The sequence below is a fragment of the Myxine glutinosa genome, chromosome 3 (genome assembly GCF_964187855.1).
Source record: "Myxine glutinosa chromosome 3, kmMyxGlut1.1, whole genome shotgun sequence".
NCBI lineage: Eukaryota > Metazoa > Chordata > Myxini > Myxiniformes > Myxinidae > Myxine > Myxine glutinosa.
The window spans coordinates 100,741,232-100,885,410 of NC_136263.1; the positions used below are offsets into that span (position 1 = coordinate 100,741,232).

The following is a 144,179-nucleotide window of genomic DNA, read 5'->3' on the forward strand; positions in this document are numbered from 1 at the left end:
GTCATGAATTAAAATAAACTGTGTCCATATACCTACCATTTGATACCACAACTATGATTCTATGACATAAATTGACAGTTATCGCAAGTTCAAAAATGGCACTTGTCAATCACTGCCAGTGTTGTCTGAAACAATCTGATATGGGATATCTGGCTGTTATGCATCCAAGTCATCCTTGTCCACATCCTCATAATCTAGTGGTTCGTTGATGATACCGATGAGCTGTTGTGGCAGAACATTTCCTACATACCATAGTGGCTCTAGCTTGCCCTTCGCCAAATCCCATCCAGGGCCAACCATTACATCCGGAATATCTGGTTTAGCGATATGGGCCCTTTTCCAGATTCCAATCTGATAGTTCACCCACCTTATGTGCTGCTCTAGACTTTTTCTACACGGTCGTAGTGTTACAAGATGCACATTCCACATTTGAAAGGTTGAGTTGGTCCTCCTTGGCACATAGCTCCTTTATGCGGACTCATCGCAGTTCATTCACCTTATGCGCTCCAGCGCGACCACAGATGCCATAAGCGAACACCATCAATTAGGTCTTCTGTCACATTGCACGTTTCTCCCAACCTGGACAGTACAGCTGAAAATGTTGGGGTTTTCTGAAAGTATTTTTTGAAGGCCCTGATATGATGAAGTCCTTTGATGGCGCTGGTTGTGTCACATCCAGTGTACGCATGGAGACACGAGTGCTGTGCAGTGATGCTGTGTATAGTAATCTGTGAGGAAGGTGATGTTGACCAGTCTTTGCTTATTTCCCGTGCCAGTACCGAAGAGGATGACAACATTTTCCAATGCGAGGGCATAATGCAGCAGGATGAAGAACACATCGCTGTCCGGGCTTTTGATCCGGATGTACTTGTATTCCCTGTTTTTCCCATACATGCAGTATAGATATACTCTGGAATCTCTCTCTTGGGTTGAACGCAGAGTTCCAATTTCCATCTTCTTTGTGGTTGTCCCATCTTCAGACGTCAACTGTTATGCAGCCCCTTCTCAGATCAGGACGACTTTTCTTCCCAGGAGCTTGCTGGCATCAAACGCCTGATGACTCCATACGCCTGATGACTCCATACGCCTGATGACTCCATACGCCTGATGACTCCATACGCCTGATGACTCAATATGCCTGATGACTCAATACGCCTGATGACTCCATACGCCTGATGACTCCATACGCCTGATGACTCCATACGCCTGATGACTCCATACGCCTGATGACTCCATACGCCTGATGACTCCATACGCCTGATGACTCCATACGCCTGATGACTCCATACGCCTGATGACTCAATACGCCTGATGACTCCATACGCCTGATGACTCCATACGCCTGATGACTCCATACGCCTGATGACTCCATACGCCTGATGACTCCATACGCCTGATGACTCCATATGCCTGATGACTCCATACGCCTGATGACTCCATACCCCTGATGACTCCATACCCCTGATGACTCCATACTTTACAGAGAAGATTGATGAATCGTGTCTTGTTCTCATCGTTTGTCAAGAGCAGCTTCCAGTCGGGGGGCTTCTTTGTGCTTTCACCCTTGATGAAGAGTTTCTCACTGCAGCCTTTTCATTCAGGTTCCATTGATTTGACAGAATTGGCATTTACATATTGAACACTGCGTCTGTTTTCTTTGATATCATGTCAAAGATGTTGTGGCAAATCAGATTGAAAATTCACTGGAATCTCCTTCATGTAGTGGAAGCAAGCATTCCATCACGGAACACAACTGGAGACTCTAATGATGGTACTCGAGTATCTTCACACTTTTTTTTTCTTGTATACAAGATCGAGGCTTGTGTAAGAGCTAACATTAATCACAAAAAGACAAACGTACACAAAAAACATATGATAAAGGGAGCGGGAGACAAGATGGGGAGAGAGGGAAGCACACAAGTACAACAGCAGAGAACAGGGACATCGGGATATCTGTGGGAGGGAGGGGGCTTGGGGGGGTGGAGGCACGGGAAGGGGGGGGGGGCAACTAGAAACATTTCCCTTTGGTCAGATACTGGAAACATTTCGATTTGTATGTTTTTGTCAATGTTTTGATGACTCCAATGCAGCATTTGGTTTTCCGTTTCATCAGAGATCCATCAGCCGTCCCAATGCTATATGGAACAGGGTTCAATGGGTACGTCATCAGTTCCTTCATGTCCAACATGTACATCATCTGTTCCTTCATTGTGGGGGTCTACAGGGGGTTTTGACCCCCTCCAATCCCCCAACCCCCCACTTACCTCTCTCCCACAATAGGTATTTGCTCTCTTATCTGAAACTACACACACGATTTTGATGAAACTTGGCCACAAGCTTCATATCTGATGCCGAATGAAGGTGTATTAACCACATCAAAATCTACACACATTTCGGAGTTTACGGGAGGTGGGGGGGCGTAGCTTGTGCATGTTCTTCTTCGTCCAATAATGTGCAGAAACCTCCAATAGTCGAAGGAGTATTATCACATTGAATTATGTCAAAGATCTCCGAATGACGTTTCAAACATAACAGGTACATTATGTTTTGGTACCTGTGCAGAATTCCAAATTGCTGCTTCAAGATTCAGGGATACGGCATTGGTGATCTAATTGCACCTGAGTGTAGAAGTGACCAACACATTAAATGATTGAGTGAATCCCACTCAAATATCCATTTTTATCTGAGAAACATTTTTACAAAAGGGAATTTTTTTTCCACCAATATATTTATTATCTGAATTCCAGACTTATTATTTTCCTCATTAAAGTTTTAACAGCTGGATGGGATGATTGCACTCACATAATCTAGATTTCAAATTGTTTTCATTACTTTGATGTAATGCTTCTTCCTTCATTTCAAACATCAAAATGACATTGTATCACCCCCCCCCCCCCCCCCCACACCCAAAAAAGAAACATTGGAAGCAACACACACATACAAAGTGGGCAACTCGTAGCTTATTTCAGTATATTTTGCAAAAAATGGTCTTTTCTGGAGGCTGCTGCGAGACTTTTAGTGCCTCACTCATAAGTTCACCATCTTGATCTGGAAGGCCCTGAATTCTCACAGAATGCCCAGGAATTTTCATTTTCCTCTCGAGGCCCCAGCACAGAGCCTGGGAGTGAGTGAATGAAAAGCAATGCGAGTCGCGTCTTGGAACATGACGTTATATTAATTAACCTGTGTGGTACGTACCAAGACGCACTTATTGTGTACCTACCTGCACGTGTTTGGTGCGTGGGTGCAGCGCCCCATGGGTGCTGAGCAACACAGAGAGCACTTCACACAAAAGACCGTGACCCTCTTTCAGGTCACCAGAAATGCAAACTAGCGCCGCTGCTTTCATGAACACGCTCACCACCTTGGGTGCCCATGACAAGCCCAACTTTCTGCAGGTACAGGTGAATAGCATTACACTCTAACGGCAAAGAGCTGTCTATATTGACCAAGAACAATGTGCAATTATTCCATTTTACTCATCGACAAGTTAACCTTCATGGCCATGACCAGACTCAGTTGCGGAATGGTTAGAGCATCCCTTCTGAGTCGGGGAGGTCGGTAGTTCTAACCCCCTGCAGGGTCATACGAAAGACTTAAAAATGCGTGTGCTGCTTCCTTGCTTGATGCTCAGAATTTAAAAGGATAGAATACGGACAAACAACCACAGGTTGGTCATAATAGTGCCGGCTTTGTCTGCCTAATGGCCTCCTCCTGCGTTTAAGTTCCTTGTAAGATTAACTCGTATCAGCATAACCATCTTTAACGCCTTTATTTGTTCATTTTCTTCGTTTTACTCAACAACCATTTTCAGTTTCAAGAATCCCAATAAATGCATTGAGATTCTCTTGTTTCTGGCCTTGTAGACTACATACAAAAAGTTGATTTGTGTGTCCGACATCTTACTATAATTCACCAAATGTCCGTCTATTCCCAGGTACCGCAAAAACAGCTGAACCGATCGCAACGAAATTTTGGGTGGGTAATCCTAGGACCCCGTGGAGTAAAATACGCTATTGTAGCGGTTACCGCTGGATGTACATAATCGCCTTGCACCGGCCAGAACACGGCCAGACGCGCCTCTCCCGGGCATGCCCGAGCCTCCCGGGCACGCCCGGTCTCGTCTTTCCCGGGCATGCCCGCTCTCGCCTTTCCAGGGCTCGCCCAGAGCGTCCGGGCATGCCCGCTATCGCCTTTCCAGGGCTCGCCCAGAGCGTCCGGGCATGCCCGCTATCGCCTTTCCAGCGCTCGCCCAGAGCGTCCGGGCATGCCCGCTATCGCCTTTCCAGTGCTCGCCCAGAGCGCCCGGGCATGCCCAGCCTCGACTTGCCAGGCCGCAGCCAAACACGCCCGGGCAGGTCCAGACTCGCCTTTCCAAGGCTCGCCCTTGATACCCGGGCATGCCCGGTATAGCTTTTGCCGGGCAAACTTCCCGACATAAATGTGTATATATATTGTTGCCCGAAAAACGGGCTTGTCAGAATACCTGAGCTGTTTTGTTTCAATAAAGCAACTCGGACGAATTCCGTCTTTGGTCGCGTCAATTCTTTCGACTCGCGTTGGAGCGCAGTTCCTTCATTGGTGACCTACCGACATGGATATGGCAGTGACGCTTAAACTGCCTACCTTCTGGGAGGCTCACGCGGCTGTTTGGTTCGCCCAGGCAGACTCCCAGTTCGCCCTGCGAGGCATCACCGCGGATGACACCCGCTTCCACCATGTTGTGGCGGCGCTCGGTCCCGCCACCGCGGCCCACGCCTTGAGCCTCCTCCAGCACCCGCCGGCTGCTGACAAATACGACGCGCTGAAGACGCTCCTCCTCGGCGCTTTCGCCCTCTCACCGGCAGCACGCGCACGGCGCCTGCTTGACCTGCCCGAGCTCGGCGACACGCGCCTGTCCGAGCGCATGGACTATATGCTCTCGTTGCTCGGCGAGCACTCTCCGGCATTCCTGTTCCGGGAGCTGTTCCTCCGTCAGCTGCCCAACCCGGTACGCCTCGCCCTGGCTGGCACGTTGATCACGGATTCCCGCGCCCTCGCCAGGGAAGCCGATAAGATCTCCTCGGCGGGCCAGCACATTGGCGCGGTTACCTGGAGCCCGCCGCCGTCCGAGGCGACGCCCACGACGCCCGAGCGCCCTGCGCGGTTGGAGGCCGAACTGCCGGTGCAACTGACTGCCGCCACGCCGCACCGCCCGCTTCCGACACGACGGCCGGGGCCTCCACCTGACCGGGCGTGGTGTTATTACCACGCCAGGTTCGGACACAAGGCTCGGACGTGCCGGCCCCCGTGCACTTTCGGCAGGTCGGGAAACGGCCGGGCCGGCGTTCATTCCCAGCCATGAGCGCCGGCCACTCGGGCAACTTGCTGTTTATTCGGGACAAAGCGTCTGGACGGCGTTTCCTGTGTGACACCGGCGCCCAACTGAGCGTCATACCTGCCTCCGAGCAGGACAGGCTGGACGCAGTTTGCGGCCCCTCTTTGGTCGCTGCTAATGGCTCGGCCATACGCACTTTCGGCCCATGCGTCGTCACCCTCTGCTTCGGCAGCCAGCGCTTTCAATGGACTTTTGTTACCGCCAGCGTCCCCGTGGCTTTGCTGGGCGCCGACTTCCTCTGCGCGCACGGGCTGCTGGTCGACGTCAAACGACGTCGCCTTGTCCACGCCGAGACCTTCAGCTCCCTGGCGTGCACAATGAGCAGCTCCGCGCCGACCGAACTGGCGTGCGCCCTCCCGGCAACGAACGAGTTTGCTCGCCTGCTCGTGGAATTCCCGGCCCTCACGCGGCCGACGTTTTCGGCCGTCGCGGTGCGGCACGGGATCGAGCACCACATACCCACTACGGGCCCGCCGGTCTACGCCAGGGCCCGCCGCCTCGACCCAGCCAAGCTCGCCGTGGCAAAGGCCGAATTCGACACGTTGGAGCACCTCGGCATCGTGCGGCGCTCCGATAGCGCGTGGGCCTCGCCACTGCACATCGTGCCAAAGCCGGGGGGTGGATGGCGCCCGTGTGGCGACTACCGCCGTCTCAATGACGCTACCACCCCCGACAGGTACCCGATCCCGCATATTCAGGACTTTTCCGCCCGTTTGGCGGGACGGGTCATCTTTTCGAAAATTGACCTGATACGGGGCTACCACCAGGTACCTGTCCGGGTGGCCGACGTCCCGAAGACGGCCGTCATCACGCCGTTCGGCCTGTTCGAATTTTTGCGGATGCCGTTTGGCCTCAAGAACGCGGCCCAGGCGTTCCAGCGCTTGATGGACGACGTGCTGCGCGACCTGCCGTTTCTTTTCGTCTATCTGGACGACATCCTCGTCGCCAGCACGTCCCACGCCGAGCACCTCCTCCACCTCCGAACACTGTTCGGTCGCCTCAGCGAGCACGGCTTAATTGTCAACCCGGTCAAATGCCACTTCGGCGCGACGACCGTTGACTTTTTGGGCCACCGCATCACCAAGACCGGGGCCGTGCCGCTGCCGACCAAGGTCGAGGCCATCACCACGTTCCTGCGTCCCCGTTCCATCAAGGCCCTCCAAGAGTTCCTCGGCATGGTGAATTTTTATCACCGATTCGTGCCCCGCGCTGCTCAGCTCATGCGGCCCCTTTACGAGGCCCTCCGGGGCAAGCCGGCCAAGCATGACATTGTTTGGTCCGCGGCAATCGCCAGTGCCAAACGGGCCCTCGCCGACGCAACGCTGCTGGCTCACCCGGTGCTCAACGCGCCCATCGCCCTCACTACGGACGCCTCCAACTACGCGGTGGGCGCCGTCCATGAGCAATGGGTGAACGGGGTTTGGCAGCCACTCGCTTTTTTCAGCCGGCAACTCCGGCCGAACGAGTTAAACTACAGCACGTTCGACCGCGAGCTGCTCGGGCTATTCCGGGCCGTTCGCCATTTCCGACACCTCCTGGAGGGCCGCCCGTTCACGGCTTTCGTCGACCACAAGCCGTTGGTCTACGCAATGGCTAAGGTCACGGAGCCGTGGTCGGCCCGCCAGCAGCGCCACCTCTCCGCCGTGTCGGAGTTCACCACGGACATCCAGCACGTCGCCGGCAAAGACAACGCCGTGGCCGACTGCCTTTCGCGGGCCAGCGCGAACGCGGTCCACCTCGGCGTGGACTTCACGCTCATGGCGGCCGACCAGACCACCGACGCCTCGGTGCAGGCACTCCGCGTGGCGGACACGGGCCTCCGCCTGGCCGACATCCCCTTCGCGGGCACCGTCCTGCTCTGCGACGTCTCCCAGGGCCAGCCTCGCCCCATCGTGCCCGTTTCCTGGCAGCGCCGCATCTTCGCCTCCATCCACGGCCTTTCTCACCCGGGCCGGAAAGCTTCTCAGAAGCTGGTGTCGGCGCGTTTCGTCTGGCACGGCCTTCGACGAAACATCCGCGACTGGGCCAACGCCTGCACGGCCTACCAGCGAGCCAAGGTCCACCGCCACACCCAGGCCCCGCTGGCACCTTTCGCCGTGCCTGAACGGCGTTTCGACCACGTCCACGTGGACCTGGTGGGTCCCCTGCCCCCCTCGCGGGGGTTCACCCACCTGCTCACCATGGTGGACAGGAGCACCAGGTGGCCGGAGGCCGTGCCCCTCACCTCCACCACCACCGCCGACGTGGCGCAGGCGTTCATCGCCACCTGGGTCGCGCGCTTCGGCGCACCAGCGGACATCTCGTCCGACCGCGGCCCACAGTTCACGTCTGAGCTTTGGGGCGCGGTCGCCCGTTCGTTGGGGGTCACGCTGCACCGCACCACGGCCTACCACCCCCAAGCCAATGGGTTGTGCGAGCGGTTTCACCGCTCCATGAAGGCCGCACTCATGGCCGGCCTTCAGGACGACGGTTGGGCCGACCGGCTGCCGTGGGTCCTTTTGGGCCTTCGCACGGCCCCCAAGGAAGACCTCCAGGCGTCCGCCGCCGAGCTCGTCTACGGCCAGCCACTCCGCGTCCCGGGCGAATTCGTGCCTGACGCTACCAGTCCCTGGTCCGCCGCTCGCCAGCGCTCGGACCTCCAGGAGGCCGCCCGACGATTTGCCCCCGTGCCGACGTCCCGCCACGGTGGCCCCCAGTCCTACGTCCCCCCGGCGCTTCGCACAGCGGAGTACGTCTTTGTGCGTCATGACGCGCACCGGGGGCCACTCTGGCCGCCGTACGACGGGCCCTTCCTGGTCCTGCGACGGGGCGACAAGTCTTTCATCGTCGACTTCGGCGGCCGGCCGGACCGGATTTCTGTGGACCGCCTCAAACCGGCGCACATGGACGTCGACCGACCACCACGGTTGGCCCTTCCTCCGTGGTGAGGCCGCCCCCCGTCCACAGTTCCCCCCGCTCGACCACCCACCACCACGTCAGACCCCTCCCCACGACCCTCCAGGGGTCGCTTCGGCCGGGTCATCCGGACCCCCCTTAAATTGACCCTGCCGGTGCAGGTCGATTCTGGAGGGGCGTGTGTAGCGGTTACCGCTGGATGTACATAATCGCCTTGCACCGGCCAGAACACGGCCAGACGCGCCTCTCCCGGGCATGCCCGGACTCACTGTTCCCGGGCACGCCCGAGCCTCCCGGGCACGCCCGGTCTCGTCTTTCCCGGGCATGCCCGCTCTCGCCTTTCCAGGGCTCGCCCAGAGCGTCTGGGCATGCCCGCTATCGCCTTTCCAGGGCTCGCCCAGAGCGTCCGGGCATGCCCGCTATCGCCTTTCCAGGGCTCGCCCAGAGTGTCCGGGCATGCCCGCTATCGCCTTTCCAGTGCTCGCCCAGAGCGCCCGGGCACGCCCAGCCTCGACTTGCCAGGCCGCAGCCAAACACGCCCGGGCAGGTCCAGACTCGCCTTTCCAAGGCTCGCCCTTGATACCCGGGCATGCCCGGTATAGCTTTTGCCGGGCAAACTTCCCGACATAAATGTGTATATATATTGTTACAGACACGACTTTGATGTTAAGGTGGGCCGAGCGGAATGGCCGTCGTGTCCGCACAAATTACCCGACTATACTCGACGTTGACGAAGTCGCGCGATGCTGGCTCAATAAGAAAAAGAAGACACCCGGCTGGATTACAATAACACAATACGACACCAGGGGTTCAGTTCTCAAGACCTCCGGAGGAGGTTATATTAAGGCGGAAAGGTCAGATTACAGGGGCTAGAGTTATAATCACAGAAAGACAGGCACTTAGACACACTCTTATATTAACCCCGGACAGACGACAGACAAACGGGACAAGGCTGACTCACACGGGGGTTGATGGAAAGGACAGGCGGGTAGCGATGGCTCCAGGTGCACCTGGGCTCAAAGGTCAGAATCGACTCGGTCCGGTCCAGAGATGCGGGGAGGTCGCAGCGCTCGGATGGCGTCTTGTCTGCTCAAGCTGGGGGCGCATCTGACTCAGCGCTCGCAGGTGGCTTTCCTTCTCCAAGCTGGGTGCGCATCTCTCGTCACATCCGGCGCGGGGCCGCGTATATCCGGCGGGGAGTGACACGCCCTCGGCTCGTTAGCTCCGCCTTGTGGAATCGGCACGTTGCTTCTCATTGGGTGCGTGCGGGGGGTTTACCAGGCTCCGCCCTTGACGAGGAGCTGACAAGGAGCCCCTTCGTGGTAACCCCGTGGAGCGCATGGTCTATGGCGCTAATCGAGCCGGTGTGAGGACGCATCCTCCCCCGCTCCGCCGCCATCTCCTCTGTTGTTGTTGTAATTGTTGGGGAAGAAGATGGAAGGAGGTATGGGAAAGGTCCTAAACTCACTACTGATGCCATATAATCACATTCTGGTGCAACGAAGAGTCATAATTAATGGAGACGAGGCCTTAACTGACATAGAATAAGAATAACTAGGAAGATGTCCGAAAGTTGTCTACGTGTGGTGCGGTGGACCTGGGCACGACATTTAATGGGGGAATAAGGGGAAGGTCGGCTCTACTGATTGTTATTTACATGCAATGGGACTAGGGAATGGGGGATCGGGGAAAGTTGGGGAGTATTGGAGAAAATAGGGGAATATTTACAAGCGGATATGGAGGCCAAATTCCATATTCGCAACATTGCACCCTTCTCTACCCTCGGGGCGTCCCGACCCGATAAATTTTTACCTACTTTAGTGTGGCACGCAATGTAGTTCCCTCTACTATTAACTCTACCCTGAGTGCGACAGTTTTACAGATATTCACAAATGAGTAAATATGTCCCCCTGCGACGTTGCACCCTTCTCCTCACAGAAACACACCCACAGGATAACCGAATCCGGAAAGAATCCTCAAACTAAACATACAGCCGGTAGGGAGCATTATTTACAAGATTACGCTGATATCTACACTACGATCCAGGACCTGTCTTTGGAGGAACACATGCAGATGTTATGCATAGAGAGAGCGCGCTTGCCAACATCGATACACCAACCCACGAGTGCTCTGTGGCCGACGGCCTTTAATAACGTGCAGAGCACCCTTCCCGAGCATCAACAGCACCACCCCACCACCAATCGGTGCAGTCACCATTGTTCATTGGAATAAAAATAAATTCGACAACCCCTAACCCTGCAGGTGTCTCTTGCTCTTCTTGTGGTGCACTTGGTGTTAGTTAACAGTGGTTCACCTTTATGGCATAGGTGCCACGTTGACCCATAGGTCCATCCCCGGGTGGTGCTTGGCCGCAAACGAACTGCGGTCCATTGTGGGTGGCCACAAACATTGCGGTCCATATGGTGTATCGATCCCGGCAGCAAACAGCGAAAGTGCAGGCCCACAACTGCGCAGCCAGCACCTCTCTCTCCTCTCTCTCTACCCCAAAGCCAGATCCTCGGAGGTGGGAGACAAAAGAAGAAACAAGTGAGTAAGGTGGTAAGGGCGCAAAAGTGCACGCAATGTAAGGTGATGCACACTGGGGGCACATGGGAACCAGGTGAGACAGGTACGTTCCTATCGTACGCCCCCCCCCCCCCACCAGGTAACCTACATGGCCCCTCCCTTACCCCTTACTGTATCCACACAACACAACACTACCCATAAACATCTACTTTACAAATCAACAAACATCCCTACTGTCTTCCCCGTTCCTCCCATAAACCAAATTCGTCTTCTCTCCCTCCTAACCAATCAAATTTGCCATTTTCAACTCAACATCAAAATTTGCCATTACCAATTCATCATCAGTCCCTCCTAGGGAGGGAGAGATGGAATCACCCCAATGTCTCATCCACGTCGTGATGCGTCTCACAAATCCTCACAGCAATCTCATTTCCTGCACAAAACAAAGAAAACACAGGTGTGGAGTCATCATCATCACCACAGGTAAGTGGCTGCGTATGGTGCGACAGGTTCATCAATCCTAACTATTGCCTAAATGACTTTAACAACTTTACACTACCCGGGGTCTTTCTCCGGCCAAACCATTGGCCCTCTTACACTATGGGTTCTAAAAACCAATTCCCATTGGCCAAACTGTGGTGCTCTTCAATTTGGGGTCTCACTCCCCCGATTCATCTCCCGGTGCCCTCGTACAATTTCTGGGCTGCGACGTGTACCTCTCCCAGTGGGTCTACCCACCTGCACACCTCCACCACTGCAGTTGCCTCCGAGCTTACCTGCTCCTTACCCTAACCTAACTACCAGGGGAAGGCCCTCTGGCTCTCTCCCCACTCCGTGCCCTCTCTGGCACTGGGCTGCCCGATCCACACCCGGGATCCTCAGGCACCCACTCACAACTACCGGCTCCCAGAGCCCACCTGCGGCCTCACCTGGCCGACATCCTCACAGTGGTGGAGTGCCCAACCAACTACACACACTAACAGGCTACACGCCCAGCCATTTCCACAACACTAATGCACCCATTCACAACACCATTCTGCAACCGCACCACAAATGCCAATATCCAACCACAATTTACCTGCACCCTCTACCTAACACTTACACTACCCGCCCCGGGTACTCGTGAAAGGGGTCCACTCTTCCCCCATCCACACCTTCGCACCATGCACACCACTCCGTACCACTCACTCCAACTCTCTCCACACACCTGTACCTGCACACCTGTGCTCTCACACCTGGTGCCACCTGCACCCTTCTCTCCCCAAGCGCATTCGCGCTGATCCACACACTCACTACTCATACACTGCTCCACACACCTGTCCAGTTGCACACCTGTGCAATCACACCTGTTCAATTCTCACAAACACGGCATCATCTCAGCTAACTACTCCCTTCTGAAACTTGCGCTTCCCAGTCGTCCCTTTAACTATTGCGCTCCCTCGTCATTATAATCCACACTAATCTACCTGCGTCCCCACTACAGGTATCAGTCACTAACTAACCTTAACGTTACCTACTGTCATCTTCTCTAGATCCCTACACACAATATCCTAACCCACCCGGGCTAGTTTTCACTGCCATACACCCCATAAGCTATTGCTCCTTTGCCCCCACCTGTGAGGGATGGTGGATTTGCCATCCCACCACATCGGGGGTCTCTCACTACCAATTTCGCTCGTCCAATTTCAACAAATTAAAAATTTGCCAATCACTGCCCATCATCTGCCAATCACTACTGCCAATCCCTTGCCAATCATCAAATTTTGTTTTTCTCCAATTTTGGGTCCAAAACACTAACCTCATCACCCAGTCGACTCACTAATACCTCTCGGTGCGCCAATCCCTGTCCAAAGCCCGGCTTCGTAAAGCCAAGCAATGGATGCTGGTTGTTCTGTGCCAGCGGCTGGATGCGTCCGGCATTCGGGGCAGGGACGGGGGCTTACCCGGGCCGAGATCCCACGCATCACCTCGGCGTGGAGCCATCCAATGTCCCGATCTCGACCTGCCGGCACGTCTCAACAAAACGTGGTCGCCATAACGACCCTTCCTATCGGGCTGCCAGCTCCGCCTAGTGGAGCCTGGACGCGGCCGTTCAAAGCGAGGCCCGGCACGGATCGCGCACGGCGGTCCTTTCGAACCCGCCGTGGCTCGGATCCCCGCTGGTTCTCGCGGCACGCGAAACCCGGCACGCACCGAGGGCCCGCTTCGGCTAAAAGTCGACCTAACCTTTAACCCGGTCACCGTCGATGCTTCACCTGCTTGCTTACACCCCGCAGCCCGTTCCTTGCTCACACCTCCAGCCGTTTCCATGCTCCTTGTACCGTTCCTTACACACCCAGGTACACCCATTCCACTCACAGCCTTGGTCACACACCTGACCACCGAACACTTTGGCACACATTCGTTGGTAGCACACCTCACCAATACACCGCTTCGCACCCCCTCCTCGGTCACCTCCTCTGTGACAATCACAGGTGTGCTCTCATTCGCACACCCAACCACGTGCCTCACCACCAATTCCAGCGTGCATTCCCACTCACGCTCTACCATTCCAGGTGTGCATCCTTCCATCCCAGGTGTACATCCTCGCTCACCTGTCACAACTAACTCACGCTCCATGTCACTCTCACTACTTTCACCTCCATTCCTGACAGAGCACTCACCCTTACTCTTGACAGCGCACTCTTTCCTCATGCACCTGTCCGTCACACACCTTTCTCGCGCACACTCTCCCGTTACACCCTCTGTAACACTCACCACAGGTGGACACTCTTCCTTACTTCTGACAGCGCACTCTTTCCTCATGCACCTGTCCGTCACACACCTTTCTCGCGCACACTCCTGCGCACACTCTCCCGTCACACCCTCTGTAACACTCACCACACCGCGCTTCCATGTGCCCCCTCGCACACGCGTTACGACCGACTCACTCTCGCCAGCACACTCACTCCTTGGCACGCACTTTTTCCTCACACACCCCAGAGTCGGACTTTCTTGCACACCTCCTTTTTCGCACACCAGACCTGTCGCACACTTCACCAACGGCCTCTCACGAACACCCGGGTCTATCTCGACCCCCAAGCTTCTTAAATCCCCTGGCGCATCATACGCACGACCATATTGGTCACCACTTACACCGGGTCCTCTTCCTCTTCGCTTCTCCTCCATCACCTGCGAATCCCTCATCCGGTTAACGAGCACATCACGATCCAAACACAGACTTTGGACCAATTCTTTTATCTCCTCTTTTATCTCTTTCTTATCCCCTCTCCGTCGCTTCTTAATTTCGCTCATCCCTTCTTCCACTTCTTCTAATTTGTGCTTCACCTCTTTTATTCCCCGGTACGTCTCCTCAAGCTCATCCTCTAAGGCTACCTTTACCGTTTCCAGGTGCGTCCTCACCTGCCGGTCCTTCGTCTCCATTACCTCTATCACCTCGTCCAACCTCGTTGTCAGTCCCTCACGTACCATCTGACATTCCCTCTTCGTCGCTACCAAGTCATCTTTTAGTTCTTTCTGTGTCGCCTTTAAACCTCCTAATACCGCAGTGTTCCTTTGAACCTGCTCCACTAACTCCGTTTGTCCCACCGTCAGCTGCTCCACCTCCTGCGTCAGGTCCTCTATGCCCCCTTGTAACTTTACAGTCCCCTTTCTCACCTCCTTTTCCATGTGCTCCTCACAGTGCCTCACCTCCTCGCGCACTCCTCCGCCCTCCTCACTCACTCCTCTTCTGATCTCCTCTCCCATCACTTGCATCTCCTGCCCAGATGCCACCCTCATCTGCTCCATTTCCTCCCTGTGAGCATCCAGTTTGGTTTCTACCCCCATTCTGACCCCCTCTATCTGCTGCTCCATTTGTTTAACTTCCCTTTCCGCTTGGTCCCTCATGTCCCTCAATTTGCCTTCCATACTGTTTTCTAACCCCTCTAACCCTTTTTTCACTCCCTCTATCTGATTCTCCTGGGCAGCCATTCTATTTTCTACCCCCATTAACCCATTTTTCACTTCTTTTATCCCGTTGTCTAACCCCTCAAAATTATTGTCTATCTTCCCAAATTTCTTGTCTAACTCCTCAAAATTATTGTCTAACCCCTCACTGGTACCCCTCGCTTCGTCCCTCATTACCCCCATTTGCTCACTCTGAGCCCTCGCTTCGTCCCTCATTACCCCCATTTGGCCCTCCAATCGCCCACTATCAACCCTCATTTGGCCCTCCATCCTATCCATTTTTGCATTCAGTTGGGTCAAGAATAATCTGAGGTCAAACCCGGTTTGCCCAGCGTCCCCAGCCGCCACCGCAGGCTCGCCCTCCGCGGCGCCGCTATTTTGGGACCCTTCAACCACGTGAGCGAGCGCGCCATTTTGCGCGCCCGCTACTTCGTGCGTGACGGCGCTATTTTGCGAACCTGCCGCCCTCACTGCTTCGCTCTCCTCATGTCCCTCAATTTGGTCCTGGACCGACCCTGCTTCACTCTCCCCTACCGGACCCCAGCCGTCTTGATCCGCCATAGCGCGACTTGCAAAATTCGAGTTTCGTAAAACAAATCCAATTTTTTTTTTTTTCGTTATAATTTCGTCGAGCGCAGTACGCGCTCCGAATCGATTTTCCCTCCCAAAATTTGGGCCTAATAAATTTAGTCCCGGGTCCGAATCTCACTCCTCGACACCAATTGTTACCGTACTAACACAATTGGTGTCCAAAATTTGGGCTAAATAAATTTAGTCCCAGGTTCGAATCCAACTCCTGACAACCAATTGTTACAGACACGACTTTGATGTTAAGGTGGGCCGAGCGGAATGGCCGTCGTGTCCGCACAAATTACCCGACTATACTCGACGTTGACGAAGTCGCGCGATGCTGGCTCAATAAGAAAAAGAAGACACCCGGCTGGATTACAATAACACAATACGACACCAGGGGTTCAGTTCTCAAGACCTCCGGAGGAGGTTATATTAAGGCGGAAAGGTCAGATTACAGGGGCTAGAGTTATAATCACAGAAAGACAGGCACTTAGACACACTCTTATATTAACCCCGGACAGACGACAGACAAACGGGACAAGGCTGACTCACACGGGGGTTGATGGAAAGGACAGGCGGGTAGCGATGGCTCCAGGTGCACCTGGGCTCAAAGGTCAGAATCGACTCGGTCCGGTCCAGAGATGCGGGGAGGTCGCAGCGCTCGGATGGCGTCTTGTCTGCTCAAGCTGGGGGCGCATCTGACTCAGCGCTCGCAGGTGGCTTTCCTTCTCCAAGCTGGGTGCGCATCTCTCGTCACATCCGGCGCGGGGCCGCGTATATCCGGCGGGGAGTGACACGCCCTCGGCTCGTTAGCTCCGCCTTGTGGAATCGGCACGTTGCTTCTCATTGGGTGCGTGCGGGGGGTTTACCAGGCTCCGCCCTTGACGAGGAGCTGACAAGGAGCCCCTTCGTGGTAACCCCGTGGAGCGCATGGTCTATGGCGCTAATCGAGCCGGTGTGAGGACGCATCCTCCCCCGCTCCGCCGCCATCTCCTCTGTTGTTGTTGTAATTGTTGGGGAAGAAGATGGAAGGAGGTATGGGAAAGGTCCTAAACTCACTACTGATGCCATATAATCACATTCTGGTGCAACGAAGAGTCATAATTAATGGAGACGAGGCCTTAACTGACATAGAATAAGAATAACTAGGAAGATGTCCGAAAGTTGTCTACGTGTGGTGCGGTGGACCTGGGCACGACATTTAATGGGGGAATAAGGGGAAGGTCGGCTCTACTGATTGTTATTTACATGCAATGGGACTAGGGAATGGGGGATCGGGGAAAGTTGGGGAGTATTGGAGAAAATAGGGGAATATTTACAAGCGGATATGGAGGCCAAATTCCATATTCGCAACAATATTGTTGCCCGAAAAACGGGCTTGTCAGAATAACTGAGCTGTTTTGTTTCAATAAAGCAACTCGGACGAATTCCGTCTTTGGTCGCGTCAATTCTTTCGACTCGCGTTGGAGCGCAGTTCCTTCACTATATTGTTTTTCCAATTTTTTTCCTATTTTTCCAGTTTTTCCAAACACGATGGAATAATATTTACCAATATGAACAGTGATGTGGCTTTTATTGAAATTCTACAAATACAGTTTAGATTTTGATTTTTGAGTTTAGATTTTTCCAAACACGATGGAATAATATTTACCGATATGAACAGTGATGTGGCTTTTATTGAAATTCTACAAATACTGTTTAGATTTTGATGATTTGCGTGTGATATGATTTAACGGATGTTTATATGAATCGTTTAAAATAAAAAAAACCTTCAATATCTGATATTTTGCCTTTTCATTTGGGCCTCCCAATTGAAGCCCCGCCCGTAGGGCAGGTACCGTTGCTAGTTATATAAATACCTAAAAGCATTGGTTGCTTGAGTGACGAGGGCAAGAGCTTTATCAGTTGATAGATGGCAGGCAGCAGAAAGCGCAGCATTCAGGACACACAGTCTGTACGCATGAGTGACTCCGAGGACACCTTCCTGTTTCGCAAGAGTCTCCAGGCACAACTCCCAAGCCTGCCAAAGCAAAAAAAAAAAAAAAAAAAAAAAAAAAAAATGTTGAACAGCTCCATTTCAAGATGTAACATTCAACCGATTACCAGACATCACTGAAAATGCCATCCTGCAGCAAACAAGATATGAAAAAGAGCTTCCAATGTATGATAACTTTTAGTTTGCAAACTTTTGCTTATTTAACAATTGTGAAGGTGAGGAAAATATACCTTGTTATGGTGATACAAATTCATGGTACATCACCCCTATTGACGTGCGAATGTCACCTACAAGCGCAGTAACAGCTTCTTCTACCTACTCTTGTTCGTCTTTAATGGCCACAATTATTCCAATGTTCTTGTGAGATTAGCCGATGGAAGCTTGGTCCAAGTTTTCCACGAAACGACTAGTCAGACATGAATTTTGAATTTGCCCATTGTGCCGGCGGTAACTCGACTAAACTTGGCGAAGGACACCGTGGGATCTTTAACGCCCACCAACTAATGCTAGTAGATGGAACACCAGTTTAATGTTCATCTGAGGGATGGCACACACATTGATGTCCCAGGGCCATTAATGGCCCTGCCTGTGAAACACAAGGATGACGGGTGTCGGGTCATAGCTGGGACGGGGCATGGATCTGCCATTATGCAGGCTCGGTCATGGCATTGAACCCAGACTCGATGGCTTAGAGATGACACATAACACACACACACACACACACACACACACACACACACACACACACACACACACACACACACACACACACACACACACAGTGGTCCAGAAACCCTGGGCACATTTTGAAGAACGATACCTGCAACAAATAACTAAGTTTATTATTGTTCTTTGGTGCAAAACAAAACATGATTACTCGTAAATGGATGTGACCGCTTCAACACACACAGGCATAACGTGATACGCAACAGGGTGAGGTGCATCTCGTGATATGGATCGGGGGAGCTTCGCTCACTGTGCTGCACACGTTTGTCTTTGCATTCGTTCAGTTCATTGTGAATTAGACGCCCTAATATGATGGAGGATATCATGAGACAGAAAATTTGCGCTGTACGCTTGTATTCTGTATCTGGAAATTCGGCTGAAGTTCACAGAGAACTTGTCAAAGAATGTGGCGCCGATGCAATTGACAGAAGAACCATCGGCAGTATAAACAAGCAGTTTGATGAAACCTGCAGCTTTCTTCCAAAACAGTCACCAGGTAGGCCTCATACTGTTCAAACTGAGGAAAGCCTGCAGCTTTCTTCCAAAACAGTCACCAGGTAGGCCTCGTACTGTTCAAACTGAGGAAAGCTTTCTTCATAAAGGAAAGCATAAAGCATAAAGGAAAGCATTGAGGAAAGCAGAGCGGTCATTCAACAACAACTTGACAGTAACACACCATCATCAAATCGTCGTTTATCAAACGTCACCAACATAAGCCGATCATCAATTTGAAGAATACTAAAATACCTTAATGTGAAACCATACATACCCAGATTAATTCACCCAACTATCTGAGGATGATTTTGACAGGCACGTTGAGGCATGCGAGACATTGCTTGGGTTAATGGATATGGACAATGATTTGCAGAACAGGCTCTTGTGGTCAGATGAATTCAATTTCACTTTATCGGGTTCTGTGAATTGTCATAACAGCGTGATATGGGCAGTAGACAACCCACGATTTACTGTTGAGCACAACGTCCAGTATCAAGCGAATGTGTCCGGCTGGGCAGGTATTTCTTCTGGAGGCATTGTTGGACCAATATTTTTCGAAGAAAATGTGAATGCTGCAAATTACCTTCTAATATTGGAGCAGCACGTATTTCCACTCAATGATGGCCAAATGTGGTGCATTCATAATGGTCATTATGCTGCCTGTGTATGCCAGGCCCTTGATTTGAACTTTACAGACAAATGGATTGGCCACTGCAGTCTTATGATTTAACAACACCCTGTGATTTCTTCCTTTTTTTTTTCTTTTTTTTTGTATACAAGATCGAGGCTCGTGAAAGAGCTAACATTAATCACACAAAAAGTCAACCGACACATAAAACACAAAATAAGGGGAGCGGAACACAAGATGGGGAGAGAGGGGGAAGGACACAAACACAACATTTGAGAGCAAGGACATCGAGAGTTATGTCGGAGGGGGAGGGCTTCGAGGGAGGTGGGAGATGTACAAAACATATCAACACTGCAAGGACTTCCAGGAAAGAAGTTGGAATTTCAAAGAAAGTTTATCTGGGGTGAATTAGTGGGGGTAGAAAGATCAAGGTTTTGGATGGGGGAAGATAAGAGATGGTGGTGAACAGCTGTTTTAAAGACCTGGAGGGAGGAGTGGGATTGAAGAGAGTGAGGGAGTTTATTCCACAGGCGGGAGTAAACAGGAATGAAGGAGTGAAGGTGAGCAGAGAGTCTTGATTTTGGCAGTTTAACCATAAGAGGGTTGCTGGCAGATCTTGTGCGACCTGTAAGAATATTAGGGGGACAGAGCACACAGAGAGCTGGGGGAGCAAGGCCGGAGAGGAGTCGGTAAAAGACAGAAAGACCACCAACCTGCCTGCGGTGAGTGAGTGAAAGGCCCGTGGGTGATTCCAACGATTCTGAATGCTTTGGTTTCAACAGCGTGAAGCCGAGCGAGGTGTGAGGCAGGAGCACCAGCCCAGAGGCCCACAGAAGACACATGACATCCCACAGAATCTTCTTTCTCACAGTCTGAGTCCTTTAGGTGCTTTTTTGCAAACTCCAAGCGGACTTTCATGTGTCTTTCACTGAGGAGAGGCTTCCGTCTGGCCACTCTGCCATAAAGCCCAGATCGGTGGAGTGTTGCAGTGATGGTTGTCCTTCTGGAAGTTTCTCCCATCTCCACACAGGATCTCTGGAGCTCAGCCAGAGTGACCATCGTGTTCTTGGTCACCTCTCTTACCAAGGCCCTTCTCCCCCGATTGCTCAGTTTGGCCGGACGACCAGCTCTCGGAAGAGTCCTGGTTGTTCCAAACTTCTTCCATTTAAGAATTATGGAGGCCACTGTGCTCTTGGAAACCTTCAATGCAGCAGAGATTTTTTTGTAGGCTTCCCCAGATCTGTGCCTCGACACAATCCTGTCTCTGAGCTCTGCAGGCAGTTCCTTCGACCTCATGGCTTGGTTTTTGCTCTGATATGCATTGTCATCTGTGAGACCTTATATAGACAGGTGTGTGCCTTTCCAAATCATGCCCAATCAATTGAATTTACCACAGGTAGACTCCAATCAAGGTGTAGAAACATCTCAAAGATGATCAAGAGAAATGGGAGGCACCTGAGCTAAATTTGGAGTGTCATAGCAAAGGGTATGAATACTTATGTCAATGTGATATTTCAGTTTTTCCTTTTTAATAAATTTGCAAAACTTTCTAAAATCCTGTTTTCTCTTTGTCATTATGGGGTATCGAGTGTAGTTTGATGAGGGGAAAAATGAATTTAAACGATTTCAGCATAAGACTGCAACATAACAAAATGTGAAAAAAGTGAAGGGGTCTGAATACTTTCTGAATGCACTGTACATACGTGTGTGTCTGCGTTTTAAAAATTCATTTTCTCGGCAACCATTCGTCCGATTGACATGAAATTTTCACCATCGGAGGGCCTCCTCCTGCAGAATATTTTAGTGAATATTATGACGTCACAGGTCACGTGGTACGGGTGCCATCTTGGAAAAACCAAAAACCTTTGCACCTCTATATCTCAAAAACCGCTGCACAGAAATAATTGACAGGTCTCATTGCAAAGACCTCTCCATGCGAAATAACATATGTGAATGATGACATCATAGGTTCCGTCGTTATGACGTCATAATTCGACAAGTAAAAAGACTTTATCCGATCAGGATGAAATTTCTTGAGCATCTTCTCAGTGTAAATTGATGCAGAAATAAAATTATAATGACGTCGTAGGTCACGTGGGTCGGACGCCATATTGTTTTGAGTGAAAAGCCTGAAAAACCACTAAAATCCAATTTTCTCCAAAACGACTGAACAGATCGAAGCCAAACTTTGCAGGCAGAATCGCATACCCATGATGAAAAAAAAAAGTCAGCGAGCATGACATCATGCATCACATGCTTTCAGAGTTATGACGTTTTTAAGCATAAACTTTTAAAACCTAGCTCCTCCCTCATTTTTTATCCTATCTAGGGGAAACTTCACAGACGTGTTCAGCATATCAGTCTACTAAAACGACCTTTTGGAATTTGCGATAGGTGACGTGGTTTGGCAGATATTAATAATTAAACGAAAATATTTTAAAATGTATAACTCGTGAACCGCTTCATTGATCGACGTGAAACTTTATATTATAGGAGAGGTAATGAAGTGTAACAAGTGTGCAAAATTTCAATATGATTGTATGTACGGTCTGGAAGCTAGAAGTTGTTATTGCGTGAAGAAGAAGAGTCCTCTAGAGTGGGCATGGAATTAATTATCACACTGCACATGACGAGCAGGCAAAGTACGGAGCGACCTCACGGGGTAATTTTGACCTCAAATAAAATTCAGATTTCAGATTTGTGAATCGCTGAGGTATATTAACACACGACCAAAACAGATTTGGCAAAATTCCGATGATTTTTGACGAAAATACAACATTTGTGTCTGCATTTCAGTAAAGTAAAGTGTGTGCCATGTCAGCATTTTAAAAATTGAAACGTGGCTCATTGTAAATAACTCCATATGGGGAATAGGTGTTGTTAACGATGACGTCATTGGTGCCATAATTATGACGTCATAATTCGACAGGATCAACGCTTAGTCTGATCAGTTTGAAATTTATTGAGCATGATCTATGCAACAATTATTTAGAGAATATAAATTGATGATGTCATCGCTCACGTGGTCTGGCAGCCATATTGGATCAAAAAAAAAAAAGGAACGTTCAACAATAGAAGAATTGGCTCACACCAAGTTGACTGCGCAGTGTAAGTATTCTTTAAATACCATCTAGTTGATCCTGCAACTCGTTTGGTTAAACAGTGTGAAGACATCAGGGTAACAATCTGTGCATACCTGCTCCCAGAGTTCCTGCAGTAACATGCCGTGTATAGTCATCAGAGCAGAAGTGGAGAAAATGATCACTTCTTCAAGCTCCGGCCCAGTCACCTGCCAACAACCTTGAGAATGAATGTTCATTTATAAATTGGCTTGAATGTTTATTTTAAGACGGTTAATGCAATTTTTGAAAGATAGCATCCAAGTACAAAGTGTTTTCGGAATGTATGTTTTTTGGCACATTGTGTACCATCATAACAAAGGGATGTAACAGTATTTAACATGCAGAGACTAAAAATAAGACACCGTGGATTTTAGGGTCTCCACTGAAATCTTAACTTGCCAAGTACCGTTCTTTCTTTGGAGAGGTGTAGGCATTGACATCTTGAAATTTAACTGGATTTTAACAATACTTGTTTTATACTGAGTTGAACAGAATAAACTCTCAAATTCAAACCTTTGTTGCTGAGAATGGATCTCCAGCAAAATTATTTGCACAGCAAAGGCAACTACAGTCAATGGAAAAGTGCTCCTTGAGGAAAGTATTTCGTTCCTCTCCAGAAAACAAGAAACAAACGTATGAAATGGTCAACTCGTCATTTTCCTTGATGGGGAAGAGAGCACGCACTTCCAACCTGCGCACGCACATTGCAGTTTCCACTGAATATTTATTTGCTAACAGATTTCACGCTCAATTCACAGCAATCTTTAGGGGCAGTTAGGGAATGAGAACAATCTGAAAATATTGTTGTCATGGATCAGGAGTCAAACGATCGCACAGCAAGACTTGTATTTGTTAAATATTCCAACAGCAAACAGAGGAACTAAGCAAAAACCAAGCAACCAAGTGGGCCACACATCCCACCGATCCGCAACTTACGCCACAACTGATGTTGGCACGCGTTCACCAAATACATTACAATTGCTCATGGCTTTATGTTGAAAAACAAACTATTGATATTATTGGAAACGTCATCAATAAGTTTATGGATAATTGAATGATTTGTAGACAACCTCTCACTTTTCAATTTGAAACATTGCATTAAGGAGTAAAGAGGCAATTCCACCGACTCACCGTGCTGGCGAGTGGTACATGGTATTATTTGCTTCATACCTGGAGAGACAAATATGTTCATGTTTATGAACAATGGAAATATTTCATTGTATATTTTATTGACAAGGGATGTCATGAAAACTTGTACATACATATATTGCCCTTCATTATTATCACTATTTTCTTTACAAGTAGCACACATGAGTTAACCCAGCAGCAGAAATTGATAGTTCAAATTCACATTAGATATTTTAAGTCAGTTCTTCAGTCTTAGCCAATAGGATGTGGCTCACGTGACATTCTAGTTAGTACAGAGAGAGATCACTGAGTATATCAGGGGTTTCATCTTTTGCCTTGACCTTGTATTGTGAAAGACCTCAGATGAAGTATCTATTACTGTGGGATGCGCTAGAGAAAAAGAGGAAGTCAGTTCAGTTCCCCTAGTTGAGGGCACTCCAGGCTCTGTGCTTGTACCCAATGGTGACGGCTCTAATTCAGGCACTATTTCAGGAGTAGGTTCCGTCGTTTTTAGACGACGTCTGTTCCTGCCCAAGTAACTTGGCTCAATGACTGGACTACTGGGACAAGCATGACTCTCTGCTACCCTGGCCGGATTCAACACATCATTTTGCCTGATGTGAACGCCGTCATTCGCTCCTCGTGTGCCCAGGGCTATACCCACAATTCACTCTGGAACTGATTACTAGATTAGATTGAAGTTCATGTTGGAAAACAGACAGTTCCGTCATTTTGCTTCCAGGCATGATGGCCTGATGGAAGAACGGGGAAATAATTACGTCACAGAAAATATGTCTTTGAGTCTGGATGTGCGGTGTGATCGCCAACACACCTTCACCCCTTTCATGCATCCATCCCACTCCTGCCCCTTATCTGAAACAGGTGAGTGTGTGTACACACCTCACACATACATTGATGGACATACAGACTAATACAGGAGACAACCATTGATCTCCATTATATTGAATGGATATAGAGTTGGCCCATCGCACGGCCATTTTGAAACTCCCAAAAGGATCGTACACATACATACGCTGTATATAGAGAAAACACTGTGTTCGGTTAGTTTTGTATGGGCTTTTGTTCCAACAACGTGATTAATGTTCAATTAATTTAAATTAATTACGGATTTGAATTTTTAGTTTTTTAATTTAATTTATTAATATTTTAAAATATATTATTTAATAAATAATATTTATAATTTTAATTGATACAATAATATATTATTTAATATAATAATAATAATAAAATATATTATTAAATATAATATTACAATAATAATTAAATATTTTATTTAATATATAATTAATATAATATTAATTTTAATAATATTTATAAATAATTAAATAAATAATATTAATAATAATTTTAATTAATAATTTTTAATTTTTAATTTTTAAATTAACAATTTTTAATTTAATTAATTTTAATTAATTTCAATTATTTAATTTAACTTCAGTTAATTACGGGGGTCATTTTGTATTTCTCTCATATGTTTCATCAATCCTTCCAATTTGGTCTTTCAAATTGGTATTTGCAAAAAGAACATACCGATTTGTTGATTTGAGTTGTAAACTCAAGCTATTTTATCATGGTACATTATAAAGACAAGCTTTTCTATAATATGTAGATGTTTGTTCTCTGCCAGAGATTCTCTCAGTTAATACTATCTCTCAAACAGCCCCTTCTATAACTTCAAACTGGTTCATTAGCATTATTTTGTTGTGTCCTCATCCTCATCAACAATGTTGTTGCTTCAATTAAAAGTTAAAAAAAAAATTCAAAAGGGAGGCTTGGAATTATAATAAAATAAACGCATCAATTTCAAATTTATTATACACTAACAGTGGTACCCGCCGTTGCCCGTTACTGTTCTAATCCTGTTGGCATTTTGAAGAAATCAAATTTAGTTGTTTTTTTCGATTTCTGTGGGGGCCTGAAACACTTCCCTACACCCACGAATGAATGGGGTCGGGGATCATTTAATATTACCAATCACATAGCTACAAAGGCCTAAGCACGAAAAAGAGCGATTTTAGGGTTGCAAGTTTTTTCAAAATTTTCAAAACATTTTTTTGCTTAAAGCACTCCCTGGCACTCACTGATGAACCTCTGAAAGTTTGACGAAGATCCGTTCGGCCACGTCTCAGAAAAATGGCGACACACAGACAAACATCTCTCATCGTACAGTTGTATCCAAATAATTATCTCTGCCACGGAAGGTGGATGGAGGTTATGTTTTCACTCCTGTCTGTTTGTCTGTTGTTTGTTGTGAACAAGATATCTCAAAAAGTTGTGGACGGATTTTGGGCGAAACTTGGTGGAGAGGTTGGGTGTGTAACAAGGAAGATTTTGTTTCAATTTTGGTGAAGATCCAGATCTGGATCCGGCTAGTAGAAGTTTTAAAGTGATTCTTCACCATTGGGGAGATAGGACTAAAACCGACATATAGCAGGATATCTCAATAAGTTAAGGACTGATTTGGACAAAATTTCGTGGACAAGTTGTGTGTGTGACAAGGACTAATCGATTCGATTTTGGTGAAGATCTAAATATGGATTCGGATATGTGAATTATTTAATTCTTAAGTGATTCTTCACCATAGTGGGGCGGCTTAGCCCAAATATTCAAAAGAATTGTGCATTTTGTGATACAAGCACCAAATTTGGCACAAATGTACATTAATATGTTGCGAACATTTTCAGATATTGGGCCACTTGAAATTCCGTAATTTTTTTTTTCAAATTTTTTCAAATTTCGTAATTTCAAATTTTTAGGTAGCTGCTACACTACCATTGAAAGATCGGGCGAAAAGCGATATAGAACATGATATTTTAAAAAGTTATAGGCGAGTTATGACTAAACTAGGTTGATGAGTTGGTTCGGTGACAATAACAAGCCGATTAGATTTTGGTTCAGGTCCGAATCCACATCCGGCCTATCAGTGGGATACAAAAGAAACTGTTCAGCCTGGCAGAGGTATGCGCTCTACCGAGTGTCCTTCTAGTTTTTTATCCAAATAAATCCTAGAGTTTTGTCCGATTGAGGTCGACCCAATGATGATGATCCAAATACGCTTTCTTGTCGTTAAATATTTAAATATAATTTTTTTGTGGTGTAATTAATAAACAAATATGTCTTCCATGGACCACTTATCAGAGAAAAGCTTCAGGATACTTTATAAATGACAATTTGGGTTCTGTTTACAAAGATCTGTATGAGTGCTCTAAGGTGAGACCAACGCATGGCATGGGCACGGCAAAGTTGCATCAAAGCTCGATTGTTTTAAACCTTGTATTCCACTCTATTTTCAAAATTAATACAATTAAAATAAGGATTTACAGACGGAATGACTTTCCACATCCATGGAATTGTCTGTGCAATTTATCGATGCACCAAACTGGTATTTGATGACGAATGAATGTTAACAAAACATGAGAACATATGTGTCCCGTGTGCATTGTACGTTTCATATGAGCTTAAAAATGGAGTCTGGTGACTTCATCCCACATGGTCGACTCCCTATACGTCACAATATAGTCAGTGTACTAGAGATCATGTAGTGGAGACAACACAAGACTTAGATGAGACAAACACAGCCACTGAGCTTGGGGGAAGTGACGTCACTTCTCTGGGCACTCTGGGTACCAGTGACGCCACAACTATGGTGTCGACTTTGTCACCTCACTCAGTGGGGCATTTCCTGAGGAGGGATTTCCTCCTCTTCATGAATGCCAACTTATGGGGATTGTCCATGCTTTTATCCTTTTAAATGCTGAACATTAAGCAAGGAAGCAGCACGTACCATTTTTTAAGTCTTTGGTATGACTCGGCCTGGGTGACCAGTGATCTATCAGACTCAGAGCAGACACTCCAACCATAACACCGCCGAGTTTGGTTAAGAAAACCCTTACATGCGAGGAACCAATCTGACTGTTTATATTCTCAAACTGTAGTCGGTTTGAAACCATTTAGTCTACTTGCCAGCAATGTGAACCCGGAAATGTTGAGTCCCCCAAAGTTTTAAGTTAGAAATGTACAGTATGGGTCCCCAGCACTTAGAAACTGCCGGATGCTAACTTGCATATGTTGGGCAATTAGCAAAATTAGCATTAATAGCATTAACCCTATCACACATAGGCCTGGGACACTGAAATTTCTGTTTCGCTCTATTGCTCCACTTTTATTCACAGGTATTAGAGGTAACAAAGGCAAGTACCATACCAAACTAGAATAATATGACTATGGGTAAATAATATCCTCAAAATTAAAACACAAGTATACCCAAAATTATCAGAGCTGAAAAAGATGTGCACTAGTTACACAACATAAAACTTCCATCAAGAAAGAGCGTCTTGCACTTCTACTACTCTGCAGTGTTATAAAGCATATCCTCATCATAAAACTCATCCTCATCGTCTTCATCTTCTTCTCCTGACTCTACATTCTTGTCATATTGCTCTTCTTGCTGTGAGTGTGCGAGTGTGTTGCAACATGTACTATCAGAGCCTTTGCAGAAGCAGTAGCTGGTACAGGCCAGGTCTGCAGCTACGCAGCTGCACTTTGCTGTTAAACAGGGCTTTAACCCAGCTTTGCAGCTACAGCTGATCATTTCCAACACGGCAGGAGGAGCAACGGGGCTTGCGTCCAGGATGGGCATGATGACTTCCTCTCCCTTCTCGCCTTCCTTCTTATTCCATCCAAACTCTGTTATGTCCACAGCTGGTGGATCAGGGCAGTCTGCTGCTTTCCAAAGCAGCACCTGTAGATGGGCATGCCGTCCATGGAGGAGAGCGTTGCGCTCTGTAGGAGGCAGTGTCTTCAGTGCTGGGGGGGTTTTGTGCTTTCGGTAGATGTCATATCTGGCGACGTTCAGAGATGCCGACTCCCTCTCGTTGTACAGAGCCAGGAAGAAACCACTCACTGCCTCTGTAATCTGTAAATCAGTAGCTCCCTCCTCTCCGATGAAGTGAAGCAGGTCACCAGGTACTACTCTCATGGCCTTGAGTGCGGACACCTTCCCTTTCCCCACGGGATAGGAGGTGGTGTCACATCCGGAGAGAGCATGCATAGCCAGGATGGAGCGACACTGCTCACCGAGATTCTCTACTGTCGAATTGATGTTGAGAATAGTGCCATCCCATCTCTCCATCTGCAGGTTACATGTGATACCCACCTTCCAGCACCAATAGACCATGAGTACGAAAACATCAGTGTCGTCGCTGAGAATGCGGACAGTTTCAGCTCCGCGACTGGCTGCATCCAACATGTATGAGATGAGGGAGACGTCAGCCTCGTCATGAGTGACAATACTGTCTGCTTTGCTGACCATCTTGATGTGATCTCCTATGCTGTGTGTGCACAGGAGCTCACCCAGTCTCCGTTTGTTTGTTTTGTTCTTCATCACTTTGTCGCGGCTAGGTAGAGGGGTTGTCAGTGAGAGTCGGTACTCTGTTGAGCTCTCCCCAGCTCTTCTCTGCCTCTCGTGGTCTTTGGCAGAGACTTGCTCACACCGGTCAAAGATGACAAATGCTTCGGTGATGTAGCGATTAAGCCGGCGCTCCATGCTGGCTGTGAGGTCAGCCACATTGCCTGACGATGGCCACACCACGTGGTAGATGAGCTGCGATGCATCAACGAGTACAACATGTGGTGGGTGGGGATTGGGGGCAAGGATTCCAAGACGCTGGACGATCACAGACTTGTTACCCTTCCTGAGGCATCCATACTCATCGATGATGGATGCAGGGACCGGGCCGAGCTCGTAGTCAAAGAGGGCAGAGAGCTCCATTCTTCTCTTGCTCCCCACCACCAGCAGCCGAGCAAACAACGCCTCAAGGTCACATATGATCTTCGCATTGACCTTCACTCTTTTTTTGGTGAATGTCATTGTCACCACCTTATTTGAGATGGGCGCATGAAATCTCTCAGGAAGTGATGAAGAGAACAGTGTGCTCATGTCCTGTCCGATCTTCAATGCATCTTGCACATTCACCTTTTCATCTGCCACCTGGCCATTTATGATATGGTGGAGGGTCGCGGTCTCTATGGTGAGTGGATGGGAGTTTTCCTGTAGCACACTCAGGATTTTAGCCCGGTCCTCCGCGTCCAATTCCCGCCGTCCTTTACCCTCTTCTTTGTGTCTGTTGGGCTTCATTTTCTTATCCGGTGCTTCAGCATCGTCGTAAATCTCATCCAATGACTTGGGAAGATAGGAGCAGATGCTGAAAGATTGGATCCACACGGCGACCTGCTCAGGGTTGGTGGAGATGCCCTTCATGCCTCCTACTCCCTTCCCTTGCTTGATGCATGTCTGCTCCCCAAACATGTCTCCACTCACTGCAGCTGCACCATCAGAGTGGTGGCACACATGGCTTCCAGCGTAAAGGTCATCCTTGGCAGTAGCAGGGAGGTACTGCATGTCGCGCAGATGCCATGTGATCCATCTTGCGTAGTGGTGATAATCGGCAGCAAAGAAATAGGGCAGCATCTCTTCAAGGCAGTGTTGTTGCAGCATCCAATCACCCTCTCTTTCTGCTCGCCAGAACCTGTGAGCTATTAGGGTAGGGGTGATGAAACAATCCACCCATAGCCGGCCTGTGGGGTGCTCTCTGGCTTTCTCCAGGAATGCCGTTATCTGCTCGTGAGTCTTCTCTCCCTCTTCTAAGAAGTCATGAAGAAGAGCAGACACAACCATACGGAAGGCTCGCATAGCCTTGGGCCAGGCCTTCCCGTTGAAGATGGATTTCAGGCCTCCAAATGATGCACCGACTAGCTCCTCCACACCTGTTGAATTCATCAGTTGTCCGATTGAGCCGATGAATGACATGAGAGTGTGCATCATCCCAGGTCTGAGAACCACTGATGACCATCGCTGCAGATCACTCCACTTGATCAGGCAAGCGATCATGTACAGCTGCATGTCAAACGTGATATGACTGTGGCTCATGCCAAGCTGCCTCAGTGATGTGTCTAAGTAGGCAATGGTACTGAGCACTGTATCAGGGTGGGCAGGGGGCGAGTCAAGCAGGGGTCCAAAGACACTTATCGTCTTCAGCTTTGGAGCACTGTCATCACCATTGCGACCTTGCACAACATTGTAGGCTGCCCAGTCCAGGGGAAGAGGGGAAGAGTGGAGCTGCGAGAGCCAAGCAGCATCCTTCTTCTGTGCTCTTGAAACACTCTGTTTGATGGCATCTTGGAAAGCATCAGTTCTTGGGACTTCTTTCAGAGCTGGTGGAGTCATCTTCTTGGGGCCTGTGTAATGTTCAATGACAAAACTGCTCTTATGAGCTATACTAAGTTTCCCAGCTTCAAGCTTCGTCAGACGGGGTAGTTTCAGCGACATGACCTTACCACCAGGTGTGGCTCCTCCGGGGAACAGGAGACCTGCTGGATTCTGCACAAACTGAGTGGCCATGGCATGAGTCGTGCGGCGACCATTGGGTGTGAAGACCACACCCCAATTATCACCCCAACTGTGGATAGGGCCGATGTGCCTCTCCAGGCCGACTGTGTGCAGGAACTTATCTGGGTCCTCAGAAGTATATTTGGCAGCTGACTTCCGGAACCGTAGGACTTCAGCGTAGGTAGTGACAAAGCCATGCTCATGTAGGTTCTGAACCAGTTCTGAGCTGCCATACTTGTGGTGGAGTTTGACAGCAAGCCCCAGAGTTGTCTGATTCCAGCTCCTTGGAAAGGGCGTCCAAAACTCTATAAGATCACCAAATTTCATAACTGTCAGACAGAAATTATGTGTGCACCTATTGGTACTGCAAAATTTGAATACTCAAAAAAAAATTAATCTAAATGCTCAATATCTCAAAAACGATAGCAGCTAGCGAGATGGGGCTTAGTGCGTTGAACGTGCCAGGTTACGATCTGTTCAAATAAACACTAACATTGAAACTGTAGCTCAACATGAGAGTAGGGGCACTAACCGCGCAAAAAAATGTTGGGTGAAAAAAAATCCACGGCTTTTACATCCCTTTTTTCACATGAAATTTTGATCGCAGGAATTTTTTATAAGAACACTCACGGAAAGCATATCTGTCTAAGTGTATTATGTCCAAATTTCATACAGATCCTTCAAATAGTTTGCTCACACGAAGCATTCAAACGGAGCAATAGAGCGAAACAGAAATTTCAGTGTCCCAGGCCTATGTTTGATAGGGTTAATGCTATTAATGCTAATTTTGCTAATTGCCCAACATATGCAAGTTAGCATCCGGCAGTTTCTAAGTGCTGGGGACCCATACTGTACATTTCTAACTTAAAACGTTGGGGTACTCAACATTTCCGGGTTCACAAGAGGGCTCTATAGGCTTGGCAAGTAGACTAATTTCTCAACAGAAGTGAAGACCTTCATCATGCAGTCAATTGAAATACGCTGCTTTACCCAGATAAAATGCACATGTGTAGGAAACTCCCCATTGAAACAACTTGCATACTTTTTGTTTGCTGTGCATCCACATGGACCACTCACTTGCCGTTGTTGAACACAATGCAGCAGTTGGGGGCGCATGAGTGGTTGAGCAGGCTCGCGAGGAGGAAGAGGCCCATGCCTACAGGTTTCATACCACTTTGATCATGCAACAGAAGGCTGTATTCGTGAATCTAAACAGGCCACAATTCACTCACTCAACAAATATATGTTGTCTTAGCCGTTTATCTTGTTCTTTTCTTATTTGCCTTTCTGAACTGTTTCTTGCAACTTATTTCATCACAATATGGATATCGATCACCCCCTCATTTTACATTGATTTATACATCTTTTACAGCATCGATCAGATTAGCAGAATATTTTCCAGCGTAGGCCTTACCACACAGAGAACATGCTCAATGAAGTTCTCATCAAAGTTTTCCGCTGCTTTGGGGCAGAAACGAAGGCAGTCCGACAGTTCAGCCTTCAGGATTGCCTGCAGGTCTTGACTCAGCCTCTCGGCATGTGGCTGCAGTCCATCAATTGTCACCAGATCTCTATCTGCGACTGCCACACCATCTCGAGCTACACGTTTCAGTACTTGAGCTGCAAGCCTATGGGGGATGTCAAGGGGCATGTAAAGAGTTGATCGGTACGAAGACAGTATAAAATATGCATCGTAAAAATGATTGCTCCGTTGTAAGATTCAAATTGTTGAACAAAACCTGCATACTGTCGCGTTTTGGCTCACCCCACAACCATTTAACCACAGTCCGGCCTGAAGCCGCAAAGGCCGAAGTAGCTCGTTTTGCGGATGACAGTTGTAGCAACAATTTACCTTCCAGTGCGCACCCGAGCGGAGGGTGCACCCTGGGAATTAGCAATTAGGTTTCCTCTGCATTTAAATGCAGAGGAATACCTATTATTATTCCTCGAGTTATTATTATTATTATTATTATTATTATTCTGCCAGACGTTCACTTTCGAAAACTTTAAAATTCATGTTCTCAGCAACCGTTGGTCCGATTGACACGAAATTTTCACCAAGTGATTGGCTAGACATGAAAATTTTTAACAGCTAATTATGACGTCATAAGTCACATGGTATGGGCGCCATCTTGGAAAACACCTTCAACTTTGTCCCTATATACATCCGAAACGGCTCCATGGAAAAAATGGAGTCATGGCTCATTCTAAAGAACTCTGCAATGGAACCAAAAAACCTGTTTATTTAGGATATTAAAAGTGCTAATGTTACGAAGTTAGAATTTGACAAATAGACCCCTTGATGCCACAAATATATATTTTTACATGACCTTAGTGGAAAAAAAATTCAGAATGCAAAAAATTTCGATGTCATACGTCACATGGTTCGGTCGCCATATTGTTTTTCGTGAAAAACACGAAAACCCCTTTTTCTCTACAACGGCTGAACAGATCGAGCCCAAACATTGCATGCACAATTGCATGCCCATGACTAACAACATGATGAGTTCCCACATGATGATGTCATATGTCACATCGTATCGGAGTTATGACGTTTTTAAGCATAAACTTTAAATCCTATCTCCTCCATAATTTTTGAAGACACCAAGTGGAAACTTGACACAAATTTTCCCCATGTGGGGAAGTTAAAAGGTTACTTGGGAAGACTTGATAAGTCACATGGTTTGGCCGCAATGAATAAAATTGAACGAAAATCTTTAAAAGCTTCTATCTCTTGAACCGCTGCATTGATCGACTTGAAACTTTAATGTAAAGTATCTCTCATCAAAGGGAATAAGTGTTTAAAATTACAATATGATTGGTTGTACGTTCTGGAAGCTAGAAGTCGTTATTGTTGAAAGGACAAGCGTTACGCCTAGGTCCCCCGTCGGTGAAGTGATGTGAGTTGACAAAGTGGAAGACGCAAGGCGGCCATCTTAGATTTTGACGTGACGACCCAATTTTCAATAGCGTTCTTCCTTATGCGTAGATACACCCACACACCAGATTAGAAGTTGGTACTTCGCTTATTTTTCAAGATATTGTGCTCACAAGGTTCAGACATTTTTATGGTGGCGGCCATCTTGGATTTTGACGTGGCGACCCAATTTCCAATCGCGTTTTTCCTTATGCGTAGATACACCCACACACCAGATTAGAAGTTAGTAGTTCATTTATTTTTCAAGATATTCCACTCACAAGGTTCAGACCTACTGAACATGGCGGCGGCCATCTTGGATTTTGACGTGGTGACCTAATTTTCAATAGGGTTCTTCCATATGCCTAGTTGCACCCACACACCAAATTAGATTTCGGTCCTTCGCTTACGCACGCACGCACGCATCACGTCCGCACGCACGGACGCCCGCACGCACGCACGGACGGACGCACACATGGACGGAGGGGAAAACCATAGTTCCCCTTTCGCTCCACAGTGCGACGGGGGACAATAAAGCAACGCAACACTTTTTTTATCACCCCATGTAACTGATTGGTTTCCTGCATCGTAACTTTGCATACCCTTGGTGATTTTGAGAGATAAGAACACGAGGAGAAGAATAAGGTAAGTTGGACATTTGTGGGATTTGTAGTTTTAAAGTTATCATCGTATAAAGAAATCGGGCCTTTGCTGTGGGCCGCGCCGTAATTTCCACTTGGCGTGATTCGTGCAGGATGGCCGTACGGGCTTGTTTCAGCTCGGATTTAAATTCGGTTTTCAGATTTGGTCGTGGCTCGGGGGTGTTAATGTCGGAGTAGAAATGAATAATTGTCATCTCTGGACCAATCAGAGACAGCCATGGCCGAAAAGCATGTTGGGTAAATGCATCATGCGATATATTTGAGCCGGGTCAAAGGATGTATGTTTGTTTGTATAGAGTTGTCTTAAAGCCATCTCACAGTTGCCGAGCAGAACTGTGCCTTTGCATGGAGTTGGAAGAAAACATGTTTTATCAGTGGCGTGGCCTTGTGTAGAAATATTAAGCCAAGGGTTTTTATAACAGCATTTCAGTGCTCTGAACTAAATGCAATGGCAGTCACTTTGCCTCACTTTGCCGAGTTACTTTGGGATATAAAGTACAATTCAGAGAGAATAGAAGTCAGTGAGCTGGTTGGCCATGTGGGCAAGCAGATTATCTCCGTGCGAACGAATAAATATTCCTTTTGTCTATCAAAGTTGTCTGTCACTGTTTTTGATAAAGGTGGACAGACCCCACATTAACACCTGACCACCACAAACCCGGTGCAAATCGGATAAATCATGAACATGGAATCATGAACCATACACTGCTTCAATCCATCAACTTTGTATTCACGACATTTGGATTAAAGTGTTATGGTCATATTTACTACATTATTACTATTACGAAAACGATACACTGTGGCGGACACAAAAGCCCACTGGCGTGGTGACATCATTCCGCGCACCAAGTGGGCGGTGGCCACGCCCGAGGGGTAGGCGTGGCCTCATGATATACACCGGGCGCGCAGCCCGGAGCGCGCCAGTGTTACAGTGAGCTCCTGAAATAAAGACGCTTATAAGTTACCGCTTGTCCGCTTCCTCCGTGCTCGCAAGCAGCGCGCGTAACGCCGCGCTTTACTGGTGACCCCCTTGACGTTGGATCTGCCGGAGCGATCCTTCCACACGCGACGCCATTGCCATGGCCAACTTCATCAAACTTCCCGAATTTTGGGAGGCTCAGGCCGAAGTCTGGTTCATCCAGGCCGAAGCCCAATTTCAGCTTCGGCGCCTCACCGGCGATGACACGCGCTATTGCCACGCCGTCGCCTCCCTCGGGCCCGGCACGGCCGCTCGAGTTGTGTCCGTCCTTCGCCACCCACCGGACGGCCACAAGTACGAGGCACTCAAGCGGCTACTCCTAGCCACGTTCGGCCTCACGGACGACGCACGGGCCGACCGCCTCCTGGATCTCCCCGAGCTCGGTGACACGCGCCCGTCGGTCCGAATGGACCATATGCTGTCACTGTTGGGCGACGAAGCCCCCGGTTCTCTATTCCGGGCGCTTTTCCGTCGCCAACTTCCAGCGCAGGTTCGCCTCGCGTTGGCCGGGACCGGGCTAACGGAACCCCGAGCATTGGCAGCCGAGGCGGACAAGTACTTCGCCGCTTCGGACACGCGGGCGAGAGTCGGCGTGGCCGTCACGGCCCTCGTGGCTGATGCTGCTGATGCTGCTGCTGATGCTGCTGATCCACAGCATCAGCTTATACAGCATACGCAGCATGCTGATACGCACCTCGTGACCGCCGCCACGCCCCGCCCACCGCCGCGGCGAAAACCGCCACCACGGGGAAACCCGCCAACTCCACGGGCCTGGCGGAGCCAGCCGCGCTCCTCCAGCTCCACCACCTGGTGCTGGTTCCACGCCAAGTTCGGCCACGAAGCTCGGCAGTGTCATCCGCCATGCTCCTTCAACAGGTCGGGAAACGCCTGGGCCGGCGCTCAATAGTGGCGATGAGCGCCGGCCGTTCGAGCAGCCTGCTGTTCATAACGGACACCTTCTCCGGGCGCCGTTACCTGTGCGACACGGGAGCGCAGGTGAGTGTCGTTCCCGCCGGCACGTCAGACAAGCACGCCGCGGGTGGGGGCCCCGCGCTGCTTGCCGCGAACGGGACGCCCATCCGTACGTACGGAGAACGCTGCCTCTCTCTGCGGTTCGGAGGGCAGGTTTTCCGATGGACGTTCGTCACCGCCGACGTGCCCATGGCACTGCTTGGCGCGGACTTCCTGTGCGCTAATGGGCTCCTGGTCGACGTCAAGCGCAGACGTCTTGTCCAGGCCGAGACGTTCAGCTCGCTCGCTTGTGCGTTGTCCAGCTCAACGAGCGGCTTGCCAAGCGGCTTGCCGAACGGTTCGGTTCCGGCCACGTTGGTCTGTACGCTTCCGGCAGCGGACGCATTCACCCGCCTCCTCGCCGGCTTCCCGGCCCTCACGCGGCCCACCTTCTCGGCGGGGGCCGTCAAGCACGGGGTGGCCCATCACATCCCCACCGTCAGGCCACCGGTCTACGCCCGGGCACGCCGCCTCGAGCCGATGAAGCTGGCGGTGGCAAAAGCGGCGTTCGCTACCCTGGAGCGACTCGGCATCGTTCGGCGCTCAGAGAGCGCTTGGGCGTCGCCGCTGCACATCGTGCCGAAGCCCGGCGGGAGATGGCGACCGTGCGGGGACTATCGCCGTCTCAATGACGCCACGACTCCCGACCGCTACCCGTCCCCCACATTCAGGACTTTTCCGCCCGTTTGGCGGGCATGTCCTTCTTCTCGAAGGTGGACCTCATATGCGGCTACCATCAGGTCCCCGTCAGGCCGGAGGACGTCCCGAAGACGGCGGTCATCACGCCATTCGGACTCTTCGAGTTCCTGCGCATGCCCTTCGGTCTGAAGAATGCGGCTCAGGCGTTCCAGCGACTGATGGACAGCGTCCTGCGTGACTTGGATTTTGTCTACGTCTACCTGGACGATATCCTCGTCGCCAGCGCGTCCCGCGAAGAGCATCTACGCCACCTCCACATGCTCTTCGAACGCCTGGGCCAGCATGGCCTGATTGTGAACCCCGCAAAGTGCCGGTTCGGCGCCACCATAATCGATTTTCTGGGGCACCGTGTCACCAGGCACGGAGCCATCCCCCTGCCGGCCAAGGTGGAGGTGGTGAAGGGGTTTCCACGCCCCCGCACGATCAGAGGGCTGCAGGAGTTCCTGGGCATGGTGAACTTTTACCATCGGTTCCTGCCCCGTATCGCCCAGCTCCTGCGCCCCCTGCACGAAGCTCTCCGAGGTAAGCAGGGCAAAGGCGACGTTACCTGGACCGAGCAGATGGACACGGCGTTCACGGGCGCGAAGCTCGCCTTGGCTAACGCCACCATGCTCGCGCACCCGGTGCCCGATGCACCGATCGCCCTCACCACCGATGCCTCGGACTACGCGGTGGGCGCGGTGCACGAGCAATGGGTGCGTGGAGCTTGGCAACCGCTGGCGTTCTTTAGCCGGCAGCTTCGCCCGCCCGAACGCCGTTACAGTACCTTTGACCGCGAGTTGCTCAGGCTTCACTTGGCGGTCAGGCACTTCCGCCATCTGCTCGAGGGCCGTGCGTTCACTGCCTTCGTCGACCACAAGCCGCTGATCTTCGCGATGGGCAAGGTCACCGAGCCGTGGTCGGCCCGGCAGCAGCGTCACCTCTCGGCCGTGTCCGAGTACACGACGGACATCCAGCATGTCGCGGGGAAGGACAACCCAGTGGCGGATTGCCTTTCCCGGGCCGTCGCCCACGCAGTCCACCTCGGCATCAACTATGCCCGGATGGCAGTGGACCAGGCCGCTGACCCCGACGTCCAGGCCTTGCGGACCGCCGTCACGGGCCTCCGCGTCACCGAGGTGGCGTTCGACGGCACGGGCGCGGCCCTCTTGTGCGACGTCTCCCTCGGGCGTCCTCGCCCCATCGTGCCCGCGGGCTGGCAGCGCCAGGTGTTTGACGCCATCCACGGCCTGTCCCACCCGGGCGCGAGGGCCTCCCAAAGGCTGATCGCCGACAAGTTCGTCTGGCATGGCCTCCGGAAGGCCGTCCGCGGCTGGGCCAGGACGTGCCTCGCGTGCCAGCGCGCCAAGGTGCACCGGCACACCCAGGCCCCGTTGGCCCCGTTCACGGTGCCGGAACGCCGGTTTGACCACGTCCACGTGGACCTGGTGGGACCTCTGCCCCCCTCGCGGGGTTTCATCTACATCCTCACCATGGTGGACCGCACCACCCGGTGGCTGGAGGCCGTGCCCTTGGCGTCGACAACGGCGGCCGATGTCGCGCAGGCTTTCATCGCCACCTGGGTCGCCCGGTTCGGCGCCCCCTCAGACATCTCGTCCGACCGCGGCCCCCAGTTCACCTCGGAGCTCTGGGGGGCGGTCGCGCAGGGGCTCGGGGTCCGGCTGCACCGAACCACGGCCTACCACCCCCAGGCTAACGGCCTGTGTGAGCGATTTCACCGCTCATTGAAAGCCGCGCTCCGGGCCACCCTCCGCGACGGCGGCTGGGTCGACAGGCTCCCCTGGGTCCTGCTGGGCCTCCGGACGGCGCCCAAGGAGGACCTGCGCGCATCCGCGGCGGAGTAGTTGGTCTTCGGGCAACCGTTGCGGGTGTTGGGCGAGTTCCTCCCCGACTCCACGGCACCATGGTCGTGGACCTGGTGACCTGGTGACCTGGCGGCACAGCAGCGCTCCGCTCTGCAAGAGACCGCCTAGAGGTTCGCCCCGGTGCCAACGGCATGCCACGGGCACCCACCGACGCACGTCGCCCCGGAGCTTCGCACGGCGGAGTACGTCTTCGTCCGCCACGATGCCCACCGGACACCACTGCGGCCCCCGTATGACGGGCCTTTCCGCGTGCTGGAGACCGGGGCGAAGCACTTCACCCTGGACATCGGCGGTACTCCTGACCGCGTTTCGGTAGACCGCCTCAAGCCAGCCCACCTCGACGTGGACCATCCACCGCCAGTGGCCTGAACCCCACGTCGGGGCCGCCCCTCTGCGGGCGGACCCCCGGCACCGCCCAGCCCCGCCGCCACGCCGCCCCCCGGTCCTGCACCCATCCCAGGGGCAGCCAGGGGCATCCCACCTGGCATCCCTGCACCCCGGACGCCGCCGATCGCCAGGGGGCGCTTCGGCCGGGTCATTCGTCTGCCCCGCAAACTGGCCCTCCAGGTGCGCGGGAATTCTGGGGGGGCGCGTGTGGCGGACACAAAAGCCCACTGGCGTGGTGACATCAATCCGCGCACCAAGTGGGCGGTGGCCACGCCCGAGGGGTAGGCGTGGCCTCATGATATACACTGGGCGCGCAGCCCGGAGCGCGCCAGTGTTACAGTGAGCTCCTGAAATAAAGACGCTTATAAGTTACCGCTTGTCCGCTTCCTCCTTGCTCGCAAGCAGCGCGCGTAACGCCGCGCTTTAACACTACTGTATTAAGAAACCTGGGCTTAATTTGTCCGAAGCGGTCTGAAGGTGAGGCATAAAGCCTAAGGCATAGACGTACCGTTTTGTTGCCAGAGACGGAACGTCGCTGCTTTCGATATTTGATGGTCATTTTAACAATCGGATTGTTTATGTTTCACACTGAATGAAAAACGTAGAGGTAGAGCATGGCGATTGTGATATATGACAGGTTCGACGATATGTTCAGCTTGAACGAAATTGGAATCAAAATGGCGGTGTGTGGAGAATCATCCGCCATACTGCCGTAATGACATCAGACGTAATCACATCACCCTGTCATGTGACCAGATCCTCAGCTCTGATTGGTATACATTTGAGGGGACATACATACAGACAGACAAACACTGTTCTAGACGGCTTGGCCCTATGGACTACGCCGCAAAAAAATTAATATATATATATATATAGATAATTAATTGGATAGGACAACATATACGGAACAAACCTCAGAATGACCAGACAGGCAGACACTATGAATAATTACAAGAAAGCACTAACCCCGCTATGGCGCCACAAACCCAAACCTCATTCACACAACCCAGCCAGGTTCTGAGGATATAATGCCCGCAGGGCGACAACGAGGTGAAGATAGGCAGGTCAGGACTGGAGATGCAGGGTGCTCATGTCAGGCGGGGGAGGACGGGAACCAGAGCCCGGAGTAGAGGCAGACCAGCAAGGAGATCCAGCAGGTGCAGACGAGCAGCAAAAGCGGCTTCGAAAAGCACTAAGCACGAGCCTCGGCCTTCCTCGACTTTTTATTACCTTCCCATGTCCTCGCTGCAATTCTCCACCCCTTGAGCATAAGATGGGGCTGGCTCGTCCAATCTTCGTGGTCAAATCAGCTCCACTCCACAAGCCCGTTGGCAGTCAACAAAGGCCGTCGTGGGCATGCTTGCTTGTCACTGACGCCGGCAGTCCCCACTTGTGTACACATACAACCACTTGCGGCTTGACGTCCTTGGCACTGTCCCCATCCATCATGCGTATGGGAAAGTATGCACGCCAATTACAGGCCGCCATCTAAAACCCCACTTCCCACACAGGCCCCCACACGCTCGTGGACACCGCCTTGCCCCACTTAACCCAACCTGGACCAAATTGATTTTAAATGAGGAAGAACATGGGAGGACACATTCTTAACCTGTCCATTACTAAGTTGGACAACACCGCAGTCCATTTAATGCCATGTCCCTAACATGAATATGAAACAGTCGAAGGCCCTATTTCTATTGAACTCCTCCCACTGCCCCCCCCCCCCCTACATTCCCCCACCTCCCTCAACATAAAAAAATACAGGTTTTTCTCCTCGTCACTATTTCATATTCTATTTCAGGACATGGATTTACTGATCAACTCTTATTCATTTATCCTACTAGGGCATGCCCGTACTATATCTATATCTAAAATTATATCCCCCCCTCTATTTACATGAAATGGTTTGGTCCATGAAATGTTTTGGTCCATTCGCAACGCCAAAGCGAACGGCGAACGCTTTACATGAAATGGTTTGGTCCATGAAATGTTTTGGTCCATTCGCAACGCCAAAGCGAACGGCGAACGGCTTGCGAGTACAGTGACAATCCCCCCGGGGTTTTAATTAGTTTTAAAACATCGTTTAACGCCAACATAGCGCCAACATAGTTTGCCGACGGGAAATAAATGAATACGCTCTCAAATGTGCCATCCGAGGCAGAGTGTGTTCGCCACGTTCGGCACACGCGATAGCTCGCTGCTCTCTGATTGGTTGAATCGTTTTTTGGACATAGCTCGGTAAGTAATTGTCCGATTAATATGAAACCTTGAAAAGGCACATCCTCGGGTCCCCAGCAATATACCTGGCAAGTTTCAAGTATATCGGACCCGTGGTTGTCGAGAAACAGCGGTCACAGACAAACAAACGTACAAACAAACAAACGTACAAACAAACAAACACACAGAGATTACTGGAATTATAGATAGATAAGGTGAGAGAGGGAGGGTGTACGTAGGAGAAGGACAAGGGGGTTGCGGAAGGAAAGGGCAATAACAATACAATTTTTTATTTTTTTATTTGTACAATTTTTGTATTTCTATTTTTATTTTATTTTTTTAACCTGATTTTCCAGCCTAAATAAATTGTTTGGTAGATCGGAGAAGGCCTGGCAGAAGAAAGCCATTTTGTTAATGTCACACCAATTCTGTCACACCAATTCTTTTTTGAAATTCCAACTTCTTTCCTGGAAGTTCTTGCAGTGTCCATGTGTTTTATACCTCTCCCACCTCCCCCCAAGCCCTCTCCCTCCCACAGATCTCTCGATGTCCCTGCTCTCAAATGTTGTGTTTGTGTCCTTCCCCCTCTCCCCATCTTGTCTACCGCTCCCCTTATTTATTGTGTTTTATGTGTCGGTTTGACTTTTTGTGTGATTAATGTTAGCTTTTTCACGAGCCTCGATCTTGTCTACAAAAAACCAAATTTTTTTTTTTGTTGTTGCACCCCAAACAATCCATTAATACAACATCCCAGCCAGCATGTCCAGCTGCGGCCCATATGAGTCCTATGTGGACTAACTTGTGGGTCCCATGTGTGTCATCCCACCTCCCCCACCCCCCAGTAGGCCCCAGATGGATTTGTCCATAGGCTCCACCCGGGGGCCAACTGGGTTGCCCATGTGGGCAGTGCATGAGCTTTTCGTGGACTACACCACATAGGCTGGACATGGGATTTGAATGGGTTAAACATATATTTTTCACGACCGTTCGTGAAACACGACCGTTCGTGATGAATTTTCCTTGCGCAAGAGCAATAGCGACCGTTCGCTATGGGATCCAGAATGAGAGGAAAGAAATGTCCACCGTTCCAATTATTTTGTTATTGAGGCTCTGACGTCATCCCACGACATCTCCATGTCCGCTCCTATCAGTGAGTCCCATCTTACCAGTCCTTGTGCCAATCAAATCCCGGACCAATCACTGCTCTTCTCGGTGTGACTCCATGGTCCTGCCTGATTGAGGTGGTGATGTAACAGCTGCGGCACCAGCGGTAGTGTTCGATGCCTGGTTTCCGGTTGGTTTTTTTATTTAGCATTATTAATTATGGTGTCGATTGCTTGGCTTGGCCATGGTGCGTAGTGCAATGTCATAAGGAACACAATAAAAGATAACAGAGGCAATTACATACAGGGGATTAATTTACCCATAATCCCTTGCTAATTAACAAACCCGACCCCTCTCATGGGGACGAAAATACAAGCTCCTCCATGACATGCGGTCTACACAAATTGCCTACTTATGATACATCGAGGTTTCTTCCTCTTCACGACAGTCGGAGCACACTAATCTATACACTCTACCTGGCTCTAAAGTAATCATTGTCTACCCCCTACAAATGTAACAGTAGTTACAGTCAACAAGAAATCACAAATACAGTTTATGTTCATTATTTAATCACTTGTTTTTTGTTGTAGCCTAATTTTAGCCCGACCCTGCACTGTGTGTGTGTGTGTGTGTGTGTGTGTGTGTGTGTGTGTGTGTGTGTGTGTGTGTGTGTGTATGCGTGTATGTATGCATGCATGCATGCATGCGTGCGTATGTACGTATGTGCGTGCGTGCGCGTGTCCGTGTGTGTGTCCGGGCCGTAACTTTTTTACCATTTGAGTTTTGTCATCAAATTTTCAACAAAGCTTCATTATGAGAATATGGAGAAGGCAAATTAATAATTTTGGTCAAAAGTCAAAGGTCAGCGTCACATACAATTGCCAATTTTCATCTGATTAACCTGAAATTTTAAGAATTTGCATATTGAGTCACAGAATTGGTATCACCAATTGAAAGCTAGAAACTGATTATTTTTTAGATCTAAAGATGAAAGGTCAAGGCTGCATAAAATCATCAATTTTCATTTTGTATTTTATTTTTAAACCGTTTTCATTATTTTGAGCATACAGAAGAAGAAGAGGACGACGTCTGAATACAAACGGATGGGGACAGGCTTTGCATTTTCAGATGCTTTCCAGTTTGACATGTTTACCAGCTTCCACAAATATTACTATTAGCATAACAACAAATTATTGAATAAAAAAAGAAATCGAGCACTTTATGAATCATGTCTCCCCGGTGATTCACATACATAAACATTGTCTTCATATGAATACTGTTCTTACCTTAATGACTAAAGTAGGTACAATCGTTTTTCCCTTTGGTTGGTGTAAACGTCCACAACGTCCTCTGGAATCAGCTTCACAGTTAAATCATCTTCTTTGTGAAGAAGAGTCAGTGAAGAAAATCTCTCCTCCATGGTTGAGCACAAACAGTTTCTAATCCGTCTCATTGCAGAAAAGCTTCGTTCCGAAGTGGATTCATTTGTGAAAAATATCAAATTTCAAAGTTGTTAATCCGATTTGAAAAAGGATGCAGCCAATCACGTCACTCTAAGCAAATCTATGTTATAATAGGCTACGGTGATTCTGTCTGTCTGTCTGTCCGGGGGTGTGGCTTACTCCGTTTACAGAGTAGCTCCACCCATTCTGGAAGAGGCTTCATGTAAACAAATATCCACCATTTTATTAACTCGAATAGCTTTGAAGCCTGTTTAGTTAGGCCCATGCTGTCTTTCTCTCTCACACAGGTTTATTTAAACTCTAATTCGATATATCATTTCATTTTTAACAGTCGCTAACATAGTTTTAGACTCGGTTGAAAAAAAAACGGGAAGAGAATCCCATGAAAGTTTCCGTTTATAGAACGAAATGAATTCTCAAAGGCCTGTAACATAAAGCCCATTCATTGAGTCACCCTCACGATTTTATCTCGAATTCACCATCTGATTTAACTTTTATCGATGGTTTTAGACTCTGTGTCAGAAATAATTGAGGACATTCACGCACACACGAGAAAATGCAGATATATTTTTTTAAATTGCGCCACGATGATACACGAAAATACACCGCCTAAAACAACAGTCGGGGAAAATGTCGACATATATTAAAAATTCGCTTTTTCTTCTCCGTTAAGATATATTACTTTTACTTTTGATGACAGTCGTCACAAAAGGACATATATTTCTTCGTTCTTATTTCATTCAACATTATTATCCGGAAGTAAAAACTAAAATATGTTTCAGGAAATTACCGAGAGATATTTCTTCGTTTTTTTTTATTAGTTATGTGCGCATACACTTTAAATAGGTTTATTTGAAATCTTTAATTTTCACAATGTAATTTACTTGTTATTTGATGATTACGAGACACTTCCTCTTGAGGATCGTGACAATTCATGCGTTGCGTGGAAACTTCCATTTCCAAAATGAATGATACGGGAGAGGAGCGAGGAGCGAGGAGTTGGAGAGTGAGGAGCGAGGGGTTGGAGACTGAGGGGCGAGGGGTTGGAGAGTGAGGAGTGAGGGGTTGGAGAGCGAGGAGTGAGGGGTTGGAGAGCGAGGAGCTAGGGGTTGGAGAGCGAGGAGCTAGGGGTTGGAGAGTGAGGAGCTAGGGGTTGGAGACCGAGGAGCTAGGGGTTGGAGAGCGAGGAGCTAGGGGTTGGAGAGTGAGGAGCGAGGGGTTGGAGAGCGAGGAGTTAGAGAGTGAGGAGCAAGGAGTTGGAGAGTGAGGAGCGAGGGGTTGGAGAGCGAGGAGTTGGAAAGTGAGGAGCGAGGGGTTGGAGAGTGAGGGGCAAGGGGTTGGAGAGTGAGGGGTGAGGGGTTGGAGAGTGAGGAGCGAGGAGTTGGAGAGCGAGGAGTTGGAGAGCGAGGAGCGAGGAGTTAGAGAGTGAGGAGCGAGGAGTTGGAGAGTGAGGAGTGAGGGGTTGGAGAGCGAGGAGCTTGGGGTTGGAGAGCGAGGAGCAAGGAGTTGGAGAGCAAGGAGCTAGGGGTTGGGGGGTGAGGAGCTAGGGGTTGGAGAGTGAGGGGCTAAGGGTTGGAGAGGAGTGAGAAATTGGAGAGGAGTGAGGGGTTGGAGAGTGAGGAGCGAGGGGTTGGAGAGCGAGGAGTTGGAGAGTGAGGAGCGAGGGGTTGGAGAGTGAGGAGCGAGGGGTTGGAGAGTGAGGAGCGAGGGGTTGGAGAGTGAGGAGCAAGGAGTTGAAGAGCGAGGAGCGAGGAGTTGGAGAGCGAGGAGCTTGGGGTTGGAGAGCGAGGAGCAGGGGTTGGAGAGCGAGGGGCTAGGGGTTGGAGAGCAAGGAGCTAGGGGTTGGAGAGTGAGGAGCGAGGGGTTGGAGAGCGAGGGGTTGGAGAGCGAGGAGATAGGGGTTGGAGAGCGAGGAGCGAGAGGTTGGAGAGCGAGGGATTGGAGAGCGAGGAGCTAGGGGTTGTAGAGCGAGGAGCGAGGGGTTGGAGAGCGAGGAGCTAGGGTTTGGAGAGCGAGGAGCTAGGTGTTGGAGAGTGAGGAGCGAGGGGTTGGAGAGTGAGGAGCGAGGGGTAGGAGAGTGAGGAGCGAGGGGTAGGAGAGTGAGGAGCGAGGGGTTGGAGAGTGAGGAGCAAGGAATTGGAGAGTGAGGGCCGATTGGAGCGGAGAGTGAGGAGCGATTGGAGAGGAGAGTGAGGAGCGATTGGAGAGGAGAGTGAGGGGCGATTGGAGGGGAGTGTGAGGAATTGGAGAGGAGTGTGAGGGATTTGAGAGGAGTGTGAGGGATTGGAGAGGAGTGTGAGGGATTGGAGAGGAGTGTGAGGGATTGGAGAGGAGTGCGAGGAGGTATTGGAGGAGAGTGTGAGGAGGAGTGGGATTGGAGAGGCGTGAGGGTGGAGAGAGGAGAGTGTCAGGTAGAGAGGAGTGAGGGGTCACATATTATGTGAAATAAATAAATTGTGTTCATGACACTCTCTCTCATGCTCTCTCTCTCATGCATTGCTCTCTCTCTCATGCACAGATTTATCCCATCTCGTCTTCAGTTGTCATACCCTTCCTCCCGTCCATGGTACATGGAATCTTGTGGTGAGGCTGTTGCCCAGAAACAACTTGCCTTCGTCTCCTGGAAAGCAAATCCAACGGAAGGAAATCTCATTTCCTTTCACAAAGCCCGAAACAAGTGTGTGTCCACCCTCAGGAGAGCCAGGAAACAATATCTCTCCGTTCTCAAGACCGAACTCTCTTATCTGTCTCCCTCTTCCAAATCCTGGTGGCGTCTGGTCAAATCTGTTTCTGGTGTTTGTTCCCCCTCCATCCCCTCCCTTACCTCAAATGGCTACACAGCTGACTCCGCACGTGAAAAAGCTGAATGCCTCAACTCTGTGTCTGCCTCTAAATCTTGTGTCCCAAACCCATCCTTCTCTTTACCCACCATACCCAGTCGTACCCAGCTGCTCCTGGACTCCGTGTCCTTTCCTCCTGACAAGGTGGAAAAGTTTCTGTCAACCCTCGACTCTGATTCTGCAACTGGACCTGACGGCATCAGCCCACGGGTCCTAAAATCCTGTTCTTCCACTCTTTCACTCCCTCTCTCTGTTCTCTTCACCCTCTCTTTTGCTCAAGGTCAACTGCCATCTGCTTGGAAATCAGCCAACATCACCGCTTTGCACAAAAAAGGTGCAAAAACAGATCCTAGCAACTACAGACCAATCAGCCTTCTCCCAATTATCAGCAAAGTCATGGAATCCATCATTGCTTTGGATATGAAATCTTTCCTCTTCTCCAATCGCTTGATCTCTGATCATCAATTTGGTTTCAGACCAGGTCACTCTACTCTGGACATGCTGCTTCTGCTGTCTCAACAATGGATTGAGGTCCTCAATGCCAAACAGGAAATTAGAGCTGTCTCCCTCGACATATCACGTGCCTTCGATACGGTCTGGCACCCCGCTCTGCTCACCAAACTCTCCTCCTTTGGTATCCATAGAAATCTCCACGCATGGCTGGTGGACTTCCTCTCTAGTCGTCAACGTGTGGCCCTGAATGGGTTTCTCTCATCTCCTCTTCCTGTTCAGGCTGGAGTTCCCCAAGGCAGTGTTCCCTGGGCCCTGTGCTTTTTCTGGTCTTCATCAATGATCTCTCTGACTCTCTTGAAAATCCTCTCTATCTCTTTGCTGATGACTCTACTCTCTGCCGCTCCATTCCTCATCCCTCAGATCGGCAGTCTGCAGCCTCCTCACTCTCTGCAGACCTGGACAAAATCACAGACTGGGCAAACAAGTGGAACATGTCTTTCAATCCTGACAAATCTCACACTCTTACGATGTCTCTCCGAAAAGACCGACTGGACAACCCTCCCATCTACTTTCTGAATAATCCTCTCCAAGAAGTTCTGTCACTCAAGCTTTTGGGTCTCACTATCTGCCATGATCTTTCCTGGGAAAACCACATTTCCAAGCTGGCCTCCAAAGCCAGTCGCCGACTGGGCATCCTCCGTCGTGCGAAGTCCTTCCTTGGCACACCTGAGCTCCTCACCACATACAAGGCTTTCATCCTCAGCTCAATGGAGTACTGTTCTCCCCTCTGGGCTGGTGCTCCTGCCTCACACCTAGCTCGTCTTCATGCTGTTGAAACCAAAGCATTCAGAATCATTGGAATCTCCCGCGATGACGCTATCTCCGAGGGCCTTTCACTTAATCACCGCAGGCAGGTTGGTGGTCTTTCCGTCTTCTACCGACTCCTCTCCGGCCTTGCTCCCCCAGCTCTCTCTGGGCTCTGTCCCCCAAATATTCCTGCAGGTCGCACAAGATCTGCCTGCAACCCTCTTATGGTTAAACTGCCAAAATCAAGACTCTCTGCTCACCTTCACTCCTTCATTCCTCTTTTCTCCCGCCTCTGGAACAAACTCCCTCACTCTCTTCAATCCCACGCCTCCCTCCAGGTCTTTAAAACGGCTGTTCACCATCTCTTATCTTCCCCAATCCAAAACCTTGATCTTTTCTACCCCCGCTAATTTCACCCCAAATCCACTTTTTTGAGGTGACTTTTGACTTCTTTCCTGGAAGTCCTTGGTGTCCTTGCGTTTTATACCTATCCTGCCTCCCCCCAGGCCCTCTCCCTCCAAAAACATCTCCCGATGTCCCTGCTCTCAAATGTTGTGTTTGTGTGCTTCCTCCCCTTCTCTCCCCATCTTGTCGACCGCTCCCCTTTTTATATACTTTGTTTGCTTGTTTGTTTGATAAATGTTAGTTCTTTCACGAGCCTCGACTCTGTACACAAAAAAACAAACAAAAAAAAAAAAAAACATTTCTGGACCTGATGAATTGCCAGTAGCCATTTTGTAAAATTTAATGTGCAGCATATAAATCAAGGTGTCCAAATGTCACACACGTCCATGCCCGTGGAATTCCCATGGGTGACTCCAGTAGTACCGTGATATCTGCTGTGGCTGGGGGAAGAAATCCACGCATTTGTGTTCCATTTCGCTTCGTTAATCATGTTCAAAGACGGGATGTTTTTATCTTCATTGTAAACTACTGAAAAAAATTAAGGTGGGGCATCACAGTTCAGTTCAGTCCACCTAACCGACGAAAACCCATGTGGGCCCCAGCCAGCTTTGTGAGGTGGGATATGGCGTCAAAGAGTGTCGTTCTAGTTGTGGAATGACATCGGCAGCCCAGATGAGACCCATGTGGAACCCAGTTTAAAAAACACCCCCAGAGCCCAATCCCAGGTTAGCCCATCAAAACCACCTATTTCCCAGCTGGGCTCCAGCTGTACGTGATGACTGGGTAGCTGAAGGGCCCGTCCAAGGCAGGCACGTAAATCCTGTTCTTCTCTTTCCGCTCAAGTAAACATGTTCTGTGGTAGGTGCATTATTTAATTAGTTTCAAATGAAATTATTTTGTGTGCATATATATCTTTATAATCGAATTTTAGCTTCAGTTTTCCATCCACTTCTGGGCAAGGCCACACACCACCAGAGGGCGTTATTTAAACTACATACAGTGCCTTCAGAAAGTATTCAGTCTTTGAATTTTTTAAATTTTGTTGTTACCGCCTGAATTTAACATGGATTCAATCGATCTGTCACTGATCTACACATAATACCCCATAATGTGAAAGTGAATTTTAGAATTTTTTTTAGAAACTCTTACGAAAAAAAAAAAAAAGAAATACAGAAATATCTAATTTACATAAGTATTCAACCCCTTAAGTCAATATTTCGTACAAGTGCCTTTGGCAGCAATATAGCTTCGAGTCTTCTTGGGTAGGCTTGTATCAGCTTTGCACATCTGGATTTGGGGTGTTTGCACAGTTTATTTTTCCCGGTTGCTCAGTTTGGTCGGAGGACTAGCTCTTGAAAGAGTCTGGGTATTTCCATATTCTTTCCATTTCCTAATGATGGAGCTCATTGTGCTCTTGATAACTTTCAACACTTTATAAATGGTTTTATACCTTTCCCCAGATCTACGCCTCCTCACAATTCTATCTCGGAGTTCTACGGACAGTTCCTTGGACTTCATGGTAGATTTTCTGCTCCGACATGCAATGTAAGACCTTATATAGAAAGGTGTGTTTCTTTATAAATCATGCGGAATCAAGTGCATTGGCCACAGGTTGGCTCCAATTGAGTTGTAGAGACATCTCAAGGATAATCAAAGGAAATTGGATGCACCTGAGCTCAATTTGGAGTGTCACAGCAAAGGGGTTGATAGTGGGGCGGCTTAGCCCAAATATTCAAAAGAATTGTGCATTTTGTGAAACAAGCACCAAATTTGGCACAAATGTACATTAATATGTTGCGAACATTTTCAGATATTGGGCCACTTGAAATTCCGTAATTTTTTTTTTCAAATTTTTTCAAATTTCGTAATTTCAAATTTTTCGGGTGACACCGTCACAATTTCGGTCTTCGAGGCCGGCCGATAGGCAAAGTGTGACCTGAAGGGACGAGGTTCTCCTGATCACGTGGCCCTCGATCTGGGAAGCGAGAGGCGTTCCATTAGTGGACGCGCCCCTCACGCCCGACTTTTGGGCGGCCCCGGCAGGCCGTTTGTTTTGACGTTCCGTGACAGGCCCCGCACCCCCACCTCCGGGCCGACCGGAAGCTTGTGCTGAGTACATCATACCTGAACAACTCAGTGAGGCAGAACACAGCAGTGCACACCAGGGTGACCCCTTCAGTGCATAAACCAATTAACCTGTCCACTGCAGGGCATATAGAAATGAAGTTATTTTCTGCATATAATAATAATATAAGTTCAGTTCTATATAACAATTTCTGTTATCACCACTACCACTACAACTACCACTACTACAAGCTTTGTCTGGAATTTTGTGGACTAACAGACAAACAGACATACAGACAAGCTGGGATCAAAACATTACCTCCTTCCACCATTGAGTGTAGAGGTAAACATCATGGAAATTATATCATGCCCTAGATTTAATTCATGCTTACCCGTGTATTTGCTTCACTGGTTCACAAGGTCTTTTGCATACATGTAATTCAGACTCTCGTCTTCATTGCTGACCACACAATGTTCGCAACATATTAATGTACATTTGTGCCAAATTTGGTGCTTGTATCACAAAATGCACAATTCTTTTGAATATTTGGGCTAAGCCGCCCCACTATATCGGCCGGCCTCGAAGACCGAAATTGTAACGGTGTCACCCGAAAAATTTGAAATTACGAAATTTGAAAAAATTTGAAAAAAAAAATTACGGAATTTCAAGTGGCCCAATATCTGAAAATGTTCGCAACATATTAATGTACATTTGTGCCAAATTTGGTGCTTGTATCACAAAATGCACAACAGGTTTGCTATGCTGCTACACTATGAATACTCGACATTTCAGCTTTTCATTTTTAATGAATTTGTAAAAATTTCCAAACAACAAAAAAAAAATCCACTGACATTATATGGTATTATTTGTAGATCAGAGACAGATCGATGGAATCCATGTTAAATTCGGGCTGCAGCAATAAAATGTGAATGAAGTCAAGGGGTGTGAATACTGAAGGCACTGCACCTACATACATACAATACATACCCACAACTGTGATAGCTGCAATACAGGAAGGGATTTTATTCTTATAATTAAATTGTTTTTCTGTCTCACATGGGATTTGCTGTTTGTAACTTTAGCAGTAAAACAGTCGTTTGGAACAAACATGAATACTTTGTACCAAGTTTTGAAAGATATCAGGTGTAATATTGCTGCAGTTTCATTTTAACAGGTGCAAGTTTATAAGTGCATTGTGTCCTTTTGACTTTAGCGGAACTCAGGAATTCCCATTTTCCATTTTCAATTTCCCAAAAATGTGGCAGTAGGGAGAGGTGCAATGTCATGCTGCAAGACATAACGTCTTCCTTCCTTTGGGGTATTGTATCAAAGCTGTGCATGGTAGGTAGGGCATAATTTTCCAAAATGTCACAATGCATTGTGGGAATACTATGCCGAAGCTGATCAGAAGGGTACGTTTCAACTTTAGCAGTGTCGTCCCAATAGCTTTGGCAAATCTGGTGTTGGCTAAAATAACATCAGGTGGGTTGACTCAGAATAGGGACACTGCATCAGCAGCACTGCTGCACTCCCAGCAATGATGCAACCAGCAGCCATATTAAGCTGCATATACGCCATAGCAATAGCTTTGGCAGTAGATTGTATGTATCACTTCAGTTCTCTTGTATTGCACCATGCACCTTGTACCTTGTACCTTGAAATGAGATGCAAGTTGTTGTTTTGTGTTTGTACCTCACGGTGTCGTTCACATGATACGTCCGAAGTAGATCTTTACACTCCGACCCATGAACACTTCGTGCCTCTCGCAGACATGTCCGATTGCAGTACCAGGCTAGCTCACATTGGCGACATGGTATCAGATTCCAGCCGCTGCGGAAGCAACTGTTGCAGGTCTTTCCAGCAGCAATGCTGTGGCAAAAGAAAGGGAAGATTGACAAGTTCATTTGTGTTATTTTGACTCGTCATGAGATGAAGTCTTGGCATGCTCCCACAAGTTCAATTGACTTCATTCCTGATTGAATATTGTGCCAGGAAATACCCGATAGTCCAAAAAAAACAACTTTTCACTGTACCCGAATCACAAGGAATAACCAAGAAAGAGTCTCAAAATGCAAATCCCGTTGGCATCCACTTGGTACATAATGTAAAATGTGACTTCAAGCCCTCCACCCCTTTCTTCTTCAAATGCTCAACCTCCACTCCCACTCCCCCCTCCCACCCAACCCCAAGTATTCAAGCCCCCTCCCCACCCAAAGTCCTCAAACCCACTGTCCCAGATTTCTGTTCCCTCTCTGCCTCCCCACCCAAACTCTCTGTCCTCCCGTCCCCCTTTCCTTTTCAAGTCTTCAAACACCTCTCCCCCCAACCCCAAGGCCTCAACCCCCACTCAAAGCCTTAAACCACCTTTCCCAACTCTGTACCTTCTGTCCCGTCTGACCAAACTCTCTGTCCTCCACTTACTTCCCTTTTCCTCTTCAAGTCCTCAACTCCCCCTCCCCTGTTGTCCCAGCCCCAAGTGCTCAGCCGAAAGTCTTCAGGTCCCCTCCACAAGTCCTCAAACCCCCTGTCTCAGCTCCCTGTCCCCTCTCTGCCCCCCTCCCACCTAACTATCTGTTCTCTCCAACCCCCGTTCTTTTTCAAGTCCACAATCACCCTCCGCCAAAACGCGTAATCCCCTCCCAATCCCAAGTCCTCAATCCCTCTCAAAGCCTCAATCCTCCCCTCCCAATCCCAAGTCCTCAATTCCTCTCAAAGCCTCAATCCTCCCCTCCCCCCACCACAAAAGCCTCAACTCCCATTCCCCAACTCTGTCCCCTCTCTGCCCCATCAACTCTCTCTTTATTCTTCAATTCCTCACCCCTCCTCCTCCCAAACACAGGTCTGCAGCTCCACCTCTCTTCTTAAAGTCCTTACCCCCAACCCCAAATCCTAAATGCTAAACCCTCCTCAAAGCCTCATCCCCTCTTTCGCAACTCTGTCCCTTCCCTGCCCCTTCCCCCTCCCTACAACTCCATCTCTCTGTCCTCCACTCCTCCTTCCTTCTTCAGGTCCTCAACCTCCCCTCCCCCAGATTCAAAGTCCGTTAAGACTGCTAAGGTTTCTCAGTGAAATAAATCGATGGAAAGGAAATTATTCATTGGACAGAATTGGTGGTTATATATATATATATATTTTTACTTCTGGGATGTGTGCAAACCAGCGACTCTGATATTATACACCACCCGTGAAACTTCATGCTTCTGCTCACACAAAGCATTGATTGTTAGAGAGAATTATTTTGTACACCTCACATGTGCATGAAATGATAAATGGAAGCATTAGTAAGTAATCCCAGGTTCTGTTTGTAAGGGAATTGGTTCCCAATGAAGTGCAGAATATTTATGGAGTTTGTTATGAATGTCTTTTGACAGCATAATAGTCATGAACTGTTAAGACTGATAAGGTTTATTTGGTGAAGTAAATCGATGGAAAGGTAATTGATACGTCGACAGAATTGACTGATTAGTTTGTGGTTATATAATTTTTATGGAGTAGCCTGTTGGGCAATGCCGTCTGGAACAACGTTTGTCTGTCTGTCCGATGAGTGTATGTCCCTCACAAACGTCCACCAATCAAAGCTGAGGATCTGGTCACATAATGACAGGGGGACAGCAGATTCTCCACTCAGCAGATCCAAGCCTATCGGTCTTGTTTATTTTTGGTAGGTGTGCGAACCAATGACTGAGCCTATACACCACCAGTGTGCGCAACAAAAATGCACAAGACTCGAAATTCCTTGAATATCGCTATTTGTAAGCCACTGCATGCACTGTCTGGAGACAAGAGCTCTTAAATGAGATATCATTCAGCATTATACGTGCTGTGGATGTGAAGGTTACCCTGTTCAGACACAATTGCACAGATTACATTTATATATATATATAGATAGTGTGGAAGTGTAAATTTATCAAGTAATTTTATGAGCCACAACCTGTCAAAATTGTGTGTTTAAAACCTACTTATCTTGTGTATAAGTTTTTTTTTATGATACATAGAAGTTCTTATATCATTCTTATATACCGACATTCTTATATCATACACAATATATCCAAATGTTCTATATAATAAATCCTTGATTTATGGTCAAATAGTGGGTTTTATATGGCAAACTAATAGGGTCTGCAGTTTGCACAACCTGGACAGGACGCAGGGCACCCTCGGTCATGAAATGCAAATGCTGTGTGCATTTTATATGAGATTGAGACTGCACGTGTGATCCATGAAGTTGACTATTATTTTAACATTGTTCATAACAGACAATATATCTATATGTATGTATGTATATATATATAGTTTTTTTTTATGATACATAGAAGTTCTTATATCATTCTTATATACCGACATTCTTATATCATACACAATATATCCAAATGTTCTATATAATAAATCCTTGATTTATGGTCAAATAGTGGGTTTTATATGGCAAACTAATAGGGTCTGCAGTTTGCACAACCTGGACAGGACGCAGGGCACCCTCGGTCATGAAATGCAAATGCTGTGTGCATTTTATATGAGATTGAGACTGCACGTGTGATCCATGAAGTTGACTATTATTTTAACATTGTTCATAACAGACAATATATCTATATGTATGTATGTATATATATATATATTGTTGCGGATATGGGATTTGGATCCATCCATATCCGCTTGTAAATATTCCCCTATTTCCCCAATACTTCCCAACTATCCCCAATCCCCCATTCCCTAGTCCCATTTTCTGTAAACAACACTCTGTAGACCCGACCTCCCCCTTTTTCCCCCATTAAATGTCGCATCCAGGTCCACCGCATCTCACGTAGACAACTATAGGACATCTTGCTAGTTATTCTTAGTCTATGTCAGTTAAGGACTCGTTTCCATTAATTCTGACTCTTCGTTGCACCAGAATGTGATTGTATGGCACCGTTAGAAAGTTTAGGACCTCCAAATACCTCCCCGCAGCTCTTCCTCATGGTACAACAACAACAACAACAACAGCGGCGGCGGCGCGGGGAGTGTGCGTCCTCACTCCGGCTTGGTTAGCCGCCATTGAACATGTGCTCCGACGAGGTTACCACGCAGGGGCTCGCTGTCAGCTCCTCGTCAAGGGCGGAGCCCGGTAACCCCCCGCACCCAATGGAGGCGGCGGACCGATTCCATCTGGGGCGGAGACAACGGGCCGAGGGCGTGTGACTCCCCGCTGTACATGCGCAGGAAGAGGGAGGTGACGTCAGATGCGCCTCAGCTTGGAGAGAAAAGGACGCCACCTCCGAGCGCGACAATACCTCCCCGCATCTCTGGACTGGACCGGGTCGATTCTGCCCCTGAGCCAAGGTGCACCTTGTGCTATCGACTGCCTGCCCTTCCTTGCCATCAATCCCTGTGTAAGTCAGTCTTGTCCCGTTTGTCTGTGGTCTGTCGGGGATAAGATAAGACTGTGTCTAAGTGCCCATCTTTCTGTGCTTTACCTCTTACCGTGTAATCTACCCGTTTCTGCATCACCAATATTATATCCTCCTCCGGAGGTCTTGAGAGCTGTACCCCTTGTGTCGTTGCATTTATCCCAGCCGTTGTGTCCTTTCCTTCATTGATTTAGCATAGCGCGACTTGGTCAACGTCGAGTGGAATCGGGCGGGATAGGGTTCTAATCGGGGAGTAACTGTGCGGATGCGGTAATACCAAACCGCTCGGTAAACTAACATCTAAAACCGCGTCTGTAACAATTGGTGTCGAGGAGTGAGATCGGACCTGAAGCGCGCTTCACGCGCTCGAAATTATTAACGGCGAAATTTGATTTTGTTTTACAAAAAAAATAAAAACCCGAATTTTGAAAGTCGCGCTATGGCGGATCAAGACGGCTGGGTTCCGGTAGAGGAGAGTGAGGCAGGGTCGATCCAGGACCAAATTGAGGGACATGAGGAGAGCGAAGCAGTGAGGGTGGCAGGGTCGCAAAATCGCGTCCTCGCGCACGAGGTTACGGGCGCGCAAAATGGCGCCTCGCACATGGCCACGGCGACCGCGCCCGCGACCGTAGTAGCGCCGCTGGTAGATTTGGACCTTTTTTTTATACAAATGAAGGCCCTTATGGCCCAGAATAGTGAGCAAATGAGGGCTGATAGTGAGCGATTGGGTGAGCGATTGGAGGGCCAAATGGGGGTAATGAGGGACGAAGCGAGGGCTCAGAGTGAGCAATTGGGGGTAATGAGGGACGAAGCGAGGGGTACCGGTGAGGGATTAGACAAGAAATTAGAGGGGTTAGACAATGGGATAGAAGGGGTGAAACATGGGTTATTGGGGGTGGAAAACAGAATGGCTGCCCAGGAGAATCAGATAGAGGGAGTGAAAAATGGGTTAGAGGGGTTAGAAAACAGTATGGAAGGCAAATTGAGGGACATGAGGGACCAAGCGAAAAGGGAAGTTAAAAAAATGGGGCAGCAGATAGAGGGGGTCAGAATGGGGGTAGAAACTAAATTGGATGCTCACAGGGAGGAAATGGAGCAGATGAGGGTGGCATCTGGGCAGGAGATGCAAGTGATGGGAGAAGAGTTCAGAAGAGGTGTGAGTGAGGAGGTCGGAGGAGTGCGCGAGGAGGTGAGGCACTAAGGAGCGCATGGAGAAGGAGGTGAGAAAGGGGACTGTAAAGTTGCAGGGGGGCATAGAGGACCTGACGCAGGAGGTGGAACAGCTGACGGTGGGACAGACTGAGTTAGTGGAGCAGGTACAAAGGAACACTGCGGTACTAGGAGGGTTAAAAGCGACACAGAAAGAACTAAAAGACGACTTGATAGCGACGAAGAGGGAATGTCAGATGGTACGTGAGGGACTGACAACGAGGTTGGACGAGGTGACAGAGGTAATGGAGACGAAGGACCGGCAGGTGAGGACGCACATGGAGACGGTCAAGGTAGCCTTAGCGGACGAGCTTGAGGAGACGTACCGGGAAATAAAAGAGGTGAAGCAGAAATTAGAAGAAGTGGAAGAAGGGGTGAGCGAAATTAAGAAGCGACGGAGAGGGGATAAGAAAGAGATAAAAGAGGAGATAAAAGAATTGGTCCAAAGTCTGTGTTCGGATCGTGATGATGTGCTCATTAACCGGATGAGGGATTCGCAGGTGATGGAGGAGAAGCGAAGAGGAAGAGGACCCGGTGTAAGTGGTGACCAATATGGTCGTGCGTATGATGCGCCAGGTGATTTAATGAGCTTGGGGGTCGAGATGGACCCGGGTGTTCGTGAGAGGCCGTTGGTGAAGTGTGCGACAGGTCTGGTGTGCGAAAAAGGAGGTGTGCGAGAAAGTCCGACTCTGGGGTGTGTGAGGAAAAAGTGCGTGCCAAGGAGTGAGGGTGCTGGCGAGAGTGAGTCGGTCGTAGCGCGTGTGCGAGGGAGCACATGGAAGCGCGTAGTGAGGAGTGTTACGGAGGGTGTAAAGGGAGAATGCACGCCTGTGGTGAGTGTTACAGAGGAGGTAACGGGAGAGGGTGTGCGAGAAAGATGTGTGACGGACAGGTGCATGGGGAAAGAGTGCGCTGTCAAGAGCAAGGGTGAGTGCGCGACCGAGAGTGGAGGTGAAAGTAGTGAGAGTGACACGGAGCGTGAGTTGGTTGTGACAGGTGAGAAAGGAAGCACACCTGGAATGGTAGAGCGTGTGTGGGAATGCACGCTGGAATTGGTAGTGAGGCACGTGGTTGGGTGTGCGAGTGAGGGCACACCTGTGATTGTCACAGAGGAGGTGACCGAGGAAGGGGCACGAAGAGGTGTGTTGGTGAGGTGTGCGAGCGACGAATGTGTGCCCAGGTGTTCGGTGGCCAGGGGTGTGACCAAGGCTGTGAGTGGAATGAGTGTACCGAGGTGTGTAAGGAAAGGTACGAGGAGCATGGGAATAACAGGAGGTATGAGCAAGAAAGGGGTAGCGTATGCTTGTAAGCATGCAGGTGAAGCATCGACGGTGACCGGGTTAGAGGTTAGAACGACTTATAGCCGAATCGGGCCCTCGGTGCGCGTCGGGCAGCTTCGCGTGCCGCGAGGACCAGCGGGGATCCGAACCACGGCGGTTTCGAAAGAACTGCCGTACGCGATCCACGCTGTGCCTCGCTTGGAACGGCCGCGTCCGGGCTCCACTAGGCGGAGCGGGCAGCCCAATAGGAAGGGTCGTCATGGCGACCACTTTTTGTTGAGGCATTCCGGCAGGTCGAGATCGGGCCATGGGATGGCTCCGTGCCGAGATGGTGCGTGGGACCTCGGCCCGGGTAAACCTCCTTCCCTGCACCGAATGCGGGACGTATCCAGCCGCTGGCACCAAACAACCCGCATTCATGGCTTGGCTTTACGAAGCCGGGCTTTGGACAGGAATTGGCGCACCGAGAGGCATTAGTGAGTAGACTGGATGACGAGGATAGTGTTTTGGCCCCGAAATTAGAAAAACAAAATTTGATGATTGGCAAAGGATTGGCAGTAATGATTGGCAGATGATGAGTAGTGATTGGCAAATTTTTGATTTGTTGAAATTTGATGTGCAAAATTGGTAGTGGGAGATGCCCGATGTGGTGGGATGGCAACTCTGTCATCCCTCACAAATGTGGGGCAAATGCGCACTAGTTTATGGGGTGTATGGCAGTGAAAACTAGCCCGGGTGGGTTAGGATATTGATAGGGCCCTAGAAGAGATGACATTAGGTAACGTTAAGGTTAGTTAGTGACAATGATACCTGTAGTGGGGACGCAGGTAGATTAGTGTGGATTATAATGACGAGGGAGCGCAATAGTTTAAAGGGACGACTGGGAAGCGCAAGTTTCAGAGGGGAGTAGTTAGATGAGATGATGCCGTGTGGTGGAGAATTGAACAGGTGTGATTGCACAGGTGTGCAACTGAACAGGTGTGTGGAGCAGTGGATGAGTAGTGAGTGTTGTGGATCAGCACGAATGCACTTGGGGAGAGAAGGGTGCAGGTGGCACCAGGTGTGAGAGCACAGGTGTGCAAGTACAGGTGTGTGGAATACTTGGAGTAAGTGGTACGGAGTGGTGTGCATGGTGCGAAGGTGTGGATGGGGGAAGAGTGGACCCCTTTCACGAGTACCCGGGGCGGGTAGTGTAAGTGTTAGGTAGAGGGTATAGGTAAATTGTGGTTGGATATTGGCATTTGTGGTGCGGTTGCAGACTGGTATTGTGGATGGGTGCATTAGTGTTGTGGAAATGGCTGGGCGTGTAGCCTGTTAGTGTGTGTAGTTGGATGGGCACTCCACCACTGTGAGGATGTCGGCCAGGTGAGGCCGCAGGTGGGCTCTGGGAGCCGTTAGTGTCAGTGGGTGCCTGAGGATCCCGGGTGTGGATCGGGCAGCCCGTGCCAGAGAGGGCACTGAGGGGGTGAGAGGGCGAGAGGGCCTTCCCCAGTTAGTTAGGTTAGGGTGAGGAGCAGGTAAGCTCGGGTGGCAACTACAGTGGTGGAGGTGTGCAGGTGGGTAGACCTGCTGGGAGAGCTACACGTCACAGCCCAGAAATTGTGCGAAGGCACCGGGAGATGAAGCGGGGGAGTGAGACCCCAAATTGAGAGGCACCACAGTTTGGTCAATGGGAATTGGTTTTTAGAACCCATAGTGTAAGTTGGCCAATGGATTGGCAGGGAAAGACCCCGGGTAATGTAAAGTTGTTAAAGTCATTTAGGAAATAGTTAGGATTGATGAACCTGTCGCACCATACGCAGCCACTTACCTGAGGGGATGATGATGACTCCACACCTGTGTTTTCTTTGTTCTGTGTTGCAGGAAATGAGAATTGCTGTGTGGATTGGTGAGATGCATCACGACGTGGATGAGACATTGGGGTGATTCCATCTCTCCCTCCTTAGGAGGGACTGATGATGAATTGGTGATGGCAAATTTTGCTGTTGAGTTGGAAATGGCAAATTTGATTGGTTAGGAGGGAGAGAAGACGAATTTGGTTTATGGGAGGAACGGGGAAGACAGTAGGGACGTTTGTTGATTTGTAAAGTAGATGTTTATGGGTAGTGTTGTGTTTTGTGGATACAGTAAGGGGTAAGGGAGGGGCAATGTAGGTTACCTGGTGGGGGGTGGGGGGGCGTACGGTAGGAACGTACCTGTCTCACCTGGTTCCCATGTGCCCCCATTGTGCATCACCTTGTATTGCGTGCACTTTTGCGCCCTTACCACCTTACTCACTTGTCTTCTTCTTTTGTCTCCCACCTCCGAGGATCTGGCTTTGGGGCAGAGAGAGAGGAGAGAGAGGTGCTGGCTCCGCAGTTGTGGGCCTGTACTTTCGCTGCTTGCTGCCTGGATCGATACACCATATGGACCGCAATTTTTGTGGCCGCCCACCATGGACCGCAGTTCTTTTGCGGCCAAGCACCACCCGTTGATGGACCTCTGGGTCAACGTGGCACCTATGCCATACAGGTGAACCACTTATAGTTGGCCCCCCTGACGGCCACAATTTAGAAATGGACGCGGTTGGCGCCTTTCTTTATTTTTGAAGGAAGCCAGAACACCAAGTGGGCTCCAAGGCAAGACCAGCGGCAGAACATCGGCTGGCTGCGACACCACCGGTGATTATTGAACACTTTATTGGTGCACCGGATGGTGCTGACTGTACATAATGGGGTGGTGCTTTTGGTGCTTGGATGGGGTGCTCTGCACATTATTAAAGGCCGTAAGGCCACAGAGCACTCGTGGGTTGGTGTATCGATGCTGGCATGCGTGCTCTCTCTATGCATAACATCTGCATGTGTTCCTCCAAAAACAGGTCCTGGATCATAGTGTAAATATCAGTGTCGTCTTGTATAAATGATGCTCCCTACCGGCTGTATGTTTAGTTTGAGGATTCTTTCCGCAATTCGGTTATCCTGTGGGCGTGTTTCTGTGAGGAGAAGGGTGCAACGTCACAGGGGGACATATTTACTCATTTGTGAACATCTGTAAAACTGTCGCACTCAGGGTTGAGTTAATAGTAGAGGGAACTACATCTGAGTGCCACACTAAAGTAAGTAAAAATTTATCGGGTCGGGGCGCCCCGAGGTAGAGAAGGGTGCAATGTTGCGGATATGGGATTTGGATCCATCCATATCCGCTTGTAAATATTCCCCTATTTCCACAATACTTCCCAACTATCCCCAATCCCTCATTCCCTAGTCCCATTTTCTGTAAACAACACTCTGTAGACCCGACCTCCCCCTTTTTCCCCCATTAAATGTCGCATCCAGGTCCACCGCATCTCACGTAGACAACTATAGGACATCTTGCTAGTTATTCTTAGTCTATGTCAGTTAAGGACTCGTTTCCATTAATTCTGACTCTTCGTTGCACCAGAATGTGATTGTATGGCACCGTTAGAAAGTTTAGGACCTCCAAATACCTCCCCGCAGCTCTTCCTCATGGTACAACAACAACAACAACAACAACAGCGGCGGCGGCGCGGGGAGTGTGCGTCCTCACTCCGGCTTGGTTAGCCGCCATTGAACATGTGCTCCGACGGGGTTACCACGCAGGGGCTCGCTGTCAGCTCCTCGTCAAGGGCGGAGCCCGGTAACCCCCTGCACCCAATGGAGGCGGCGGACCGATTCCATCTGGGGCGGAGACAACGGGCCGAGGGCGTGTGACTCCCCGCTGGACATGCGCAGGAAGAGGGAGGTGACGTCAGATGCGCCTCAGCTTGGAGAGAAAAGGACGCCACCTCCGAGCGTGACAATACCTCCCCGCATCTCTGGACCGGACCGGGTCGATTCTGCCCCTGAGCCAAGGTGCACCTTGTGCTATCGACTGCCTGCCCTTCCTTGCCATCAATCCCTGTGTAAGTCAGTCTTGTCCCGTTTGTCTGTGGTCTGTCGGGGATAAGATAAGACTGTGTCTAAGTGCCCATCTTTCTGTGCTTTACCTCTTACCGTGTAATCAACCCGTTTCTGCATCACCAATATTATATCCTCCTCCGGAGGTCTTGAGAAATGTACCCCTTGTGTCGTTGCATTTATCCCAGCCGTTGTGTCCTTTCCTTCATTGATTTAGCATAGCGCGACTTGGTCAACGTCGAGTGGAATCGGGCGGGATAGGGTTCTAATCGGGGAGTAACTGTGCGGACGCGGTAATAGCAAACCGCTCGGTAAACTAACATCTAAAACCGCGTCTGTAACAATATATATATATATATATATATATATATATATATATTGTTGCGAATATGGAATTTGGCCTCCATATCCGCTTGTAAATATTCCCCTATTTTCTCCAATACTCCCCAACTTTCCCCAATCCCCCATCCCCTAGTCCCATTGCATGTAAACAACAATCAGTAGAGCCGACCTTCCCCTTATTCCCCCATTAAATGTCGTGCCCAGGTCCACCGCACCACACGTAGACAACTTTCGGACATCTTCCTAGTTATTCTTAATCTATGTCAGTTAAGGCCTCGTTTCCATTAATTATGACTCTTCGTTGCACCAGAATGTGATTATATGGCATCAGTAGTGAGTTTAGGACCTTTCCCATACCTCCTCCCATCTTCTTCCCCAAACAACAACTACAACAACAATTACAACTACAACTACGACTACAACAACAGAGGGGCGGGGAGTGTGCGTCCTCACACCGGCTCGGTTACCCGCCATGACCATGCGCTCCACGGCGTTACCCCGAAGGGGCTGGCTGTCAGCTCCTCGTCAGGGGCGGAGCCAGTAACCCCCCCACGCACCCAATGAGAAGCAACGTGCCGATTCCATCTGGGGCGGAGCTAACGAGCCGAGGGCGTGTCACTCCCCGCCGGATATACGCGGCCCCGCGCCGGATGTGACGTCAGATGCGCCTCAGCTTGGAGAGAGAAGCCACCGCCACCCCCAGCGCGACGATACCTCCCCGCATCTTTGGACCGGACCGGACCGTACTGTACCCTGCCCCGAGCCCAGGAGGACCTGGAGCCATCGATACCCGCTTTCCTGTCATCAACCCCCGTGTGAGTCAGCCGTTGTCCCGTTTGTCTGTCGTCTGTCCGGGGTTAATATAAGAGTGTGTCTAAGTGCCTGTCTTTCTGTGATTATACCTCTAGCCCCTGTAATCTGACCTTTCCGTACGAATATAATCTCCTCCGGAGGTCTTGAGAATTGAAACATTGGTGTCGTATTGTGTTATTGTAATCCAGCCGGGTGTCTTCTTTTTCTTATTGAGCCAGCATCGCGCGACTAGTCAACGTTCGGGCACAATCGGGTAACTTGCGCAGACGTGGTCATACCATAAAACCGCTCGGTAAATAACATCCAAGCCACGTCTGTAACAATATATATATATATATATATATATATATATATATATATATATATATATATATATATATATATATATATATATATATATATATATATATATATATATATATATATTGTTGCGGATATGAGGACTGTATTTTTTTATTGTGTGCTTTATTATTATTATTGCTTTATTCTGGCCCTCCTGCCTCCGGTGTTGTGTAAAGGTTAAAAGGGCGTCCCGGTAGTTAATTCCATAAAGCACACATTGAAGGACACGATAAAACCCTTGTTCAGTAGTTTATATCTTTATTATGTGTTTTAGGGTAAAAATGGACACGTTGGGTGCATTTCATTTTCAGTTCAAATAGGCCGCCAGTAAGAAAATGAAAGAAAATGACAACATCTGGAAGAAATAATAATAGCCAGCAGAGGGAGCCGAAGAGCAAGAGACCACCTGCAGGGTTAGGGGTTGTTGATTTATTTTATTCAGTGAACAATGATGACTGTGCACCGATTGGTGCTTGAGGGTGTGTTGGTGCGTTTTGGGTGCTTTCATGGTGCATTGATGCAGAGCAGACTGTCTCCCCCCCAGAAAGAACAATCACAGGTCCTGGGTTGCGTTTTGTAAATAAAGTAGCGTCACTGTAAATAATGCTCCCCACCGTCAGTGTATAGTTTGAAGACCATTCCGCAATTTGGTTAACTGTGTGCGTGAGTCTGTTAGGCAGGGTGCAATGGAGCAGTGGGACATATTTATCTATGTTTTAAAACTGTCGCACTCAGGGTCAGGTTAAAAGTAGAGGGAACTACACCTACGTGTCACACTAAATTAAAGTTGTAGGCCCGGGGCGTGCCTAAGAGGAGGAGGGTGCAGTGTTGCGGATATGAGGACTGTATTTTTTTATTGTGTGCTTTATTATTATTATTGCTTTATTCTGGCCCTCCTGCCTCCAGTGTTGTGTAAAGGTTAAAAGGGCGTCCCGGTAGTTAATTCCATAAAGCACACATTGAAGGACATGATAAAACCCTTGTTCAGTAGTTTATATCTTTATTATGTGTTTTAGGGTAAGGCCTTGTCTTCCATTAACATGACACTCCATTGCACCAAGTGAAAAAGATAGATTCCCTTCATTCCCATTCCCAAAAACCTCCATTTCCCCTTTCGTCAATTGCCATTCGCATTGCCAACCAACAATTGCCGCCATTGACCACGAGGCAGGGTTGGGGATGAAAGGCGGGTCCCCACCTCGTCATAGAGGGGAGGAGTGAGTCAGCCCCACTCAACCAACCATGAACAAGGGGTTGGACTTGGAGAGGGTGTGGAGAGAAAGGAGGTTCGCGAAGGTTGAGGGGCGGGGTCTATATAACCCGGCGCGGGACGTTCCCCAAGGAGATGAGAGATGAGCTATGACAAGAGCTGGGTTGTGAGGTCCAAGGCTGAGCTGCGTGGTGAGGTGCAAAAGAAAGAGCTGAGTTGTGAGGTCCAAGGCTGAGCTGCGTGGTGAGGTGCAAAAGAAAGAGCTGAGTTGTGAGGTCCAAGGCTGAGCTGCGTGGTGATGTGCAAAAGAGAGAGCTGGGTTGTGAGGTCCAAGAGAGAGAAAGGAGATCATCCAGGGAAGCACAAAGCCTGCTATTCGTCGCCTTGCTCGCCAGCAGCAGCGTCCACAGCAGCAGCAGCAGCAGCGTCCACAGCAGCAGCAGCAGCAGCATCCACAGCAGCAACAACACTCGACAGCCGTTTGGGGCCTGGACGGTGGTTTTGAGCCGGGCCGCGAAGGGACGGCGGCTGCCCAACGAGCCGATCGTGCTGCAGGACCAGTTGGACCTCCCTATCCCGCCAGCCATCCACCTGCCATTCCTATCATCATCCCCCGTGTAAGTGTGTTCGTAGTCTGTCTTTTGTCTTGTCCCTGGGAATAAGTTAAGTTTGTATAAGCTAGGTTGCACTGTGTCTAAAATCTTCTGTATATTATTTTATTATCTTTCCTTCTCCTTGGTTACTTTGAGCCTGTAAATAGTAATAAATAGTAATCGTATTTCAAACCTTTCTTTTTGTCTGCTTCTTCTTCACATCCGTGTCGTCTTAGTCTTTTCCATATTGAATAGCTGTGGCGCGATCGGGCCAACGTTTGGGTGAATCGGGGAAACTGTTAGGTCGCGGGGCCTCCGCTCGGCAAATATAACATCCTTAACCGCGAACCGTAACAATATATATATACATATATATATATATATATATATATATATACATTCACAATGAGTGAATGAATGAGTGAATGAATGAATGAATGTTCCTACATCATTAAAGAATGTTCTTCATTAAAGAAGAACATTCTTTAATTAATCATTAAAGAATGTTCCTACATCAACCCAATCAAATCATTAACCATAACCCATTCATTCATTCATTCATTCATTCACTCATTCTTTCATTCTACCTTTATATGTCATTTATATAAATATATAAATAAATATATAAATATATTATATGAATATAAATGGTATATGAATATATGCTTGTGTGTTTATGCATGTATGTATTTATATTTGTATATGCACGTGCACCGAACTGTAACGCGAACGGTAACTGTAAGCTGCGCTTCACTTCCGTTGAACTTGGGGACAGTGAGTGAGCTTTAGCGTGGCTCTTCCTTTTGTATGCATTTTCTACACATATCACACATCTTACACACATATCACGAAACATACTTGTCTGATATACAGTCACGTGAAAAAGTAAGTACACCCCATGTAAAGTTTTGACTTTTTCAACATATTTCAACATACAGCTATTTGATCTTCATTTCAGCAATATTGACAGATAAATGTGATATAATATAACAAATATCATGAAACATTTACATTTTGTAGTCCATTGTATAATTTAAATAAACATAAATGCAAATTTTGCATGTGGAAAAAGTAAGTACACCCCTACATTTATCACTACTTCAAATACCTAAAATTAGAATCAGGTGCACCAGCTCAGGTGCAAATTATTAGAACATCGTTAGAGAGGATCTTGGAGGAACCTGTCTTATTTAAACCTCAGACATTTAGTTTGGTTTGCTCTTTGTTGTTGAAGTGTGTGGCGTCACCATGCCTAGATCAAAAGAGCTCTCTGAGGCCTTCAGAAAGATGGTTATAGATGCCTATGAGTCTGGGAAGGTATTTAAAAAGATCTCCAAACAATTTGAAATCAATCATTCGACTGTCCGGAAGATCATCTACAAGTGGAGAAGATTCCAAACAACTGCCAACTTGTTCAGGCCAGGCCGCCCCAGCAAGTTCAGCCCGAGAGCAGACCGCAAGATGCTGAAAGAAGTCTCGAAGAACCCCAGAAAGTCATCACGGGACCTACAGGTAGCTCTTGCCACTGTTAATGTCAAAGTGCACGAGTCTACCATTAGAAAGAGGCTGCACAAATTTGATCTACATGGGAGATGTGCCAGGAGGAAACCTTTGCTGTCCAGAAAGAACATCAGGGCAAGCCTAAAGTTTGCCATTGAACACCGAGGCAAAGACCAGCACTTCTGGAACAATGTGCTCTGGACAGATGAGTCAAAGGTAGAGCTATTTGGCCACAGTACCAGAAGACATGTTTGGCGAAAACCAAAGACAGCATTTGACCACAAGAACCTGATACCAACTGTAAAGCATGGTCGTGGAAATATTATGGTTTGGGGCAGCTTTGCTGCATCAGGGCCTGGGCAGCTCACCATCATAGAATCCACGATGAATTCTTCATTGTACCAGAGGGTGCTTGAGGATAATGTGAAGCCATCTGTCGGAAAGTTGAAGCTCAACCGAAGGTGGACCTTGAAACATGACAATGACCCTAAACATACCAGTAAATCCACCAAGGAATGGCTGAAAAGAAAGAAATGGAGGGTTCTGGAATGGCCAAGTCAAAGCCCGGATCTAAATCCCATCGAAATGTTGTGGGGGGATTTGAAACGAGCTGTGCATGCAAGAAACCCCTCAAACATCGCACAGCTGAAAGAATTCTGCATGGAGGAGTGGGCAAAAATTTCTCACAGTCGATGTCAGAGACTGGTAGACAGTTATAAGAAACGCCTACTTGAGGTTGTTTCTGCCAAAGGGGGCAATACCACCTATTAGAGCCAAGGGTGTACTTACTTTTTCCACATGCGAAATTTGCATTTATGTTTATTTAAATTATACAATGGACTACAAAATGTAAATGTTTCATGATATTTGTTATATTATATCACCTTTATCTATCAATATTGTTGAAATGAAGATCAAATAGCTGAATGTTGACATATGTTGAGAAAGTCAAAATTTTACATGGGGTGTACTTACTTTTTCACGTGACTGTACATGCCTGTTGTTTCTGTAGACTAAGAAGAAGACCTTTGTTGGTCGAAAGCTTGTCGAAAATTAAAGATCGACGTGCTGAAGCTATGGCCGCGTCTGATTTAATCTCCCGATTATATATATATATATATATATATATATATATATATATATATATATATATATATATATATATATATATATATATATATATATATATTATATATATATATACATATATATATATATATATATATATATATATATATGTATATATATATATATATATATATCTATATATATATATATATATATATATATGTATATATATATATATATTATATATATATATATATTGTTGCGGACGCGGTTAAAGATGTTATTTACCAAGCGGTTGGTATTACCGCGACCGAACAGTTCCCCCGATTCTTCCCCAACTCACCCGATTCACCCAGACGTTGGCCAAATCACGCTATGCCAAATCAATGATAGAAAGGACACGACGACTGGGAAAGAGGAAACGACGCAAGGGGTACAGTTCTCAAGACCTCCGGAGGAGGGTATAATTACAGTGGTGGAGAAAAGGGGTAGATTACAAGGCAGTGAGGTAAAGACACAGAAGAGATGGGCACTTAATTACCGTCTTATCTTATCCCAGACAGACCACAGACAAATGGAACAAGGCAGACTTACACAGGGATTGATGGCAGGAAGGGACAGGTAGGTCGATAGCACAAGGTGCACCTTGGCTCGGGGACAGGATAAAGCACGGTCCAGAAGATGCGGGGAGGCCTCACAGCGCTCGGAGGGGACGTCTTTCTTGCTTCAAGCTCAGCGCGCATCTGACGTCACCTCCCCCTCACTGCGCATGCTCAGCCGGGAGTGACACGCCCTCAGCTGGTTGGTTCCGCCCCACTGGGGCCGGTCCGCCGCTTCCATTGGGTGCGGGGGTTACCGGGCTCCGCCCTTGACGAGGAGCTGACAGGGAGCCCCTATTTGGTAACCCCGTCGAGCACATGTTTGATGGCGGCTCGTTGGGAAGGCCTGGTGCCCTCCCAACACCCCCTACCAACCAAGCCGGAGTGAGGACGCGCACTTCCTGCGCTTGTTGTTGTTGTTGTTGTTGTTGAACTGTGAGGAAGAGCTGCGGGGAGGTATTGGGAGGTCCTAAACTTCCTAACGGTGCCATACAATCACATCGAGTGCAACGAAGGGTCAGAATTAATGGAAACGAGTCCTTAACTGACATAGACTAAGAATAAGTAGCAAGATGTCCTATAGTTGTCTTACATGAGATGCGGTGAACCTGGGCACGACATTTAATGGGGGAAATAGGGGGAGGTCGGGTCTACAGAGTGTTGTTTACAGAAAATGGGACTAGGGAATGGGGGATTGGGGATAGTTGGGAAGTATTGAGGAAATAGGGGAATATTTACAAGCGGATATGGATGGATGCCAATCCCATATCCGCAACACTGCACCCTTCTCTACCTCGGGGCGGCCCGACCCGATAAATTTTTACCTACTTTAGTGTGGCACTCAGATGTAGTTCCCTCTACTATTAACTCAACCCTGAGTGCGACAGTTTTACAGATGTTCACAAATGAGTAAATATGTCCCCCTGCGACGTTGCACCCTTCTCCTAACAGAAACACACCCACAGGATAACCGAATCGCGGAAAGCATCCTCAAACTAAACATACAGCCGGTAGGGAGCATTATTTATACAACACTGATATTTACACTACGATCCAGGACCTGTTCTTTGAGGAACACATGCAGATGTTATGCATAGGGAGAGCACGCATGCCAGCATCGATACACCAACCCACGAGTGCCCTGTGGCCCTACGGCCTTTAATAATGTGCAGAGCACCCCGTCCAAGCACCAAAAGCACCACCCCATTATGCACAGTCAGCACCATCCGGTGCACCAATAAAGTGTTCATAGTCACCGGTGGTGTCGCAGCCGGCCGATGTTCTGCCGCTGGTCTTGCCTTCATGGAGTGCACTTGGCCTTCTGGCTTCTTTAGAAATAAAGAAAGGCGCCAACCGCGTCCATTTCTTAATTGTGGCCGTCAGGGGGGCCAACTAAAAGTGGTTCACCTGTATGGCATAGGTGCCACATTGACCCAGAGGTCCATCCACGGGTGGTGCTTGACCGCAAAAGAACTGCGGTCCATTGTGGGCGGCCTCAAAAATTGCGGTCCATATGGTGTATCGATCCAGGCAGCAAGCAGCGGAAGTACAGGCCCACAACTGCGAAGCCAGCACCTCTCTCTCCTCTCTCTCTACCCCAAAGCCAGATCCTCGGAGGTGGGAGACAAATGAAGACAAGTGAGTAAGGTGGTAAGGGTGCAAAAGTGCACGCAATACAAGGTAATGCACACTGGGGGCACATGGGAACCAGGTGAGACAGGTACGTTCCTACCGTACGCCCCCCCCCCCCACCAGGTAACCTACATTGCCCCTCCCTTACCCCTTACTGTATCCACAAAACACAACACTACCCATAAACATCTACTTTACACATCAACAACGTCCCTACTGTCTTCCCCGTTCCTCCCATAAACCAAATTCGTCTTCTCTCCCTCCTAACCAATCAAATTTGCCATTTCCAACTCTCATCAAAATCTGCCATCTCCAACTCAACATCAAAATCTGCCATCACAAATTCATCATCAGTCCCTCCTAAGGAGGGAGAGATGGAATCACCCCAATGTCTCATCCACGTCGTGATGCGTCTCACAAATCCAAACAGCAATTCTCCTTTCCTGCAACACAAAACAAAGAAAACACAGGTGTGGAGTCATCAGCATCACCTCAGGTAAGTGGCTGCGTATGGTGCGACAGGTTCATCAATCCTAACTATTTCCTAAATGACTAACAACTTTACATTACCCGGGGTCTTTCCCTGCCAATCCATTGGCCAACTTACACTATGGGTTCTAAAAACCAATTCCCATTGACCAAACTGTGATGCTTCTCAATTTGGGGTCTCACTCCCCCGATTCATCTCCCGGTGCCCTTGCACAATTTCTGGGCTGCGCCGTGTAGCTCTCCCAGCAGGTCTACCCACCTGCACACCTCCACCACTGCAGTTGCCACCCGAGCTTACCTAGCTCCTCACCCTAACCTATCTAACTGGGGAAGGCCCCTCCTGGCTCTGTCACCCCTTGGTGCCCTCTGGCACTGGGCTACCCGGGTCCGTCCTCCGGATCCTCGGGCCCCATCCACAACAACTACTACTACCGGCTCCCAGAGCCCACCTGCGGCCTCACCTGGCCGACATCCTCACAGTGGTGGAGTGCCCAAACCAACTACACACACTAACAGGCTACACGCCCAGCCATTTCCACAACACTAATGCACCCATCCAAATGCCATTCTTTCACCTCGCACCACAGATGCCAATATCCAACCACAATTTACCTATACCCTCTACCTAACACTTACACTACCCGCCCCGGGTACTCGTGAAAGGGGTCCACTCTTCCCCCATCCACACCTTCGCACCATGCACACCACTCCGTACCACTTACTCCAACTCTCTCCACACCACTCATTCTCTGCTCCATATATTCCACACACCTGTACTTGCACACCTGTGCTCTCATACTTGGTGCCGCCTGCACCCTTCTCTCCCCCAAGCGCATTCGCGCTGATCCACAACACTCACTACTCACCATGACACTCATCCGCAATGCTCTCTCATTCATCACTTGTACACTCACACACACCTCGGAGCATTGCCTCACCGATGCCTCATTTGAAGCTGCTCACCAGCACTTCCATTCATACTGCATCATCTGCTCTGTCTACTCCCTTCTAAAACTCGCGCTCCTCCGTCTTCCCTTACACTCAGCGCTCCCACGTCATTATCAAACACTAAGCTACTACGTCCCCACTACAGGTACCAAGTCTCTTACTTAAATCTGGTCACCCATAGTCACCTCTAGTCCCTATCAATATAACCTAACCCACCCGGGCTAGTTTTCACTGCCATACACCCCATAATCTATAGCGCATTTGCCCCAATCATGGGAAGGGTGGCAGGGATGCCACCCTTACCCACCGTCATACGGCGCGAGTGGGACCTTGTGGGACCACCTCGTATGTGAGTCGTTGCCCGCCTGCCGGACCCCGTGCGTCGCCCCTTGCGGGGTCAGCGCGGGGCCGAACCGGCCGGGCCCCCACAGTACATTACCCCCAAGGGGCTCCCGTGCCTCCCGTGTCCCTCTAAAAACTACCCCTGTTGGTGTCGATGCATGGGTCATGCTTCCGCAACCCGCTACCCATTCCATACCACCACAACCTTGCTCACTCACACCTCGCACCTCTCCCATCACCGGACCCTCTCGCTCGCACCCTCGTTCCATACACTCCGGACCAGCCATACACCTTGGCACACATTCGTCGCTCGCACACCTTACCAACACACCTCTTCGCGCCCCCTCCTCGGTCACCTCCTCTGTGACAATCACAGGTGTGCTCTCACTCGCACACCCAACCACGTGCCTCACGACCAATTACAGCATGCATTCCCACACACGCTCTACCATTCCAGGTGTGCTTCCTTGCTCACCTGTCACAACCAACTCACGCTCTGTGTCACTCTTACTACTCTCACCTCGACTCTTGACAGCGCACTCACCCTTACTCTCGACAGCGCACTCTTTCCTCATGCACCCGTCCGTTACACACCTTGCTCGCACATCCTCTCCCATTACATCCTCTGTAACACTCACCACAGGCGTGCATTCTTCCGTTACATCCTCGGTAACACTCCTCACTACGCGCTTCCATGTGCTCCCTCGCACACGCGCTACGACCGACTCACTCTCGACAGCACCCTCACTCCTTGGCGCGCACTTTTTCCTCACACACCCCAGAGTCGGACTTTCTCGCACACCTCCTTTTTCGCACACCAGACCTGTAGCACACTTCACCAACGGCCTCTCACGAACACCCGGGTCCATCTCGACCCCCAAGCTCATTAAATCACCTGGCGCATCATACGCACGACCATATTGGTCACCACTTACACCGGGTCCTCTTTCTCTTCGCTTCTCCTCCATCACCTGCGAATCCCTCATCCGGTTAATGAGCACATCATCACGATCCGAACACAGACTTTGGACCAATTCTTTTACTTCCTCTTTTATCTCTTTCTTATCCCCTCTCCGTCGCTTCTTAATTTCGCTCACCCCTTCTTCCACTTCTTCTAATTTCTGCTTCACCTCTTTTCTTTCCCGGTGCGTCTCCTCAAGTTCGTCCTCTAAGGCTACTTTGACCGTTTCTATGTGCGTCCTCACCTGCTGGTCCTTCGTCTCCATTACCTGTGTCACCTCGTCCAACCTCGTTGTCAGTCCCTCACGTACCATCTGACATTGCCTCTGTGTCGCTATCAAGTCATTTTTTATGTCGTTTTGTGTCGCTTTTAACCCTCCTAGTACCGCAGTGTTCCTTTGAACCTGCTCCGTTAGTTCTTTTTGTCCCTCCGTCAGCTGTTCCACTCCCAGCGTCAACTCCTCTATTCCACCTTGCAATTTTACAGTCCCCTTTCTCACCTCCTTCTCCATGCGCTCCTTACAGTGCCTCACCTCCTCGCGCACTCCTCCGACCTCACTCACACCTCTTCTGATCTCCTCTCCCATCACTTGCATCTCCTGCCCAGATGCCACCCTCATCTGCTCCATTTCCTCCCTGTGAGCATCCAATTTAGTTTCTACCCCCATTCTGACCCCCTCTATCTGCTGCCCCATTTGTTTAACTTCCCTTTCCGCTTGGTCCCTCATGTCCCTCAATTTGCCTTCCATACTGTTTTCTAACCCCTCTAACCCCTTTTTCATCCCTTCCATTTGATTCTCTTGAGCGGCCATTCTGTTTTCTACCCCCGTTAACCCCTCCTGTATTTCCCCTAATCTATTGTCTAATCTCTCAAATTTGTTGTCTAGTCCCTCAAATTTGTTTCCTAATCCCTCTATTCTACTCCCTAACCCTCCGATCTGGGCCCCCATGTCCTCCCTCAATTTCTCGCTATTGGACCCCATCCTTTGTTCTAACCGTTGGCTATTGGCCCCCATGTCCTCCCTCAATTTCTCGCTATTGGACCCCATCCTTTGTTCTAACCGTTGGCTATTGGTCCCCATGTCCTCCCTCAATTTCTCGCTATTCTGGGCCATAAGGGCCTTCATTTGTATAACAAAAAGGTTCAAATCCACCAGCGGCGCTGCTACGGTCGCGGGCGCGGTCGCCGTAGCCATCTGCGAGGCGCCATTTTGCGCGCCCGTAACCTCGTGCGCGAGGACGCCATTTTGCGAACCTGCCGCCCTCACTGCTTCGCTCTCCTCATGTCCCTCAATTTGGTCCTGGATCGACCCTGCCTCACTCTCCTCTACCGGAACCCAGCCGTCTTGATCTCCCATAGCGCGACTTTCAAAATTCGGGTTTTTTTGTAAAACAAAATCAAATTTCGGTGACTTGTAATTTTGAGCGCGTTAAGCGCGCTTCGGGTCCGTATCTCACTCCCAGACACCAATTGTTGCGGCCAATAGTACAATTGATGTCCAAAATTTGGGCTAAATAAATTTAGTCCCAGGTTCGAATCCCAACTCCTGACTACCAATTGTTGCAGACGCGGTTAAAGATGTTATTTACCGAGCGGTTGGTATTACCGTGACCGAACAGTTCCCCCGATTCTTCCCCAACTCACCCGATTCACCCAGACGTTGGCCAAATCGCGCTATGCCAAATCAATGATAGAAAGGACACGACGACTGGGAAAGAGGAAACGACGCAAGGGGTACAGTTCTCAAGACCTCCGGAGGAGGGTATAATTACAGTGGTGGAGAAAAGGGGTAGATTACAAGGCAGTGAGGTAAAGACACAGAAGAGATGGGCACTTAATTACCGTCTTATCTTATCCCAGACAGACCACAGACAAACGGAACAAGGCAGACTTACACAGGGATTGATGGCAGGAAGGGACAGGTAGGTCGATAGCACAAGGTGCACCTTGGCTCGGGGACAGGATAAAGCACGGTCCAGAAGATGCGGGGAGGCCTCACAGCGCTCGGAGGGGACGTCTTTCTTGCTTCAAGCTCAGCGCGCATCTGACGTCACCTCCCCCTCACTGCGCATGCTCAGCCGGGAGTGACACGCCCTCGGCTGGTTGGTTCCGCCCCACTGGGGCCGGTCCGCCGCTTCCATTGGGTGCGGGGGTTACCGGGCTCCGCCCTTGACGAGGAGCTGACAGGGAGCCCCTATTTGGTAACCCCGTCGAGCACATGTTTGATGGCGGCTCGTTGGGAAGGCCTGGTGCCCTCCCAACACCCCCTACCAACCAAGCCGGAGTGAGGACGCGCACTTCCTGCGCTCGTTGTTGTTGTTGTTGTTGAACTGTGAGGAAGAGCTGCGGGGAGGTATTGGGAGGTCCTAAACTTCCTAACGGTGCCATACAATCACATTCTGGTGCAACGAAGGGTCAGAATTAATGGAAACGAGTCCTTAACTGACATAGACTAAGAATAACTAGCAAGATGTCCTATAGTTGTCTTACATGAGATGCGGTGAACCTGGGCACGACATTTAATGGGGGAAATAGGGGGAGGTCGGGTCTACAGAGTGTTGTTTACAGAAAATGGGACTAGGGAATGGGGGATTGGGGATAGTTGGGAAGTATTGAGGAAATAGGGGAATATTTACAAGCGGATATGGATGGATGCCAATCCCATATCCGCAACAATATATATATTTATATATATATATATATATATATATATATATATATATATATATATATATATATATATACATATATATACATACATACATACATACATACATACATACATACATACATACATACATACATCTATCTATAATTCCAGTAATCTCTGTGTGTATGTTTGTATGTTTGTATGTTTGTATGTCTGTATGTCTGTGACCGCTGTTTCTCGACAACCACGGGTCCGATATACTTGAAACTTGCCAGGTATATTGCTGGGGACCCGAGGATGTGCCTTTTCAAGGTTTCATATTAATCGGAGAAGTAGTTACCGAGCTATGTCCAAAAAACGATTCAACCAATCAGAGAGCAGCGAGCTATCACGTGTGCCGAACGTGGCGAACAGACTCTGCCTCGGACGGCACATTTGAGAGCGTATTCATTTATTTCACGTTGGAAAACTATGTTTCCGTTAAACTATGTTTTAAAACTAATTAAAACTAATTTGCGATTCATCGTAACTGCGATTTGCGACCTTCCGGACAGTGAAGACTGCACTTCCGGCAGCCAATCACAGAACGCGTTGTTGCGTAGGCGTGGCCGATGTGAGAGCGAGCCGAGCCGAGCGCGTGCGCCATTACGGTTCGTAATTCGATTTCTTCCGGAGAAAATAATAATTTCTCGATTTCTTATGCGCATTATTTCTCCCAATTCAGTCAGAGCGAAGGGCGGAAGCGAAGAGCGTTGTTTTTTTTGTTTACGGGCGTACGGGCGTACGGGCGGGGTAGAGCGTACGGGTAGCGTTTTTTTTTTTTTTGGCAAGGAACGGGCACCCACGTACGGGCATGCCCTAGTATATATAACTTCAGGACTTATGAAGGAAAAGTTGAGTTTGCAGGTTGACAAAGAATGTGGTTGTCATAGCTACCGAGTGATTTCCCTGAGGCAACAAAGTTCCACCTGCAACAAATTGAACTTCTGAGTTTTAAATCTTGACAAAACTACGTATGAGTTTTTAAGTATGACAAATTGTGAAGTAAATACCTATTTATTAAATTCGGACTTTCTTATTTAATTGCATACCTGTTTGAAGTTTTAACATGACTTATTAAGTTATCATGTTACTATTGTGTCAATTTGCAATATGGGATGATAACCCTTGCATCAACTGGCAGAATACTCAGGTCCTGTGGAAACAATGATGTTAACAATAAATGAATTACAGATAAAACCACACAATGGTAAATCATTCGGTATAGTTTTAATAATAAAGGCACTGTAATTATTTAATTATGACTTCGGGTAATATGGTTAAAGATATGGTGCTTTGAAATAAAGTAAGTAATCTTTGTCCTTGTAGTGTCGAAAATGAGTAAAAGATATATCCACTTATTTCTTATTTATGCTTCACTGAGAATGACCTTCAAATGTTCTTGAAGTCTCCAAGCAGGATTAAAAGGATGATGGCTCCAAAATGTCTGGCAGGAGACAATGGGAAAACAGAAAGCCTCATTAAAGGATTTGAAATGCAGACCTGCTCTCGGCGGGGAGTACTCCCATCTCAATATTTCATTCGACCAATCCCCATTGCCCTCATCCCTCCCACCTACACTTTGCCTAACCAATCCTACTGCTCTCCTCCCCTTTCTTCGCTGCTCCCTCTCTACTTTCTCCTCCCACTTCAACTTGTATAAAGGTCAGGACTGACGTCAAAATATTAGGATTCTCACTTGGTTTGTAAAATGTTGGTTTGTTGTACTTAGGATTTTCACTGGGTTTGTAAATGTTGTAAATGTTGTACTTAGCATTTTACTTGGTTTATCTACACTGTATGTTGACTGTATACTGTGCATGCTACTGTTATTTGGTGTATCCTTACGATGTTTCCTTTGATTTACATCTCTACTGTACCAGGATTTTTCACTTGGAACTTTCTGTGAATCTTGCAATGTGCTTTCGTGAATTGTAGTATGCTCTTCTTGGTTTGATAAAGGTTATTGTTCCTTGCTGTGTATTCCCTTGTAAACAAAAGTGTTTATCCTCCTCGCGAATTAAAATTTGTGATTCTTCTTCTGACAAAAGTTTATGGACATTGAATTTCTTGATTCATCTATTACATACTGTCTAAAAAAATCTCTCCATCAATAGATAGATAGATAGACAGATAGACAGATATAGATAGATTGAATAATCATGTTTAGGTGGAGGTATGGGGTTGGAAATGGGATCTGTATGGGCTGTGAATGCCGTAATAAATGTGGCCCCAGAATCAAACAAAAATACAAGAGAATTCTCCTCGATTTTTGCATTTGTTGCCAAAAGGAGAAGCATCTGTTTGCCCGTGTGTCCCGTGTGTCACATCTCGTCCAGTCATAGTAGATTTTGAGGTCTGCATGCCTACAGGCTCCAAAAGACTTGTGAGAACCAAATTATTGGCAGTCAAAGGATATGATGCATTTTAGATGGCTCTTACACTCTGAGTTCAGCAACGTCATCATTTTCTGCAACCCCTGCCCCTCCTGGTAAAATGGAGGTGGGCAATTCAACCTAGCCCTCCTCCTTCCCTACCCCATCTCCATTCCAGCATCCCAGAAGATAGCCAACACCACTCAAATACACAACTAATCTGAAGTCTCAACTTCAGGCCAGTTATATGTGTTTTAACTTCCATATTTCTCTGCACAGGCGGTTTCAAGCAAAGCTCAATCCTCTTTATGATCACTTATTACATTCGAATGAGGTATTTATGATCTGTGTATGTTTGCATTACTAATATGATCCATGCTGGTTTGTAGAAGTTGCCTTTAACATAGTGTGACTTTGGATGAATTACAGGAATTGTTAAATGTATGCAGTAACTCAGTAAATTAGTCAAGTGTCATATTGCACTCTCAAGATGTTCGAGAGAGAGAACGAGAGAACGAGAGAACGAGAGAACGAGAGAACGAGAGAACGAGAGAACGAGAGAGAGAGAGAGAGACAGACACAGACAGAGAGACACACACACACACACACACACACACACACACACACACACACACACACACACACACACACACACACACACATCACACTTCAACAATCACATAACATGGCAAAACTACTGTGATGTTTTAAATCTATTTCAATATGAAAAGGTTAATAAAACATCTTAAATTAAAAGAATATTAAATTCAAATTTGACATCGTGTATATCACACGACGCTGTACCTTCCATCCTTCTCCCCAAAGGTTGTAACACGAAGCTTACACTTAATAATATGTTCCACGAATGGTTAACGAGCAAAACGGGGATGTTTCAAACAATATAATCATCATTATCCATGAAATTACTAACTTCAAAACAACATCTGTCCAATAGGCAGTTGCTTTGACGAACCAACCTGCTGAAGGGCACAGCAGCAAAAGCCTGTTCTGCGAAGACGACATCACTTGGCTGGAAGCTCTGTGCCGCTACGAGACCCAATCCCTTGTCTTTTAGTTCAGCTACTCGCACCTGCTGCTGCTCCATTGTCTGGACGTCCATGAACACCAAGCAGCTCAACCTCCTTCCAGTGTCCTGTACCTAGGAGCATTACTGCATCATTGCTTATTTCAGGGAGCAAGTCATTGGTTCCATATATAGTTTGAGTTTCACAACATATTGCTAGAGGTTAAAGGAAGGACAATGGCCCAGAGAAGGACTATTTTTAACCAGTTTCCATACCTCAAATTGCTACTATCTTAAGTGGCTCAATAGGCAAGGGTTGCGTTACGACGTTTAGCTCACCATCAATACCATGGTACTTTTGCATTTAAATTTATTTGCACAATTGGACTGTCATTGCCATGTCAAAGTTCCGAATTGATCGTCTTACTTTTTCCTTTTTCTTTTTTTACAAACGCATTACTTATCTGCTCTTCCAATTAAGAGAGCTTCGTATAAAATTGTTCTGGCCATAAAGACAAGTTCAAGGGGTTTTAAATTTTATATCAAATATTCAAATCCAGTTCAAAAAAAATATCCATATCCAGAAAATATCCATACCCATATCCATAAAAGTTTAAAATGAAATATAAAATGAAAATTGATGATTTTATGGGAGCCTTGACCTTTGAGATTCGAATTTTAAAAAAGGCAATGGAGTCCTAGCTTTTGATTAGTGAACCAATTCAGTGAGCCAATATGGAAATTCTTTAAATTTCAGGTCAATTGGATGAAGATTGACAATTTTATGTGACGCTGACCTTTGACCTTTTGACAAAATTAGTAAGTTGTATTCTCCATATTATCATAATAAAGCTTTGTTGAAAATTTGATGACAACAGCTCAAATGGTGAAAAAGGTTATGACACACACACACACACACACACACACACACACACACACACACACACACACACACACACACACACACACACACATACACACACACCTGATAGATTGAGACAGGGCTTTGGGGCTTTGTGAAAAGACATGGCTCCGATGAACCATGGGAAACTCCAGATGCTGGAAGTGATGATATGAAGAGGGATAGGAGTGGCAGGCTGTGACTAAGGTCCCCACGGGGATATGGAGACGAAGAATGATGGGGAGGGGCAGGGGCGGGGCCCTTCAGCAGAATGGGAGGAGGCGATGAAGACTGGGCACAGGGAAACGACTGAACCTCTTGTGTTGATAAAAATTTTTAAAAAATATCTCAAGCAAAGAGTCACAGGCCTCCTATAGGGGAAACCCGATGCCTGTGCAGCCACTTCGAGCAGCATGAAAGTGGGCTGTGAAAAAAAAAATGAGTGCACCTTCTCAAGCGAGGAGAAATATCACCTTGCGAAGAGACATGATTATGCACCAAAGCAAGAAGCTGAAAAGGTGCTAACTGTCTCACCACCATCAAAAACAATACTCCAGAAGAGAAAACTATAAACAAAAACCTGGAGTGTTGAGGAGAAGGAGATAATCCTCCAATGCAAGATGTATTCCATACATGAGGCATGGGGGAGTAAGGGTAAGGGTGAACGGTTCAGGAACCAGCTGAAAAAAACGAAACTGGATGGTGAAGATGATGAAGAGCAGCATAGATTGGAAGAAGAGTTCACCAACAAAATAGAATAGATGAAATTGATAAAGCTCAGAGAGAGACCAAAACTTTATCACATAGAATACAATAAACGGACAAAAATCTTATTGAGGTGAACAAACCATTCAATTACAAAAATGATTTCAAAATCATCCACCTTGAAGGTGGATACAAATACCTCAGAATAGAAGAGGCCACCAAATAGGTCACAAACAAATGCGCAAAACAATCGCCAAAGAATACCTGCGTAGAATGAAGCTGATCCTGAAAACATACCTCTCTCCAAGAAACAAAATCAAAGCCATAAACCAGCTTGCAGTACTAGTATTCCAATAAAGCTGTGGAATAATAAACTGGCCCCAATCAGAAATTACCAAGAAAGACATCAAAACAAGAAAACTTCTTACCATCCACAAAATGTTTTACAAAAACCAGTGCATCCAGAGCATGTACCTGCCGAGATGAGAGGGAGGGAGCGGTCTGATGGAACTCAACCAGGTGCACAGAGTGATGAGTGTAGGACTAGATGAGTATGTGAAATGCTCATCAAACTATCGGAGGCAATTTGTAAACAAACGTGAACACAACAAACGTGAAAAAGTATCCCTAACTCACCTTGCAAATAATTTACAAAAACAGGCCCAGCAATTTCAAAAAAGACAAAATAAATATATAAAAATAAATATCAAGAAATATACACCAACAACTGGGAGAATGACAAAAGAGCAGGAAAATACGAAAAAGAATTGGACAGAGTGCGGATAGACAAAGAAGGCTCATTGGAATGGTAAGAAGAGGTCAGCTCACCGGTACGGCGAACAAATCATAATAAACGGCCAAAATCAAGGACACTACACCAATGGATTTTAAAAGATGGTGGGACAGCCAGACAGACGAGTGTAGATTCTACAAGAGAGAAACAGAAAGTACTAGTCACGTGCTCTCGGGATGCAACAAAGTATTGTTGCGCGACCGTCTTTGATTAAAATCAGACGGTCACGGAAGCCTATCGCGAAGGTCTTAACCCCTGAGGCGAAAACTCAATGGCGGACTCTGGAACCAAAAAGCTACACCAAAGCGCGCGGGATGGAGGGGAGCGCGAGAGCCCTGCAGCTGTACCTATTAAATCAATCACACGGGAAACTGCGTTCAAGTATGTACAGCAAAATAATACAAGTATTTATTCACAATAAGAATCGGGACAGGGAAACGCGACTATAAACCTAATTCCTAATCGGGACGTCCCCACACACACAGACCTCAAATACAAACGAGGGATAAGAATCACCAAATGAAAAACGTTCATTATGTTTGGGGGAAATGGGTAATGTAGTGTGTAGTCTTATCTGGTCTTGTCGTCTTGCAGTGCAACACAGCCCCGCTCGGCCCGCTCGCGCGCCACCGCACCAGGCCCTGCTCCAAGCCTCCCGCCGCTCACGAGGTCCATGCACCAAGCTCCAAAGCACCGAGCATTTCTCCAAGCACAAGCACCGCTCCAAGCACCATGAGGTCCCACAGCAGGAAAAGCACCGCGCGTCCAATGCAGGCTAGCGGCTCCAAGCGAGGTCGATCTTTCCACACAATCGGCCTACCACGTCCCAGTCAGCTCTCCCAAAGCAAACGTGCAAAAAGCAAGCGAACTCCACTCGGGCTATGACTCAACTCAACTCTGGGTGCGCAAGACGAAGCGCCGGATGTCCAAAAAGGCTAGCTGCGCAAACAAGAGCACAAACCGCAAGAGACTCTCCAGACCAACTCAAATGGCGCAAGACTCGAAAATGGCGTTCGGCGTTCTCTTAAATAACCTTGCCGGTGATGTCAGCCTTGGCGCGCTACCAATCAGCGACTTCCACCGAACCTTCCAGCTTCACGCCGCTCGCACTCGTTGGTTGGAGGTTCGCGCCCAGCGCGCCGACCAATCACAGGACCGTAGCGTGGCGATAGCTTGTAGCATGTAGCATGGTGATAGCACGTAGCGTGTAGCGTGGTGTTAGCGCATGACACCCGATGTGGTTAGGCCTGTCGGAGGTGTAATTGGCGGGGGCCATGCGGCGGTGTCCTGGCCTGGTTTCGGTTTCCTTTTTACTGTTCGTCTTCCAATGCCATTGTCAGGGAAGGGAGTCATTTAATGTTGCACTAAGGAGATCCTAAGGAGCCAAAAGGGACAAAGGTTTGGCTGACCAGGTGAGACATACATGGGCGCTACTCTTTAATCCCTAACTCTACTTATCACTCGAACATCCTGGTATGCTCACAGGTATACTCTTAACCGACAAAACGCCAACACATACAAAACTTATTATAGGTCAGATTCCTCAGAAATTCCTCAGATTCCTCACGTCAGAAATCAGGCCAGATTCCATGACAGACGAAGCACGTTACCTACACAGATCTGGCTCTACATATCACTACCCCCACCGACATAACACAGCCCCCCCCCCCCCTCCCTGGAACCGTAGCTCCTGCTAGGTTCACTGCAGGCGCTACCATTCCAGTCTTAACACTTACTGTCTCGCACTTAATTAACCTATGAAATAAATCAGGAGGGCTGTGGGAAGTGAGTCGGACTTCCTACCTGTGCTTCTTAACATGCTAATCCCCTTAACAATCATGCATGCTAATCCCCTTAAAATGACCAAATACCAGAACCTCAAAAATGAGGGGAAGTGATCATGGAAGCTGAATAACATCGAAATTGTACCAGTGATAAATGGAGCAACAGGAATGATGAAGAAGAACCTCACTGATATTTTAAAAACCATCCCCAGGAATATAACCATAAAAATGAACTACAACTGGAGGCAATCCCGGGTTCAGTGATGATCCTGAAAAGAGCCCTTGGAACAAACTCTAAAAAAGTTGAACATCTTGGTCCATGAACCGTGATCCCTTACCGAAGCAGAGATGGATACTTTGGGTCCTGGGAGGACTCCGTTCCACCTCCTGAAATCTGCAAATGGAGATATTACCAACGAGACACACACACACACACACACACACACACACACACACACACACACACACACACACACACACACACACACACACACGTCTCCTTCTGTGCAGGGGACGGGCTAATAAATGTCTCGGTATCTTTTTATTTTTTTAAGTAAGCTTTAGGACTTGTATAAGGGTCAGTATATTATAAAGTATTATAAAATCTTGGAAATCAGCAAACATTACCGCTTTACACAAAAAAGGTGCAAAAACAGATCCTTGCAACTACAGACCAATCAGCCTGCTCCCAATTATCAGCAAAGTCGTGGAATCCATCATTGCTTCGGATATCAAATCCTTCCTCTTCTCCAATGGCTTGATCTCTGATCATCAATTTGGATTCAGACCAGGTCATTCTACTCTGGACATGTTGCTTCTGCTGTCTCAACAATGGATGGAGGTCCTCAATGCCAAACAGGAAATCAGAGCTGTCTCACTTGACATATCACGTGCCTTCGATACGGTCTGGCACCCAGCTCTGCTCACCAAACTCACCTCCTATGGTATTCAGGGAAATCTCCACTCATGGCTTGCGGATTTCCTCTCTGGTCGTAGGCAACGTGTGGCCCTGAATGGATTTCTCTCATCTTCCCTTCCTGTTCTGGCTGGAGTTCCCCAAGGTAGTGTCTGGGCCCTGTGCTATTTCTGGTCTTCATCAATGATCTCTCCGACTCTCTGGAAAATCCTCTCTATCTCTTTGCTGATGACTCCACTATCTGCCGCTACATTACTCATCCCTCAGATCGGCAGTCTGCAGCCTCCTCACTCTCTGCAGACCTGGACAAAATCACAGACTGGTCAAACAAGTGGAACATGTCTTTCAATCCTGACAAATCTCACACTCTTACAATGTCTCTCCGAAAGGACCGACTGGACAACCCTCCCATCTACTTTCTCAACAATCCTCTCCAAGAAGTTCTGTCGCTCAAGCTTTTGGGTCTCACTATCTGCCATGATCTTTCTTGGGAAAACCACATTTCCAAGCTGGCCTCCAAAGCCAGTCGCCGACTGGGCATCCTCCGTCGTGCGAAGTCCTTCCTTGGCACACCTGAGCTCCTCACCACAAACAAGGCTTTCATCTGCAGCTCAATGAAATACTGTTCCCCCCTCTGGGCTGGTTCTCCTGCCTCACACCTTGCTCGGCTTCACGCTGTTGAGGCCAAAGCTTTCAGAATCATTGGAATCTCCTGCGATGTAGTCAACTCCGAGGGCCTTTCACTCACTCACCGCAGGCAGGTTGGTGGTCTTTCTGTCTTCTACCGACTCCTCTCCGGCCTTGCTCCCCCAGCTCTCTCTGTGCTCTGTCCCCCCAATATTCCTTCAGGTCGCACAAGATCTGCCTGCAACCCTTATGGTTAAACTGCCAAAGTCTAGGCTCTCTGCTCACCTTCACTCTTTAATTCCCCTTTTCTCCCACCTCTGGAACAAACTCCCCCACTCCCTTCAATCCCACTCCTCCCTCCAGGTCTTTAAAACAGCTGTTCACCACCATCTCTTATCTTCCCCCATCGAAAACCTTGATCTTTTCTACCCCCGGTAATTCACCCCAGAGTCCTTGCAGTGTTCATATGTTTTATTCCTCTCCCACCTCCCCCCAAGTCCTCCCGATGTCCCTGCTCTCAAATGTTGTGTTTGTGTCCTTCCCCCTCTCTCCCCATCTTGTCTGCCACTCCCCTTGTTTTTTGTGTTTTGTGTGTCGGTTTGTCTTTTTGTGTGATTAATGTTCGCTCTTTCACGAGCCTCGATATTGGATACAAAAAAAAAAAAAAAAAAAAAAAAAAAGTCTGGTGTTCACTTAACAGTAAAGGTGGCTGCCTTGAGATCTTAGGATCCTGAGTTGGAGTCGCTGTCATGCCGTTGAATTAACACCAGGTGGGCTGACTCAGCCTGTCATCCTTCCAAGGTCAGCAAAATGAGTGCCGGCTGACTGGTAATGGGGGGGGGGGGGGGGGGGGGTGGCAGAATTTTGGAGAAGTAGTTTCGGAGAAGAGAGCAAATACCTATATTTTTGGGGGTCAAAAACAACCCTATAGGTTCCCCTTAATGAACGCAGATTTTGATGCGGTCAATACACCATCATTAGGCATCAGATATGAAGCTTGTGATCAAATTTCATCAAAATCATGTGTGCAGTTTCAGAGAAGAGAGTACACACACCTTTTGGGGGGGGGAGGGGGGGGGGGGAGGGTGGAGCCATGCTGCCTTGCGATCCATCATATTGCTACTGCTGACACTGTTACTGCAACTGCTACTTTATAATAGCTACTTGCTATTATAAACACAACTAATGTTTCTAAATGTTTCAACTGGAACTAATGTTTCAACTGCTCACGTCCATTTATTTATTCCTTTTTTTACCCACCTATGGAATCAACTTCCACATCCTCTTCAATCTCATCCTTCCCTCTAGGTCTTCAAGACAGCTGTTCACCACCATCTCAGATAATCACCAATTCAAAACCTTGATCTTTTCTACCCTCGTTAACCACACCCAAATCCCTCTTCATTCTAATTTGCCAGTTTTCCCTCCTTGGAGTTTCCTTCTGTGTCCATCTTGTCCACCCTGTACATACGTGGTATACGTCCTGTTTTTGTCTGTTACGTCCTGATCCTTTCACCGTCCTAACTCTTCCACGAGCTTCGACTATGTCTGAAAAACAAAGTCCACTGGGTCCGTAAAACAGCCATCCTTTTCACAGCAGACGATGCTCCGTCTCCATGTCTGAAATCAGATCTGAAAGTCAACAATGGTGTGATAATCGCAGTGGGCAACCAAGCCCTCCACAGAGCAACCAAGCGGCCTATTGACGGGACGAGGACGGGTCGCCTAAAGAATGTCCCCTTTTGACCATGTCGCCTACAAAGGAGCCGACCTTGACTCTGGATGTGGACGGACGACAGCGAGAGGTCCTTGTGGACACAGGGGCGACCTGTAGTACTATTAATGAGGGGCAATTGCCATCCTTGCGCCCCACAATGCACCGTGTCTCAATTTTTTCTGCGAGTGAGATACCCATGCTATGCACGGTTGGGAGGCCAGAAGCAAACAGGCAATGCAGATACGGCGAATGCTAAAGCATAAAACCAATAAATTCCACATTCCTGTAACAACTTCAGTCGCACATCAGACACGCAAGTTTGTGAATGACTTCCATGAAAAACGTACCCGTTTGTTTACAAACGGGTACGTTCACGAACAGAAACATCGATCGTGGGTCTGTGGCGAATCTGCATATCGCGATCCACAAAGTTCACGTTCAGAAAGTAGAAACCATCACGGAATGTCGTCATTCACTTGAACTCGATATCTCTTTTTTCATTCCAAACAACAAATCTCCAATCACAAATTAATCACAAAATAAACTTTTAACAACATTGTCAATGTTTCCTTCATTGTAAAAACTACCAAGTCAACAGTTAAAAGGATTTTGAGCCGATAGGTGTTATGGCCTCGGCAAGATGGATGGAGACAGCGATCTGTTGGCTTATAAACCGCCCAAATAAATACAGTCACGTGAAAAAGTAAGTACACCCCATGTAAAGTTTTGACTTTTTCAGCATATTTCAACATACAGCCATTTGATCTTCATTTCAACAATATTGATAGATAAAGGTGATGTAATATAACAAATATCATGAAACATTTACATTTTGTAGTCCATTGTATAATTTAAATAAACATAAATGCAAATTTCGCATGTGGAAAAAGTAAGTACACCCTTGGCTCTAATAGGTGGTGTTGCCCCCTTTGGCAGAAACAACCTCAAGTAGGCATTTCTTATAACTGTCTACCAGTCTCTGACATCGACTGGGAGAAATTTTTGCCCACTCCTCCATGCAGAATTCCTGTTACGGATTCGTCACTTCCGTTGTTGTGGTTTTCATCCACTGTAAACATTTTTGATTCCATGTACTATTATTGTTGTCGTTTAAGGGAGATAGAGGTTACTATTTTCAAAAGGTAAAAAAGTCAATATTTTAAATGAAACCGGAACCGGACGATGACAAAGAGGAAGAGGAGGAGAAGAAGGCGGAGCGAGAGAGATGTTCAAATTTCACAAACAAAGGAAGAAGCCTAGCTGCTTCGAGGTCTGGAACAAACGTTGACGAACGGAGGTCACTAGCGAACTTCGGGTTTCCCGGGAAAGGGATTCTTGCGACAGAGTTGTTATCGCTGTGCCAGATCAACCTGCGTGTCAGGTTTTGGCGGTTGATTCCGAGGAGAATCATCGTCGTGCCGTTACGCCTCGAGAACGGGCCATCGGCCATTTTGACTTGCGCGCTTTGCCCATCGCGCAAGGTTTTTCGCTTCGCTTCAACACATCCACCAAACAAATACATCCGCCAAACAAACACATCCGCCAAACAAACACATGCGCCAAACACACACATCCGCCAAACAAACACATGCACCAAACAAACACATCCACCAAACTAACACATCCGCCAAACAAACACATCTGCCAAACTAACACATCCACCAAACAAACACATCCGCCAAACTAACACATGTGCCAAACTAACACATCTGCCAAACAAACATGCGCCAAACTAACACATCCACCAAACAAACACCTGCGCCAAACTAAAGCATCAGCCAAACAAACACATGGGCCAAACAAACACATCTAACAAACTAACACATCCACCAAACAAACACATCCGCCAAACTAACACATGCGCCAAACTAACACATCCGCCAAACAAACATCTGCCAAACTAACACATCCGCCAAACTAACACATCCGCCAAACTAACACATCCGCCAAACTAACACATCCGCCAAACTAACACATCCGCCAAACTAACACATCCGTCAAAGTAACACATGCGCCAAACTAACACATCCGCCAAACTAACACTTCCGCCAAACAAACACATCCGCCAAACAAACACATCCGCCAAACTAACACATCCACCAAACTAACACATCCGCCAAACAAACACATCCACCAAACTAACACATCCGCCAAACAAACACATCCACCAAACAAATACATCCGCCAAACAAACACATCCGCCAAACAAACACATGCGCCAAACAAACACATCCACCAAACTAACACATGCGCCAAACTAACACTTCCGCCAAACAAACACATCCGCCAAACTAACACATCCGCCAAACAAACACATCCGCCAAACCAACACATCCGCCAAACAAACACATCCGCCAAACGAACACATCCGCGAAACAAACACATTCGACAAACTAACACATCCGCCAAACTAACACATCCGCCAAACAAACACATCCGCCAAACAAATACATCCGCCAAACAAACACATCCGCCAAACAAACACATGCGCCAAACAAACACATCCACCAAACTAACACATCCGCCAAACAAACACATCCACCAAACAAATACATCCGCCAAACAAACACATCCGCCAAACAAACACATGCGCCAAACAAACACATTCACCAAACTAACACATCCGCCAAACAAACACATCCACCAAACTAACACATCCGCCAAACAAACACATCCACCAAACTAACACATCCACCAAACAAACACATCCGCCAAACTAACACATCTGCCAAACAAACACATGCGCCAAACTAACATCCACCAAACAAACACCTGCGCCAAACTAAAGCATCAGCCAAACAAACACATGGGCCAAACAAACACATCCGCCAAACAAACACATCCGCCAAACAAACACATCCGCCAAACTAACACATCCGTCAAACAAACACATCTGCCAAACCAACACATCCACCAAACTAACACATGCGCCAAACTAACACATGGGCCATACTAACACATCCGCCAAACCAACACATCCACCAAACAAACACATGCGCCAAACTAACACATGGGCCATACTAACACATCCGCTAAACAAACACATGCGCCAAACTAAGACATCCGCCAAACAAACACATCCGCCAAACTAACACATCCGCCAAACAAACACATCCACCAAACCAACACATCCACCAAACTAACACATCTGCCAAACTAACACATCCGCGAAACAAACACATCCGACAAACTAACACATCCGCCAAACTAACACATCCGCCAAACTAACACATCCGCCAAACTAACACATCCGCCAAACAAACACATCCACCAAACAAACACATCCGCCAAACAAACACATCCGCCAAACTAACACATGTGCCAAACAAACACATCCGCCAAACGAACACATCTGCGAAACAAACACATCCGACAAACTAACACATCCGCCAAACAAACGCATCCGCCAAACTAACACATCCGCCAAACAAACACATCTGCGAAACAAACACATCCGACAAACTAACACATCCGCCAAACAAACGCATCCGCCAAACAAACACATCCGCAAAACAAACACATGCGCCAAACAAACACATCAACCAAACTAAGACATACGCCAAACTAACACATACGCCAAACTAATGCCTAGGTCACACATAGGCGGATTTGTCGGCGACTACTGGCGACTGAAAAAAATCGCCACCATCCGCCGACAATCGTAATGAAACCATAATGGACGGTCGCCTGTAGTCGTGGTTATCCTCCCCAGGTCGGCTGCAGTCGGCAAGAGTCGCAAAGGGGCCAAAAAGTTTTTAAAATATTTAAAAACGGCGCGCTCAGTCGCAATGGAAAAAAATCCGCCATGCTGTCGTGATGGAACCGCCATGCTGTCGTCGGTATCCGTAATAAGAGCGTAAAGCGGCCGCAACCCAGTCGCTCATAGTCTTCCGCAATCGCCCCAGCAGCTAGCACGGCAGAGATGCGAATGCCATACGGCCTTCCTGCGGCATCTTCCCGACTACGGGCCGACACTGTTGCGGCTGCATATCGACTACAGAAGAACTACCACGTCTCCCCTGCGGCTATGGGAGACTGACGACGACAGCAGTAGGACTAGTGGCGGCCGAGTTACGGCCATTGGCGACAAAGATACGACTGCCTGGCGACTGCATTACGACATACCACGATTCCATGGCAAGACAGGATGGTGTGAGGGTCTCCGTGGAGTGAGGTCCTGTGGTGCCGACAAGGATATGGCTTTATTGTTTGGACTTGGGACTTTTGGGAACTTTATTTTTGGGACTTTGGTCCTTTGGAAACTTTATTTATGGGACTTGGGACCAGTGGAAATAATTTGTTGGACTTTATTTCCATTCTCTCTCCCTGCAGAAAAGTTTGATTATTACATTACAATGATACATCTTTATTAACTTTCTTATTGTACATCAAACATCTTTATGCTTCATGTCATACATCATTGAAATTAATAAAGTGAAATGTAAAATAGAGAAATAAAGATTTAAAAAGTTGTGTGAATCGTCTCCAATCGCCGGCGGTCTTATTGCAGTCTTGCGGACGCCGGAGTAAACCGCCACCCGGCCCCAATGCAGTCGCCGCGATCCGCCATCGGTCGTAATCTAGCCGCCAGACTGTCGCCACGCTGCCGCCGTGCATCCGCAATGCAGTCGTCGTCGATCTTCGACAGTCGCCATCCCACTCGGGGCGTCGTCGCAATGCAGGCGCAATGTGGCCGCCTGCAGTCTCCATACTTCCGCCTGACCATATTTGACCGCCCGACATCGCCAGTAGTCGCCGAAAAATCTTGATCGCCGGCAGTCGCCAAAATATCCGCCTATGTGTGACCTAGGCATAACACATCCGCCAAACAAACACATCCGCCAAACAAACACATCCGCCAAACTAACATCCGCCAAACTGACACATCCGCCAAACTGACACATCCGCCAAACTGACACATCCGCCAAACTGACACATCCGCCAAACTGACACATCCGCCAAACTGACACATCCGCCAAACTGACACATCCGCCAAACTGACACATCCGCCAAACTGACACATCCGCCAAACTGACACATCCGCCAAACTGACACATCCGCCAAACTGACACATCCGCCAAACTAACACATCCAACAAACTAACACATCCGCCAAACTAAAACATGCGCCAAACTAACACAAGCGCCAAACTAACACATCCGCCAAACTAACACATCCATCAAACTAACACATCTGCGAAACAAACACATCCGACAAACTAACACATCCGCCAAACAAACACATCCGCCAAACAAACACATCCGCCAAACAAACACATCCGCAAAACAAACACATGCGCCAAACAAACACATCCGCCAAACACACACATCCGCCAAACAAACACATGCGCCAAACTAACACATGCGCCAAACTAACACATCCGCCAAACTAACACATCCGCCAAACTAACACATCCGCCAAACTAACACATCCGCCAAACTAACACATCCGCCAAACAAACACATCCGCCAAACAAACACATCCACCAAACAAACACATAAGCCAAACTAACACATCCACCAAACTAACACATCCGCCAAACACACACATCCGCCAAACAAACACATCCGCCAAACTAACACATCCGCCAAACTAACACATCCGCCAAACTAACACATCCGCCAAACTAACACATCCGCCAAACGAACACATCCGCCAAACGAACACATCCGCCAAACTAACACATCCGCCAAACTAACACATCCGCCAAACACACACATCCACCAAACTAACACATCCGCCAAACACACACATCCGCCAAACAAACACATGCGCCAAACTAACACATGCGCCAAACAAACACATGCGCCAAACTAACACATCTACCAAACAAACACATCCGCCAAACTAACACATCCACCAAACTAACACATCCGCCAAACACACACATCCGCCAAACAAACACATGCGCCAAACTAACATATGCACCAAACAAACACATCCGCTACAGGTTGTGCTACACGGTACACATTTACAGAGAATTTACGCCCCTCTACCGGTCCCCCACACCCCGAAATGAGGCGGCGGCCACATAGCCTATGTTATCCCCCAGATAAAGTTGTATTTGTATTTTTACCCCGAGTGAAGTATACAAGTGTTTATAGCTGGAGTTCCCGGTGTTGCTCAAGCGAAAAGGAAACATTAACACATTTTAAATGAGCGCAAATATAATGTTAAAGCAATTACATCCAAATCAGAATCCATCACAAATATCAAATCATCATTTTACCTTTTCGTTGAATATATGCTGCTGAATGTGCCGTTCATCACGTTTCTGAGTTAAGTATGATGACTTTCCGGAAGAAGAAGAAGCCTTAGTGATAGGCCATCTTCGTGATACCACCAAAACTTCGACCACTTCCGGAATTGCTTTATTATTTATGTCCAAATGTCTGGTAATTATTTTCTATTTATTGATACGAATGTGTACTTGTATATAACTGTCATTAATCAAAAGGTTTTGGCACTATAGAGCGATTTGTTTTTTGCCAAAAAAACGAACGTTTTTTTTTCTATTTTTTTTATTTTTAAGTGATTACAGCTTTGCTGCAATTAAAAATCAAAATTAGGGATTACAGCTTCGAGTCTTCTTGGATGTCTGTGTCAGCTTTGCACATTTGGATTTGGGAAGTTTCCCCATTCTTCCTTGCAGATTTGCTCGATTTTTTTCAATGACGAACAAAACTTTGTTACATCACGGATGATGAACAGAACATTGTGGTCAATTTTCCTCAAATCCGTGTGTTTCGTTGGAGAGAAGAAAGCAAATACCTATTTTGGGGGGATCAAACCTGGATTCACTTTGACCCCTGGTAGACGCACTTTGACACCAATTTTTTTTAATGCCGTGAACATTTGAGTTGCAGCATACCAGCTATTTTTTGTGCCAAGTTTGGTCACAATCTCATCAGCGGTTTCAGAGAAGAAGTTGAAAGTGTTTTATGGACTGATGTACTGATGGACGGACGATGCGCTTTCCCATAAGCTCCCCGAAACTACGTTCCAGGTGAGTTACCAATCACACCAGAGGATTCCATTTTAAAATCACGCTGAATAATATTCATTTGAATGTAATGAATTTTCATAAATGTAATGAATCCATTTGAGAAAGTTTTTCTGATTGTCCAATCCCAAGAAAGACAATTAAACTGCATCACCTCAGAGTGTATGACCACGTTGTCATGGTCGACGTTTATTTTTCAACAGCAGAACATAACATTTTGGTAAGAAGATGCAACCGAGAGCACCATATGACACAGTGATAATTGCAAATGTGATAATCACAACGTTAAATTTCCCACGGGTGCTAATGTCGGCTGGAAAGAAAGATATGTATACCAAACAAAAGAAGAGCATACTGAAAGTGATAAACTTGATTTCGCTTTCCAGTTGTGAGAGTTTCTTGCCTGAAAAGCCAGAGTGGTACAGAAAGCAGTGAGCAATCCTACATATGCCATGGCACAGGAAGGTCAGATGGGTTCGCTCCTCACGCATTCCAAAATGATCGTCCCGACACGCGATTCCATATTTTGGGAAGGTTTGTCGTGACCGAGGAGAATCCATCCCGAGCAAATGACCAACTGTGGTAACGTACAAGCATTCACGAATACAAAGGGTTTCTTCAGGATAACCCACATCCTGGAGCTTGGTAATGTCACTGCATGGATGGAAGACACAAATCTCTAAAAACTGGTATTGAAACAAATAATTATGGTGAATGATGCATTGTACAAAAGCAACACAATTTATGGTTACAGAGGGTCGTTGCAACAAAATTAAGGGTTACAGACAGTCGTTACACCAAAACCTAGGGTTACAGAGGGTCATTACAACAAAATTTAGGGATATAGAGGGTCGTTCCAACAAAATTTAGGGTTACAGAGGGTCATTACAACAAAATTTAGGGTTACAGAGTTGTTTCAACAAAATTTAGGGTTACAGAGTTGTTACAACAAAATATAGGGTTACAAAGTCGTTACAACAAAATTGAGGGTTATGGTGAGTTGTTACAACAAAATTTAGGGTTACAGAGGGTTGTTACAACAAAATATAGGGTTACAGAGAGTCGTTACAACAAAATGTAGGGATATAGAGGGTCGTTTCAACAAAATTTAGGGTTACAGAGGGTCATTACAACAAAATTTAGGGTTACAGACAGTTGTTACAACAAAACTTAGGGTTACAGATGGTTGTTACAACAAAATTTAGGTTTAGGGTTACACCAAAATTTAGGTTTAGAGTTTCACCAAAATTTAGGTTTGGGGTTTCACCAAAATTTAGGTTTAGGGTAACACCAAAATTTAGGTTTAGAGTTACACCAAAATTTAGGTTTTAGGGTTAAACCAAAATTTAGGTTTAGGGTTAGACCAAAATTTAGGTTTAGGGTTACACCAAAATTTAGGTTTAGGGTTACACCAAAATTTAGGTTTAGAGTTACACCAAAATTTAGGTTTAAGGTTACACCAAAATTTAGGTTTAGGGTTAGACCAAAATGTAGGTTTTGGGTTACACCAAAATTTAGGTTTAGAGTTTCTCCAAAATTTAGGTTTGGGGTTACACCAAAATTTAGGTTTAGGGTTACACCAAAATTTAGGTTTAGGGTTACACCAAAATTTAGGTTTTGGGTTACACCAAAATTTAGGTTTAGAGTTACACCAAAATTTAGGTATAGCGTTACACGAAAATTTAGGTTTAGGGTTACACCAAAATTTAGGTTTAGGATCACAACAAATTTAGGTACGAAACTCTTACAGAGCATCAGTGCTGCCGAATCAGTTTTTGGCAAGGATTATACTGGGTGGTTTGCCATCACTTTACCAGGAGTAGTTGGGGCAGGAAATTTAGAATTTGTTCATTGTGTGGTGATAGGTCGCCTTCTCTTAATGAAGGACACCGTGGGATTTTTAACATCCACCAAATAATTCCGGCAGATCAGATGACTTCGTTTATGTCCATCCGAGGGACGACACACACATTGATGAATCACCCTGCCTTTCAAACAACGTGTTGATAGCTTAGAGCTGGGTCAGGATTCGAACCGAGCTAGACAGCTTAGAGGTGGGTGCGCATATCTCTAGGCCATCCTACCAGCCCAAGATGGTGAAAGTGATACGATTAGGGAGAGCATGGGAATACTGTGTAGACATGGGAAAGGAGGTAGGAGTAAGGGTAAGAGTGGAAGAGGATATGTATGGAGCATATGAGATGAGGTGTAGGACGTAAACAAAATATCTGCCATATTTACTCAAAAGTAGGCCGAGGAGCTAGGCCTTCACCTGTCCCACCGCATACACTTTGGTGACCCAGCAATTTTTTAACTTCTCCTTTGTGCTCTTAGTCCCCTCCCATTTTTTGTATAAAACATGAATTTTTTTCGATAAAAGAATAGCCCTTGAGCCGTTTGTCCCTCACAATCCTAAGCCGGTCACGCCCGCTCAGCTACCAATTGAAACCTTGACACTCCCTCACCAAATGCAAACTGTCTAGTTCCACCTTTTACTCTCCTTTCAAACGTGGATTTGTCTCCCTGGGTCTATCTGATCGTGTTCTTCTCTTTGCTCCTTTAATGGTGAACTTTCGCTGTCTCATTTGATCCTTTCTTCCTCTTCCTCATCTTCTGTATTGTCACTGACAACAACTACCAGAGCGCAGAGAAACCGGAAGTTGCATGAATGAGCAGAGAAACCGGAAGTTGCATGAATGAGCAGAGAAACCGGAAGTTGCATGAATGAGCAGAGAAACAGGAAGTTGCATGAATGAGCAGAGAAACAGGAAGTTGCATGAATGAGCAGAGAAACCGGAAGTTGCATGAATGTAATCTTACTCAATTTATTCTCAAATGTATAATTTTAATTGTCTGGTATTATCAACCCCCCTTCTCTCACATGCGGAACGGTCTTCACAAGTCTGAGGTGAGTGAGGTGTCATGCTCTTACCCCCAAGACTTGAATCCAGGGGCCGCCCACCAAATCATCTTCCGTTCCATTTCTATTTCAGAGTTTTTCTATGCCCATGGAGTCTCTAACCCCACTTTATCCTGGAACTCCTTCCCACATTGTCCACCACATTATTTTCCTCTTACCATCTATTGCCTCTTAACCCTCTATTATATTCTTATCTGAGCCTCGACCCATATAGTAAACAAAGTAAGCCAGAATCTGCTTATTTGTGTTTGCACAGCCTTCTTAAATTGTCCGATTCACCCTGGCTCGAGGAGGGTCCATTATCTGTAAGATCCATGTGAATTATATCGGGAAATGGAAGTGAAGTAAGAGTCTTCGTTACGTTAACTAATGAATGGCTGGAAGACTTTATTGTGAGTTGAACCGGAAGTGATTCTGAGTATTGCTGCAGTCACTATTGTACGGCCAAATCACTCCAAACTAGTCTGGCCTTGCACAATTTTACATTAAAAGCTGCTATAGAAATACTGCTTACCTTGTAGATTTAATAGCACCTGAGCTATCATGCTTATAATAGTGACAATCACCAGTGAGAGAATAAAGCACATTATGGGTTCTGTCAATTGGCAGCCCATCTCATTTGGCTTGCCAATGAACATTGCACTCCAACCAAAGCAGCCTGCCAGCACCAACAGCAAACAGACATTCGTCACCGTCATCATGTGATGTTGTACCATGATCGATGCCACTGATATGATCAGAACAATCCCCAGCAAGTCCATGGTGAGCAATATCATGGCCAGTGGCTCGGAAAATGCCAGAAATTCCTCAGGCATGGGGATGCAAGTGTCACGGAGGTTGGTCGACCACATCGTCATTGGGCAACGATGACATTCCGCAGAATCTATTAAAGAGATAGTCAAAATAAGTTCACTTGTCAGGAGAGTAATCTTTATATGCGTAAAGTAGAGTAGACCTGACTCCTCTGAGCTCCCAAGGCCAACGTGACAAAACATTATAGGATCACATTTTTTTACGACGATGCACCTCATAAGAATTTTAGTCATTTTCTCACAATTTATAACTTACAAAAACCCGAGCCACCACCTGACGCCATGATATATGAGGATAGATCCATATATGCAATGCTTTATTTTTTTAAAGCCCAAATGTTTTTGGATTTCAACACGGATACCTGTATAATTGGTGAGTTGGCGAACTCCGATCATCAACCATTGTATCAGATGTGAAAAATAACTGTTAATTAGGACTTTAGAACGAGCGGTAAGATTGGCGAAGAAGTAGTCATGTAACCTCTCAAATGCACTAATTGCTAATTATTCAAAAAACGAAAATAGTACAAACACAACCTATACGTCGTCGATGGAAAGGTAATTTCACTGTTCATCCAAAGACATAACTCTCAAGGGTGAAAAAATGGTTTGTAGAAAAAGGTTACCAACTTAGCTAACTTCACCAAATATACACCCTGCAAAATCTTTAAAAGAAGCTATTTTGATCCATACACCGATATCGTTGTTTAGAGAGTGTGTTCCGATTGTCTGCTTCCTCCAAATCCTGGTGGCATTTAATCAAATCTGTTTCTGGTGTTTGTTCCCCTTCCATCCCCTCCCTCACCTCAAATGGCTACACAGTTGATACCGCACGTGACAAAGCCGAATGCCTCAATCGGTGTTTGCCTCAAAATCTTGTGTCCCAAACCCATCTCTCTCTGTAGCCACCTTACCAAGTTGTGCCCAGCTGCTCCTGGACTCTGTGTCCTTCTCTCCTGACAAGGTGAATAAGTTTTTGTCAAACCTCAACTCTGATTCTGCAACTGGACCAGACGGCATCAGCCCACGGGTCCTAAAATCCTGTTCTTCCACTCTTTCACTCCCTCTCTCTGTTCTCTTCACCCTCTCTTTTGCTCAAAGTCATCTTCCATCTGCTTGGAAAACAGCCAACATTACCGCTTTACACAAAAAGGTGCAAAAACAGATTCTTGCAACTACAGACCAATCAGCCTGCTCCCAATTATCAGCAAAGTCATGGAATCCATCATTGCATCGGATATCAATTTATTTTTTTTATTTTTTTCAGATACAAGATCGAGGCTCGTGAAAGAGCTAACATTAATCACACAAAAAGTCAAACCGACACATAAAACACAAAATAAGGGGAGCGGTAGACAAGATGGGGAGAGAGGGGGAAGGACACAAACACAACATTTGCGAGCAGGGACATCGAGAGAAATTTGGGAAGGGGAGGGCTTGGGGGGAGGTGGGAGATGTACAAAACATATCAACACTGCAAGGACTTCCAGGAAAGAAGTTGGAATTTCAAAAAAAGTGTATCTGGGGTGAATTAGCAGGGGTAGAAAAGATCAAGGTTTTGGATGGGGGAAGATAAGAGATGGTGGTGAACAGCTGTTTTAAAGACCTGGAGGAAGGAGTGGGATTGAAGGGAGTGGGGTAGTTTGTTCCAGAGGTGGGAGAAAAGGGGAATGAAAGAGTGAAGGTGAGCAGAGAGCCGAGATTTTGGAAGTTTAACCATAAGAGGGTTGCTGGCAGATCTTGTGCGACCTGTGAGAATATTAGGGGGACAGACCACAGAGAGAGCTGGGGGAGCAAAGCCAGAGAGGAGTCGGTAGAAGACAGAAAGACCACCAACCTGCCTGCGCTGAGTGAGTGAAAGGCCCTCGGAGTTAGCTTCATCGCAGGAGATTCCAATGATTCTGAAAGCTTTGGTTTCAACAGCGTGAAGCCGAGCTAGGTGTGAGGCAGGAGGACCAGCCAAGAGGGGGGAACAGCATTCCATTGAGCTGCGGATGAAAGCATTGTATGTGGTGAGAAGCTCAGGTCCTTCCTGTTCTTCCTTCCTGTTCTCCAATGGCTTGATCTCTGATCATTAATTTGGTTTTAGACCAGGTCACTCTACTTTGGACATGCTGCTTCTACTGTCTCAACAATGGATAGAGGTCCTCAATGCCAAACAGGAAATCCGAGCTGTCTCCTTTGAAATATCACATGCCTTCGATACGGTCTGGCACCCCGCTCTGAGAATGGCCTGAGAATGGCAAGTCTGGCACCCTGCATCCTCTCTGGTCGTAGTCAACGTGTGGCCCTCATCTCCTTTTCCTGTTCAGGCTGGAGTTCCCCAAGGCAGTGTTCTGGGCCGTGCTTTTTCTGGTCTTCATCAATGATCTCTCCGACTCTCTGGAAAATCCGCTCTATCTCTTTTGCTTATGACTCCACTCTCTGCCGGTCCTTTCCTCATCCCTCAGATGGGCAGTCTGCAGCCTCCTCACTCTCTGCAGACCTGGAAAAATCACAGACTGGTCAAACAAATGGAACATGTCTTTCAATCCTGACAAATCTCACACTCTTACGATGTCTCTCCGAAAAGACCGACTGGATAACCCTCCCATCCACTTTCTCAACAATCCTCTCCAATAAGTTCTGTCGCTCAAGCTTTTGGGTCTCACTATCTGCCATGATCTTTCCTGGGAAAACCACATTTCAAATCTGGCCTCCAAAGCCAGTCGCCGACTGGGCATCCTCCGTCGTGCGAAGTCCTTCCTTGGTACACCTGAGCTCCTCACCACTTACAAGGCTTTCATCTGCAGCTCTATGGAATACTGCTCTCCCCTCTGGTCTGGTGCTCCTGCCTCACACCTAGCTCGTCTTCACGCTGTTGAAACCAAAGCATTCAGAATCATTGGAATCTCCCGCGATGAAGCTAACTCCAAGGGCCTTTCACTCACTCACCGCAGGCAGGTTGGTGGTCTCTCTGTCTTCTACCGACTCCTATCCGGCCTAGCTCCCCCCAGCTCTATCTGTGCTCTGTCCCCCAAATATTCCTCCAGGTCGCACAAGTTCTGCCAGCAACTCTCTTCTGACGAAATTCCCAAAATCAAGACTCTCTGCTCACCTTCTTGCTTTCATTCCTCTTTTCTCCCGCCTCTGGAACAAACTCCCTCACTCCCTTCAATCCCACTCCTCCCTCCAGGTCTTTAAAACAGCTGATCACCACCATCTCTTATCTTACCCCATCCAAAACCTTGATCTTTTCTACCCCCGTTAATTCATCCCAGATCCACTTTTTTTGAAATACCAACTTCTTTCATGGAAGTCCTTGCAGTGTTGATATGTTTTATACCTCTCCCACACTCCCCTCCCCTCCCATGACTCCTCCCCCAAGCCCGCTCCCTCCCACAGATCTCCCGTTGTCCCTGTTCTCTGCTGTTGTACTTGTGTGCATCACTCTCTCTCCCCATCTTGTCACCTGCTCCTTGTATTGTAAGTTTTGTGTGTCCGTTTTTTTTTTTTGTGATTAATGTTCGCTCTGACATGAGCCTCGATCTTGTATACAAAAAATATATAATAATAACAATCATAGCTTGATAATAATAATGCAGGCTTTGATGGGCCTACAGTGGCCGCTCCTCCTGCATCAAGGTTGCTTGTCAGGAAACCTATATTAATACAAGGATATATTTTTCATTTTACATGTTTTCCTTATTTCTTTCATGTCTCTCATGTCATTTAATGGGCTTTCAGCACCATCCCATTGTAATTGGAGACTGTAGCTGTGTGCAATAATTGACTCTTATGAATCAGATGGATCGGGGTCAATAAACAAGTTTTCAACACTCTTTGGTACCTTGTTTCGAGAGTTCCTCTTGCTCACCAGTGGGTGCATGCAATGTGTTCTGATGAGTTCCAGACATGTCCATGAGATGCATTTATTTTGTATTTGTGGTCGAGACTTATAGGAAGGAATTCACCTGAGAGTGAGGGAAGTAGGGGCCCCAGTTTGACAGAGTTAGCAAGAAAATGAATGAACGGAGAGAGAGAGAGGGAGAGGGAGAGGGAGAGAGACAGAGAGGATTTGGGAGGGGGGGGGTGGGGGGGATCAGAGATAGTAACCTAAAAGTAACAGGTTTGGCCTTGCGGGAGAGAGTGGGGGATAACATTAGATGTTGCCCGGCACCACCTGCTTGAAACCCTGGAATAAGGAGTGACATTGAATCATCTCAGGAAAACAATTGCACAAACAGGAGAGAGGAGCAACAATGGAGTGCAGGTGTGTGGAAAACAACAAATTTATTCAGTAAAGTTGAAGGAAGTCCAATCTTATATGGTTGTGTTGTGAAAATGTCTTGATTGGTAGAGTTTGCTTGTAAGGCGATTCCAGAATGTATCAAATAATCCTCAGAATGTATCTATTTGTATCTAACACTTCAGAATGTATCTATTTGTATCGAACACTTCCGAATGTATCTATTTGTATCGAACACTTCAGAATGTATCTATTTGTATCGAACACTTCAGAATGTCTATATTTGTATCTAACACTTCAGAATGTATCTATTTGTATCCAACACTTCAGAATGTATATATTGTCGCGATCCCGGCTGTGAAATGGTTCCCAGCACGGAATACGGACGTTAATGTCCGGGCTTCAAGTAGTCCACGGAGTGGACAGAGAGAACTCAATAAACACAATTGTGTTTTAATCGGCCTTCTAGGGGTAAGGCACGATGCTTTATTGGCTCGATCACAAAAACCATAAATGGTAACAGAATGGAATACACTGCACAAAGCCTGCAGGAACTGTCGGCAACAGACGCTCCAAACAGGACGCAGGTAAGATCACTCGCGGCTCCAATCGACGATCTCCGGGACTCGGAGGGTAACAGGATGGAATTCACCGCACAAGGCCGGCAGGAACTGTCGGCCCCAGAAGCTCCAAACAGGACGCAGGCAAGATCACTCGCGGTTCCAATCGACGATCTCCGGGACTCGGAGGGTAACAGAGTGGAATACACCGCACAAGGCCTGCAGGAACTGTCGGCCCCAGAAGCTCCAAACACGAAGCAGGCAATCACTCGCGGTTCCAATCTACGAGATCCGGGAATCACTCGTTCTCTTCCGGAGTTACTCGCTCGTAAAATATCGAACTGTAATCGACCAGCCCAACTCCGCTGTCGTGAGGATTCAAGGAAAGCCCTTTTGAGATTTCCTACTCGGAGCCTTCGAGCCGCGTCCGTTGCACAAGATGGCGACCGCGCTCTCTGACCCTCCACCAATCGCGTGAGGCTCCAAGGAGGCCACGTCACGCGGTGGGCGGGGCACCAAATCTGGGTGAGAACAGGTGGTTTCACCGGTGGTTTCTCACAGTCCTCCCCCCCTAAGTAAAAACCCCGTCGAATAGACGGCGTTTTTAAAACCAGTATTTGTAGTAGGTGCAAATCACATGGCAAGATGATGGCGGTAATCGCTAACAGGCAATTAACGCAATTAACAATTATTAACACTTATTAACAACAATAACGCAACAATACAACGCAACGCAATAGCGCAACAATAACGCAATTATTAACGCACAGGCAATTAACAGGCATTAACAGGTTAACAATGAACCAGTTTGGTTTTTTTTTTTTTTTTTTTTTTCCACACACAAATTTTAACACCATACACCACATTAATATCTACCCTACAAGAGTTACACTTCACACAAAGCACAATAGAGAGGCAAGGGGGCCAAACTCAAGTTGGGGGAAGCGTTGACAGGAAGGAAACGGGCCGAGACCTAGAGCGGCGGGTACTCCTCCGGTGTCGAGAACAACAGTCATATGCGTAATGACCCCTTTCACCGCACTGGTAACATCGATCGTTCGGGTCGAAAGGCCTGCGGACCAAAGGGCGTCTGAAACGAGGCCGCCGCGACATGCCATTCGACATCTCGACGCACACACGCGATCCGCAAATTAACCTTCCATCAAGGGCTCTGACCGAATCTTCAGCATCTCGTGGCTCTTCAAACTCAACAACTGCAAATCCAGGTGGGTTTCGAGCAACCCATACGTTGCGGAGTGGTCCGTAATGTTCGAAGACCCTCCCTAGCTCGGCTTTCGCTGCTCCATTGCCCAGGTTTCCCACATATACCTTAGCATTAGCGTTCCTGCTGAATCGCGACATGGCGGGAGCGGTCCCTGAGGAGCACGGCACCTGAGGGTGGCTTGACGGGAGGCTCGGGTGGACTTCAGCTGACGCAACGTCACCGTCGGGAACTGGAGTCGAGGCGCTAGGCTCCTCGGGCCAGAGTGAAGATATGTCTGACTCGACTCTCTCTGCCTGTTTACTCTGGGATCTAGTGACCCCCCCACAGGTCAGAGTCAATGACTCCTCCCTGGCCATGGCATCATTGCCAATCAGCAAGGAGACCCCGGGTATCGGGTAGTAGGGTACCACCACACAGGTCACTGGACCCTTAAAAATGTCACTCCGGACCTCGAGGAGGGCAAGGGGATACCGGCCAAGAACCCGGTCAATGCCCCGAAGGAGGGTATACTCGCCGGTATAACGCATCTGAGAGGCCGGAACTACCCCCGCCCGGAGAACACACCGTGTCGCCCCAGTATCCCGAAGGTATTGGGCCTCATACTTCAGCATCGAATCAGGGCCACCCACTAAGGCTGTCCCTGAATAATCCTGGTACAGTGGATGAATGGAATTAGCCTCGGTGGCAGTGACCTCGGTCACCGATGCCACCGTCGTGTGCGAGGGCCCGGCGGATGAGCTCCACTGATCTCCCTCCGACTTAACAGGAGGGTTGCCTCGGTAGGCCGGACTAGCGGGATTAGAGAAGCAGCGGTTTTCACCGTGCCCCACGCGTTTGCAGAAATCGCACCAGGGCCCTGCCCTGGTCTGCGGCTCGCGACCGCCACCAGTGGAGGGCATCGGAGAACCCCTCCCCTCGATCCAGCCGCCGGGCAGACGGGGGGCGGTCTTGATCGCAGACTCCTCCGTCTTACGACGCGACTGCGTGACTTGCAGCATTTTGCACGCCAAAACATGTTTATCAATAAGGTTGACGCAGTCTGCCAAGGAAACAGTGTCTTTGTCGACAAGAAACAATGCTAAGTCAGGCGGAAGCTGTTGATCGATACGGTAACGCACCAGGAGTTCCGCAACCGCTTGAGGTAACTCCACCTTGCTCCCCTTGAACCATCTCTGCAGCTGTTCCAACAAGGCCCGCGAATGTTCCTCATAGGTTTGACTGGACTGACGAGTCCAGCTAAAAAAATTTCTCCTATAAATACACGCGGACACCGCATAGGCGTTCAAAATCTCGGCCTTCAATGCCCTGTGTTTGTTTGCGTCCTCGGTTGCCATCCTCGCATATACCTCCCTCGCCTTCTCAGATAGATGGCTCACAAGATGGCCGACCCACAAGCTCTCATCAATGCCACCGGCAGCCAACAACTTCTCCGCCATCTCCAGATACGCTTCTGGCTTCGTGTCTCCCGTCCAGTCCGGCAAACGAACATGAACAGTTTCCGGGACTCTTGCAGCAGACCCCTCTGCCCGCGGTCGTTCAGTCAACATTCGCAACTCATGCTCTCTGACGTGTTCAGCTTCTGCTGCTGCCGCACGCTCTCTCTCTCTCTCACGCTCTCTCTCTGCTGCCGCATGCTCTCTCTCTGCTGCCGCAGCACGCTCTCTCTCTCTCTCACGCTCTCTCTCTGCTGCTGTCTCTGCTGCCGCATGCGCTCTCTCTGCTGCTGCACGCTCTCCCTCTGCTGCCGCAGCACGCTCTGCCTCTGCTGCTGCCGCACGCTCTCTCTCTCTCTCACGCTCTCTCTCTGCTGCCGCACGCTCTGCCTCTGCCCTGTCATTCTCCCTGTTATACATGTCAAGTTGTTGAACCGGAGTCAGCCCGGTCCAGAAGGGCGAACGCATGCATTTAGTCATGATGGAATCGCTTCCTAACATCTCGGGTTGAGTGACCGGGTCAAGGCTGCTTGCGTCGCTCACATCGCCACCCACGTGACTGTCAACATGATCAGGTTGAACTCTCACTTCTCTGGTCGACATAGCTTGGCTACGAGTTATCATAAGACAAGGCACAAAACACAACGCTCAAACACAACGCTCTGTTGGGGAAATACGACACGAACTACACAATATCACCCGCACATCAAATTGCCAATGAGAAAAATACCACGTACAAATACTCACGTTTTTTTTTTTTTTGTCGGTTGTTTGGAGGGATCCGAGGCTCACTTATTCTGCAGTGAAGCACCACCCAAGACAGCGTCCTACGGCGAGAAAGTTCCTCCAAGACGGCGTCCGCTGGTGAGAAGATGCAGAGAAGATGCAGATGCCGAATTCCCGTCTCAATTCGAATGTCTCTCACTTGAAAGATCCTAGGACGAGCAACCCATTTGTCGCGATCCCGGCTGTGAAATGGTTCCCAGCACGGAATACGGACGTTAATGTCCGGGCTTCAAGTAGTCCACGGAGTGGACAGAGAGAACTCAATAAACACAATTGTGTTTTAATCGGCCTTCTAGGGGTAAGGCACGATGCTTTATTGGCTCGATCACAAAAACCATAAATGGTAACAGAATGGAATACACTGCACAAAGCCTGCAGGAACTGTCGGCAACAGACGCTCCAAACAGGACGCAGGTAAGATCACTCGCGGCTCCAATCGACGATCTCCGGGACTCGGAGGGTAACAGGATGGAATTCACCGCACAAGGCCGGCAGGAACTGTCGGCCCCAGAAGCTCCAAACAGGACGCAGGCAAGATCACTCGCGGTTCCAATCGACGATCTCCGGGACTCGGAGGGTAACAGAGTGGAATACACCGCACAAGGCCTGCAGGAACTGTCGGCCCCAGAAGCTCCAAACACGAAGCAGGCAATCACTCGCGGTTCCAATCTACGAGATCCGGGAATCACTCGTTCTCTTCCGGAGTTACTCGCTCGTAAAATATCGAACTGTAATCGACCAGCCCAACTCGGCTGTCGTGAGGATTCAAGGAAAGCCCTTTTGAGATTTCCTACTCGGAGCCTTCGAGCCGCGTCCGTTGCACAAGATGGCGACCGCGCTCTCTGACCCTCCACCAATCGCGTGAGGCTCCAAGGAGGCCACGTCACGCGGTGGGCGGGGCACCAAATCTGGGTGAGAACAGGTGGTTTCACCGGTGGTTTCTCACAATATTTGTATCTAACACTCCGAATGTATATATTTGTATCGAACACTTCAGAATGTATCTATTTGTATCTAACACTTCAGAATGTATCTATTTGTATCTAACACTTCAGAATGTATACATTTGTATCGAACACTTCAGAATGTATCTATTTGTATCTAACACTTCAGAATGTATCTATTTGTATCTAACACTTCAGAATGTATACATTTGTATCGAACACTTCAGAATGTATCTATTTGTATCTAACACTTCAGAATGTATCTATTTGTATCCAACACTTCAGAATGTATCTACGTATTTGTATCCAACACTTCAGAATGTATCTATTTGTATCCAACACTTCAGAATGTATCTATTTGTATCCAACACTTCAGAATGTATCTATTTGTATCGAACACTTCAGAATGTATCTATTTGTATCTAACACTTCAGAATGTTTCTGTTTGTATCTAACCCTTCCAAATGTATCTATTTGTGTCTAACACTTCAGAATGTATACATTTGTATCTAACACTTCAGAATGTATCTATTTGTATCGAACACTTCAGAATGTATCTATTTGTATCTTACACTTCAGAATGTATCTATTTGTATCTAACACTTCAGAATATATATATTTGTATCTAACACTTCAGAATGTATCTATTTGTATCTAACACTTCAGAATGTATCTATTTGTATCTAACACTTCAGAATGTATACAATTGTATCTAACACTTCAGAATGTATCTATTTGTATCGGACACTTCAGAATATATATATTTGTATCTAACACTTCAGAATGTATCTATTTGTATCTAACACTTCAGAATGTATCTATTTGTATCCAACACTTCAGAATGTATCTATTTGTATCTAACACTTCAGAATGTATCTATTTGTATCTAACACTTCAGAATGTATCTATTTGTATCCAACACTTCAGAATGTATCTATTTGTATCCAACACTTCAGAATGTATCTATTTGTATCTAACACTTCAGAATGTATCTATTTGTATCTAACACTTCAGAATGTATCTATTTGTATCTAACACTTCAGAATGTATCGAAATCGAAAAAACGTTGCACCTCCATATCTCCGAAATGGCTCCATGGAAAAAAAACTTGATACATAGCTCATTGTCAAGAACTCCGCTTGGGGAATAAGATATGTTAATGTCATCGGCACCTTAATTATGACGTCATAATTCGGCAAGTACAATGATTGATTCGATAAGTATGAATTTTTTTCTCTGCAATTCTTGGTCTGTTTGACACGGAATTTGCACCATAGGAGGGCCCCCTCCTGTAGAATATTTTAATGATTATTATGACGTCATAGGTCACGTGGTACAGGCGCCATCTTGGAAAAACTTCGCACCTCTATATCTCCAAAACTGCTCCATGGAAAATTTTGAAACATGGCTCATTGTAAATAACTCTATATGGGGAATAGGTGTTGTTAACGATGACGTCATTGGTGACAATTATGACGTCATAATTCGAGAGGGACAACGCAAAGTCTTGATCAGTTTGAAATTTATTGAGCATGATCTATGCAACAATTATATTAGAGAATATAAATTTGTCATCGCTCACGTGGTCTGGCAGCCAAATTGGATCAAAGAAAAAAGAAACGTTCAAAAATAGAAGAGTTGGCTCACACCAAGTTGACTGCGCAGGGTAATTTTTCGATGAATACCATCTAGTTATGTCTTGTCTTGTGTGCCCATTTGTCTTTTTGTTATTAATGTTAGCTTACACGAGCCTCGATCTTGTATACAGAAAAAAATAATAATAAATCCCCGACAAACCTCCTGTGGAACGTTTTGGGGTCCCAGCAGATGTTTTAAGGTCGGTAGGAAGTTTCAAAAATTCCTCAATAAAATTATGATTTTGAAATAGACTCCATACGAACCTTCCGGGAATCCGGAAACCCGATATTATGGTGTACCAATATGGCCGCCCCCCATCTTGGTCATCCCACTGCAACTTGCTGGGTTATTGACCTGCCATTTTGTTTGGCCTACTCAAATGTGCCTTGCCTTGGAAAGACGATCGATTATCATTACATAATTGAAGCATATCAAAATCTATATTCGGATACTAGTACCCGACTGCAAAGCCGCAATGAGCCGGCAAAGCCAAAGCCGCAATGAGCCGGCAAAGCCAAAGCCTCATGCAACTATTTTACCCATCACTATGGCATCAGTAGGTTAGGTAGTTGGTAGTAGGTAGGTGCAGTAGGTACCGTACCTAGTTCAAAATGACACCATTTGCATTCTGGATGAGATTAAAATTTATAAAATTTCCTTCTTGATTAATACGGTGAATTCCGTCTCAACTTCGGATATTTCTGGCCGTGAAAAACTATCCCCTCGGGAAACGAGATTTCTAAAAAATAATTCATCAATTTTAGAATATTTGATGCCGTTTTCAGCCTCTGAAACACGGTAATAAGGTTTTTAAAAATATTTTTTCAAATGCTCGCATCTCATTGGTTCTGGTGTTTGGTGACGATTTTCGTTGATAACCAGGGCACGGGGAACGAGGTTGGTCTTAAAGTATTTTAATTTCAAATTAAAGGTGCATAAGATTGTGAATCAAAAAAAGACGGGTGAAAAACTCCTATTGAACTTTTTCGCATTTTTTATGCATACTTCCGCATCCGCAAGATGGCGACTTCCATGGAGTGATTGGTGCGTCAAAGCTTCGAAATTCTCAAAGGATTCAGCAAAACCTGGCTTTTCAATATAATACGTACGCATTCATTCACAACACCGGCTGCGCCGGCTATGAGGATGGATGCTGTAGCTGAAATAATCTCCAAATTTGGAGTGAAATCTGACAAAATTTAAAATATCTGATTGTATAACTTTTTTTTTTTTTTGTATACAAGATCGAGGCTCGGGAAAGAGCTAACATTAATCACACAGAAAGACAAACCGACATGTAAAACATACAACATGGGGAGCGGTAGACAATATGGGGCGAGAGGGGGAGGAACACAAACAACATCTGAGAGCAGGGATATCGAGAGATCTGTGGGAGGGAGAGGGCTTTGGGGGGGGGGGGGAGGCATGGGGGGGTTGGAGAGGTACAAAACATATGGACACTGCCAGGACTTCCAGGAAAGAAGTTGGAATTTCAAACAAGGTGGATCTGGGGTGAATTAGTGGCAGTAGAAAAGATCAAGGTTTTGGATGGGGAAAGATAAGAGATGGTGGTGAACAGCTGTTTTTAAAGACCTGGAGGGAGGGGTGGGATTGAAGGGAGTGTGGGAGTTTGTTCCAGAGGCGGGAGAAAAGAGGAATGAAAGAGTGAAGGTGAGCAGAGAGCCGAGATTTCGGCAGTTTAACCATCAGAGGGTTGCTGGCAGATCTTGTGCGACCTGTAGGAATATTTGGGGGACAAAGCACAGAGCTGGGGGAGCAAGGCCGGAGAGGAGTCGGTAGAAGTAAGAAAGACCACCTACCTGTCTGCGGTGAGTGAGTGAAAGGCCCTCGGAGATATTTTCATCACGGGAGATTCCAATGATTCTGAAAGCTTTGGTTTCAACAGCGTGAAGCCGAGCTAGGTGCGAGGCAGGAGCACCGGCCCATAGGGGAGAACAGTATTCCATTGAGCTGCGGATGAAAGCCTTATATGTGGTGAGGAGCTCAGGTGTGCCGAGGAAGGACTTCGCACGACGGAGGATGCCCAGTCGGTGACTGGCTTTGGAGGCCAGCTTGGAAATGTGGTTTTCCCAAGAAAGATCACGGCAGATAGTGAGACCCAAAAGCTTGAGCGACAGAACTTCTTGGAGAGGATTGTTGAGAAAGTAGATGGGAGGGTTGTCCAGTCGATCTTTTCGGAGAGACATGGTAAGAGTGAGATTTGTCAGGATTGAAAGACATGTTCCACTTTTTTGACCAGTCTGATTTTGACCAGGTCTTCAGAGAGTGAGGAGGCTGCAGACTGCCGATCTGAGGGAAGAGGAATGGAGCGGCAGAGAGTGGAGTCATCAGCAAAGAGATATAGAGGATTTTCCAGAGAGTCGGAGAGATCATTGACAAAGACCAGCAAAAGCACAGGGCCCAGAACACTGCCTTGCGGAACTCAAGCCTGAACAGGAAGGGGAGATGAGAGAAATCCATTCAGGGCCACACGTTGTCTACGACCAGAGAGGAAGTCCACAGGCCATGCATGGAGCTTTCCATGGATACCATACGGGAGAGTTTGGTGAGCAGAGCTGGGTGCCAGACCGTATCGAAGGCACGTGATATGTCAAGGGAGATGGCTCTGATTTCCTGTTTGGCATTGAAGACCTCCATCCATTGTTGAGACAGCAGAAGCAGCATGTCCAGAGTAGAATGACCTGGTCTGAATCCAAATTAATGATCGGAGATCAAGCCATTGGAGAAGAGGAAGGATTTCATATCCAAAGCAATGATGGATTCCATGACTTTGCTGATAATTGGGAGGAGGCTGATTGGTCTGTAGTTGCAAGGATCTGTTTTTGCACGTTTTTTGTGTAAAGCGGTAATGTTTGCTGATTTCCAGGATGCTGGCAGATGACCTTGAGCAAAAGAGGGTGAAAAGAACAGAGAGAGGGTGAGATAGAGCGGCAGAGCAGGATTTTAGGACCCGTGGGCTGATGCCGTCTGGTCCAGTTGCAGAATCAGAGTCGAGGTTTGACAAAAACTCCTCCACCTTGTCAGGAGAGAAGGACACAGAGTCCAGGAGCAGTTGGGTTCGACTGGGAAAGGTGGGAACAGAGAGAGATGGGTTTGGGACACAAGATTTTGAGGCAAACACAGAGTTGAGGCATTCGGCTTTGTCACGTGCGGTGTCAACTGTGTCGCCATTTGAGGTAAGGGAGGGGATGGAGGGGGAACAAACACCAGAAATGGATTTGACCAGACGCCACCAGGATTTGGAGGAAGGAGACAGGTTTGAGAGTTCATTCTTGAGTGTGGAGAGATAGTGCTTCCTGGCACTCCTGAGGGTAGACACTTGTTCCGAGCTTGGTGGAAGGAACTGAGATTGCCTTCAGTTGGATTAGCCTTCCAAGAGGCAAAGGCAAGTTGTTTCAGGGCAACTGCCTCACCACAAGATTCAGTGTACCATGGACGGGAGGAAGGGTAAGACAACTGAAGACGAGATGGGATAAATCTGTGCATGAGAGAGAGCAGTTTGCTTTGGAAGAATTCCCAGGATGAGTTGATGTCAGAGGCAGTGGAGATGGGAGACCAGTCCAGATGATTGATGGCTGCTTGAAGACCGTGCCAGTCGGCCTGAGTGAAATGCCAGACTCGGCGACGCTGAGGAGGCTCTCTGAGAATGGCCAGAGATGTCCACTTTAACAAGCACATGATCAGAAGAACCGATTGGGGCAGAAGAAGAGCAGCAGACATTAGCAGGGAAGTTTGTCATAACCAAGTCTAGAAGAGAAGACACACCATTGGCTGAGATCCGGGTCGGGAAATTGACAGATTGTGTCAATCCCGGTGAGTCGCAGAAGTCCTTTGCTGAGGTGCCATGGCTGGTGAGAGATGAACCCATACCCAGCCAGCTGGCATGATGACAGTTGAAGTCACCGCATATGAGGAAGAGAGAGTTGGGATGAGTGGATAGAAGTTGGTCCATGTTGTCAGACAGTGAAATGTAAATAGTCATCACTGTTTGGACGGTACAGAACACATGAACAAAAGGTGGGAGCAGAGAGGAAGCCGTAGCCAGAGGTACTCCTGGGGGTGAGGTGGAGAGGGCAGTGCACGGAGAGTGAGGAAGAGTTTTTGATAAAGATAGCCACCCTACCACCAGGACGAGGCTCAGGTCTATCATACCGGAGGAGGGAGTAACCAGGAAGAGATATTAAGGAATCAGAGACATCTTGAAGGAGGAAAGTTTCTGTTAAGCAGATTAAGTCTGGATTGTCCAAAGCAACCTGTATGAAGAGATCAGTCAGGTTTGAGCGAAGGCCACGGATGTTTGAGGTTCATACCGTTAATGAAGAGAGAGGGGGAGCATCGGGTACAGTACAGGGAAGGGGTAGGGCAAGATGAAGGATGAGAGGGGGAGGTAGGGAGAGCAGTTGATAGTGTGTCAGAGATTACAGAAGAGTTACAAGAAATGGAAGGATGAGGAGAACGAAAGGTTTGATGGTGAAGGGATGAGGCACAGTGAGGATTTGTTTGAGGAGGGAGAGAGGAAAGTCGAAGGGGAGGAGGCAGCTTTGAGGAGGAGGAGGAGGGGAGAGGGAGAATTGGAGAGAAATGGTATGGGAGGAGATTTGAATGGGAGGGGTTGGGGGGGGGGAGTTTTGAAGGGGAGGAGTGAGGGGGGAGTTTAGGAGGGGAGGAGCAAGGGGGGAGTATAGGAGGGGAGGAGCAAGGGGGGAGTTTAGGAGGGGAGGAGCAAGGGGGGAGTTTAGGAGGGGAGGAGCAAGGGGGGAGTTTAGGAGGGGAGGAGCAAGGGGGGAGTTTAGGAGGGGAGGGGCAAGTGGGGGGATTTGGAGGGGAGGGGCAAGGGGGGAGTTCAAGAGGGGAAGGGCAAGGGGGGAGTTTAGGAGTGGATGGGCAAGGGGGGGATTTGGAGGGGAGGGGCAAGAGGGGAGTTTAGAAAGTGGATGATTAATGAAAGACGAACATTGATAACAAATTGGGTTTATTGTGATTTTCAAGTCAGCAATCCGATTAAGAACGATGGAGGAAGGATGGAAAGAATGTGAATTTAGAGCATGCAGTGATTTAGAGTTATAAGGGATTGAATTTATTTTTGTTGAAGTGGAATGAGTTGGAGGAAATTGAAAGAAGCCTTTTAAATATGAAGAAAAACGGCGTGTTGTAATATACCACTGAATAAAACACTGAAGGGGAAAGATTAAACATATTTAAATAATCTTTAAACAGAACCGTGAACAATCTTAAATGCACAAAATTCCAACGGGGGGAGGGCTGAGAGGAACCACCACGAGTCACGTGAACAGGGCAAAAGGTGGATGGCAAGGAGATAATGGGGGCGGGGCGAACAGCACACCTGGACAGAAGTACAGGATGAGACAACAGCACACGTGGAGAAAGGAAAATAAATGTTTTTGGTTATTTTTTTTTTTTTGGTTTTTTTTGGGGGGGGGGGGGGGATTTAAAACGTCAGACAAAGAGTATTATGTTCGGGGTAGAAGGGAAAAATCTAAGAGCCAAGCAAAACATGAAGTAGGGGACTTAAGTTAACAAACACCAACGGGGGTACAAGGCCGCACACGAGGAGCAGAACACGATTAATTACGGTATTTAAAACATTAGACAAGTGGACGATGTTCGGGGAAGTTAGGGGGAGAAGAGAAAAATCTAAGAAATAAGCAATACAGTGGAGGAAAGAACTTAAATTCACAAAACACCGATGGGGGGAGGGAAGCCGAGAGAAACCAGGCCACGCACGCGGTGGGAACAGAAAACGATTAAATTATACAAAAGTTTGCATGAATTGCAAATCAACACCAACTGGAAAACACACTGCAACACATGCACAATAAAAAAAAACGAGTAGAAATTGACACGAATGGAAAAAATACTTTAACGTTGCTGCCGTGCAGAGGTCGAAGTCGCTTCCTTGCTTGAGCGACCGGAAATGGAAGTCAAGCAGTCAAGTCAAGCACAAACGGAAGTCAACAATATGCTCTAAAAGTCACAAATATTGATCAAATTTGATGAAACTTGTTATGCAGCATCTTTAAGACAAACTAGTTTGGGATTGCATTTGGGCGTTGCACGCCCAAAAATGGGCGCGGCAGGGCGGCCATATTGAAAAATCAATTTTTGTTGGTATAGACCAGTTGAGTTCAGGTTCTGTGGAACCTCTAGTTCTCCAGGTGCACTCAAGCCAGCTTTCCTCTTTTCCTTGCAGGTGCAAACAAGTTGGATGCATTTTCCATTCATACTGCATCTGTCACGCGATACAAAATAAAATGTTTTTTTGTTTGTTTTTAAGACTTTTGTGTTCTTACCACTGTCAATTCCCCATAACCTCCTTCTGGTAGTGCTCATTACTCAAATAACTCCCACTAAAGCTTTTATCATATCTTTGATAGAGGAAAGGGCTGATCCCTGCAACCTACCAGTTAATACCATGAGAAACAAACCGAAACTAGAACGGGCACTCGGTAGAGCGCATACCTTCGCCGCAGCTACTTTTGTTGCCAAAATAAAAGACTACAAGATCTGTGTAGCAAAGCATTTTGGCATTAGTTTCATACAAATTGGACACAAATTGACCGCGCTATGGTAAAAAGACGATTTTGACCTTTTCATGACCTTGACCTTGACCTTTGACCCGATCGATTCCAAAATCTAATCAAATGGTTCCCGGATAATAACCTATCATCCCACCAAATTTCATGCGAATCGGTTGAATACTTTTTGAGTTATGCGAATAACATACACACACACACACACACAGACATACAAATAAATACACAGCGATCAAAACATAACCTTCCGCTTTTGCGAAGGTAATGAAGCAACTCAGCAATCCAAGCCTATACCGAGGTTACTTTCTTGGGCATGGTACAAATTTTTCCACGTGCTCCAATTGGACGTTGGTTCAAGGCCAAGTCACAAACGTTACAAATCAGATCCAAGCTGGTATTCAAAATAAAAATCAGAATAAATAAACTAAATGGTCACGAAGGAAATAACCTCCAACCCAAACTGGTAAATCGAGAGTAACCATGACAACAAAACTTTCGAATCAAAGGATCAACAACTTTATTATATTATAGAGAACAACTGGGGGGAGGGAGCATCCATCACACTCCATTCCCCCAACATGAGCAATTAGAAAAACTAGGGCGCATCATCCCGTTTCTCTAGTGATGAGAGGTAGCATCATCACACTCCATTCCCCCAACATGAGCAATTAGAAAAACGAGCAACTCACGCGGTTACCTTCGTGCACGAAATCATAAAACGTACGTAGAAAGGCACGAGACAGACAAAGTAAAGAGGAACATGACCGAGCTCGTTCAGGTCCAGGTCCAGGTGAGTATACAAGGGGAACCCTGTCGAAAAGTCCCGTTCACACACGTCTCCCGATCAGTACTCCTGGGATGGCGATCCCTTCTTGCCGGTGGTGCGGGGCCCCACAGATGCGTTTCCAGATTTCTTAGGGAGCAGCACGGCCTGGATGTTGGGAAGCACGCCGCCTTGAGCGATCGTCACTCTTCCGAGCAACCTATTCAGCTCCTCGTCGTTACGAATGGCGAGCTGAAGGTGCCTCGGTGAGATGCGCGTCTTCTTGTTATCCCGGGCGGCGTTCCCAGCCAGCTCCAAGATCTCGGCACACAGGTACTCGAGCACGGCCGCCAGGTATACGGGAGCTCCGGCGCCGATCCGATCCGCGTAATGTCCCTTACGCAACAGTCGGTGGACGCGTCCAACAGGGAATTGCAGTCCGGCACGCGAGGACCGTGACTTCGTCTTGACGCGAACCTTCCCTCCGGTCTTTCCACGACCAGACATCTTCACAAAGCGCCGTAGACCGCAAAACCACCAAGTATCCCAAGAGCGAGAGCAGCACACACGCCGTCGCCGGAAGCAGAAGCGTTCCCCCAACCAACTGCACGACAAACGATCTGGCTGAAGAAGAAGAGGGATGCTGCCATCCGGTGGAATCGGTTTTTATAAAGCCGTGAGTGGGCGGAGCAAATGGTGTACATCCAATGACAATCCTTCAGAAAAACAACACCTCAAATAACAGGATCGCTGCGGAAAACTAAATTTTACCTCAACATTAACTTCGCCATTAAAACAACAACTACACCTGAAATAACATGATCGATCCAGAAAAATTACCTCAACATTGGCTTTCGGAAGCGGGAATATGGCAAACGCATGAGGCCAGATGTCTTGCGGAAGTCTAGGGTGCTTCTGTTTCCCCTTCCGGTGTTGTGTATCGCGGCTCACCTCCTCTCTAGTGGATATCAATCATCCATTCAATGGACCAGTGGGTTGAACAAGAACCCCTCGGGGTTCGTAATAGTCAGCCAGCCAACACAGGCTATTGTGTCGTTTGATGGCATCTCTTTGTTACAAACAAACGAGCCAGGCACGTTCTATGGGTTCTATGTAACATCACCAGGGTGGATGTCAGTTTGGCTTTGGCCGTTAAAGTGTCAAAAATCGGAAAAACAAAATGGCGGCCAAAATTACCATTAAATCATCTTTTTGACATTAGTTTTTTTTAACAACTGGACTACCGTCCAGTTGAGTTCATCACATACTGAACCCTCCGGCGTCCGTCGTCCGTTAACTTTTCGACGTTAACACTCCAGCGTCCACAAATATCAACCGATTCTGATCAAACTTGACATGCAGCATCTTTACCCCAAGGACCAGGTTGGTATTACATTTCAGCCCGATCCGTTGAAAAATGGCGGACTTAGGCGACCATTTTGTTTTTGGTCATGAAAACGACGTTAACACTCTGGCGTCCACAAATATTAACAGATTTTGATCAAACTTAGAATGTTTAACCCTTACCACACAAGGTAGGTTGCTATTACATTCCAACCCGATCCGTCACAAAATGGCCGCCATAGGCCGCCATATTGTTTTCAGCTCCGAAACGACGTGAAGACTTTAACGTCCACAAATACTTATGGATTTTGATCAAACTTGGTGTGTGAGACTCTTACCACACAAGGTAGGTTCAGTTGAGTTCTGCTTCCCTGGAAGCTTGAGTTTTCAATTCAACTCGAGAATTGTTTTCTTGTGAGCCGAAAGGAAAGAATATAATTCTCAAAAGCAGGAGCATCGGAAAAAATGTTTTTGTATGAATATTTCGCACTTGTGTTGTTGTAGATCTCCAAAAGAAACCCCTCCCCTGCGATTGTATGTTAATCCTGCAGGATGGGGGAAACGGCAAAAATATAGGAGCTTAACATTTCTGCTGATTAGATTACTTATTGTGGTAATTTAGATAATTTGCACGTTGCTGGAAGAATTTGGGAAATCCAAAATGTTTATATTCCGAACGGTTATTGTTTGATATATTTGCGTCAGACTTGTAAATAAATATACAACATTTTTTTGGAACACGTTTTAATTAAATGACTTCACCAGTTTTATTGTTTGTCTTTCCACAAGTTTAAATCTGCTCCCCTCTGAGGATCGATGAAACATGGAACCCGTAGCAGTTTTAAAGCGCAAGCGGAGGGCTCCCGTTTCATCAGGATATTCGTGTCTATTCGGTGAGAAAAAGTCGCGAAAACGAGAGACCAAACTACGACAGAGTACAGAGCAGGGAAAGACGCCAATTCGAGAGGTTGTTAATGAACTGGTCGGCTTAAAAGACGTGGACTTGCCAGAATCAGAAACAGTGCAGAGGTTGGCTGATCTGAATGACAACGATTGGTCTGACGGTACATTTGTTTGGCATAAATCCTGCTATGGCGGTTTTAGTACTGAAACTAAACTGGAACGACTACGCCAGAAATCAAATACAGGCACCATTGATCCCATGGAAACGCCCGGAGAAGTGTGTGAGGGACAATCGCACCAATGCAGATCTTCCATGTCGTCCATGAACTGGGAATGGTGTATATTTTGCCAAGTTGATGAGAGAAAAGAAGATATACGGAATATATCTACCATGAGCATGTCTCAGAAGGTACTCAACATGGCCGTCAATGATGTCACCATGTGCGTTAAGTTGGCGGGTGTTCTGGGAGACCTATGTGCTGCCGAAGGCAAGTATCATCTGAACTGTTGGATAAACTTTGAGCGAGCGTTGAAAAAATGAAAGGGAGCCAATCAGGAACCAGCGATGTTCATGACATACACTTAGATGAGATCTGCTTGGATATTACACAGGGACTATCAAGTGGGCATGTGTACGACATGTGTGGCATCGGTATGAAGACCTTTGTTCTGTGAGTGGACACCACATTCCTGACAAGTATGCATCAAGAAGGCAGAGTTTCTATGATGATGTTAAGAAGGTTATTGGCCCGAGTTGCTGCACTGTCCGTCCTCTTGATCCAAAGTCGCCGCTGCTGTTGTACCCAAGTGATCTGAAGACAATGGCCATCGCCTCGACACTTCAAAGAGCTGTCAATGAAGAATCAGATTCTTCCTCCCAAGCATCAGAGGACACACAACAACCATGGGCTCTGGAAGATACACCGCTTGAGGAAATCGTACACACAGCATTACAACTACGTGCTGATCTTCGGGACAAACACGGACACACCAGCGGGTGGCATGGATTCGACAATGACCATGTTACAGAGATAATACCAGACAGCCTGTATCTATTTCTGAGCGTACTCTTTGGAGGAGAAGAGGTATTGGGATACACAGATGGGGAGGAGCAGACTATGAATGAAGGAATACACACAAAGATTTGTAGCATTGCTCAAGACATATTGACGGCGTCAAAGAGCAAAAAGATGACACAATGCATATAGGACTTGGTCTCGCCCTTCACCAAGCTACGCGGTCTGAGAACTTGGGGGACTTGATGTCGTCTGGATTACTCTTCCAGCAGTACCAGTGGCATGTATTGAGTTGATGACTTGTGGTTGCAAAACAAAGTGCAGGACCGCTGCATGCAAATGCCACAAGTCGAGGCAGATGTGCATCCCAGCATGGGGGTGCGAATCCGAGGGCTGCTGTAACCCTGCTACGAATCAGTAACTGTGAATCGGGCTGTTTATCACAACAGCCACAATTAACTGACAAAATGGTGTGAAAGAGACTGTGCAAGTAATTCGACCCAATCTAGTCTTATGCTGGTCTTTTGGCGTGTTATATTCTCTCACTGTCGCTCATAAATATATGTAAATGAACAGACAGACTCAATTGTCAGCCCCCCCCATTCAAACATTTTAAATGTGACTTTCTAATGTTAATCGGACAATATGTCAAGTGTACTGACTCCATTGTAAAATTCATCATTGTTAACAGAATGTGGACACGAGTAAACAAGTTTGTACAATTAAAGATGTGTTATGTTATGTATGAGACGCATTATGTTACTTTTGATGCCATATGGCAGCCATTTTGGAAAAAAATGTTGTGCAGTTAATTTCTACCTAGGCGTTTACAAATGATAATCAAGTTATGATAATACATACAGCACAAACACGCGTCTTTTGTCGGTCAAAATTACAAAATCTCATGATTATTGCTTTGCCATATAACACAATATCACCATATGGCGGCCATTTTGAATGACGTCATTTTATACCGGAAATGACGACTTACGAAACTGACATCCACCCAGGTGATGATCCCGGATACCTAACGAATACATCCGGGTAGTTAGTTTGCTTGTAACAGAGAAATGCCATCAAAGCAGTTTTTCGGCACTTTTTGTGGGGTTGGCTGGCTAACTATAACAGAGTCTCACGAGGATCTGTCGTGAAGAGGGTTAGGCCTCGGCAGGATAGCATTACTACTAGTATTAGTCGTTAAGAATCTGACGTTCCTGCTGCAGACAAGGTCGCAGTTAATCATTGACAACCAGAGTGGCGAATTTCCTGTCATAATTTCGACCTTCGAGCGTTCCAAACCCATATGCTCCGAAAAAACACTTAAAATGGCCGCCCTGATCCAGAATGAATTTAATTGGGCGACATCATTAGTGCTGAAAAGTTCAGATCTGGGGACAGTCGAGTCTCCTGCCTCATTCCTAGATCGCTGCAGGAAAGGCGTGGTGTTATTTATGGTATTGCCCCCTCTGTAGAGACAGCTGATATTAAGAGCCCCCTTAGCTGATATGGGGGTTGTTGTTGCCCGGCGGCTCACGACAGTAAGGGAATGGGTGAAGGTGGAAACATCATCGGTGCTACTGTCCTTCGCTAACCCTGTATGTCCCCCCCCCCCCCCAAAGTGTTTCTGGGTTATCAACCTTTTCCGTCCAGGAATATGTCCCCCTTTTCCCCACTACGATGCTCCAAGTATCAGAAGTTTGCGGCCAAGCGTGCACTCAAATCTGAATGTGTTACCCAAATCCCTTTGGAACGTCAGGAATTGTGAATGTGGCCAAGGACTCAAGGAGAATATTGTAAAAAGATGGAAATCCCAGCGGGACACCACCATGAAGGGTAGGTTTTGTTATAGGGTCAATCCAGAGGTGACCCCCCTCCTCCCCCCCGTTCGGATCCCACCGCTTTCACGCGGAGACCAGGAGGATCTCTTCAGGTTAAGACTTGGGCACTGTCGCCTTAAGTCGTACCTTCATGGTAGGATGGTGTCATCCTAACGGTGTAGCCTACTGTTTGAGGATCGAAAGGACAGTGTGTATCAGTGGCTTGGCTTTGGCCTAATCGGTGTGTGCGCTCTGTCCGCCCAAAGGCTTTACCCGCCAACGTCAACACCATCACTCGAGCCCCCAATCATCCACCCTTGAAGCACCTCAAGATTTGCCCTGACCCCAAACCAACTCAACGCAGGACCAAAACTATTGACCAACGCGCTGAGTCGCTTCCGTCGTGGATCTTTTATAATCCCTTGGTGGGGGCAGCGCCAAATATAGGCCACCTTGGTCTTGGATGTGTGCCCTGGGTGGGGGCAGCGCCAAATATCGGATCAAAACGGCTGCTGGGGGGAAATTCGGCCGCCGATTAGTATATTGCCGCTCTCGCCATGCCCACACCAGGCCTTTGCCACGTGCTTCGTCCAGTCGATCGTCCAGCCACGGTACACGAAGGAGCTCACACGATTATCATGGTGTGAGCTCAGGACTCGTTACAGGCGCGGGCGAACACTGGGAGCTCGTAATTGTGATGGGTGCAGATGAGGTGATGATTGAGGAAGAAGTTGGGTAGTTCATGCGTGGTTTGAGGCGAAGTTGTGGCGAATGGATCGTGGCAATGAACGGCATGTATAATGTCTTAATGTCGTGCAAATTAACGTGTGCATGGAACCCACGTGTAAATAAAAATGTGTATGAAATTATTGATAATTGTTGTGTACCTATGGGTCATGTGCAAAGAAGATTATAGGGAACAAGAAGAAAAAGACATAAAATGTGGTTATAGTAATTTTGTTGTACAAAATAGTTATAAAGGCTGTCAGTCGGCCATCTGTGTTCAGATTACAAAACAAAATCTTCTGTATATGTATATTGTATACTCTCATGTATTGTTTTTGCGCCAAGTTTGAACAAAATCAGTCCATGCATGTCGGGAAATGGTTGGAGTTGGAGACACATTTAAGCAACAAAATGGCTGCCAGTCAGCCATCTTGGATCTGATCTCGAAAAACAATGGCCCTCACATGTCGCCCGTCATTCTTTTTCTGTGTGCCAAGTTTGAACACGATCGGTAAATGCACGTCCGAGAAATGGTTGAGGACGTGGTCAATACCGGGTTATTTACAACGAAAATGACTGCCAGTCTACCAGACAGCTATCTTTGATCAGATCGCAAAATAAACTGAGGGTCACGTATATGCCGCCATGTGCTGCACTGTGCCACGTTTGAACAAAAATCAGACCATGCATGTTCAATAAATGGTTGGGGACACGTTTGAGGAACAAAACGTTCGCCAGTTGGCCATCTTGGATCTGATCTCGAAAGTAAATGACGTACATATGTAAGCTGTCATTCTTTATCTGTTTGCCAAGTTTGAACAACACCGGTCCGACAGATGGTTGAGGATGTGTTCACTATCGTGTTTTTCACAACTAAAATGGCCGCCAGTCAGCCATATTTAATTGCAACGCTAAACAAAATGATGTGCATATGTATACCATCATGTATTGGCTTTGTGCAAAGTTAGAACAAAATTGGTCCATACATCTCCGAGATATGGTTGCGGATGGACGAGACGGATAAGCCCCCGTTTCAGACTAAGTCCAATGAGCGCTAATGAAGCAGGGTGACAATTGCGTTTTGCCACGTGATTCAAACGAGCTTTAAACTTTAGGTGTGTTATTCAAATAGGCTCACTCCCGTATTACATGAGCACTGCGAAGCTCATAAAGAAATCATAATTACCCCATAGTAAATGGAGAGAAAAAGAGAAAACCTCTCTTGCCCTCACCAACGCATTCCATCACATTCTAACGCATTACACCAGGGAAAGACTACTCAGACCTCACACTATGGAAATAACTACACTGAGGGACCTGTATGTTGGGCGCCACTGCTTTTGTGGACCGTTCCTAAAACCGCAACAGTAGCATCGTCCCCCACACACCCCCTTCCCGCCCCCTACTATTCTACCTGAGCTTTAGCGAGAGCAGGGGTACTTCGGTCCACGACACAGTCTTATAAGGACTGGCCGGCATAAGCATCATCTGAGGGGGACAACAAGGCAGCCGCATTCCATAAAACACACGCAAGGACCTTATAAAATGGACCGAAGGTCTCTCACAGTGGTAGGTGGATGGCAGAAGCTTAGAGCAGCGATTTGTTGAGGAGTAGCACTCAAGTAACCCATCCTAAGACAGTAGTGGCTCCTGGGCAAATGACAGTTCCTGAGGCTGAGAGTCGAGGTCGCATTTATCCAAGGCATGAAGCACAGTTAACCAAACTTTCAATAGTTCCTCAGGTGAATCTGCACCACAGAACAAGCCATCCGCGACCCTGGCACAAGAGCCAGCACCAATAAAATCTCCAAGAATGCGACACATCAGCTCCTCCTGTGCAGTGCAGGTATGCCATGGCAGACCGGTCATAAACACGAGTATTGAAGAGACTCCACTTGTCTTAGGGGATGGATCAGTGCACATGCACCGATCGTGATCACCAATGCAAACGAGACTCCATGCGGGGCGAATAGTAATGTCACTGTGAGACATGAACGGAGTTCCTGAGAGGATGTCGACATCAAGATCTGAAACAATCAAGGCATTGAAATGTTGTCGTATCCGTTCCTCCAACACATTCTCCACAGCTCACTTCAAGCTAACAGGTTTCCACTTCCCCAATTCTTCTCTGGAACATTTCTGAAATAACGCAGTCACATTTACTATTCTCCAATCCTCCGGTACCTGTCGTGACTCCATCGAGCTGTTAAAGATATCCGCTAATACCATGCTTATCCATTCTACTACTTCCTTCAAAACTCTTGGATGCATATCATCCGGCCCTGGAGATTTATCATCGCTTAATTTTCTTTAAGTTCTCTAAGCCAACATCACCGCTTTGCACAAAAAGGTGCCAAAACAGATCCTAGCAACTACAGACCAATCAGCCTTCTCCCAATTATCAGCAAAGTTATGGAATCCATCATTGCTTCAGATATGAAATCTTTCCTCTTCTCCAATGGCTTGATCTCTGATCATCAATTTGGTTTCAGACCTGGTCACTCTACTCTGGACATGCTGCTTCTGCTTTCTCAACAATGGATGGAGGTCCTCAACGCCAAACAGGAAATTAGAGCTGTCTCCCTTGACATTTCACATGCCTTCGATACGGTCTGGCACCCTGCTCTGCTCACCAAACTCTCCTCCTTTGGTATCCATGGAAATCTCCACGCATGGCTGGCGGACTTCCTCTCTGGTCGTAGTCAACGTGTGGCCCTGAATGGGTTTCTCTCATCTCCTCTTCCTGTTCAGGCTGGAGTTCCCCAAGGTAGTGTTCTGGGCCCTGTGCTTTTTCTGGTCTTCATCAATGATCTCTCTGACTCTCTTGAAAATCCTCTCTATCTCTTTGCTGACGACTCTACTCTCTGTCGCTCCATTCCTCATCCCTCAGATCGGCAGTCTGCAGCCTCCTCACTCTCTGCAGACCTGGACAAAATCACAGACTGGTCAAACAAATGGAACATGTCTTTCAATCCTGATAAATCTCACACTCTTACGATGTCTCTCCGAAAAGACCGACTGGAAAACCCTCCCATCCACTTTCTGAATAATCCTCTCCAAGAAGTTCTGTCACTCAAGCTTTTGGGTCTCACTATTTGCCATGATCTTTCCTGGGAAAACCACATTTCAAATCTGGCCTCCAAAGCCAGTCGCCGACTGGGCATCCTCCGTCGTGCGAAGTCCTTCCTTGGCACACCTGAGCTCCTCACCACATGCAAGGCTTTCATCCGCAGCTCTATGGAATACTGCTCTCCCCTCCGGTCTGGTGCTCCTGCCTCACACCTAGCTCGTCTTCACGCTGTTGAAACCAAAGCGTTCAGAATCATTGGAATCTCCCGCGATGAAGGTAACTCCAAGGGCCTTTCACTCACTCACCGCAGGCAGGTTGGTGGTCTTTCCATCTTCTACCGACTCCTCTCTGGCCTTGCCCCCCCAGCTCTCTCTGGGCTCTGTCCCCCAAATATTCCTACAGGTCGCACAAGATCTGCCTGCAACCCTCTTATGGTTAAACTGCCAAAATCAAGACTTTCTGCTCACCTTCACTCTTCTTTTCTCCCACCTCTGGAACAAACTCCCTCACTCTCTTCAATCCCACTCCACCCTCCAGGTCTTTAAAACAGCTGTTCACCACCATCTCTTATCCTCCCCCATCCAAAACCTTGATCTTTTCTACCCCCGCTAATTTCGGTCCCCTTGTGTTTTATACCTTTCCCCCCCCCCCCCACCCCCCCCTCTTCCCACACCTCCTGCCCCCAAGCCTCTCCCTCCCACACTTCTCCCTGCTCTCAAATGTTGTGGTTGTGTGCTTCCCCTTCTCTCCCCATCTTGTCTTCCACTCCCTCTTTTTGTATGTTTTGTTTGTCTGGTTGATTTGTTTGTGAAATAAATGTTAGCTCTTTCACGAGCCTCGATTCAGTATACAAAAAACAAAAAAAAGAAAAAAGAAAAAAAAAAGCCTTTGATTGTGCAGAAGCACAGCCCTTTCTTTATCGCAGGGACTTTTCCAAATATTTTCAGCTTCTTTTAGAAGATTTGTGAGCCATTTGAGGTAACAATCCTAATCTCTCTCACACACACACACGATATACTTTATGGTGCCTTGAACACCACAATTTCTAATGGTTTCTGCACATGCACACCAAGCATTTTGGGTCAGATTAAGTCATTTCAAAAGTTGAGTACTTTTTATACAGAGTCAAGCAAGGCTCTTGGAAGAACTAGAACACAATGGATCAAGGCGCAACATAAAAGGAACAGCAGAAGGAGAAGGGGGAATACCAAAAGCAGGGCCGAAGGAGGAAGTAGATGGAGACGAACAAACAAGGGATGCGGGTAACAATAAGGGGTAGGGGAGAATGCAAGTGGTGGACAAGATGGATCCAGATGCAAAATTTTGAGGGGGAAGGGGATTGGTAAATTATGGTCGTAGAAAAGATCATGGTTTTGTATGGGGAATGATCTGGGATGGTGATAAACAGCTGTCTTGAAGACCTGGAGGTAAGAATTAAACTGAATAGGATGCGGTGAGCAGTGGTTCTGCATTTTGGCAGTTTCACTGGAAGGGTATTGCTGATGGACCGTCTTTCCCATCGTGTAAGGGTTAAAGACTATAGAGATTAATCAGGACAAGAACAATACAAGCGCTTTCTTGACTCCACCAACTTTCAATATGATTGTTCTTTGTGGCCTTGGACTCATCAAACATAGCCATGGCAACTTGTTCCCATAATGTATGAAAGTACCAGAGTTATTATAAAGTAAATTTGAAGTGTGTTAAGTGTTTGTAAGTTAAATAATGTTGTTAAGTTATAGATGTACATTAAGGGCAGAAAACAACTGTCACTTTGAAGGTTCATCCTTTTATTGTCTTTAGGAAACTTAAAAAACACCTTTTTCGCTTTCAATGTGCGAGGAAGGAAATCTATTTGTTTCACTTATGCGAATGTTGATTAGTAACTCCATGGCTTTAGAAGCAGTAAACAATAATTACCAAGAAAGAGCAATCAGACATTGCAGACCCTCGCCAGGACGTGTTTGGGTAGTTTTGTCCTTGGGTCTTATGGGTCTTTGGGGTATATTTGGTCTTCGAGGTCTTTTCGGTTCGGGGTATTTTGGGTATTCGAGGTCTTTTGGGTCTTCAAGGGTGTTAGGGTACTAAATAATATTGGAGTTATTCAGGGGTCTTAGGGTTATAAAGCGTCTACGGGGTTTCAAATGGCCTTCGGGTTCTAAAGGCTCGAAAGTCAAGAGGTTCATTTAATAGGTGGTCAGCAGAACTTAAGAACATCAATTTATCATTAAATATCATATCTTTTCTTTAACAAGATAGAAATGTGCTGGTTTTTCTGTTGAAATGAGACCTGCTATGGTTTTTGAAACCACTGAATATTCATTGTTTGAAGAGCCTCCACAACATAATCAGGATTTACCTTTTCCAGTAGTTGAAATAATCCATAATCATATTCTAATTCTCCTATATCCTCTAATTCATGCTCTGTCATTGGACTAAAATCTGAGCATTTGAAGTTTTCCAGGAGTGTATTCCAAAGTGGGATTTGTAGAGGGTTGTTCTCTTTGTTGGGTATTTGCCTGCGCAGTAAACTTCAGCCACACCCTGAAGGAGGGAGATGACCTTGCTGCGTCCAAAGCCACATTGGGTCTCTCTCACTTTAATGCTGGTGGTTCTTTCCAGTCTGGGTTGACACACATTGAGGATGATCTTACTTGCATGGCCGATTAGTGTAACCGTTCTGTAATTGCCACACAGACCTCTACCGTTATTTTTTGTGCAAATAAATTAATTTTTAATAATTTTTAATTCATTAAATAATTTCACAGGTATCTCACTAGTTAAATTAAATTTTAAATTTAATTTATTAATAAAATTTAAAGTAAATAATTAATTAATTAAATAAAATAATTTTGTGCCTCGATCTTGTGTATATATATACTAGCGGGGTCACCCGTGGGAATCCCACGGGCATGGATGTGTGTGACATTTCGACATATTGAGTTATATGCTGCACATTCATTTTTACAAAATGGTTACTGGCAAGTCATCAGATCCAGAAATGGTGTGAATTTAGTTATTTCACATAATATGTGACCCCTCACTCCTCTCCACCTGACACTCTCCTGTCTCCACCTGACACTCTCCTGTCTCCACCTGACACTCTCCTCTCTCCACCTAGCACTCCTCTCCTCTCCAAACCCTCACATCCCTCTCCTTTCCAATCCCTCACCTCTCCAATCCCTCACACTCCTCTCCTCTCCAATCCTTCACACGCCTCTCCAATCGCGCCTCACACTCCTCTCCAATCGCGCCTCACACTCCTCTCCAATCGCGCCTCACACTCCTCTCCAATCGTGCCTCACACTCCTCTCCAATCGTGCCTCACACTCCCCTCCAATCACTCCTCTCCAATCGTGCCTCACACTCCTCTCCAATCACGCCTCACACTCCTCTCCAATCGTGCCTCACACTCCTCTCCAATCGCGCCTCACACTCCTCTCCAATCGCGCCTCACTCGCCTCTCCAATCGGCTTTCCCCGTCTCGTTTCTCTCCTTTTTCTCCCGTCTCGTTCTTTTTCTTGCTCCAAATCGGCCCGTCGGAATCGGAAATCGGCCCGTCTCGCCCGTCGGCCCGTCGGAATCGGAAATCGGCCCGTCTTGCTTTTGTGCTTGTGCGTAAATAAATTGTGTTCATGACACCATTTCTGGTGTTGGGCTAGCGGCTAGGGTGCCGGCTTAGGATCCTGGGTTCGAATCTCGGTCGATCGCCGAATTAATGCCAGGGGGGTTGACTCAGCCTGTCATCCTTCCGAGGTCGGCTAATTGAGTACCAGTTCACTGGTAATTCCCTGTTTGTCGTTGAAGGCGGCAAAAAGGGTTGGCGTCAGGAAGGGCATCCGGCCGTAAAACATTGCTTCAAAAAGGGGACAAAAAAACAACAACTACCACGGTTCCCGAAAAGGCCAACCCCCGCTTTGCGGGGAAAAATGGCCTCTAAACGGTGGTTTTTACACCATTTCTGGATCTGATGACTTGCCAGTAACCATTTTGTAAAAATGAATGTGCAGCATCTAACTCAATATGTCGAAATGTCACACACATCCATGCCCGTGGGATTCCCACGGGTGACCCCGCAAGTTTGCATTGACGTTCGTCGATGGACTCGTTCGCCCGTCTCATTCGTTTTCTTGCTGCATCCTGTTCAAGTCTGCGTTCTTCATCGATCGTCTCATTCATTTTGGAAATAGAAGTTTCCACGCAGCGCATGAATTGTCACGATCCTCAAGAGGAATTTGTCTCGTAATCATCAAATGATAAATGGCAAGTAAATTATATTGTGGAAAATTAAAGATTTCAAATAAACCTATTTAAAGTGTATTCGCACATAACTAATTTTAAAAAACGAAGAAATATCTCTCGGTAATTTCCTGAAACATATTTTACTTCCGGCTAATAATGTTGAATTAAATAAAAACGAAGAAATATATGTCGGCATCATTGTTGACGTTTTTGTGACGACTGTCATCAAACGAAAAAGTAATATATCTTAACGGAAAAGCAAAAGCGAATTTTTAATATATATCGACACGTTGCCGTCGGTGTCATGTTGGGCGGTGTATGATACACCATGACGCGATTTTTAAAAATATATCTCTGCATTTTCCCGCGTGTGTGGAATGTTCTCAATTATTGCTGACACCGAGTCCAAAACCATCGATAAAAATGAAATCATATGGTGAGTTAGATTGGAGATAAAGGCGTGAGAGAGACTCAATGGCCTTGAAGTTGAAGTTACAGGCGTTTGAGAATTCATTTCGTTCTATAAACGGCAACTTTCATTGGATTTCCTTCCCGTTTTTTTTCAACCGAGTCGAAAACTATGTTAGCGACTGTGAAAAATGAAATGATATATCGAATTTTTAATATGTATCGACACGTTGCCGTCGGTGTCATGTTAGGCGGTGTATGATACACCATGACGCGATTTTAAAAAATATATCTGCATTTTCCCGCGTGTGTGGAATGTTCTCAATTATTGCTGACACCGACTCTAAAACCATCGATAAAAATGAAATCATATGGTGAGTTAGATTGGAGATAAAGGCGTGAGAGAGACTCAATGGCCTTGAAGTTACAGGCATTTGAGAATTCATTTCGTTCTATAAACGGCAACTTTCATCGGATTTTCTTCTCGTTTTTTTTCAACCGAGTCTAAAACTATGTTAGCGACTGTGAAAAATGAAATGATATATCGAATTTAAAATAGATATCGACACATTGCCGTCGGTGTCATGTTGGGCGGTGTATGATACACCATGACGCGATTTTAAAAAATATATCTCTGCATTTTCCCGCGTGTGTGGAATGTTTGTGGAAAATTAAAGATTTCAAATAAACCTATTTAAAGTGTATGCGCACATAACTAATAAAAAAAACGAAGAAATATCTCGGTAATTTCCTGAAACATATTTTACTTCCGGCTAATATGTTGAATGAAATAAAAACGAAGAAATATATGTCGGCATCATTGTTGACGTTTTTGTGACGACTATCATCAAACGAAATAGTAATATATCATAACGGAAAAGCAAAAGCGAATTTTTAATATATATCGACACATTGCCGGCGGTGTCATGTTGGGCGGTATTTAAAAAATATATCTCTGCATTTTCCCGCGTGTGTGGATTGTTCTCAATTATTGCTGACACCGAGTCTAAAAGTAAAACCATCGATAAAAATGAAATCATATGGTGAGTTAGATTGGAGATAAAGGCGTGAGAGAGACTCAATGGCCTTGAAGTTACAGGCCTTTGAGAATTCATTTCGTTCTATAAACGGCAACTTTCATCGGATTTTCTTCCCGTTTTTTTTCAACCGAGTCTAAAACTATGTTAGCGACTGTGAAAAATGAAATGATTTATCGAATTTGATTTGAAATAAAACTGGGAGAGAGAGGAAGACACCACGGGCCTACAAAACAGGACTCAAAGCTATGCGAGTTAATAAAATGGTGGATATTTGTTTATATGAAGCCTCTCCCAGAATGGGTGGAGCTATGGGTGGAGCTACTCTGCAAACCGAGTAAGCCACACCCCGGACAGACACCCAACAGATAGACAGACAGACAGACAGAATCATCTACGGCTATTATAATATAGATATATATATATATATATATATATATATATATATATATATATACAGTATATATATATATATATATATATATAGACAGTCACGTGAAAAAGTAAGTACACCCCATGTAAAGTTTTGACTTTTTCAACATATTGCAACATACAGCTATTTGATCTTCATTTCAACAATATTGATAGATAAAGGTGATATAATATCACAAATATCATGAAACATTTACATTTTGTAGTCCATTGTATAATTTAAATAAACATAAATGCAAATTTCACATGTGGAAAAAGTAAGTACACCCCTACATTTATCATGACTTCAAATACCTAAAATTAGAAACAAGTGCACCAGCTCAGGTGCAAATGATTAGAACATCGATAGAGAGGATCTTGGAGGAACCTGTCGTATTTAAACCTCAGACATTTAGTTTGGTTTGCTCTTTGTTGTTGAAGTGTGGGGTGTCACCATGCCGAGATCAAAAGAGCTCTCTGATGCCTTCAGAAAAAAGGTTAGATATGCCTACAAGTCTGGGAAGGGATTTAAAAAGATCTCCAAACAATTTGAAATCAATCATTCGACTGTCCAGAAGATCATCTACAAGTGGAGAAGATTCCAAACAACTGCCAACTTGTTCAGGCCAGGCCGCCCCAGCAAGTTCAGCCCGAGAGCAGACCGCAAGATGCTGAAAGAAGTCTCTAAGAACCCCAGAATGTCATCACGGGACCTACAGGTAGCTCTTGCCACTGTTGATGTCAAAGCGCATTAGTCTACCATTAGAAAGAGGCTGCACAAATTTGATCTGCATGGGAGGTGTGCCAGGAGGAAACCATTGCTGTCCAGAAAGAACATCAGGGCAAGAATAAAGTTTGCCAATGAACACCTCGGCAAAGACCAGCACTTCTGGAACAATGTGCTCTGGACAGATGAGTCAAAGGTAGAGCTATTTGGCCACTACCAGAAGACATGTTTGGCGAAAACCAAAGACAGCATTTGACCACAAGAACCTGATACCAACTGTAAAGTATGGTGGTGGAAATATTATGGTTTGGGGGCAGCTTTGCTGCATCAGGGCCTGGGCAGCTCACCATCATAGAATCCACTATGAATTCTTCATTGGACCAGAGGGTGCTTGAGGATAATGTGAGGCCATCTGTCAGAAAGTTGAAGCTCAACCGAAGGTGTACCTTGCAACATGACAATGACCCTAAACGTACCAGTAAATCCACCAAGGAATGGCTGAAAAGAAAGAAATGGAGGGTTCTGGAATGGCTAAGTCAAAGCCCGGATCTAAATCCCATCGAGATGTTGTGGGGGGATTTGAAACGAGCTGTGCATGCAAGAAACCCCTCAAACATCGCACAGCTGAAAGAATTCTGCATGGAGAAGTGGGTAAAAATTTCTCCCAGTCGATGTCAGAGACTGGTCGACAGTTATAAGAAAAGCCTACTTGAGGTTGTTTCTGCCAAAGGGGGCAATACCACCTATTAGAGCCAAGGGTGTACTAACTTTTTCCACATGCGAAATTTGCATTTATGTTTATTTATATTATGCAATGGACTACAAAATGTAAATGTTTCATGATATTTGTTATATTATATCACCTTTATCTATCAATATTGTTGAAATGAAGACAAATTGCTGTATGTTGAAATATGTTGAAAAGGTCAAAACTTTACATGGGTTGTACTTACTTTTTCACGTGACTGTAAACACACACTGACTCAGTTATCGACGGTGGCCACTTTCCAGTGTTCCAGATGTCACACTCTATGTTGTGGAAGGCTTTAAATACTTCTGGGTCCAGTGCCGCAGCCTTACGAGCTTCCGATGTGACATCATCAACCCCGGTAGCCTTATGGCTTTTCAGTGCCTTCCCTCGCTGTCTTTCCCTCGTGGTGCCCTTGTGCTGTCTTTCCCTCGTGGTCCCACTATGCTGTCTTTCCCTCGCGATCCCTCTGTGCTGTCTTTCCCTCGTGGTCCCCCTGTGCTGTCTTTCCCTCGCGGTCCCCCTGTGCTGTCTTTCCCTCGCCGTCCCCCTGTGCTGTCTTTCCCTCGCGGTCCCTCTGTGCTGTCTTTCCCTCGCGGTCCCTCTGTGCTGTCTTTCCCTCGCGGTCCCTCTGTGCTGTCTTTCCCTCGCGGTCCCTCTGTGCTGTCTTTCCCTCGCGGTCCCTCTGTGCTGTCTTTCCCTCGCGGTCCCTCTGTGCTGTCTTTCCCTCGCGGTCCCTCTGTGCTGTCTTTCCCTCGCAGTCCCCCTGTCTGTCCCCCTCCCTCACGGTCCCTCTGTGCTGTCTTTCCCTCGCGGTCCCCTCTGTGCTGTCTTTCCCTCGCGGTCCCTCTGTGCTGTCTTTCCCTCGCAGTCCCCCTGTCTGTCCCCCTCCCTCGCGGTCCCCCTGTGCTGTCTTTCCCTCGTGGTCCCCCTGTGCTGTCTTTTCCTCGCGGTCCCCCTGTGCTGTCTTTCCCTCGCGGTCCCCCTGTGCTGTCTTTCCCTCGCGGTCCCCCTGTGCTGTCTTTCCCTCGCGGTCCCTCTGTGCTGTCTTTCCCTCGCGGTCCCTCTGTGCTGTCTTTCCCTCGCGGTCCCTCTGTGCTGTCTTTCCCTCGCGGTCCCCCTGTCTGTCCCCCTCCCTCGCGGTCCCCCTGTGCTGTCTTTCCCTCGCGGTCCCCCTGTGCTGTCTTTCCCTCGCGGTCCCCCTGTGCTGTCTTTCCCTCGCAGTCCCCCTGTGCTGTCTTTCCCTCACGGTCCCCCTGTGCTGTCTTTCCCTCGCGGTCCCCCTGTGCTGTCTTTCCCTCGCGGTCCCCCTGTGCCGTCTTTCCCTCGCGGTCCCCCTGTGCTGTCTTTCCCTCGCGGTCCCCCTGTGCCGTCTTTCCCTCGCGGTCCCCCTGTGCTGTCTTTCCCTCACGGTCCCCCTGTGCTGTCTTTCCCTCGCGGTCCCCCTGTGCTGTCTTTCCCTCGCGGTCCCCCTGTGCTGTCTTTCCCTCGCGGTCCCCCTGTGCCGTCTTTCCCTCGCGGTCCCCTTGTGCTGTCTTTCCCTCGCGGTCCCCCTGTGCTGTCTTTCCCTCGCGGTCCCCCTGTGCTGTCTTTCCCTCACGGTCCCCCTGTGCTGTCTTTCCCTCACGGTCCCCCTGTGCTGTCTTTCCCTCGTGGTCCCCCTGTGCTGTCTTTCCCTCGCGGTCCCCCTGTGCTGTCTTTCCCTCGCGGTCCCCCTGTGCTGTCTTTCCCTCGCGGTCCCCCTGTGCTGTCTTTCCCTCGCGGTCCCCCTGTGCTGTCTTTCCCTCGCGGTCCCCCTGTGCTGTCTTTCCCTCGCGGTCCCCCTGTGCTGTCTTTCCCTCGCGGTCCCACTGTGCTGTCTTTCCCTCGCGGTCCCCCTGTGCTGTCTTTCCCTCGCGGTCCCCCTGTGCTGTCTTTCCCTCGCGGTCCCCCTGTGCTGTCTTTCCCTCACGGTCCCCCTGTGCTGTCTTTCCCTCGCGGGTCCCCCTGTGCTGTCTTTCCCTCGCGGGGCCCCCTGTGCTGTCTTTCCCTCGCGGTCCCCCTGTGCTGTCTTTCCCTCGCGGTCCCCCTGTACTGTCTTTCCCTCGCGGTTGTCAGCTCTTTCACGAGTCTCGATTCAGTATTAAAAAAGAAAAAAAAAAAAAAAAAGGCAACCGTATCTTGACCAGGAATTGGAAAACAAACCTGACATTTTACCGTACTTTGTCTCTGAATTTTGAATTTGGCCTGATCGCGCATGGGTGGAAAGGAATGACATATTTTAAAGCGGTGAAGGTTCAATGTTTGGCTATGTTCTAAAGCTGGGGTTCTTAACCTGGGGTATCCATACCCCGTGGGGTATGGGGATCAAAATCTGGGGGTATGGGACTCGTAATAAATAATAATAATAAATTGTAATAAATTCAATGAAATATCAACTTTAAATATATAATAAATATGTATCTCTGTGAAACAGATTTCTCTGCATTATTGAACCTGAAATCAAAGTGGAGAAATCGACTTGATATGTCCGATGACATGCGAGTGGCGTTGTCACAAACTGTGCCCCGATTCCATATTCTGATTGCACGAAAACAGCACCAACAATCTCACTAGATTAGTAAAACGGCTTGCATAAAACTTGCATGTTTTAGTTTAGTTTGTTTTGTTTCTTTGTTAACAAAGAAATAAATTGGGATGAAATCCTAATGATTTTCTTTCCTGTTCTGTTCCTAATTATCCACATGTAAAACTAGAACGGGCACTCGGTAGAGCGCATACCTTCGCCGCAGGGAAAAATACGATTTTGACCTTTTCGTGACCTTGACCTTGACCTTTGACCCGATTGCTCCCAAAATCTAATCAAATGTGTCCCGTATAATAACCAATCATCCCACCAAATTTCATGCAATTCGGTTGAATACTTTTTGAGTTATGCGAATAACATACACACACACACACAGACATACAAATAAATACACAGCGATCAAAACATAACCTTCCGCTTTTGCGAAGGTAACTAAGCTATTGAGATATTTTGAAGTCACACTGGAACCTAATGGGACTGTTAATCAGGCACGGATCCCCGAACTTGGCCCATTTTCTGGGTAATTAGTTACCAATTTTCATCCAAAAAAATAGGAAATTAAAGTAAAAACACCCCTCAGAATGCACCACAGAGCACCTAGAAATCAAAAACATTATAGGGGGACATGTCCCCAGTCCCCCCTAGCTATGCGCACCTTCTGTGCGCCTTGGTCAGTCAACAGTCTGGCGAAGGGGGGTATGGGGACATCGTGGGCAATCCGTTGGGGGTCTTGACAGGGAAAAAGGTCAAGAACTCCTGTTCTAAAGGGTTGTAAAGGGTAATTCTGAAGGGTTCTAAAGGGTAATTCTTTGCCTATTTGCCTAATAACGCTTTGCCTATTTCATGTCAAAAATGCCCAAATGACCCACGACCTTCAGAATGAATGAATGAATGATCGTTTTAAGGCCATTTTCCCCACTAGAGCGGGGGTTAGCCTTGCGGGCCCCATGACAATCATGGTTCCCTGTTTGAGGCAATGTTTTTATGGCCGGATGCCCTTCCTGACGCCAACCGTTGGTCACGCTCTTATGATGCGCAGGGATTCTAAACCGGGGTACACACCGGGATCATTCATCCCAGCAAGCTGGTACTCAATTTGCCAACCTCGGAAGGATGACGGGCTGAGTCAACCCCCCTGGTGTTAATTCAGCGATCGACCGGGATTCGAACCCAGGATCCTAGGATCCCAAGCCGGCACCCTAACTGCGAACTCAACACCAGGCTCTAGTCACACTTACCACACTGTCTACAAACTCCTCAGAAAACAGGACACCAACACTATTCACGCCCTCCGGGCACCCTTGCCACACAAACTTGTATTTCTGTCCCTGCCTACCCTTCACCATTCTCACACCACTTCCCTTCCATCTCGTCTCTTGCACACAACATATGTCCACTCTTCTTCAGACACAGGTGCAATTTTTTTTTACCCCGTCTCCCTGCCTGGCAGTCAAACAAAATTGAGAATCATTCCAAACAGGAAAATTAGTTTTTAAGGACGTCATAAAAGACACAAACAGGCACAAAAACCTAATGTAATGTATTAGATGGGGTGAAGTAATCGTCACTGCATCAATGGCGATAAACTTCTGGAATTTAATTTTTACTATCAAGTTACCCGTGCCCACACGGGAGTCTAAACGGGGTAGGGATGGAGCTGGCAAATGGCGTATTCTGTCATCGAGCCGACAAGCTGCAAGCAACAATTCACATTTATTGCCACACCTGATGCAATTTAAATGTTGTAATGGCGGGGTGCTCCATTTTAAACTGTTTGTTAGATATATGTAGCGTTTTGATGCCTCGGGTCCACAATAAAAAATTTGTATTGGTGTCAAAAGCCAGTGACCAATTGCAAACGTATTGTAGGATTTTACAAACTTTAAAATATTTTATTTAGATTGAATTGTATACTTGACCACAAGTCATCTTATTGCCACTTCCAAAAACCTCCAATTTTGTTCATCCTCTGTCGGGACAGGATTGTGCAAAGGTAGTGCACTTTGAGCGCTCGAATCCGATTTCACTCACAATTGTGCAAAGTGTGCCGTCTCTTGGACTATAAGCTGGGATCCTGTCTGCCTGCATTGGTCAGTGCACATTATGATCCCATAATGCCTTTCAACAAACAGTCGAGGTATCGCCAGCACCTTCTACGTGTTCCAAATTCCTCCCCTAACTACAGGGGGCACTGCAACACCAATCGAGTCGCATCACCCAAAATGCTACTGAACCACTCATCGACCTGGCCCAACACGCTCACAGAGAAGATCAAACCATTCCATCACACCTTTCCTTCCCCTTAAAAAAAACATGTCTTAAGCCTTAAAGTTGCAGTGGCAGAGTGAGAGTCCATGATTCTGCCATCCATGTGGTGTAATAATGCACAAACGGATATTATAATATGATTTCAGTCACAATGACATCTCTAGCTCCAAAAGAACAAGCATTACAACTGAATAACACACCTGAAACCATTCCTTTATTGTAAAATACACAAGACAGGATTCATCAAAATTAGGATTGTATTTACATTAAGGTCTATCCCATAATTACAGAATTTTTACATCATTCAGTGCATATATTCAGTATCTTTGAGCCAATGTCACATACAGAGTGGCACATACAAACATTCTATTGCAAAGCTTTGACGAGTCTAAAGGTATCCCACTCTACCAGACCTGTGCACACAGAGAGGAAACAGAATGCACTGTTATCCGAAATGACAACAGGATCAAAGTGTGTTAACTTTTCAAATAAGCACACAACAAACCATAATATTGGGGTTGTGTGGATTGGACGGACAGAACATCGGAAAGCTCTAGTCTAGTAGGAAGACTAGGTCCCCCTGCACCCCCCGGAGATATACTTCTAATCAGTGTTTCTAGATTGGAAAAAATGTGTAGAAAATGACTAGCTATGGCCCCAAGCTGAAAAAATGTCCCACATACCATTTTTATGCAAATTACTGCTGCAAATTTTATGCAAAATTATGCAAATTTTATGCAAATTTTTGATGAGGAGTAGAGTTGAGGGGTCTTTGAGGGCTTCATCGAGGTGCTCTCGGTTGCAAGACTGGGTCATTCTGAGAAGCACAGCAGGGTCAGAGATCATGATGTTCTCCTCCTCAGTGAATCTCTCCATCAACAGCCTCTCCATTGCCTCACACACTGTTTTGAGGCAAAAGAGGGACTTTGCGTAGGCCTTTCCACTGAGAACACCTTTGAGAGATCCACTTGTTACTAGTTGTGCCTCAAAGAGAATCTCTGCATATCCAGAACCACGCATCTTGTGTCCAGTGAGCATCCCGATGTAGTTCATGGATGTGTGGAAGGGTCCAATCGTTACTACATGACTAGCAAATTCATTTGGCCAGCGCCAGATGATGGGAAGGGCTTTCATGCAGACACCCAGATCAAATGTATTCAGGACCCATCTCTGACCCACCTCAGCAGTTGCTGCCTCGGAACGCTTCAGTAGCTCACGAACAACTGCGTTGTCTGTGATCGGTCTGTGCCTGGTGCCTGCATGGCATGGCAATGGCCTGCAGCCTGTGCCTGGGCTAGGGGGTTTCACCTCTGCAACTGGTTCTCCCCCACCCAGCAAATCAACAGTCGACTACTGCACGCCTATCCACCAACCGATCACAGACAACGCAGTTGTTCGTGAGCTACTGAAGCGTTCCGAGGCAGCAACTGCTGAGGTGGGTCAGAGATGGGTCCTGAATACATTTGATCTGGGTGTCTGCATGAAAGCCCTTCCCATCATCTGGCGCTGGCCAAATGAATTTGCTAGTCATGTAGTAACGATTGGACCCTTCCACACATCCATGAACTACATCGGGATGCTCACTGGACACAAGATGCGTGGTTCTGGATATGCAGAGATTCTCTTTGAGGCACAACTAGTAACAAGTGGATCTCTCAAAGGTGTTCTCAGTGGAAAGGCCTACGCAAAGTCCCTCTTTTGCCTCAAAACAGTGTGTGAGGCAATGGAGAGGCTGTTGATGGAGAGATTCACTGAGGAGGAGAACATCATGATCTCTGACCCTGCTGTGCTTCTCAGAATGACCCAGTCTTGCAACCGAGAGCACCTCGATGAAGCCCTCAAAGACCCCTCAACTCTACTCCTCATCAAAAATTTGCATAAAATTTGCATAATTTTGCATAAAATTTGCAGCAGTAATTTGCATAAAAATGGTATGTGGGACATTTTTTCAGCTTGGGGCCATAGCTAGTCATTTTCTACACATTTTTTCCAATCTAGAAACACTGATTAGAAGTATATCTCCGGGGGGTGCAGGGGGACCTAGTCTTCCTACTAGACTACTCAGTTTAAAATTAATACCACTGACAAAATACTCGTTATCTTGAAAGAAACTCGACATGAAGTTTCACAATGCAGTTAACCATATTGTCCAAACTGTTGTTGCCACTGGTGATAAAATGGGACCATTTGGTGTCTAAGTGAATCTCCTGTGTCAAACAAACATATATATATATATATATATTTAAAAAATCAAAGTAATGATAAAATTGAAAGACAGAATAAATAAATAAATACTTTTTATAAGAAATAGCGAAGAGGATAAACTCTTGGTCCACAAATACACATGTCATGGGTTTCTCATCAATAGCACAGTCATGTGTTCAGAAGAGCAGGCAGCAAAAGGGCAACCAATAACCGATATACAAGGAAGTGCTCCATATTCAAATTTCAATATTTAGCATACGTTTCCCAACGAATTGAGAGGTCTGCCTTCAAATGGCGCTGGGCAGTACAAATAAAAATCACGGTAATGTACCGACATTAAGAATGTGCACAAAATGGGTGCCATCGCTTGGTATACACACAGTTTGCAGCTACCTGACGGATCAATATCCTTCGATAATGGCAAACGACTGGATGTCGGCACGTAGGTGAATGAAAAACAATTCAAGGAAAAATCAAGAATGTTATTTTGTTCTTTTCTTCTAAAATTGGTTACATTTAAATGAAGCAACAACTTCTAATTTTGCACATAAAAGGAGGAATGTAACATTAGGGTGAAGTTGAAGAAAGGGAAATTAAGTTCTGTTGGGAGATGACATACAAATCTGAAGAAATAACCGATATGGTGGTCGGACTCGAAAGGGCAAAGCATACCAAAATATCTAGAAAAAAAATAATATCCCGAATAACCGTGATGTATTGGATTAGTCAACCTTCCCACTCATCCGAAATAATCACCGTTCCCAATTCCACAAAATGTTCTTCCGACAAATAGTTTCGACACATCTGTATAATTATTGCAAACAAGTGAAAAGTCATTTGTTCGAGGACAAATTCTGAATACCGGTATGACGATGTGACTTCTCAGAAAAAAAAGAAGAAAACATTCCTTCAATCAACAACCTCTATTGGAACGACAATATCTTGGATAATGACATTTTGACATCATGACATTGGAAATTGCAATGTGCAAACCTAGGTTTAATGGGAGACAATAAGTAAATAAATAATTTTGAGAAAAGGCATTAAAATACCCCCCGGTGCACATCAAGCATCATTTCATTGTCATTGTGAGAATTACTTTTGTGATAACTTTTAGTAAATTGAAAATTCGCCATCATTGTGTTTTGTTATTTTTATACTCATCAGATGTATGCAAGTTGTATAAACTGCCTTTTATTGTGCCAAATTTGTGGATTGTTGATTTGAGTTGCTCAAGATCTTACAGGGCATCATCACTGACCAATTACCAGCAGTGATAATGAACAGCAGGAACAGCAAATAAAGGAATACCCCAAGAAACAAAGAACTGCCAAAGATCAAAATGAACGACAGGAATTTGACAAGATTGCATCAAAGACATCTTTGGTAGTTCCTCTGTCTCTACTACATCCTTTCTGGTCTTGCACCTCTGCCCTTGCTGTGCTCAGTCCCCCACAGGTTTCACAGGGGGTGCATATTGTTTGTCAGTTACTCACTTCTGGTGAAAATCCAAAATTCCAGGCTCACTGCTCACCTCCACTAATTCGTTCCTCTTTTCTCCCAACCGGGCTACCAACTTCATCAGTCTGTTCAATCCCATTCCTCCCATTAGGGCTTCAGGATGGCTGTTCACCATTAAACTCAGGTCACCCCCCCATCAATACTCATGATCTTTTCTACCCTCATTAACCCTTCCAAAACTCATCCCTTCCTTTCCAGGTTATGATTTCTCCCCTCACCATTTTTTATTCCATTGCTGCATCATCCTAAGTTTTGCCTTCGTTCTTTAAGCCCCTTCCTTTCGTTTTTTTTTTTGCTTTTTTTTTGTGTACAAGATCGAGGCTCGAGTAAGAGCGAACATTAATCACATAAAAACAAACTGACACATAACGTATGATAAAGGGAGCGGGAGACAAGATGGGGAGAGAGAGCGAAGCACACAAGTACAACAGTAGAAAACAGGGACATTGGGAGATCTGTGAGAGGGGGAGGGCTTGGGGGGAAGGGCGAGGGCTTGGGGGGGGGGGGGAGGGTGGGAGAGGTAAAAACATGGACACTGATAGGACTTTCAGGAAAAAGTGGATCTGGGGTGAATTAACAGGGGTATAAAAGATCAAGGTTTTGGATGGGGGAAGATAGATGGTGGTGAGCAGCTGTTTTAAAGACCTGGAGGGAGGAGTGGGACTGAAGAGAGTGAGGGAGTTTGTTCCAGAGGTGGGAGAAAAGAGGAATGAAGGAGTGAAGGTGAGCAGAGAGTCTTGATTTTGGCAGTTTCCCCATAAGAGGGTTGCTGGCAGATCTTGTGCGACCTGTAGGAATATTTGGGGGACAGAGCACAGAGAGAGCTGGGGGGAGGGGGGGGAGGGGGAGGCTAGGCCAGAGAGGAGTCGGTAAAAGACAAAGACCACCAACCTGCCTGCTGTGAGTGAGTGAAAGGCCATCTGAGTTTGCTTCATCGCAGGAGATTCCAATGATTCTGAAAGTTTTTGGTTTTAACAGCGTGAAGCCGAGCTAGGTGTGAGGCAGGAGCACCAGCCCAGAGGGGAGAGCAGTATTCCATTGATCTGCGGATGAAATCCTTGTATGTGGTGAGGAGGTCAGGTGTGCCAAGGAAGGACTTCGCAAGATGGAGGATGCCCAGTCGGTGACTGGGTTTGGAGGCCACCTTGGAAATGTGGTTTTCCCAGGAAAGATCATGGCAGATAGTGAGACCCAAAAGCTTGAGTGACAGAACTTCTTGGATAGGATTGTTGAGAAAGTAGATGGGAGGGGTTTTCCAGTCAGTCTTTTCAGAGAGACATCGTAAGAGTGTGAGATTTGTCAGGATTGAAAGACATGTTCCACTTGTTTGACCATTCTGTGATTTTGTCCAGGTCTGCAGAGAGTGAGGAGGCTGCAGACTGCCGATCTGAGGGATGAGGAATGGAGCGGCAGAGAGTGGAGTCATCAGCAAAGAGATAGAGAGGATGTTCCAGAGAGTCGGAGAGATCATTGATGAAGACCAGAAAAAGCACAGGGCCCAGAATGTTCTTGCTATGTTTGAGCTTGCATCCAGCCTCTTCACCCCCTGGTGTCCTCCTCTCCCTCCTATTGCTCTTTTTCTTCTCACACATTCTTCCTCCAAATGACAATCTACCTTTGTTTGCACGATTTCCACTGCATTGCAGCTGCTCTGTGTTCTAGCTCTTCCATGCGCCTCGGAAGGTTACTATTTCCTCTCTTACTTTGTATACTAAAAAGTTACTTTGCTAAAAAAACTTTTACTAAAAAGTAAAAGTTACTTTGTATACTAAAAGAGACAAACATAGAATAAACATGAACTTTTAAATTTTGAGACGAAATAGTAACTTTCCACTAGGAACAGAACAGATACATAAAATATGAGTGCAAGTCAATAAATAAAGTGAATTTTATAATCACCAATAGTGCATGTGTGTGATACATTGTATTATGAGCGGTATTGCAGGGGCAAGTGCGAGTCGTTTGTTGACCACCTGATACCCGGCTTCCCCACGTGTCGAGTTTGCAATCATGCCGAAAAGATGGCTGCCCCACTACAAGAGTGCAATCACGGAGCAGCGAGGCGTAATCAGGTTCTTACTTACTCGTGAAGGTGTCAACCCATGACATTCTTAGGAGGATGACTGCACAATATGACACAAACTCATGGAAAAATAGTATGAGTGGTGTGAATGGTGTCAAAAAGGGTGGACGACTGTGTGCGATTAACAACGGCCTCACCGCCCAGTGTCTGCCACCAAGGAGGACAATTTGTCCAAGACTGACGGAATGATACACACAGGTATCAATAAACATACTGTAAGTGGCATTGTAGATCTGTCTCATTGTTCAGCACATGCCATAATTCACAAAAGCTCACTAATAGATAAAATCCAGCCTAATGGTCGTGGAGGAATGGATCAGGGACCAATCAACATCGTTATATTACGAGTGCATCGATAACCTTGTGAAGCCGTGTGTGGGTGTGCAAGGGGACTTGGTCAAAGACTCTTCCCCACTGATGAAGCATATTTGTTGGGTAAATTGAAAATTCACTACTTATTGACTTACCCTTGTATTACAGGTAATAATATTCCCGTGTTGCAACACTTCAACTCTTGTTTGGATTTTCACCAGCCTGATGCTGGTCAACTCCAATGTGGGTTACATTGTTGTGCAAATTTTTTTGAACAAAACTTGATGTTAAAGATATAGATTTTCAAAAGTTAGTTATACATTTACCTTCCAAAACCCCCGTTTCACAACTGTACTTTCGAAAATAGTTGTGCATACAATAGAGCAAATCAAAATTATACACAACCACCATTGAAGTTATTATTTAGCAATGCACAATGGAATTAGTTAATGCTCGTATGACCTTTGACCAATCAAGAAGCGATCATGTCATGTTCCAAATGAGCAATGGCTTCAGCCAAGGACCATTTTTAATGGGCATTTTACAATCCAGTTCGGACCACAATAAAAATAAAAATTGAAAACAAAAAACTATTTTGCGAAGACGACAGACAGGACATGCACCGATATATACTGCAACTGACTGACTCGCACAAAAAAGAAAAACATACTGTCATGCTGAGCAACAACTTGCTGAATGTTCAACCAGTGGTTCCTTTCTTGATCCAAAGAGCAGCAAAAGCCATAAATCTGCTCGACGAATAACGGCCATAAATAGTGTTTGATGAGACAGTTGTAGCGATAGAATTGTAAATATGCAGCAGCGAGAGAACATGAAGTATTGGCTACTTTGGAACAAAGAACCCGGACATATGGGCTTGCAGGCACCATCCCAAAGGCACATTTTCCTCCATAAAAATCCCTGCCTCCACTGAGGAAATTCCTAATTGTCCAGTGTGCACATGGGAAGGAGAGAACCTTTATTAGGGGTGAACAGAGCTCTTCAATCATTGTCTGTTTGGACTGCTGTTCCTGCTGCTATCTCCACTGTCTC

General features: G+C 47.0%; 3 protein-coding genes and 1 long non-coding RNA gene across 14 annotated transcripts in view; 1 reads left to right on the forward strand and 3 right to left on the reverse strand.

Annotated features, from left to right (window-relative positions):
• Nucleotides 1-2,642: 2,642 nt before the first annotated feature.
• On the reverse strand, nucleotides 2,643-79,570 carry LOC137423322 (histone-lysine N-methyltransferase Smyd1-like). Its single transcript, XM_068110346.2, has 10 exons — nucleotides 79,346-79,570; nucleotides 52,389-52,565; nucleotides 32,237-32,450; nucleotides 31,900-32,030; nucleotides 23,418-23,456; nucleotides 22,800-22,977; nucleotides 22,361-22,453; nucleotides 17,179-17,339; nucleotides 3,224-3,392; nucleotides 2,643-3,118 (listed from the first exon to the last, which is right to left on the reverse strand). Exons 1-10 carry the CDS (start codon nucleotides 79,486-79,488, stop codon nucleotides 2,966-2,968), a joined length of 1,458 nt encoding a protein of 485 aa, XP_067966447.2. The 5' UTR covers nucleotides 79,489-79,570; the 3' UTR covers nucleotides 2,643-2,965.
• Nucleotides 79,571-115,452: 35,882 nt separating this feature from the next.
• On the reverse strand, nucleotides 115,453-116,336 carry LOC137423990 (histone H2A.J-like). The gene has a single exon (XM_068111491.2). The coding sequence runs from the start codon at nucleotides 116,227-116,229 to the stop codon at nucleotides 115,804-115,806; it is 426 nt and encodes a 141-aa protein (XP_067967592.1). The 5' UTR covers nucleotides 116,230-116,336; the 3' UTR covers nucleotides 115,453-115,803.
• A 21,085-nt stretch (nucleotides 116,337-137,421) lies between these two features.
• LOC144891346 (uncharacterized) lies at nucleotides 137,422-139,246 on the forward strand. Its single transcript, XR_013622864.1, has 2 exons — nucleotides 137,422-137,561; nucleotides 139,071-139,246. It is a non-coding gene; the product is annotated as an uncharacterized LOC144891346 (long non-coding RNA).
• Nucleotides 139,247-143,614: 4,368 nt separating this feature from the next.
• LOC137423325 (TBC1 domain family member 14) overlaps nucleotides 143,615-144,179 on the reverse strand; it is a 150,202-nt gene continuing 149,637 nt past the window's right edge. For all 11 annotated transcript variants that reach the window (XM_078774323.1, XM_078774325.1, XM_068110353.2 and 8 more), the window contains one exon: nucleotides 143,615-144,179. This exon is cut by the window's right edge and continues 28 nt beyond it. In XM_078774323.1, the coding sequence (XP_078630449.1) occupies nucleotides 144,133-144,179 (47 nt within the window). In that variant the 3' untranslated portion in view covers nucleotides 143,615-144,132.

Bases quoted from the DNA above. Each gene is read 5' to 3' on its own strand.
- LOC137423990 (XM_068111491.2), bottom strand. From the start codon at position 116,229: ATGTCTGGTCGTGGAAAGACCGGAGGGAAGGTTCGCGTCAAGACGAAG.
- LOC137423322 (XM_068110346.2), bottom strand. From the start codon at position 79,488: ATGGACGTCCAGACAATGGAGCAGCAGCAGGTGCGAGTAGCTGAACTA. The intron at 3,393-17,178 runs GTATTTATATAA...CTGTACCTGCAG, and splicing joins CAAGCAACCAATGCTTTTAG to AAAGTTGGGCTTGTCATGGG. The intron at 3,119-3,223 runs GTAGGTACACAA...ACTCACTCCCAG, and splicing joins CACGCACCAAACACGTGCAG to GCTCTGTGCTGGGGCCTCGA.